The 144,179-nt window shown below is 38.2% G+C and overlaps 5 protein-coding genes across 14 annotated transcripts in view; 4 read left to right on the top strand and 1 right to left on the bottom strand.

The window, feature by feature from the left end:
- The window catches only part of capn12 (calpain 12), a 20,987-nt gene extending 8,411 nt beyond the window's left edge, over positions 1-12,576 (top strand). Inside the window, exons 4-22 of the mRNA XM_030151240.1 lie at positions 1,319-1,452; positions 1,593-1,764; positions 2,516-2,599; positions 3,558-3,643; positions 3,732-3,809; positions 5,606-5,769; positions 5,851-6,086; positions 6,182-6,193; positions 6,347-6,426; positions 7,271-7,393; positions 7,782-7,818; positions 7,909-7,980; positions 8,157-8,202; positions 9,682-9,743; positions 10,101-10,169; positions 10,248-10,326; positions 10,415-10,531; positions 12,113-12,165; positions 12,250-12,576. Coding sequence (XP_030007100.1) covers positions 1,319-1,452; positions 1,593-1,764; positions 2,516-2,599; positions 3,558-3,643; positions 3,732-3,809; positions 5,606-5,769; positions 5,851-6,086; positions 6,182-6,193; positions 6,347-6,426; positions 7,271-7,393; positions 7,782-7,818; positions 7,909-7,980; positions 8,157-8,202; positions 9,682-9,743; positions 10,101-10,169; positions 10,248-10,326; positions 10,415-10,531; positions 12,113-12,165; positions 12,250-12,276 — 1,731 coding nt within the window. The 3' untranslated portion in view covers positions 12,277-12,576. The remainder of the gene's footprint in view (positions 1-1,318; positions 1,453-1,592; positions 1,765-2,515; positions 2,600-3,557; positions 3,644-3,731; positions 3,810-5,605; positions 5,770-5,850; positions 6,087-6,181; positions 6,194-6,346; positions 6,427-7,270; positions 7,394-7,781; positions 7,819-7,908; positions 7,981-8,156; positions 8,203-9,681; positions 9,744-10,100; positions 10,170-10,247; positions 10,327-10,414; positions 10,532-12,112; positions 12,166-12,249) is intronic.
- An 18,265-nt stretch (positions 12,577-30,841) lies between these two features.
- Positions 30,842-38,014, top strand: fosb (FBJ murine osteosarcoma viral oncogene homolog B). 7 transcript variants are annotated; one of them, XM_030152974.1, is made up of 6 exons: positions 30,842-31,117; positions 31,324-31,511; positions 33,130-33,513; positions 33,873-33,980; positions 34,388-34,732; positions 35,803-38,014. In XM_030152974.1, the coding sequence occupies exons 1-6, from the start codon at positions 31,054-31,056 to the stop codon at positions 35,854-35,856; spliced, it is 1,143 nt and encodes a 380-aa protein (XP_030008834.1). In that variant the 5' UTR covers positions 30,842-31,053; the 3' UTR covers positions 35,857-38,014. The 7 variants fall into 7 exon arrangements, with proteins under 7 accessions (XP_030008834.1, XP_030008833.1, XP_030008828.1 ...); XM_030152973.1 differs by having other exon boundaries at positions 34,890-38,014; XM_030152968.1 differs by having other exon boundaries at positions 30,842-31,111; positions 34,388-38,014.
- A 1,901-nt stretch (positions 38,015-39,915) lies between these two features.
- On the top strand, positions 39,916-50,388 carry c13h19orf47 (chromosome 13 C19orf47 homolog). Of its 3 annotated transcripts, none has more exons than XM_030151832.1 (8): positions 39,916-39,941; positions 41,074-41,161; positions 41,359-41,473; positions 41,810-41,891; positions 45,129-45,254; positions 45,382-45,456; positions 47,447-47,520; positions 48,633-50,388. In XM_030151832.1, exons 1-8 carry the CDS (start codon positions 39,923-39,925, stop codon positions 49,161-49,163), a joined length of 1,110 nt encoding a protein of 369 aa, XP_030007692.1. In that variant the 5' UTR covers positions 39,916-39,922; the 3' UTR covers positions 49,164-50,388. The 3 variants fall into 3 exon arrangements, with proteins under 3 accessions (XP_030007692.1, XP_030007691.1, XP_030007690.1); XM_030151831.1 differs by having other exon boundaries at positions 45,382-45,483; XM_030151830.1 differs by having other exon boundaries at positions 45,382-45,531.
- Positions 50,389-50,522: 134 nt separating this feature from the next.
- Positions 50,523-86,158, top strand: ttc9b (tetratricopeptide repeat domain 9B). Its single transcript, XM_030151833.1, has 3 exons — positions 50,523-53,035; positions 80,143-80,325; positions 83,374-86,158. Exons 1-3 carry the CDS (start codon positions 52,552-52,554, stop codon positions 83,466-83,468), a joined length of 762 nt encoding a protein of 253 aa, XP_030007693.1. The 5' UTR covers positions 50,523-52,551; the 3' UTR covers positions 83,469-86,158.
- A 5,522-nt stretch (positions 86,159-91,680) lies between these two features.
- On the bottom strand, positions 91,681-142,385 carry map3k10 (mitogen-activated protein kinase kinase kinase 10). Of its 2 annotated transcripts, none has more exons than XM_030151712.1 (12): positions 142,049-142,384; positions 139,401-141,691; positions 111,460-111,640; positions 110,018-110,166; positions 105,222-105,397; positions 104,220-104,466; positions 102,917-103,033; positions 102,688-102,826; positions 100,953-101,065; positions 99,390-99,694; positions 95,764-96,298; positions 91,681-93,927 (listed from the first exon to the last, which is right to left on the bottom strand). In XM_030151712.1, the coding sequence occupies exons 2-12, from the start codon at positions 140,377-140,379 to the stop codon at positions 93,527-93,529; spliced, it is 3,342 nt and encodes a 1,113-aa protein (XP_030007572.1). In that variant the 5' UTR covers positions 140,380-141,691; positions 142,049-142,384; the 3' UTR covers positions 91,681-93,526. The 2 variants fall into 2 exon arrangements, with proteins under 2 accessions (XP_030007572.1, XP_030007573.1); XM_030151713.1 differs by having other exon boundaries at positions 93,777-93,927; positions 95,741-96,298; positions 142,049-142,385.
- Positions 142,386-144,179: the final 1,794 nt, after the last annotated feature.

The raw sequence follows: 144,179 nt of genomic DNA, 5'->3' as shown, positions 1-144,179 counted from the left end.
TGTTACTTTAGACATCTACAACTGTAAAACACGTACAAATGAATGCAGTGGTGATGAACATCAAAATACATCACAAATAATAGTAGAGAGCAGATAGACACCATTGAGAGTAACTACTTTTACAACTCATACTTTAAATACATTTTGCTGATGGTGAATTATTTTTTATGTTATTGCTTTTAGATAAAGAGCAAACTGTTTCACTCCTGGAACAATATGGTTTATATACTTTTCCTATTGCATGGCATATGATTTATGTTTTTAAATAGTGAAGAATACTACAGTCAATATAGCAACTACACTGAGCAAAAATGTAAACGCATCATGTACAATATTTGTGTAACGCGAGATGAGCAGCCCAAAATGAGCTCATGACGTCTTATAATTGTAAAACATGGTTAATTCTCTTGATTTGTAAAAAAACAAACAAACAAAAAAAAACACCTTTGTGTCCATCTCTGCAAATGAGCACTTGCTCAGTGATCCAGTGATTCCACCCACAACACAGCTGTGGCATGTCCAGATGCTGCTCAAACAGCGTTAACAGTATTCAGGCCCTCCTTATACTGGGGACAATAAAAGGACACCTCAAAATGTCACCAATGGTGGACACACAAGAAGTTGTGATTTCTTTCAACTGACCCCCACTGTATCCTCTGTATATAATGTACATGGCAGAACTGACAATAAAGATGACTTTGAATGTCCCAGAATGCCAGGCACCACTGTCATGATCTAACAGACAGTAATCTATACCACATTGATCAACAGAATAAACTGTGTGTGATTTAATATATAGTGCAACATCTTATCTTATTAAAATCTAAAGTGTCACATGGTGCGTTTATATTTTTGTTCAATGCACATTAAAAAAAAAAAAAAAGATGTCACACATGTCTGTGAAATGTAGAATGTTGAGTAATGTAGTTTAACATATGTTTTAATTATGTTTCTGAATAATAGTGTTAGAACAATGTTAAGAATGGTTGAAGATATGTGAATGTACTGGGCTACATTTTAACAACACCATATAATATCAAAATACAGACAAGGACAGGGATTGGTTTTATTTTTTACACTTGAGGTACATTTTGTTTATACTTTTTACTTTATGTGTAGTATCAGTGCTTTTACTTAGATGAAGGATTTGCATATTTCTTCCACTTTAAATGCTTAAATGTAAAAGTATTGCCCAGGTATTGCCATATCCTGTGGCTGTACACCAGAGCTCAGGTGGTTCATGTCTTTACAGTTTACCTCTTCCTGGTTCCTTACATCCTCCCTCCGTCTGTCTCCGTCTCTCTGTGTCCCTGTGTAGTTCTGGCAGTATGGTGAGTGGGTGGAGGTGGTTGTGGATGATCGGCTGCCAGTACGCCAGGGCCGTCTGCTCTTCAGCTACTCTCACACTCGCAACGAGTACTGGAGCGCCCTGGTGGAAAAAGCCTACGCCAAGTCAGTTGTCATTACCAGCATATGTTTCTGGGTTGGAATGTCTGAGATCACCCACTCCTACTGTGTGTGTGTTTGTCACTACAGTGACTTAACTAAAATTCAGAGCCCCTAGCGATAACGCTCTCAACTCTCATGTGCAGGCTGATTGGATCCTACGGGAGCCTCAAAGGGGGTAATATTTCAGAGGGGATGGAGGATTTCACAGGAGGCATCGCATACTCACACAGTGTGTCCTCACGTACCCCTCCTGTCCTCTGGAGGTGTCTCACTGCTGCCCTGTCCAGAGGCAGCCTGCTCAGCTGCTTCATCAAGGTATTTTACACTCACACACAACTCTAAAATCTACAACAAATACCCACAAAGGTGCACACATGAGTATCAACACATCACCATAATCTGCACAAAGAATAATTTTGAGTCAAATGAAGCTTCAGTTCACCTTTAGCTACAAATAGTATTTGACCTGGAAATATCGAAGTGGAAAGACATTTTTGAACACTATCAAAATTTTACACATTGTCTAATATTACCATGAAATATTTGCTTTTTTGTGTTTCAAAAGGAGTGGCTGCATCAGACACAAAAAAGTACAAAAGTTTTGTTTTTTATTATTGTCAACAAGAAAAAATAACAAAACTAAATTCTTGACAGTTTCAACATGTCATACCCTGAATGTGTTTCTCTTACTGAAACATTCAGTTTTGACCTCAACTGGACAGTATACGTGCAGAGTGGAGCATGTGGGTTTGGGGAATGGAACAATACTTGGCAGAGAGTGATTCTTCATGAAATATATCACAAATGCATGTGATGTCCAAAAATGTTTTTCCACCCCTGTTTGTAGCATATTGACAACTAAAGGAACACACCTGGGGAGGCGCTTCTGTCATCAAAAACATGGCCACCACATGAAGGACTTACTGTACCATCCAGTGTAGTTACCAGAGATCTCCACTGATGAAGACTTTAATGAATGTGGTGTGCGAATGTCCTCTGTCACTCTATGTCATCCACAGATAACATAATAACATAATTATGAACCACTTACTCTTAATTTGCACAGGCCAGCAGCTACCATGACATTGGTAAAGTGACAGCAGATGGGCTGATAAAGGGCCACGCTTATGCCATCACTGACACTGACAAGGTCAGTATCACGTCACACTGTCATCTCATCTGAAGGATTACAGTAGAGGAAGTCCATTTACAATTTACGAGTACAATCATCCTCCCAACTTTTCTGATCTAAATATTACCTTATGCAGTCTCTTAAATCAATTTTTATGTCATTTTACATAATTTGATGTGATTCAGTTTTGAACACTTCATTCTTCCTGCTCTGCAAAAACGAGATTTCAAGAAAGTAAAGAAGTTGTGTTTCTGAGAGTAATCTTTTTAAGTATATTGTCAGTAGAAAAGTCTTCTCATTTCTCACTGAAGAAAACATTGTCGTTATAAGATATTCTTCCTTTGAGCTAGATATAAAAAGTGCTTACCTAAATCAGCGGTTTGGATAATAATCCAGTAAAGGAACAGAGTGTAACTGCTTGCATGACTTCTAAGTTTAACAATTTTAAGTCTGTTTTGAAAAACTTGTTTTTTGTTGCTTGTGGTAAGCAAAACTTACATTTTACTATTTGTTATAGTAATTCTTCAAGTGGTTCTACTTTTATCATTATTTATTATAGTTTCAAGGAATCAAGCCGAACAAGGCAGATTTTCTGCTTATATTTAAGAGTATATGGCATCTTTTTGTTATGGTTGTGTTTGCAGTTGCTCAAGGAGAAATCAAAGATAAGTGAGTTTGTAAAGTTACAACAAAATGATTTAGCCTACTAATACATTCATCAAGAGTCTGGAAAAGGAAAAAAAAAACCCACAAGAATAAACATTTGGTGAACAATATTCAACATTGCACAAACTGAAAGTCATTTTAATCTAGATCTAATGTAATCAAACCTCATGTAATATCAAAACTGTTTTAGTTAAAACCAACCCTGTAAACACTTGTAAATCTGTAATTTTGAGGACCAGTTACTTTGCATTTATTTTGCATTTTATATGCAAATGAGTACCAGTGTATTTACATTTATTTTGCATTTTAGGTGCAAAAAGCATCAGATGAGATTTTGCTGTATCGGCTGAGGAACCCCTGGGGCTTTGTTGAATATCGTGGACCCTGGAGTGACAAGTAGGGCCTGCTGGGTATTTGTGTTTTACAGAGAGATTATTAAACCTTCTCAGATGTTGAGGTTTCTTCTTCCTTTGTGTGACTGCAGGAGTAAAGAGTGGAATGAGGTGGATGCTGCAGAGAAGCAAAGGATTGAGCTGAGAAAGAAAGAAGATGGAGAGTTCTGGTATGAAACACACCAGTTGACACTATATTTACCTCCGCCAAGGAAGTTATGTTTTTGCCAGGGTTTGTTTGTTTGTTTGTTTGTTTGTTTGTTTGTTTGTTTGTTTGTTTGTTTGTTTGTTTGTCTGTCCGTTAGTGTGCAACATAACTCAAAAAGTTATGGATAGATTTGGATGAAATTTTCAGGGTTTGTTGGAAATGGGATAAGGAAGAAATGATTAAATTTTGGTGGTGATCGGGGGTGGGGGGGCCCACGGGGGGGGCCACTGATCAGCCTTGGCGGAGGTCTGCGCTCTCCGAGTGCTTCTAGTCTATACTATAGAACCTATAGTATAGAATATACTGTAAACTGGCCCAGTGGTATGGAATCTATACCATGGCTCTCGGATGAGCTCACTGATTTCAGTTTTTGTGGTTTGATGAGACAGGTTCCTAATATATGACAAACAGTGCTTATTTTTGTAATAATAGTGATTCACTTTAAATATTTTGTCTTCAGTTTTAATAAGGCATGAAGGGGAAGCAAATCCATTATAAATCATTATCTCTGTTGTCTCTGCCCAGTCTTCTTTCATTATTTACATTTCAGTTGCTCAAAATAAAACAAAACAAAACAAAACAAAAAGACAAATATATTCATTACACTTGATTTTGTCTTATATATCATCATTCATACTGGTAAGTGTAGGAGCCATTTTCTGTTTATTTGTTTCCACCTCCAACCACCATGTGGCGCTTCTGTTTCTGGAATGAGTGAATGAATGAATGAATGAATGAATGTATACAAGGAAGTCAGCGTAAAGCAGCAACAAGTGTTATGATTGTGGAGGCATCCATGCTTATGAATCGCTCTTAAAACATGCTAGCATGTGTACTGTGTGATTTGCAATATTTGTAAGTACACAATTAATAAATCAACCAATCAATCATATTTTATTTATATAGTGCCACATCATAACAAAAGTTATCTCATGACACTTAACATTTAGAGCTGGTCTAAATCAGACTCTTAATGAGCCAATTCACAGACACCCAACAGAATCCACCAGGAGCCAACGCTTGGTGACAGTGGCGAGGAAAAACTTCCTTTCAATAGGCAGAAACCTCAAGCTAATACAAATACTCAGTTTTGGTAAGTTATCAATAAATTCACTTTCAAATGGACCAGAGCAGTTGTTCAATGAATGCATCAGTTATTGACGACATTACAACAGCAGCCCCCCCGCCCTTCTTGAACTGGTAAAGTAGCCACTACAGTAGAATCATGTATGAATCATACTTGAAATAATAGCCTAATTGTACTTATTGTACTTAAACCATGGTTATGAAAATACAGAAAAACAAAATAGCACATTTTAAATATGTTTAGAGACCAACAAAAGAACACATTTTCAAGTCTTATTAAGATGAATCAAGCTCCCTTTGGTTCCTCTGTAGCCCTCACTATGCTCACACAAATGTAATGGAGTCCTGAAGTCCACCCATGTTCTTTCTGCCCTCTTTCACCCCTACACCCATGGAATATCCACCCCTCCAACATGGGAAAACTATCCACTCCCAACTCCAGGTCGAGGACCATGGATCAGAAGTCTTCTGTGTTTCTTTCTCTCTTTATAGATAACCGGAACCCACTTTTTCAAAGTAACATCCAGTCCCACCCCCATACCAGAACTGATGTCCTTTGATTGCTCTATTCTGTGTGATTTAGTTTGTTTTGAATTAAATTGAATTTATTATTATCATTATAAAACCTCTCACGGACAACAACACCTCTTACATAAATGTTCTCTGGATTAGGATAAGTGCTGAGGATTTCAGCCACTTCTTTGAGGAGGTGGAACTGTGCAGTGTGAATCCTGATGTGCTGGACTCTTCTGCCCCACAATCTACCTGGACCATCAGTGAACATGAAGGATTCTGGGTAACGGGCAGCTCAGCTGGGGGCAGCCGCAGATACAAGCGTATGTTTTAAGAGTTTACATCAGCAAATTTTGCATACTGAAGCCTCACATTAAGCCTCATGCTAATTTTTGTTTTGATAGGATCTTTCTGGAAAAACCCCCAGTTTGAGTTGGTTCTCACCGAGCAGGACCAAAATGAGGATGAAGACAGTGAGGATGATGAGGAGGATGATGATGAGGCTGTTGAAGAGGAGAAAATAACAGAGAAGCAAGCAAAGAAAGCCCAACAGTGCACAGTGTTGGTGGAGCTCCTTCAGAAGGACCGCCGCTTGAAAAATAAAGTCAGCTTCTACTACATTGCTTTCCACATCTACAAGGTAAAAAAAAAAAAAAAAAAAAAACTTTAATCACTTTTGACATATTCTCAACCTGTGGATAAACTTACATCTGTCCTTGTGCATCTGTTTTGCAGGTTCCCCCTGAGGTGAGTACCTCTTCATTTCTAAATTACTTTTTATTATGAACTTTTATTATCAACATTTATTATCATCCTTTATGCAATAAAAATTTATAGACTAAACAGTTCATGATATCTGAAATAATATACGTTCTTCATAATACTTATTTCTTCATACAGCTCCAGGGTATGTGTCTGGACAGAAGTTTCTTCATGAAAAATCGCCCTGTTGGTCGTTCTGGGAAATACAAGGCTCAGAGGTAAAACACGATTTTCATTCACTCATTCATTCATTTTCCAACCCAGTTTCTCATAAAGGGGGTCATGGGGATCCTGGTGACTATTCCAGCTACTTATGGGACCAGTTAACTTTGTATGGTGCATGTCTCTGGACAGTGGGCTAAAATTTTACTGTGTTCAAACAACTATTCAGAAACTACTTATAAAGGTAAAAACTTCAGTTTCTTAGGACCACCAGAGTAATTTTCCTCTTAAGCTGTGATAACTGTGTGTACCCACTATGTTCCTAAAATAATAATCATCTTCGTAAATAAGGAAACAATCTACTATTATCTACCCCACTATCAGCGCCCTTGCCCCCTGTGGAATTGGTCCCTGAGCACCTTCAATGGCAGCTGCCCCTAATGTGTGCCACTTGCTAATGCTAATGCTACGAGCTGTGTATGAGTGAAATGCAGTGATTGAATTTCCCCACAGGGATAATACAGCTAGTTAACCTTAAACCTTTAAACCTTAAGCTTTTTTATACGTCATCAGTCATGAACATCCTTGTGAAAAATGCTTGCCCATGATGTAGTGATGAAGTGTTTGATTTACCTGGTTTATAGGTCCATATTGTTTCAAAATACCTGTACATATCCAGACTATTGTATGAACCAAAACTATAAATGACACCAAGCTTCCAAAAAGACTTGGCACATTAATTTAGCATCTGTCATATTATTTCAAAATCCCAAACTAAAAATGCATAACTGCAAATGTTTATGATCTGAACTGTATTATTTGCATAAAGTGTGTTTTATAAGATACTATTCGACAAACTAATCAAAATGATGAACATTTCCAAACGTTTGTGTCTTCCAGGGGTGTGTGGAGGAAGGTGCATCTGGACCCGGGCCACTATGTCCTTGTCGCCTCCACCTACCGACCCAACCAAGCCTCAGAGTTCTTCATCCGAATCTTTTCCAAGACTGGAAACACACTGGGGTGACACTGGACAAATAACTTAGTGAACCAAAATAAGACTGTAAACATGGGACATAAACCATCAGAAGACCATATAGTTTAAAGTTATGTCCCTTTGTTATATTAAAAATACAACAGCTATCATTTACTTCTGAATGTGTTATGAATTTCTCTCCTCCTACCTGTTAAATCATACGCTCACACTTCATGATGTTTCCACATCATTCTGAATCACTGAATCTCAACTACACAGTCATAGTCACCCACACTGTTAGATGTATTATCATTTTTACAATTGCAATTAGCCTTCACAAGATTATATGACTAATCCTTACTATCTGCATTAGTCAAGTCAGTCAATGGTTGCATTTTTGTGATTCAATGAAGAATTGTGTCTTTTGTGTTTCAGGACTCAGGATTTCACCTGCTCCTCTGGTTTCCTCCAAGTGAGTTTACAGACGCTGATGTACATATTATATTGTAAATAAATCCAAATCAGTTGAGCAAGTACATTTATTTCTGCTTGTGCCTTGCAGGTCATGGCAACTCCAGTCTCCCCAGAGGATCATATGAGGGTTCTGAAAACATTCAATGACGAGGCAGGCCATGTAAGAATGTATGGATGTATGGATGTATGGATGGATAGATAGATAGATAGATAGATAGATAGATAGATAGATAGATAGATAGATAGATAGATAGATAGATAGATAGATAGATAGATAGATAGATAGATAGATAGATAGATAGATAGAACTAACCAACACTGTCTTTTCTTCACTAGGATGACAAACTCCATGCTAAAGATGTCATGAAGCTGTTCAACTCAGGTTAGAAACACTAACATATTCTGAGACACACTGAAGAATGTTCAGGGAATGTTCACTGAAAGAATTTAGGTTTTGTACCAGTTGTCTGATTGCTGTTCACCATCTCTTCACCTATATTTGATACATTCCCTCTGAACTGAATTGAACTGAGTTGAATTGAACTCTGAGTGTTCACTCTGAGTTAAGCACAGGCGCGATGAATGAAAAAAGCCATTATTAATGGAGCTAAGCAATGGCTATTCACCATGGCAACAGTTAATCAAAAGGCAGAGTCTAAATGTTAATTCACTCAAGGTAAAAAGAAGTTTTTAAAAATGCAAAATAAGTGTGTTTATAGACTATGCATATTTGGAATTTAACAGCTGTAGAGAATAAAAAGACAATGAAGAATATCAATACACTGCTATTACATAATTTATTTTTGATTACCATGAAATGTATTAATGTATTGTATTTATTCAGTATCTTAACCTGGTAGGAATAAAATCAAGGAGGCACCAAAAGGCAATAACAAGAGACAATAGATTATAGATAGATGAGTGACATGATTTCATGAATCTGCGGTTAAAATTACATGTTAAAACTCAATAAACCTGTATTTTCATGTACAAGTGCAGCAAGTAACATTAGTTTAAAAATATTAATTTAAACTGCAACAATTGTTTACTTTTTCCACATTATCTTGTAGCAATAGCACAACTGAATATAGCCTCAGTGTAACTGTATATTATGACAGAGATGATTCACTGAAGTCGAATGGCAAGTAAGAAAGAATTCACAGAATATTCATGTAAAGTTTCTTTGTACATGAACTGTCCTGACAACCAGTCAGATTTCTTCATGTGCAGGCTATTAAAAAAAAAACTTGGATTAATTTATGAAAATACACAGATTTTATTCAGTACAGTGTGAAGCTATCAAGCAAAGTGTGTAAATTAATCACTGCAGCACATAGTAACAGACAACATAATATCAAATAGGCTATAACAACGAAGGTGATTTTCCCCTCCTGAATTATAATGATTATGTTGGATCAACCAGTGTATCCATGCTTTGAATATGCAAAGGTTTATGAAGAAAACCTGCCTGTAAGTCATCAAAGTAACTGACTCAGAGTTTAACTAAACTCACCAAGCTGAGGGTTAAACATCGAGTTTCTCTTATTCCGGTGTCAACCAGTGCAGTTTTCACTGTTCCCACTTTGTGAAACATGGCCTTGTACGCTAGTATTTGATCCTGCAATACCCCATAAGGCCACTAGATGGGAGCAAAGCAGTTACCCGTTCTTGTAGACTTAAAACAACGGAGGCACAGAGGTCATGAGTCTAGACAGAGGCTCACAGCTGCAGATAGAGTAAATAAAGCATGATTAAGTAATATTAGTAACAACACTTTGTCCTCACCTTCACCTTTCCTCAATCAAAACTCAATTTAAACTGTATTTTTCTTTCACTGTATTAATCTTCATGTCTTTTACAGTTTTGGACAAAGATTACCATCTGCCCCTGGAAACATGCAGACAGCTCATCTTTGGAGAGGATGTATCCTTTTTTTTATGCTTTAATATGAATAACATTCTTGTCTCACTGTATTTTTTTACCCTCTTAGTGTACATTAACATTACTGTATATGTCTGGAGTCCAGTGTCTTTGATTAATTAAACATTTTATAATGCAACTGCAGCTGTTAAGCACCTGATTGACCTCTGCACATTAGGTTATTGCTCCAGGACATTTACATGAGGCAGATGCTTGCTGTTGATGTGCTGGACAGGGATAAGGAGGAGGGCACTTGAGCTGAGTCATCTCACCATCCTGCTGCTTCCTTTCACTCTCCGTCCTCATGGTTCTACGTCTTGGTCATCTGTCCTGTTGAGATGTTCTTAACTCTGCCGGCAGACTAAAGGGCACGCCAGTCTCAGCCGTAAACAAACAGAAACCCTGCTGACCAGTCTGCGCAATCTGCAGGTACACCTCGCTGAAGATGTGTGTGCACAGAGGTATGCACGTCATTATTAGTCTTTTTGATGTTGCTTTCTCTTTCAGTCCATCTTTTTCAAGTTTGATGAGGACTCAACTGGGACTATGAACCAATTTGAGCTCAGTGCAGCTCTGCAAGATGCCGGTATGGACACATACATATGTGACCATATATGCACAGTGTGTCTGTTGGTGTTTTGCTTCTCACCTTTATTCATTCCTGTGTTTCTCAGGAATGCAGTGTGATGGTAAAGTGGTCCAGCTGCTGTCTGAGCGCTTTGCATCTGGAGAGCTTCACATGCCTTTCCATGGCTTCGTGTCAAGTGTCACCAGGCTGCGCAAGCTTTTTGGTAGCACACAAATGCATCATGGGAAACTACCATATAATTATGCACAGCCTGCCCAAAAAAAGATCCCACCTGGAATTAACTCAGTTAACAGATGTGAGGCTTTAATTGGATAATTACTGCTGTGATCACTATATTTTAGTTATTTAACCCTAACTGATGCAGTGAGTAGCTTCTCATCTCTTAAATAACTAGCAATTTGTTACAGAGCATAAAGACTGGACAATACCAGGGATCAACAAGCTCATCAGGCTGATGAAAGACTGGTTCAGATCACAGATCATTTCCACACATGAACTGAACACCCCAGAGTCCACACCTGAACCCCACTGAGAATCTTTGAGATGTACTGGAGAAGACTTTACACAGTGGTCTGAATCTCTATTATCAATACATCTTGGTAAAAAATTTTGTGAAGCTATGGATGGAAATAAATGTTTTGACATCCATTGGGACATTGCATAAGTACAGTGTGGCATAAATGATAACATAGCGAATATGTCTTGGAATCAAAACTCAAATCAAATGGCAGTCCAATTAAATATTGGGTGGTGGACTTTTTTTGTCCATGTGCACACAGTTTGTCTTTTTGTGTTCATTCATTAAAATGAACACTTCTATTTTTGTGCAGATATTAGGTACCTTGTTACTCCATAGGGTTTTTACTGTTCACATTGTGAGAAAATATTGTCTTTACAGACAAAAATTGCAGCATTAAAGGACAAGAGAAAACGTTAGATATTGATAAGGATGGACAACAGAATCTCAGTTTTAACATAAAAAAAACATAGTAGTAGTGAAGAGTGTGACGTTACTGAGCATTGAGCATTTGTAAAAAAAAAAAAAATATATATATATATATATATATATATATATATATATATATATATATATATATATATATATATAGGGTGGGGAAGCAAAATTTACAATGAACATTTAGTTGTTTTTTCTCAGCAGGCACTACGTCAATTGTTTTGAAACCAAACATATATTGATGTCATAATCATACCTAACACTATTATCCATACCTTTTCAGAAACTTTTGCCCATATGAGTAATCGGGAAAGCAAACGTCAAAGAGTGTGTGATTTGCTGAATGCACTCGTCACACCAAAGGAGATTTCAAAAATAGCTGGAGTGTCCATAAAGACTGTTTATAATGTAAAGAAGAGAATGACTATGAGCAAAACTATTACGAGAAAGTCTGGAAGATACTATTAAAGAAGAATGGGAGAAGTTGTCACCTAAATATTTGAGGAACACTTGCGCAAGTTTCAGGAAGCGTGTGAAGGCAGTTATTGAGAAAGAAGGAGGACACATAGAATAAAAACAATTTCTATTATGTCAATTTTCTTGTAGCAAATAAATTCTTATGACTTTCAATAAACTAATTGGTCATACACTGTCTTTCAATCCCTGCCTCAAAATATTGTAAATTTTGCTTCCCCACCCTGTATATATATATGTATATATATATATATATATATATATATATATATATATATATATATATATATATATATATATATATATATATATATATATATATCAAGTACTAATTTCCTCCCTTCTTTCTCTCAGCTCTGTATGAATCTGAGACCAGCCAAGAGGTGAAAGACAGAGGCATTAATGCTGTGAGTATCCAGTTATTATGTTTTATTATTCATTGCCATAACAGGTGTTTCACTCTGACAATCTGCTCCCTTTTCTTTTCATAGTGGCTACTTCAGTTTCTGACTGTGTGAGGACTTTTTATGAGCAGCGTCTCCATATGGACTCTGCAGAAAGCCTACATGGATGTTTGTAACACACATGGAAAATGTATGTGTGTATGTATTTGAAATCTATCTTTTTCTCAGCATACCTTGTTCTAAAATAAAAGCCATCGCCATGTCAGTTTATATTTTTTGCTGACATCGTTTAACTGCTTCATCCTATACATTTATACTTTTCTTTAATTTCCCTTCAACTAATGATCATTTATTCAGCAACATCATTTAAACACTACAAAGAAGTATTATAGTAGTCAACATTGCAATAAATCTGTTTTGCAATTAATGACTTTTGTAACTTTAAGCGTCTTATTTATTTGTGTTTTCCATTGATATTTTTTTTAGTTTATTTTAGAGAGAAAGTACACATTGATAAACATTCATGTAAATGTGCAAAAAGCTATTTTTCATCTGTTTTCCCTGGATGGGTGTTAAAGGCTGAGCCTAAAAAATACTTCTACCACATCTAATACCACAGTGTGAAAATACACCACAAGTAAAGCTTCTACATTCTAAACTTTAAGTAAAACTCAACTTTTCATTAGCTCAGAAAAAATCAAAAATCCCTATGTAATAGTAGTATTCAGAGAGTTATTATAAACACTAAAAATCATAAAAACTTTGGGAGATGGATTTTACTGGACTACAAAAAAAGTAAGGCTCTCAGAACAAGTAAATGTTGTGGAATACAAAGTACAATATATGTATATAAATAAACATATTTATATAAGCATAAATCTGCATAAAATGGAAATGATTTTAAAAAGTACAAGATTCTTACATTCTACTTATGAAGTAATGTGGCTGCTCAAGAACTTGCATTTATTTGGTTAAAGACAAATGTATTTATCCTTATAAAATTGCATGATGATATAATCTGTTTAAGATGTAAAACAATATTTTTAAAACAAAATTTTAAGAAATGGTTATTCGTAATTGTAATTAATTAGACAACAGAAAAAAATCAACTCATTCACAACACTTTACTCATATGTACACACATAGCACAGTAAATATCACAAACACACACACACGCACTAAGTCAGTGACACACACTCACACACTCATAGTGAGTACTGCCTGGCCCACTGAGGGTGTGAGGGTGATGTCTCAGCAGCGCTACACGCACCATCTCTATTCTTATCACACTGACGCCACGTACAGCGTCAACACACAGCGTCTCGCCCCCTCCTCCACTACGTTCCCTCACTCCCTCCATCCATCCCTCACTCTTTCTCCCCCTCCTGTTTTCTCTAGTAACTGTCTGAGTCTCAACAATCTGCATCCATCCATCCTCCTCCTCCTGTTACACGCTGGCTGCTTCCTCATTCTCGCTCTCTCACAGGTGCACACACGCAGACATCTACAAGCCAGCAAATGTCCTTTCTACACATGCAGCTATTAATAGAACCTTTGCTCACATACCACTTCCTGTTCATCGTCAGGTGAGTACACACAGGTTGCCCTCGGCAACAGTCCATCTACATTGTCACAGAGAGAGGAGGAGAGAGAGTAGGTAGGCCTCATACACAGTGATTCTTGTGATTCCTCTCTGTGTCTGGCCTTCAACTTTACCTGCTTTTTCAGTTTCTTTTTTCTAAAAACTAAGTACAATATTGTTCTTTCTGCTCGTTCAATCTGGAAGCCTCTGCATCTGAGTTGAAGTTTGCAGGAGGTGACTGAGGCCTACACATTAAAGTCAGGCACTGCCTCCTCCAAGAAATAATTGACCAAATCATTAGCCAGCTTGTTTACATTTACTCATTAATCTTAAACCCCTTGGGCACATGAACAGTCTATTGATAACATGATGTTTAACTTCAAAAACACAATAATTTGCTGAGTGACTGATCTATCAAGCTCCAAACTTTATTATACTTCCAATAACTTCCAAAAACACCAATAATATGTAAGATATAATAGATATTAAAAAAACAGATTCATAGAAAACGTAGATAAAAAGGAAAAATGACAAAAAACAAAACAAAACAGACTAATAACATTTGGTGAAAGTCAATAAATAAGACAATAATTGAGTAAGCAATTTTAGACAAAGTAATCATTTTCAATAACATACAAATAGAAGTAAATTTTCCACTAGAACAAAATAGACACTGCCTTCAATCCCACGGAGAGCAAATATTAGGTTTTTAGACAAACAAGTTTGAAAAGATGTTGACCATTTCATGTGATTTTTGTATTACTGTAAGTGTGAATGTGACTCACACAGATGGTTTGTCAGGTAGTGAAATTATCAGTCTCATATGGTCATTATACTTTTTGTAACAGAACACACACCTCCGCAGCAGAGCATCAGCTCAGCTACTTCAGGAATTTCTTATTTCATTGAAAAATCAATTTCTCACTAAAAAGACAGAGAAACAGTTTGTGTCTGATCTGCCTGGATAAAACTAAACCTTCCTCATAGACAGTCTTTATTTTCTCTTTTCTGTCTGTTGATTCTTCTCTCTCCACAGCAGCTGTGCCCATCCTTCCACCTGCTCTCCTGCTCCTCTCTCTTCTGTTCTCGTCTCTTCGTACCGCCCTCCCTCCTCTCCCCCATCTGTCCTGTGGGATGTGATGATGCTCTGACAGGCTTGGCGTCTGTTCTTGGAGGTGCTGGTATTTTTGTGCCACAGTGGCGGGGGCTGGTACAGGAATAGTACCGGAGTTGTAGTGTATAGTGTGGGGGTGGCATCTGGGGAGGGCTGGGATGGTTTAGAGTTAAGCTATTGTATAGACAGGAGGGAGACCAGGGAGGATTGCGTAAGTTGGTTCCCTGGCTGCAAATTTAGCCTGGACTTGCTCACGCATAAATTTGATGAGCAGTACTATCTCAGTCGTCAGAGCTGGGGTATTTAAAGACACTGCTGGCATGGGAGGCAAGGATGTATTTATTGTGTGTTTATTTACAAGTTGTGGAGAGCGATGGCTGATAATTTAGGATGTACAAAGAGCACTATTTGCCTCTATAGAGCACCACCACTCCTCTTCACTCTGGTCTCTGATCCTCATTCTGTTGTTTCTATTTATTTTCTTGGTGGCAGATAGTTTTAGAGGGTGATTGTCAGGTGCTTCACAGTCAGTGACTACGTGAGCGTCAGGATGATGACGTTTGTGTACTCCAACTTTTACTTCTTGTACAACTTCATGATTAACAAAATAGTTGGGGTAGTGTGAAAGCAACAATCTCAAGTTAATTCACAGATTGTAAGCCTTTCCTTTTCCTTTTTTTTAACCTATCATTAAAATAAGCTTCACACTTGTCTACTGAGCTGAATAATCACTCTCAAGACTTAACATAGAGGAGTAAAACTTAATGTTTAAGAAGTATAGTGTATCCTCACTTAACACAAAGTGCTAGAAATATAGAAATCTAATGCCAGAGACTCATGTATGAGAAGCACAGATATGAATTCAACTACTGTTCATCAAAACTGAAACAAACAATTTGACATCCTTAATGCTATAAGATTTTATAATTCTTCACAACACACTAGGTGGTAATAACAACAGAGTAAAAGGTAAAACATGCAGAATTTGCACATAGAGCCACTGATTTCCCAAAAAAGTGGGGTTTTTTCAGTGTTGGGCAAGCTACTTGGAAAATGTAGTGAACTAAGCTACCAGTTACTCTGCCCTGAAAGAAGCTTCACTACACAGAAGCTACCACCCAGTCAAATGTAGCAAGCTAAGTTACACAAATACCACAGAAGTAGCTCACTACATGTGAAGCTCCTTTAAGTTGTACCTTTGGGGAGAATACATTGGGGTAAATTGTGCCAGTGATTATTGAAGTAAAACAGAACATTTTAATCTCATACACTGTAATGCTATATAAAAGCAAGACAAATTCAATACAAAAATCACTCATTTAAGGTTTATTTAAATATCATCACCCTATTAAACTATTGACATAAGTCATGTTTTCTAGTTTTTGGGAAAACACAAAAAAAAACTTAAATACACAATATATGGTACTTGTGAATCATTTCAGGCAAAATGGCTTTGGCAATAGATGACCGTTGACATACATAGAACGCTGTCTGTCATATGTAACATATAAGAGGCCACCTAAAAACTGAATAAAACTCAGTCCCCTTCAGAAAAATGTGACTGTGCGATCACATAATTCAACACATAATCAAGCGCACTAATGGCTACATAGTATTTTAAACTCCCTCATGAGCGTTTTTAGCCCATTTTTGGGGGTGCTGAAGCACCCCTAAATTGATTCCCAGCACCCCTAAAATATTTTAAGGTTGCTGAAATTTTTCTTTTTTCTTGTGTAGTTTATGTCCATACTTAACATGCTAGAAAAATGTCAAAACCATATACAGTACATGGTTGAAACGCAATATTATAACAACAAAAATACAGCACCCCTCACCCATCTAGTCTCGAAAATGGTTTGATCCATTCTGTCCCTCCTCCCTTTCCCTGACTCGGACTCTGGGCTCTACCTGTACAGAGCAGTGTGCAGGCGCTGCCTTCTGGAGTTGGGTACAGTAGTGGTGGAAGTACCTGGTGTAAACCAAGACATTTGTTTACTTCTACCACTTAATACCAACACATTATTATCATCACCAGTCCCAATTTTAGCTGCATTGAAACATAGATCACTGTTTATGCTGTTAGGTGGGAGTTAACTGATGTTTTTTCTGTCTAGGAAATGTTCCATGTGGTTCAGTCCACCTCTGTCCTCTGAACTGAACTGACAGAAGCTGCTGTTGTGTCTGTGCATGTGTTCAGATTTGATACTGACTTTATCTGACTGGACAACTGACTGGATGACCATTAACTCCTAGTCTGTGTGTGTGTGTGTGTGTGTGTGTGTGTGTGTGTGTGTGTGTGTGTGTGTGTGTGTGTAGACAGGAAGATACGATTGTTTTTTTGTTTTGTTTTTTTTCTAAAAAAAAAAAAAAGAAAAAAAAAAAAGAGCCAGATTCACGTAAGAGTGTAAGATCAACTTGTATAACTTCATTTTCCACAGCAACCAAATATTCTATTACAATGATGTTATAAGTTCAATAAATGTACCAGTTTATATCTCTTATTAGATATAAAACAGATTGTTTGGTTATTTGCCTTTTGGTTAAAGCACAAAGAGAGAGAGAGGAGAGCAGAGAGACACTTAACATATACACTGGTCTACAATTTTTTTTGTTAGAAATTATCTGCCTCAGAGATTAAATGTGCTAAATCTTATGTATTTTAATCAGATTAATTGGAAAACAAATGACAAAAGTGCTGGTTTGCTGATGTTTTGACGGTATATGATGGTGTGTTCTTCCACATATATGTTGGTTTCTGTCCATTTATACAACAGATTTATAAATTTTCCACTGATAGAACCTGTAAAGTGAATGTACTGTCATGTGCAGACAGTGTTTTGAAGTAGATCTGGTAGATCTGACACTAATATTCCTCTGGAGTTAAACCCATTCTCCCATATGTATATGTATATGTATATGTATATGTATATGTATATGTATATGTATATGTATATGAGCTGCTGTATTAAAATGGAGGATTGTCTTCCATCAGAAATTAGGGTTAGGGTATATTTCTTTTATGATTCTAATCCATTCCTCTTTTACTGTGGCTCAGCATTTAAATGACTTTTATCAGATTTGATGGTTTAGTCACAGAGTTTCTCATACCCAAAAAATGTTACGCTTTTCTTTCACAAATATGGGAACGATGGTCTGAAATTGTGTTAAAATGTATTAAACAGTGAAATTTCTCTTGCTTGGCCAGCCAGCACTCTGGGTGCTCAGCACCCCTAAACCTCTGATCCTAGAATCCCTCCTGAACTCCATTCAACATATGTTGGTGCATTAAAGAAAATCATCACAATCATTTTACCAGCATAAAACATTTGTAAATGGTCCTAATGGAAACTTTTGGACATTGGAATGGATATCACCTGCAGTGATAATAATGATCTATGAACATAAAGGCTCTAATAGCCTATTCTACCTAACTTTTGTGAAGCAGTAATTAATTTATTTTTAACACATGTGAAAGCCATGAATGTTCATGACCTTTTGGAGCCATGATTAAAAAAATCATTCCCCTCCAGAAAAACACCATTATGTTACCGCATAATTCAATGCCTATGTCAAGCAAATTGTACACATTATGGGGGTCCACATTTTTTCAGAAAGGGCAATAATAATGTCCTGTGAACATAAAGGCTCTAACTGATCGGTCTAGATCTACTACTTAAAATCTCACTTGTCAATGCTGCAGCCCTGTATGTCTTCTGTTTATAAGTGCATGGCATGATGGGCTTTGGTCTAAAATTAAGAATGTCATATAGTTTTAGTGATAAAATGTAAGCATACAATATACATTCATTCATTATCTGAACCCGCTTTATCGTCACTAGGGTCACAGGGGTCGCCGGAGCCTATCCCAGCTACCTATGGGTGAAGGCGGGGTACACCCTGGACAAGTCTCATTTCATCACAGGGCTGACATATAGAGACGAACAACCAATCACACTCACATTCACACCAATGGACAGTTTAGATTAACCCATTAACCTTTCAGTGCATGTGTTTGGATGGTGGGAGGAAACCGGAGTACCTGGAGAGAACCCATGCAGACTTGGGGAGAACACGCAAACTCCACACATCGAATGGTGTTGGAATTGAACCCAGGACCTTCTTGCTGTGACACACAAGTGCTATCCACTGCACCACCATTCACCCTTCAATATACAATTACTATAAAATAATCTCTTGAAAATAATCATAAGTGGTGACTTGTGCCACTGGCACAGCTGAACCCAGGCCCTTTGGCACAAATCACCCCAGCCCCACCATTTTTAAAAACTAGCATGATCCAGCAGTTTAGAGCTAACATCATGTGTATCACATATAGACTCATTGTGTAGCCTATTAAAGCATTAAAACAAATGTGAAATGTTTTTAAACTTGTCTATAATTGTTCAGACACAAGAATCAAAAAACCTTGATTATAGAAATTTTACTTTGAAAGACAAAAAACAGTTTTGTGAGCTAAAATGTGCTTACCTCTCGTGCCATGTGTCTCTCTTCTTTGTAGGATGAGTAAAATGGATGGTTCTTGGTCACATGACCAATTTCTTTTATGGTTTTCTAGAAACGAGGGGTGGCACTACTTCCCCCCGGCACAAATCACCCCACTCTCCCCTATTACCTATAACTTGCTCCTAACAAGTCATGATAATTTTATAATAGTGACCAAATACTACTGACAGATTTTTTGGGTAAACTAAATAGAGTAGTCTTACATGTCACTGTTTCAAAAACAGGGCGTTTTTCTGGACTACTTAAACAAAATGCAAAAACTGAGAGTCTACCCCCTTCTCCAGGGACCACTACACCACTGACAAACTGGTTCCTTTGGTGCTTGTGTCACAGCCATTAACCACAGAAGCAGAGGGGAACCGGCTGTAGTGCTCTTTACTGTGGGTTTGGCGGCTCTAAAAAGAGCCTGTGGTGATCACCGTCCACACACCTCAGCCAACAACCATCCGATGTTCAGCAGAACACCGTTTCCTTCTGCATTGAAGTGAACGCTGTCATCTGACAGGTGCTCCAGGGTGATACCAGGTGTGTGGTGCAGGTCTCATTTCCAACTCCTCCATGGAAACTCAGCCCCACATGACGCACCTGGTCCACTCCATGCTGTATCCACTGTCCGCTCACTGATACTGACAGCAACGACGTGGCAGGAGGTAGGGGAACATCAGTAAGGAAGTGGAGGAAAGCTCCAACACTGCCCGGATTCTGCTACGCAGTCCTTAAGCGCGGGCACGGCGGTTCCAAGAATGTGCACGACGACGTTCCAGTAAACCATGCCCACTCCAGGTTAAACACCTGGTTTACAGTGAGTCCCATGCAGACAGAGTGTGTGGCCCTGTTCCAAACAATCTTGAGTGCTTGTGTTGTGCATGATATAATTGGATTTTTCTACAGTAGACTACAAACTGCTTCTCCACTGCATATAAAAATAGCTTCTGTGGTCGTTACCACGCTATTTGATCAATAAAAGGGTTAAGCTACTGAAACGTTACTTGATTCAGGAAATAGTGACGTTACCGCCAAACTACTGAGAATTGTAGTAAGTTACTAGCTTCGCTACAAGTAGCGATGCTACTGCCCAACAACATTGTTTTTTTTTTTTAGCTCCTTCACAAAATAATGTGATTGTCTTGTCCTAAAGTCATCATCTTGATCAATATACACTGTTGCCCATGAAGTTCTGATGAAATGACTGTGACAACGTGATTTATTCTTCATAGATAAAGTGTAACTGGTATTGTTATAATCTTTGCACCTGGTCAGCGATGGTTCTTGGTGTGTATAAAGAGGAATAAACAGATGACTAAATTATTACTTTGGGGAAACTATCACTAAAGGGAAGTAAAACCTGGAAAGTCACTTTAAGACTAATTTCAAACAGTGTCTTAGGGCAAACCAGATTCATAATCATTTTTTTCCTGTTGTACAATGTCCTGTCCTTTCTTATTTATATGTATAATGTTGTCTTTTCTCGTCACTTGCTTCTGGAAAACAAATGTAAAGTAGCTTTTTTTATGTGATCTGGTGTGTGTTTACACCCAGTATCACTCACTCTACAATAACAACCAATAACAATAAAAAAAAGAAAATAACAAATTAAACCCGTTACATACGTAAAAGGGGAAACATCATCCTAATGCCGTCAGTCACTCACGTCTTTTACTCTCTTCTCCCCGGAGCAAAAAACATGTTTGACATTCTACGCATGACTTGAATACCATTTCATAGCTCTGCATTTTTGCTCAGTTTGTTTACTTACTGTAGGCCTGTAGGTTCAAACACCTTGTGATCACAGCATTTATGGAAATGTTTCTAACTTTAATTGACTCTTCATTTACGGGACTCTTAAAAACACTGAGAAAAGCTCTAATTTTCAACATTTTCCTTCATATATAATGTATTCATTATTTTTATTTCAATTTTCTCAAAGGCAGACAGTATTTTGGAGATGGAAATCTGTGCAGTAATAGATTTTAGCCCTGAGAGGAATTTTTGGATGCATCTTTTTTTTTTTTTTTTAAACACATATCTTTATTGAATTTTTAACATATTACATCTCTTTTCTGATATGAATTGGTAACATTGGTAACACCTCTGAATTTGGAAACAGCAATGAAAATAAATAACATAATAATAATTGACATACAATTTTACTAATAGTAAGTTGAATACCTGTCAACATTTTGGATGACTGATCCATAGTCCAACATCATTTAAAATAATTAAAAAAAAAAAAAAAGGGAGGGGGGGTATGGTCTCACTTTGTAAGTTATGATGATGAGATATCAGGCCTCGATTCTAAAAATTTGAGAAATGAATTCTATATCTTGTGGAAGATATGAATTTTCCATTTGATTGTGCACGTGAGCCTTTCAGTAGCTATGCAGGATGAGAGTTCGGCAATCAATGCATTCAATGATGGACAATCAACACTTTTCCAATATCTAACTATAATATGCTTTGCATGTATTAGACAAAGGTTCACCCGCCTACTTTCATGAGTTCTAAGGGCTAAAGTTTCTGGAATAAGACCTAGAATACAGATCTCCAGGCACATTGGGATTTTTTTGACTATAATATTGGAAATTATGTTAATTATCCTTTCTCAAAATTCTTGCATATGTTCTCATTTCCAAATACAGTGATATTTTAGATCTGACCTGCCATGCCAACATGTTATTACAAAAAAAATATTGACATAGATGGGTTCAAGCTGGGGTGGAAGCACGGGGCACTAAATCTGTTTTGGAGAAAGATGATGCCAAAGACTGCCAACGATAGATTGCGTGCAGGAAAAGCAGAGGTACCGGGAACAAAGCACAGTCAAAAGGGGTGAGTAACAGAGGGAACGGGTGAGGAGTGAAGGAGTGTGTGGGCAGAGAAGGACAGTGAGGTGAGGGGGGATGACGGGGATGCATTCAGGTCCATGTGTTCTTGACGTGTGCAGGGTACACAGTCCTCTTTTCTATCCTCACATCTTATTTCTCTCTTTCTCCATCTTCATTCAATCCCACCCTCCATCAGTCCCTCACCCACTCACTTAATTTATTCCTACCTCTTACTGGTCCCTGAAAAAATAGGGCAGTCCTTATGTAAGGACAAGAGAAGAAGTGGGGAGGGGGGCTGTGAGAGGAGGAAAAAAAAAAGCAGAAACAAAACCTTTTGGATACTAACAAGAAAACAGAATGAGTAAAGTAAATGCAGTGATGAATCTGGAATCCTAGCCAGTCATCCACGTGAAAGACATTTACAAAAAGTAGACTATGAACAGAAAAATAAAAGGCCTATCTTATAACACAATCATTTTAATGGCTTGTGTTCAATTATTTTGTCAGCTGAGTATCACAGTAAAAAGCTCTGTATTTCATAAGCTTTTGCACAGTTCATTGTGCACGAAAAAGAAGTGGCAATTGAGTGTAGTGTTAGGCACACAGTGCTGATTTGAGGCTTTAAAAGTGTTTAGGGCTGTGTTGGGTGAACGGAAATCCTAACTTTTTTTGCTTTGAGGACTATGTATACATGCGTTTACTTTTGTGATCATTTATTGGATGTAAACTCATCAAATTAAAGCCAAGGGTTAATTTAATTTTGAAAGCCAATGTGCTAAAATAAAAAACACAGAACCAAACAGTGTTCTGTGGTTTCCATCATAAATTAAATGCTTGTAAGCTGTCACTAATTACTTTATGACCTGAAATAAGTGTATAAAATGAATGCTTCATGAATAGATGAAAGTATTTGGACTTCGTCACCTTCCCCCTCTGATCTCATGTAAATAGTCTTTCGCCCTCTTGCATGACTTGTCCTTCCCTCTATCTGGCACTTTGCCTCCTTACTGGCAGCGAGCCTGTTGAAAGTAGGCTAGGATTGACGCGCTGCTTGTGTCTGAGTCACAGAGAGCTGTGGAATACTGAAACCCACTGATTGTATTTAACTTTAGGCATCCGACTCCCATGCAGTACATGATACAATAGAGCCATCCACTCGGCGATCTGCACCTCAATGCTGACGTTTGTGGCTGCACCTACAGCCAAAAAAGAACGACAATTGTTCTGACGCTGTGAAAATATGTTTATCATACTTGTGGATATGTTCAGATAAAGATATGAGCTAAGATTACAGCAGACCCTAAAGGCCACTATCCTATTTGTGGCTGCACACTAAGAATGCATATCATCTTAATTTTCTGACAGGTTATAATAATGTCTGTCACACATAAAGCTCTAGAGCAACTTTGACATCTGTTCTCCATCAGAAGGTCAGCCATACCATGGTCCATCATTACCTCACTCTCCTGCTTAATTCTGACAGAAATGGGTCCTGATGCAGCTCAGGGGAGATTTAAGATGAAGAAGAAGAAAAAAATATTTGTCTCAGAAGAGCTCGCAACTGGGGCTGTGACGCATGCACATTTGAAGGTTTTACTTTCAATGTAACTTGTATGTAACTGTGCGTGTGTTCTTTATGGGCTCATATAAACACAAGAGCTTGTTATTTAACAAGAGAGAACTGAGGATTACACTGTATAAACACAAGCACATTAACATAAACAGGACAAAAGTAAGCTGCAAGGGAGGAGTTTTGTGACAAGAACAAGAAGAGCTAGACAGACTATAAGCAGATCTTCATACTCATACAGATATTTTAAATGCAATGACACTTTTCCACTTCAGTCAGAAAAGTATTTTATAGATTAAGATTTTATTTGAGTTGCCAAATTAAATTGGCATTATAAATAAAACTTCCATCAGAAAGCATGGTTTCAAAATAAGCAAAATGAATATTCATTTTGTTCTCATACTCACATGTTCTTTATATTTATGTATATATATATATATATATATATATATATATATTTTTTTTTTTTTTTTTTTTTTTTTTTTTTTTTTGAAGTTTTTGCCTTATTTGAGAGACCAAGCAGAGGGAGAGTATCAAATGGCAGGCAACAAAAGGCCTTAGATCAGAACTGAACCCGGGCTGTTGTAATATGGTCTAAGACTATATGGTACACATGCTACCAGGTGAGCCAAAGGGGCCCCCATACCTATTAACACTATTAAAATGGGGACTAGTATGAGAGGCTAGCATACATTCTTTTAACTCAGCCTAAATGTATTGACTTTGACTCATTCATAAAGTGTTTAAAACATTCATTCATTTTCTGAACCCGCTTTATCCTCACTAGGGTCACGGGAGTTGCTTGGAGCCTATCCCAGCTACATAGGGGCGAAGGCGAGGTACACCCTGGACAAGTCGCCACTTCATCACAGGGCTGACATATAGAGACAAACAACCAATCACATCTATGGGCAATTTAGATTAACCAATTAACCTATCAATGCATGTTTTTGGATGGTGGGAGGAAGCCAGAGTACGCGGAGAGAACCCACGCTAACACAGGGAGAACATGCAAACTCCACACAGAAAGGTCCCACCACCATCAACTGATGTTGGAATCGAACCCAGGACCTTCTTGCTGTGAGACACAAGTGCTATCCACTGCACCACCGTGTCGCTCTGTTTAAAACATGTATGTTTTAAATGACACATAGAGAATGAAGTCACAAGGATGTATCCATTTCTGCTAAATGGTTGTTTTACCTACAGTACTGCAGATAATATAAAGTGATATGGATATGGCAGTAAAAAAAGGAACAATGCACATCAATGAATAACCACATAAGGCAAGTTGTAAACATGACAGAAAAACTATGGTATGCACATATTCTCTTGCTGATTTATTTATAAGACCTATTGTGATTTGGGAAGTACAGCATTATACTGTCCACTGGGCATCTTGTACAGAGACTGGGGGTGAGGTATTGTCTTGTCTGTCTGTAGACAGGCCTGCTAGGTGCTGAGAGTAAAATCTCAAATTTCACAAGATGTATGCTAACTTGTCATAGAAAACAGTGGGTATTATTAATAACATTAAAGGTCCCGTATTATGCAAATCTGACTTTGTGACAGTTTTCTTATAGTAGTGTGTGTTGCAGTAGCCTCATTATGAGGTTGGAATTTGAAAACTGTCTGTTTCCTCCTTGCCTTGCTACACCACAGTTTGTGAAAATGCCTGTTCAAACGGCCGAGTTTGAGTTGGCTCCGTTTATGACGACATAAGCGGATTTAACTCCTCCCCCTGACTGTGCCCCTACCCTGGCAAAGCGAGCCCCGCCCTGGCATAGTACCTCTTGGACAACAAACATGGTGAACGCGAGACACGCAAGTTGAGGTGTTGTTGGCTGCACACACCAACACCATAGTTTATTTTTGCTCCCCACTTCCGAGCCTCTCCGTAAAAAGTGTCTGGATTCTATCTGTGATGCTCATGGACCAAACAACATTCCCAAACGCTTGTATGTGTGTGCCCGGCATTTCACGGACGAGTGTTTTTCGAACATGGGCCCATACAGCTCCGGCTTAGCACAAAGACTCCGAATCAAGAAGGACGCAGTACCAACGCTTCGTGACCCAAGTCCAAGTGTGGCAGATGTAAGTTCTGATCATTTGTTTGTATCTTTACTGCATAACCCTACATTACGGATAAGCTGGTGGGTGTTGATGTGTACGTCTAACGTTAGCATGGCAGCTAACATAGCTCGGTTACTGCTGCTAACGTTTGCGTCCCCGTTAACATGCAAGAGCTGATAATATCCAGAGACATTCAACAGAACTGCTTTGAACACGGGCCTTTTGTGGTTGGCATCAGTATAGTTAGCATCAGTATAGTTAGCATCAGGCTTGTTAGCAGCTGCCTGCATTAGTGGCGGCAGGCGTCTTTCTGTGTCAGGTCCACGAACCCGACACAACACCGCCGTTTTCCGTCGGGGCTCAATCACGCCTCAAGGCAAAGAAAGCCAGTGTTTGGAAAGACGTTCTGTCTGAGACATGTGTATTGTAGACGAGAGAGCCATGGCTTCACAGTCAACATTAGCGCGTAATACCGCTAGCGGAAGCCGCGTCCTCTCCCAGAGAGGGGAGGGGGAGTGGGCGTGGACAGATGCGTTCATTTGCGTACCCGGAAGCAGGCCCAGAAACAGCCTGTTCTGAGGAGGGCTGGGGAGAGTGACTTTTTCGACCGCTGAAACTCCGAAAAAAGGATGATTTTGGGGCGAACAAACTTAAATACTATGTTTTGGGGCTTCTGAGACCTATATGACGTGACTGAAAAATAGCATAATACGGGACCTTTAATGATGGTCTCTTTAGTGAAGTCATGATGGTGTATATGTCAAATCAAGATGCTACAACCAAAGCAGCTCAATGTAATTCAGTCACTATTCATTTCAATTAATTACACTTGACATATGAAATATGTGCTAAAAAAAAAAGCCTGGTTTAAGGTAACAGGATGTGGAAGAAGGCTAAAAGGATAAGAGTACTTTAACACAAGAGGCTAGAATGAGTTAGCTCCACGGGGTGTTTGGCCTCATCCTTCAGGACTGGATAACGGGCTCATGGGGTTATAACATTAGCTCTTTGCATAAAAGACCCAGTTGGAGCAGTGTGGAAAACATGTGGAAGTGTTCTGCTCTGCTTTGTGTGCTGCCCACTTAAATGTGATCCAGTCAGGCAGTTCAAAAATGCTCGGGTGGGTAGAACCTATAGTCAGCGCAATCCTTCCTCCTGCAACTAACCAACTGCCATTTTATGTGGTTTAATTAGAAACAATGCATTTTCTTTTATCCTATAGCAGGGAATATGAACACCTGATCTTTTAAAAATAAAAAATACAGACAGTGCACATCAGGTCAAGGTGTCCATTTCTCAATTACTTTGATTTATGACTACATATCTACAACACAATTCAGTAATACTTTGTCTTTATTGCTTTTTAACACATATTATCATGACAATATGCTAAACTATTATTTGTCAAGTAAGCATCATCAAAACTCCTGTCTCTTTTTTACTGATAGAAAACATACTAATGGCAAAAATCTAGTAAGTTTTGACAGAAACAAAAATGACATAAGCTGCTTTATGGAAACAAAAAGCATAAGTTCTCACCTCGTCTTCAACTGTCTATGAGAATTTACTGTAAATATTTATATATGCACGGCTTAACTTTTTTGTATTTTCAGTTAATACATTATACACGCTATGTTTGTACAGGCATGCAAAAATGCTTTCATCTCTGCCAAAAAATAATAAGAATAAGAAGAGACTACGAGTTATTATACTACTGTACAACAGGGCAAACCTGAGCCTCCACCTGCAAGATCATGTAACAAAAGCTTCAAGTGTAATAGCCAAAAGCTGACCTGAAAATCAAGTTAAGCACAGCTTGTTCTTGAACAACTTCAAATGAACTCCCTAACCCCATTTTCAGCTTTGTTAGTCTTACTGGATTGCGTGCAGTTCTGATTCGAGTAGTCTAAGACAGAAGGAAACTGTTGAGTGGTGGAGAGGAAAAACCATGGTATGAGAGTATGAAACAGGAAGGCTGATCAAATTTCGCTCTGAGGTGGGGAAAGCCTGTGAGACTTATGTAATGTTGTTGGGATATGAAGCCAGAAGGGGTGTAAACAACACCAGTCTGAAGTGGGGCAGGCCTAACCGTTGCCTGGTAACAAATATTTTGGGCAGGAAGACCAGGCAAACACGGCCCGCCTTCCAAAAGGAAACAGGGACTGGCCTCATGAGCACAGTGCAAGTTAGTGGCTTCCCGAAAATACGCTAAGAGACAGGGGCAAGCAAAACAAAGCACGAGGGGCATTAGACAACACTTTTCTATTTTTTACCTGGTTTGTCTGGAGTCTAGACCACCACAACTTATAAACAAACAAACTCATAAGAATCAAAGTAGCTTGTAGTCTAAACTCTGTCTGAGTTTAGACTGCATGACTAAGATAAAAAAAAAAAAAAAAAAGTTTAACAAACCCAACGTGCAAAATAGTCTATTATGTATTACATTACAATGTGTGGTAACCACAGTTCTAAATAAAAACGTGCTTAAACAGTGTATAAATGTGATATTTAGTTGTAGCACGTTGGTGTTTTATAGGTTGGATGAATGACTTTTACCCATTACCAAAAATTTGAGACGACCTGTTGGATTATCCATCTGAAAGAAAATTGATTACACACAGCCTACATTAAAATAAGCACCATTTTGTGCTCATAAAATAAAAGACACTGTGCACTTTAAATCATAACTTCCTTGTTGGGTCACATAGTAATTTTGTTAAAAACGTCTTCACATTAACAACACCTGTATGATATAATTATCTGTGGCAAGATGTGTCTGCATGTTTATAAGTTATTTGTGTAACGTTCAGGAATAAGCGGGTGTAGCGGCTGTTTGCATTGTATAACGTTAGGTAACGACGACGACTGCACGGGACAGATACGAGTTCAATAATAAACACGCAAGTTACGATGCCAAATACACTTTCACCCAAACTATCCACGGTTAAAAACCGCAAAACAACAGTCACTGACGTCTAAAACTCCGCTAAAACGGCAACCGTCGCTGAAGTGCAGTCGAATTTGTTGCTAGTTCCTGCACAAAAAGAATCCGGAAGCCATATTGTGTATGCCGCTGCTTTCTGTCACTCAGAGCCGGTAACCACGGAAACCGGTTGCTAGGCGGCATAACAAAAAAGACCAAGTTTGGTTTATACGTCCTTGCGTCAGAGGCAACGGCGTAACCATGGCGACAGAACGCTACACACATGCAGTAGACCCGTGGATGGCACATGGTCCCGGTTTCTTGTTTTAGGCTTTTAACTTGGTAACACTGACGACTTGTAATATTTTGATCAACATTATGACAGAAAACATGCTTGATCTTATTACCATGACAGACCGGTGTACATTTATTACAATACACAGCTAAAAATAATATTTACATATTGATAACGTGGTAGCTATAATCATGGTTTCCTCTGTTAAATCTTGCCATCACTACGTCAAATCTAGCTATTATCAGATATTCTGATGATTTTCCCGCGACCGTAGGCTGCCCGCCTGCGTTATCAGACATTCACCTCAATAATTCCACATGAATAACTTACATCTACGGAGTTAGTCATCCCGCTTTAGCGGCACAGCACCGGTAACGGCAGCCCGGATGGGACATAGCGTCCTCCGTTGATCCTCGCTTCTGACGTTGTTGCAGCGCTGACTAATAACTTGTTATCCCCAACTCTTCCCTTTTTGCTCACGCCTTTTCGCACATCGGATGAAGCTGTAGACCTTACACAGCAGCATGCCCGCCCAGTGACATTGTTTGACATCACAACTACAAACGTAGGCTCTGTATTTTAGATTTTCATTCATGATTTACCACCCGGTGTTCCCGTATTTCGCCTGCAGAGCAACCCCACAGCCAAAGCCAACCTCCCACCTGCCACATTCCCACTTTTGTCCGAATGTAGGCTATAATAATGAATCACTTTCAACTCGGCCGGGTGATGTTTGTAATGACAGGCGCTGATTTCCGTCACTGCTGCCCACTGTCCATGTCAGAATTACACTGTTTATGTTTATAGGCTGAATAAGGCTGCTGTTTCTGTTCTGAGTTCTCTGTGACACAGAATCTTGCCTACACAAGAAAACAAATGGGCAGTGTAAATCTGAAAGACTTGGGTGTATGGGTCGGAATGGAGGCACTGTATAAGTTTATTTTTCGACCTTCAAGTAAATCCCTATTCGGCTCAGTCTGTGGTGGGGTTTAAGGAGTGTTCAGATACAGATGAAAAGGAGGCTTTCCTCTTAGTCGAGGATTCCCGAGGGCGTGTCCTGAGAAAGTTTTCGCAGGATATCCCTTGCATGACGGGATTCCGTCTCCTGGTGACATAGAATGATAGATCTCTGGGTGGTGAATAGCCTGCATAAATGACGCCAAGGGAATTCCTATGATATTAACAAGGATAAAGTTTTTGTTATTTTCTTTGTTTGTTTCTTTACGCTTCTCATCTCAACCGGGCCTATAACAAAAACTTTATCTAAATCTACACACACACACACACACACACACACACAGATCTATCTATCTATCTATCTATCTATCTATCTATCTATCTATCTATCTACATATATATATATATATATATATATATATATATATATATATATATATATATATATATATATACTATTTGACGTGCAATGGCTCTAAAAATGTTCCAATACGGACAAACGCACAAATGCTTCTAAATAGATACTTTCCATATTTATCACATTGAAGTCTCTTAAAATTTCCTCTCATAAATAGTCAGACGGTGAGAATATCTCGTGCCTGTAATAGTAAAAAAAAAAAAAAAAACATCTATTATTATCCGTCGGCGAGGTGAGCTTCTGAACCATTTCTGTGGGAGAGGGATTCCCTCAACGTCACCAAGGATACCAAACACAACACACAAGGACAAATATGGGCATGTACGTCAGCGGAACTCCGAGGCGGAGACTTTAGACGGAGACGTTAGAAATGCCTTGACTGTAGTCAGGAGGATGGATTCATTCATAAGACAAGATCTGCTACTGTGCACCGTAATTCTGTCTGTCATCCTCCGGTGTGTTACGGATTTCACATGGATCTAACATCGCATATTTGACGAGCGGATAAAGGCAACTGCTTCGTGGGTTTAAAGCTAACGAAGAGGAGTTCTACTCAAACGGAATTGGGACGATTTCCCCCTAAACGCGGGGAACTGGATTAAGCTTCTTCATGCAACTTTTTTGGAAAGACACCAGGAGCATCTCACCGGGGAATCACAAAAAGATCGGCAAGGGTAAGTCCAAGCACACTTCACGTGTCTTCATACGTCACAATAGTTGACGGACAGCATAGCGGTTTCACATGCGATGGAACCGAACTTTTACCAGACAACAGTAGCCTACCACTGTCTGCATGACATGGAATAATAACAACAGTCACTGTCTCCTTCCAGTATCCCTGTAGTAACCCTTTGTGTGTGCCGCTGCCCTACCGCTGCAGGTGACGTCGCGCTCTCTCCGATAACTGCAGGTTTCCCGATATCTCTCGATCCCTCCGGGGAGATGTACCAAGGGTTCCCCGGCGACCCCGACAGCGGATCCCGTGGAAGCTCGTCTCCATCCGTAGAGTCCCATTACCTTTCCTCTGTGGACTCCTTCGGGAGCCCGCCGACCACCAGTGCTCCGCAAGTAAGCAACATTAAGAACAAAAACGCAGAATACAGCCTGGCAGGGGTAAATGACTGCTGCTTTGCCCGATGGACGATGTTAGCCTATTACCACACTGAATCATTTAGGCTATTGATAGCCTAAGTGTAACATGTAGATTTATGGTCCTACCTTATGGTCATGCACAGGTGAGTCTCCGACTGTTGACAGGGTTAACATGGCACGTGCTTTTGCAAATATGTTGCAGATAAGTAGGTCAAGAATTGTATCAATCTATTGTGGAGTGCAGTCTTTACTGATATAAGTTACAACTTTTTTAATGTGTAGAGTTCACTTTAATATAGGTTATTTACAAAGGCTACATGGACAGAAAATGACACTTAGGCTTTAGCCTAGTTAATATAAACCTAGTGGTGCCAGAAAATTTTTTTAAAAGCTTTGGAATTTTTAGGATTAAGCTTGTACATATAATTAGGATAGTTACGATTTTACGTGCTATAACCAACAGGTTTTTCTGATTATTTAGGGGTTTTTGTGCTCGGGGTTTTCGTGAGAGATGCACATACAGTATCATTATGTGCTTTTCCCGTGTGTGTGTGTGTGTTGTGTAGACAGTGATTCGGTCTAAATTTACCGCTGAAATGTTGCTTGTAGCGGTGCCGGTAGCGGCTCGCGCGGGCTGTGAGAACGTGCTCCGTTCACGGCACGCCGCAGAGCGGATGACAGCCCTGGAACTCTCCACGTCAGAGCCGTGACTCCGCCCTTCCCCATTGCTTGCTTCTCTCCTTCCACGCGCTCTCCCTCTCACAGGCCTCGCCGTGACGTAAATGCTTGTTCTATTTTGGAGTGCTACGTCGCGTTGCCAAGGGGAACACCGGGGGTGTGACGGGGGAGGAGGATGAAGGAGGGGGAGACGCTCCCGGAGAGAGACGATTGGTCGAAGCAGTCGCTCTGAGCTGCCTGTCCTGATGTTTTAACAAGCTTTTATATGAATATTAATAAATTTAAAAATGTCTGCCCCTGGTCTAAATTAAAACAAAACAAAAAAAGTGACAGAGCAGGGTTTATGTAAGAGGTTAATGTTCTCAGGCTATGGACCTGTACTGAAAGTGAAAGCTGTAGCCTAAAAAGAAGCGAAGTATAAAACAGCCATTAATTTGTCAAAAACAGTGAAGGAACATTTTCCCCTCTTTACATGTTGCATCGGCAAAGACTGTCTGAACCAATAACGTTTATCTCGTTTTTATTCATGTAATTTGTGTATTTTCTTTAATTTAAAGAAACGAATAGCAAGTTTTTTGTCCTCACAACTACCATGACTGACGAATTAACACCTATTGCTACATACTATCTATTTAGTTGCTATTGTTAATATTGTTATTATTATTATTATTATTATTATTATGTAGGGTGTTGAACTGCTGATCACATGAATTACAGCAAAATACTTACAAATCAGTGTTGGTTAAAAATTTAGCCCAGACTCCTTCTTAAACTAATAATTGTAGAAAGTGTTATCAAATATGATAACACAAGTGAGAGCCACTTTTCAATGTTGGTTTTGTATTGTTGCCTTATTTTGTGTACATATTTGTATGTATTGTCTAAACATATGAACTTGGTTATGTCTCCTGCTCAGGAGTGTGTGCCAGTAGGAAGTGGCTTGAGCATTGTGGGTAGCGGGCCAGGGACCAGTGCTGGAGGGGAGATGCCCGGTTCATTTGTACCCACCGTCACAGCCATCACCACCAGTCAGGACCTGCAGTGGATGGTCCAGCCAACCCTCATCTCCTCCCAGGCCTCTGGACAGAGTGGGTCCACTGGCACCACAACCATGACACAACCAGTGTCACTGGTTGACCCTTATGACCTGCCAGGCCCCAGTTATTCATCAGGGCCTGGATTCACCCCTCCGAGTTCAGACACGCCAGGGCCAGCACCTGGTCCTATCCGCCAGTCCAGAACCCGCAGCCGCCGCACAAGAGACGAGTCTGTGAGTGAAGATGGAGATGTTGGTGTGTTAGTAAGTGTGTGTGCTTGAACAGTTTGTTTATGGGCTCTTTCATGTTGTACATGCCATGTAGATGGATTATATGACTGTAAAAAGATCAAATCATTTACTGCATTCTCTAATGCATACAGACACTGCAGACCATTAGGGTGGAAATCTAATTTTTTAATTGGTATAAATTCCAGTTCCATTTCATTCTCCAGATGAAAAATCCAGATGATTCAAATATTTTTCTCTGAAAAGATCGAATCTGCACTCAAAAATTGCACTCCATTTGTTCTTACTACAGTCACAGAGAACAATTAAACCACATTTACTAAAACAAAGACAAATGCTCCTCCTAACCTTTTTCTAAATTTTCTTCTCTCTAGCTAACACCTGAGGAGGAGGAGAAGAGAAGAGTCCGTAGAGAGAGGAACAAGCTGGCTGCCGCAAAATGCAGAAATCGACGAAGAGAACTGACAGACAGACTACAGTCGGTGAGCCTGGCCCTGTTATAGCTGCCAGAATGAGTAATGATCATAATTACATACTTTACATCCTAGAGCATGGTTGAGTGTGTTAGCAAATGTCTGCATGGATGTTTAAGGGGGAGGATTATGGTAAGTGGGTGTTTAACAAACATAGTTCTCAAGAAAGGCTATTGTACCAATAGTATTTATGGCCCAGTTATTGGGTTCTTCTATAAATGACATTCCATATCCATAGGTGAGGAAGTTAGATTTTCTGGAATATCCACCTCCACATTACTTAAGTAAAACTTAAAGCTAATGCTCTTTCTGTCTGTGGTATATCCTCTTTCCTCTTGTATCCTTTCACCCACCTTTGTCTCATTCCCCTGTCCCATTTGCCCCTTTTTTCTTTCCTTCTCTATACTTGCCCACAGGAGACTGACATCCTGGAGGAGGAGAAGGCAGAGCTGGAGGCTGAGATCTCTGAGCTCCAGAAGGAGAAGGAGCGTCTGGAGTTTGTTCTGGTGGCCCACCAACCAAACTGCAAGATCCCATACCAGGAGCAGCCACAGCAGAGCTCAGCACAGCTCCCTCCAGTCCAGCCCCAGCTCCCTCCCCAGACCTTACAGCCACCTGTCTCCATTGTGGGCTTGACTGTGAAAGAAGACTCTTTCTATCTGCCTCCTGCCTACACAGCCCATCCAGCCTCCACACAGTCCCAGCCTCCGGTCCAGCAGCAGCAAGTGCAGCAGCAGCCTCAACCAGGATTAATGCAGGAGGTAGAGTTTTCTAGTTCTTTCTATGGCTCAAGTGAGCCAGCACCTGGTGGGCCGTGCCTTATGGCCAACGACAGTGGTGGTGGTGGTAACCATGACGATGCGGCCATTGGCAGCTACAACACCTCATACACATCTTCATTTGTGTTCACCTACCCAGAGGGAGCCTGCGGGGTCAGTGCCAACCAGCGGAACAGCAGTAGCGAGCAGTCATCTGATTCCCTGAACTCGCCTTCGCTGCTGGCGCTCTGACTGACCGACAGACACATGCGCACACATATCAACACATACACAAATTTTGCTCGCTGGAAGTAGAGACTGCGCAAGTACACGTACAGTACCGGTCAGTCTCACAGATTGAATAGAAAACTCCAGTCATTTCTGATTGGGTTAAAGTTTACACATTCTGAAATGCATTCCAATAGAGAGCCATACTAACAGATAGTTGCACACAAAGTCAAAATGATATGACCTTTAACATTGAGCTTAAACCAGTAAAGTCATTTTTATTATCAGAAAAACTTCAACTGGACAAGAAAGTGAGAACTGATCTCAGCATAAAGGCTGTCCAAGTTGCTAATCTTAAGTGCTCTGGAGACATAGATGATTACTTTCAACCTCCAGCATGTATAGTACCAAGAGTAAAGAGCCACAAATTCATTTTACAAGCACCAGTGCCCCCAACTTGTTCCCTCTGTCGGTTGCCCTTCTTCCAGCGCTCTTGCTCTCATCCTTTTCCATCCTTTTCTCCCTCCTTTTTCTTCTCGCTGAATGTGTCTGTGCAAATCTGAACTAGGGACAAAGGACACACTGTTCAGGGTCTTTACTTGTGGGAGACAGACTGCTGCTGCTCTCTCCCTCACCTCTAACTCTTCATCTGCTCGACTGCCTTCTGCTTCTTCATTTGCTTGGACTTGGCGTTGGGGATCTGAGTATCACAGCCTCCACTAAAATCTTATGCTTTCTTCTCTCGTTTTACAATTCTACTGCCGTCTGTCTACCTGCCATGCGACCCATCTCTACCCATCTCTGTTTCTCCTCTTCTGTCTCTGTGTTTCTCCCTGTCTCTGAAGTCTTCGACCCCCGAGAGCCCGAAGACCCCCGAGAGCCCTTGGGATCTTGAGTGAATGCCGGTTCAACTAACACGCCCTTTTGCAACTTCTCATACAAGGACATGGATGCAACCCCCCCCCCCCCCCCATAGAGAAGAGCCTTTTTTGGAGCGTGTTGCTTCAATAGATGGATCCTGACAGCTCCATATTTGTACACACGCACATAGACGCATAAGTGATGAACGCAAAATGCAAGACGGATGCCACTGTCTTCTGCTGAGCCATTTCTCAATGTTCACACAATGAAGATTATAAATGTCTCGTGTTGTGAAGCTGATTGTAAAGAGGATGGAGAGAGAATTTGCAGGAAGAGAGCAAGAGAGAGTAAGCTGGATAGGTTCAAACAGAGATGTGATGGAAAAAGGATGACTCCCATCCTAATCATTGATTTTTGGAACCAAATGTTGCAAACAAAAGAGCCAAATGTTATAAAAAAAAAAAAAAAAAACAAAGAAAAAAAGAAAAAAAAAAATCTGCTCTTGCCAACTACGTGGAGGGGTGACCTCAGTAAAAACACCTCCACACCACAGAGCCTCATCACCCTGGGCCTACACGCGCATATTCACTAACTCGCTTTCAAGTCTCTGAACTGAGGACACTGACATTGTTGTTGCAGCACACCAGCCCTTTTGCCAGCCTGTTCGCTCACTCAGATGTGAACCAATGCCTTTACAGGAAAGACTTTTTTTGAATCAAACAACCTCTAAATATTGGGCTCAGTGGTCTCTGCGCCTCCCCTATTCTCTCAGCGGAGATGAGGTGGGGGTGCGTTATTTTTGAGTGTGTCCACTCAGAGGCACCTGGCCTGTTTATTTCTTTCTTTATGGAGGTTGTTGTATTGAGGGAGTACAAAATAAGACCTGGAAAAACAAAAGAGGAGAATATGCGGGCTGATATTGTGGAGTGAGCATCCTTTCTTTGCCTGTGAATTTGACCAATTTGTTTTCTGTATGTTTGAGTGAGAAGTGTTATATATTTTTAATGTTTATGTTTGTTTGTGTGTTTGTTTTGCATTGACCTATGCTTTCACTTGTACTGTTGCTGTTTGTTTTTTTTCTTTTATTAATAGGGAGATTTCCTCATTACTGTTACTATTATTATTATTGCATTGTAACTATTGTTTCATTATTTTATTGTATTTTCATTTGGCAACTTTGGAGGCATGTTGTGCACTACAAGGGTTTTTCTGTGTCAAAAACAAATCTAATTATAAGTCTTAATGCATATACATATATACAGGTAACATATAAGTGTATGTACCATGATTGTAAAGTATGAATGTTTGCAGATCTAAATGGGATATTTTTTATCAATGAAGAACAAGGAAAGATGTTACTGAGGTATAGTTTTAAAATGAATATTTTTCTAAAGGAACAAAAAGAAACTATAATAAATTTAAAGTAATGCCCTGTCCCTTAAGATGAAGCACAATGTCACTGCCTCTATCAATGTGTATTTATGTTTTATAAACAGTATAAAGCACTATCTATGACACATTAAATGTATGTTCTATAATTATGATGTTAAAGGTTGTGGTAACGCCTTTGTTTTGTTTGTTTGTATGTTTGTTTTTTTCTCTGTGAGGTCTGTCCCAAAGCTACTGACACCTTAACGCCACTTGATCATTAGCAACTGCAAAATGAGGAAATCTAGTGTGAATGAATGTTGACACACATATTAAAAGCGTTCAGACTAAAACATAGACTAAACTGTTTCATTTAAGGATTGAAAATCCTATATGCATTTCTGCTCTATATAAACATATCACTCAATAACATTGTTGCATCTTAACTGAACTGTGTATCTGAAGGAGTTTCGGCTTTGACATAAATACAGGTATTGTCTTAACGTTGTCATATTAGAGTGTTTCCATTCTTGTTCTCAATCAAATATGTTGTCTAATAGATAAAAGATTTTGTGATTGTATTTGCTGGATAAGATGCTTTATTTTCAATAAAAAAATATGTTTATTAAATAAATGGCTAATGTTTAAAGTACCCATCAAACGTGGCTGTTGGTTGTCAGAAAATGGGCAGACCTCAGACTTTTTAAAATGTTGAATAAGGACTGTGTTTGTACATATGTTGGAGATGCCTTTTGACTTTTCTCCAAATGCAAATGTGATGAGAATATGTTCTGGTGACAGAATACGCATAAAACATATTCAATAGTTCTCATGTATATAGGTTTTTGTGGTGCTACTTAGTATACTATAACAATGACAAGGCAGTTTCACATTGTATAGTGGAATATTTCACATGTCTATTGCTGAGGCTCCAGACAAATTAATATAGCTCTTTTCCACATCAGGATGTTATATGCTGAATGAATAAACCAATAACACAGAGTTTGTGAATCTCCAGCAGCTAATTGTCTGGAAGCCCAGTAATTATGCTGTGATGTCATCACAGTTTAATATCAACTGCCTGCTACATCTTTAAGTGTGATATACAGTTCTCAGCGGGTCCTTGTACTGTACCTGTACTTTGGTACGATTTATGCCCCTGATTACCACACAACACATTATTTTTTCAGCTAGTTTTGTTCCTTTGAAATTAAATGAAGTCAGATTTTTCTTGAATGTTATTGTCCAGTTTGGTCACAATCACAAATGGGTTTTTCTATAACTGAAGAAAGTGACATAGAAGGAAAATGAGAAATCTACCAGTTTTAAGACAGAAAACCTGCCTGCACTTAACTGTACTGTATCTATTTTTATATGATGAAGTGAACGTTACTTGAACGTTACAATGTATTTTTTTTGTCCCAGTCCTATGTCCTATGATTCAATATGTCCCCCAGTATAAAATGCAATACTTATTATCCTCTTGAATAAACATAATGTAGCAAAGGACACAGTACTAAACTGACTGCTACTATATGTCCAGTGTGATGATGTATTGCTTTAATTTTTTTTTATTTTTTATTTTTTATTGTAACATTTCGTTTTAAAATGAAATGTTCTCTTTTGATGATGTATGAAGGGCCCAGGTTCCTTCATTTCCTTATTTTTATTTTACAATATTTCTTTTATAGAAACATTGATTGTACATTTCAGAAAAAAAAAAAATGACTTGATACCTTTTGAAGGGCCCAAAGATTGTTTTAGGTGTGACATTGTTAGGCATTGCCAACAATGACAGATGTCAATCAGAAGTTAACTTAATAAGTTCATGAAGGTGCTTTGATGTCAAATTGTCTATTTTTCTGTGAATATATAATTTCATTTAACAAACCTCACAGTTCTCTGCACAGGTAGGCCTACTGTCTACATATTTTTAATCACTTAATTGGATTTAAAAAAGTGAACCAAAGTGCAAATTTGTGAAAAATTTGCAATGTTGCTTTTGCAGTCCTTGACTTTCTGTCTCCTTTGCTGTACTGTAAACTTTCACAGCACAGCAAGAACATGGTGAAGTTTTCTTTTTCCCTCTCATAGACTGCAAAAGTTGGATGAGTTGCCTCCTTTAATGATGGGTTGACCAAATGTAATTCATTTCAATTTGTGAAGGAACTACGTTAATAAACATATTATAAGGTTCATGTCTCTCACTTTTAAATGCTTGTTCGTCATTGGTGTTCTTGACCTATGCATGTTCGTCTATTGATTAAAAATTCGTAAATTTAACTTATGTGGTAAAAAAAAAAAAAAAAAAAAAATCTGTTTTTCATAGAAATATGCAAGCTGATCCTGGCATATCCTTGTTTAAGTACATTTACAGGTGTTAAAACATGATAGAGCTTTAAGTATCCCAGCAACATAACTATTTTTTTTTTTTTTTACAATAAAAGATAAAACAGGGCAGAAATAATGGACAGATAAGGCCTTGAAACACCCTATATTTGTTAAATAATTACATCGATACGTTACAGTTAAAACTTAATATTATACAAACCTCTCCAAAATAACTTATACGTCGTTGTCATGGAGTACGACTCGACATCTACTTTAGTTTTCAGTCTGTGTCGCCCCCTAGCGTCTATTTGATCAACATACATTTCCTGACATTAGCGGAAGTTACGTCACAGCAAATGCGTTGCCGCACCGGACGCAGTGTCGTCACACACATTTGTTGTAAACATGGCGTCCGTAACAACAGGTGAGAGCATAAAGGCCCGGTTAGCCAACGTTACCTAATAACTAAAATAAAAATGTTTCACTATTTAACGGTTAGATATGAATGTTGCGTTAATTTGAATGCCTGACTAGAGTTACGATTTACTGTGTTAAGTATGGATGCTGCAGATGAACGATAGCGCCTGTAATTCAAAGGCTAGCTAATGTAGCTACCGCTAAAAATGCTAATAGATCATTGTAACATAATTTATTTCTGGCTTACATCTACTATTTGACTCTTATTGCCAAGACAAATTCAGTGAGGAACATCGATGAACTTTGGAAGTGTTAGTAGTTGTCCATTTTGACTGGGTTAGCTCGTTCTGTTTGCTGTGCTATGCTAAAATCAGTTTACCGCTAAATCGAAATTAGATTTCAAACTCATTTTTTCATTTTCAAGTGGCATTATATGTAGTGCTATATCTTTGAAGAATTGTATAGCTGCAAGTTAATATGTATATTGTCCAGTACATGTTTATTGCTAAGTGCTAAATGATTGCAAGACACCATGTGTGTTTGACTCCGTTGAGTTCATCAGTTATAGTTGGAGCATGGTGGGCAGAGGCTTTGTGCAGGACTGCAGCTGTTGTGTTCACTTCGCCCTGAATCTGTTTCTGCAACCGTGTTTCATTATTGCTGCTAAAAATAACGTCCAGCTGGCCTTGGTTAACATGGAGTAGACTTCGGTATGCTGCTATCTCCCCAGGCCTTTTTCTCTGTGAAGTACTGACAAGATATCAACTTAAGCTAAAGAGTCGAGTTTCTGTTACTTAGAACCAGAATGTGTTGAGATAATTTTGTAATTAGCTGATCAAGCAAGTTAATTAAGGATTTTACTATTTGTTGAGTTCTTTGTCATTTGTAATGTGATGTTTTCAGCTTTTCTCAAATGTGGATTTTCTGCAACATTAATATAAGTAGGCCTATTTCAGGTTTGGGGTTTGACTAAACTATGAATAGTGTTAGTTAATAACACTTCTGATGCTACCTAGGCTAAGTTTTGAATTGATTTTAAAAAGATTACTGTCAGTGTGATAAAAATTTCATGCATTCATTTATAAATAAGCCAGCAGGTTTGTCATGCGGTTTAATAACCTTTATTTTTGTTTCTGAAGCCACCTCAGAGTGGATTCAGTTTTTTAAGGATGCGGGTATCCCAGCTGGCCTTGCTGTTACATATGCAGTGTCCTTCGTAGACAACAGGTAATATATTCCAACCTTTTCTTGGTTTGATATAACGTGCAGGGGTAGCCCAATGTTCAAATATTGTTTATTTTTTCCTGCACGGAATGTAAACATCTCTTTCATACATGCATCAAAAGTTAGTGCTACTATTGCATTTCATGGTTAGAAAAGAATAAATGCAACACTACATTTAAATAAATTTTTGTTTCCTGCAGAATTCAGAAAAATATGCTGATGGACCTCAGTAAGGACATTATGATGGACCTTGGCATAACAGTGATTGGTGATATCATTGCTATTCTTAAGCATGCCAAACAGGTCTACAGGCAGGTGAGAACAAACCTGACAGATTTTCACAGATGGTAACATGATCTAACACAATAAGGCTGGATAAATTTACAGTGATAGCTACGTAATACAATAAGTAATTGCCATTGTGATACATGTGCACTTCACATTTATGGAAAATTTCTTGTCAGTTGTAAAAAGGGTGTATCCAGCCTTTTATTTTTCTTCAGTGAGTTAATATAATTTAGAAACCACAGAAATATTGGCTTCCATTATCTTAAGTAATAGAAAGTCATAGCAATAGGTCAGGGGGAAAAAACTGTGTATTGATTGATACTTTTTATCTGCCACAGTTTCTCCTCTACTCTCTCTTTGTAGGACATGTGCAAAATGGCCACAGAAGCCATCTCCTCAGGACAGACCAGTGTTCAGGCTGAGCTCAGAAGAACAGCCAATACTCGTAAGTCACTGAATTCTTCTGTTTTCAATAAACCATTACATAGACTACATATTGAAGTGCTTCAAGTATCAATCTTGAAGCTATTCATGAAATGGATTTCTGTTAGTCATTCACAATCATCAAATGAATTGAATAACACACTTATGGTTTAATGGACTCAATGTCTTTGGCAACATTACTGCAAAAAAAGATATCCTGTCAACAGTAGTTATGCGAGTTACATCACCATAGTGACTTGTCACTGTCTGTGTCAATGTAAAGCCTGAACGCACGTACAGAGGTAGGTGTCATACAGAGGTGAAACAGATGGTGTGTTGCAGTGTGTAACACATGTAAATCTGGGCTTCACCAATATTTACAGCTGCTAAGATTAGGTCACAGTGATTAGTAAAACTGAAAACCAAGAATGTTGTACAGTGCAACCCATTATAGTCCTAATTTTAATGGTCATAATAACCAAAATGCTGCTCTAACAGAAATAGCATCATCTTTCCAAATGCTTTCAGTTTGCAGGGAGACTGTCATGTTTTTCTCTCTCTCATTGAGGCGGGAGGTAAGCCTTGTGTTTGCTCCCACTCACTCCTTATCCAGGGCAGTGACAGGTGAGGAGATTGTGTGAGGTGGATAGGGGTTACCTATCAAACTGTAACGTTTGATGTGCAAAATTAGGCCAGGGAAAATAGACTTGTCCTCTGTAGCCAAATGTCTCCAGATACAGGAGAACTGTGGTCGGCAGATGTTCATTCATTCTGTGTATGATTGTCTGGGACTGTGGCTTTGTTCACAGAGTTGAGGCTTCATGACAGCATTGCTGGCATTATATGGAACTGTATTCTAAATATGCTTCCATTAAAGCTATACCGTATCATGTGGCATTTTTACACTTTTCTTTTGTCATCTTTAAATGCTCCTAATAAGTGTGTGTCAAACTAAAATGTAAAAGAAATTCGCCAGGTATTGAAACTCAAAAATGTTTAATTCTCATATATTTCTAATAAAAGTCTGACCAATCATTTTAGTCGGTCCGAATAAAATAATTGGCCGAACCTGACTGAGCCTCCTGTCAATCATCCATTACGGCCGTCCAGCATCCGATCCATTATCGCCGTCTCGCATCCGATATGTGTCCCTCTGAATCTGACGCTTCACTGGCGCTGCTTCTCCTGTCACTGACCACAGTCTACTGTCTAGGATGTGTTTGGATAGAACTGACATGCACATGTGGAAGGGATTAAATGGATTTATGAACAGAAACGACAACTGAGGGGCACAAACGGGAGTCTGATGAATGAAGGATGGAGATAAAAGTCCGGAAGTCAGCTGTACTGGACTGAACAGGTCTGCATAAAGCTCAGCTTTTATGACGGTGGGACTCATACAGGTACATGTACATGGTGTCACACAATGTAAGATGATGTAGGATGATAATTGTATGGACTATGAAACTTCAAACGTACACGGAAAATTCGCGGAGGCCGCGCGTTCACAGTGTGCGCGCCCATCCCCTGGGCACTGCAGTGAAGACCCTGACCCAGTACTGCACAGACCAGGTCTACTGATGGAACAGGAGCCGCGGGCCCGCGGCAGGTGGATGATGCATCTGATTACTGAGGGAGGGGTCCACGGACACGCCAAAACGGACCGGACCTCCACCTCTGCTTCCTCCTCCGTTTGCATCGCGCATCAGGAGAGGAGGAGAGAGGAGGAGGAGCCTCAGAGCTCAGGCAGAGGGAAGGGGGCGGGGCTTTGGAGAGAGGCGGGTTGTTCATGTTCAAACATTTACTAAGTGCTGTGAGAAATGCCACATTGGTAGGTATAGCTTTAACTGCGTTATTGGTTGATTGGCTAAATCTGTTTCAGTTGTCCAAATTAGGGGTCAGGGACAATCCTGATTCAATAAACAGACCAATAAAGGGTTTTGTTAATTACTTAAAAAATGTAGGTTTTGTCCTACTTACACCAAAACAAATAAATACTGAATGTAACGTTAGCGCCACCCCCCATTAAAGGTGCTACTGGAGGTGAGAGAAACCTGCAGTAGCTACTGACAGCAGTCTGTGGTAGAACTACTCTAGTAACTTATGAGCAGAGGCATTGATCATGATCATAGTTTAACAGGATTGTGATCCATCTGCATACTTTTGAAGTGTGCTGTCTTTGTGTTTTTATGTGTAAAAACTATATCCAAATTTTAGTATCCTTGGTTTGACCTAATCATGGATTCAAGAAACCCAGATTCTCCACGGGGGTACTGTGGTAATAACCAGGTTACTGTTACAGGTATACACCTTATCCTGGTCACTGACTGCTGTGGATTACTGCATATGTGCAAAGTGATTTAATGGAAACACAAATGTGGTGGTGACAACAAAAGCGCTTTATTACAGGAACAACAGAGGCGCAGAGTTTTGTCTTTCAGTAATTAAAAAAATACTTATCTGATTACATGAGGAAAAAAAAACATTGGAAACCAGACCATTTCAAGTGCAACTTGTCAGGTTATGGTAAAAACACACTACAGGGTGACAGTGACAGTATAACAGCTAGAGAATGTAGATACATGATTGATACCGTTAAAACAAATCATTACTGCTGTGGTTCCATTTAATAGTGCTAATACAATTTCTATTGCCACAGTAACTTTAAAGTTTAATGTCAGATTAAAGTACCACAAAAAGACACAAAAAACATTAGTAATGAGTAACCAGGATATTTGGGGGGAATAAGTATCCAGATTCCTTGGTATGTCACGTAAACGGTTTATCATATCCCAATTATCAACATCAGGATAAGTGTCTTAATCAGGATACTAGTGTACATGTAAATGCAGTTATGATAATCAGTGTCATTGCTGGGGTCATGTCCTTAGGTTTCAACTGTCAGTAGACTGATGATGTCAGATGACATTGCACAGGTGAGTTAAGATATTATTGAAAAGCTGTTCAATGACAAACCTGCAGTTACCAGTTGTTACCAATAGGGGCTGCTAAAGAGAACAAAATTGAGATCTGCCTAGATTGTTACTCTAAATAATGTTGATACCTTGTGAGTGTAACCAATTGCATGATAATTGCTTAAGTTAAAATATTATTATTTTTACTATTTTTCCCACTTATGTTTTGCCCCTTCGCTGGTGTCAGAGGGTAATTGTTATAGGTGCAAAACATCTTAGATTTTAAAAAGGAAACAGGCTAAACTCACAGTTAAGAATGTGTCTGTTTTCTCATCTTTTCTCAGCTGCCACTCGTATGATTGCCAACGCTTTGAGTCATGACTCCCCACCAGCCACTCCAGCTCGACGATCTGACAACCGCCTCTCCGTCACAGTGTCCAACGTGCAAGGAAACAAGAACAGCAAAGCAGGTGAATAGCAAACCTTCCTGATGTTGACCACCCTAGTCTCCACGTGTTTGTTTCTTTGTATCCATGAGCCTACACTCCCTTTTTATTTTACTTCTGTTTAATACGTGTTTACTCACCACTTGTTCAGTTATAAGTCAGCCAGCAGATGAGGGGAACGGTTTGCCAGCAGTGAAGCGTCGGCGTGTGACAGCTGAGATGGAAGGCAAGTACATCATCAACATGCCCAAAGGTACCACGCCACGTACACGCCGCATCCTGGCCCAGCAGGCGAAAAAAGGTAGGCCTGACCCAGTATCCTGGGCGCCTTGCCGACAATCGCTTGACTGACGCTGATGCTCACTGCAGCTAGGAAATACTAAAAATTTTCATCCAACTTCCCTCATACTAAACCTGAAACTCTTACTCTGTGCTTGAAAACATCACTTTACTCTCCATTTATTTTCATCCCTTGTGTTCTCTAATAATTCTCACTACTCTTATAATGCCATTGGATAGTGCTTATTTATACCTTTATTCCCCATATTTCTCCAAAATCTAACACATACAATCTATTGCTGTGATTTTTCTTTCTTCACGTGAATGCAAGTTGTTTTGGTCTTTAAAGAGGGATGTAGGTGTTCGCATTTAGTTTAGTCTATATCTGGCCTAAATTAACAAATATGAGGTAAAAAAAATTAGCATTTGAAAGATGCTATACATTTCATGAGTCGTTTCATACTCATAGTTACTTTAGTTTGTATTACTGAAAAATTCACAATTTTTCTTCTTTTCAGGGTTTATTTTCTTACCAGGTTTTGTCATTTAGCTATTTTATGTCATGGAAGTAATCTGTTGGTACCTGACCTTCATAAGAAGTATAAATGTCCTGGATCAGCTTTAGTAATTGTTACATTAGAGTCATTTCAATCTTCTTTGAGTGACAATGTATACAGAATCTTGCATAACCAGACCTATTTCACAATTTAGTACTTTTTTAAACCAATCAGACCCAACTATGGTGGTTTTAAGCCAAAGATGCAGGGACAGTGCCTTTGCAAAGTGTTGGAGGAGAGGTGAGCTATAAACATTAAAGCGGCAAAATCTCCACAAAAGAAATCACCACAAAGAACCAAACCTGTCTCATAGTATGAGCCAAGTCCACACCAAAACTTGCCACTTTCGCCATTTGTGATTATGCCATTTTTAGCTTGTAGGCCCGGACGATCTCATGATCAACTGACCACTGTCATGTCTAACTCTCAGAGGGAATGTACAGAACATGTCATATTCATGTCAAAACTTTCTTACAAGGATAACATTTGTTTTAAATTTTATCTACAGTATGTGATTGTAGTATTCTACAGAGAGTGTTGCACTGTGTGTTTGTAGCATTAATGTCGCAAACACAGGTTACTGGGTTCATGAATGAATTTCAGTCTGTTTATAGCAGTGCTTTAGAATCGGTCCACATTAAAAAATTTTAGTTTATGTTGCTCTAACTTATGGAGGTCTTGTAACGTGTTGTTTTTTGGATGCTGAAGAAATAATGATGAAGATTTGGCATAAGTCCGTGATGTAGATTTGGTTGCAGAACTCTGACATACAGTGAATCTGATTAACACAGATGCTTTACAGTTAAGTTAGAGCAAGAATATTATTGTTTTATTTTATATCTCGGCAAGACAAATTAGGATCTTTATGTCTTGGATTAATGGAAATAACATAGATGTACTTACAGGAAAAATTCAACTGGTATGTACTTGTTCTAGATATTGCAGGGATGTTGGTATAAACTGATGCAAAATGCAGATTGTCTACTCTAAAAATACAAAAAAAAAGCCATCATACATAGTCCAAGCCTCCAAAAACAAGTAAAAACTCCTGCAAAAACCTGCTTACATTTTATAAGAGGTGAGAAAATTGTCATTCAGATTTTGGATCGTGATTCTACCTCAAAAGAACATATGATCTTTAGGTCAGATCGCCCAGTCCTAGTATCTGCAGTTACTACAATTCTGATTTGGTGTGTGAAAGCTCAATAGTTATAAAGTAATGCTTAATTTATTCCACCTGTGTGTGTGTGTGCATTTTTGTTTTTTTTCCTCCCTGAATTAAGCCCATCATTGTCTGTCATGCAGCCAAATGAATGTTGTTCTCACTGTTGTTTAATTTCTATAATTCTCAGTTTTTCCTTATTTCTTTCATTCATTCAGGTCTGAACCGTACCTCTGTGTTTGCGAGACTCGGGGCTGAATCAAAGGCAGACACAACCACAAGCAATAACAAGGTGAGACAATCTCTAGAGACATGATACTGGCTTGATTCTACTTGTCTTGTTTGGTTTTCCATTGGGCAAAAACTCTGGAGAGTATATGGTGCTTTATGTCACTGCCAAGGAACCATTATTTTGTGGGATGGGACTGAAAAGACCTTTTTAATTTAGGTTGTTTTTATTAGAACTGATTATACAGTCGCGGAAAAAATTATTAGACCACCCCTTGTTTTCTTCAAATTCTTGTTCATGCGTGGTACAATTAAAGGTACATTTGTTTGGATAAATATAATGATAACAACAAAAATAGCGCATAAGAGTTTAATATAAGAGCTGATATGTAGCCATTTTCCATAGCTGTCTTGACAATAACCAAAATCACTTAAGTTCTTACATCAATAGCTATGGCATTGTACTGCCAAAAACAGTGCTTTTAGGCATTCCATGTTTTCTTTTCTGTCTCTTTAGTCACATAATACACACAGGAGTTAGTACTTGATTGTATAACCATTGTTTTTGATGACTTTTCATGGTCTAATATTTTTTTCTGCATCTGTATATCAAATGAGTAGGAGCAAATGTTAAGGTAAAGAGAAAGTGTTGCGTCATATGTGTCACTGCATTAACTGCGTGTCCATAAAATTATCCAAGCTTCTGAAAAGTGGATTTTTTGCATTTCCATAAACATGTTTGAATGAATAAATCAGACTATTTATTGTTGTCAGGAGGTGATACTACAGAGCAGAGCATCCCAATGCTGTTTTTCATCTAAAGAGCACTGATGTGGTTTTTATGGTTTAAAATGAGTGATAATTTGGTCTCATCAGACCACGCTGCGTTTATGGGAACATTAGAATATCCAGGACATCAGGATCAGCTAATGACTTACTATTCTAAACTTATTATTACTTATTCTAAAAGTGTTTACATTCTCCCAGTAACTTTTATGGCAATACTATATGACATTGTCTATGAGGTTAAGGACTTTTTATTGACTTTTTCCTGGAGAAATATCTTGTACCCAAAGCAAATGGACTCGAGCTCAGCCAGAAAAGTGCCCTTATACCCCACAGTGTGTTATGTTGGACTTAGTTGTAAAGTCATTCATTATGTTTGTGTTTTGGTAGCCTACTGGTGTGTTCAGTCGTTTGGATACAGGACTTGAAGAGGAGGACCGGCCGAGACCAGGAAAGAATTCTGGAAATAACATGGATATAGATGACGAGGATGACAGTGATGGCGAAGGGTCCGTTCTCCAGTACGCTGGTGTACTCAAGAAACCCGCTTTCTCCCAGAAGAAAGAACCAGCCCCAAAACCAACTACACTCCGGCGGCTTGGAGGGAAATTCAAACTACCTCCCTCTGACACTCCCACACCCTCCTCCTCTTCTCCTAACGGCCTCCCGCCTGCAAAACTTAGTGTGCTTCAGAGACTGGGCACACACCCGAGCACGGCCGGTTCCCCTCCGCCCTCCGATACACAGGACAATAGAGTGACCAGCACCAGACCCAGAGCTCAGGACAGACTGAGCGTAGCGAGCTCCAAAGTGAGCAGCAGCACCGGGGCAGGGGGGGGAGGGGGAGGGGACTGTCTGGGGGCGCAGATGGACATTAAAGCTGTCAGTGTCTTCAAGAGACTGGGCAGCAAGAGAACCTAACACATGGATTCCTCATAATTATTCAGACTCTTTCTATACGTTCTTTATAAAATTTGTACCACCAGGATTCAATTAACTGGATTTTTTTATCGGACTGACTCTATGAGCAGTATTCATTATACATTGTGGCTTTTTGCTCTTAGCTAATTTTATTTTATTTTTTTTTAAGTCACTTTAGATCATGCTGCCATTGGACAAAAACTCACCTCTGTTCAGTGTCCAGGCTTGTAAAAAGAGGATTCTGTCAGAGTTCAGTGTATTTTGTTGCTCATTTAGAAATGTATTTATCTTAGTCATATCTGCCATTTATCATTTTTTAGAAATATATATATTTAATAGTATCACTTCACATAAGGCATGAGCATGACGCCAACCAGACTGCCTAACGGTGGTTTTGCCCCAGTCTCACATACAGAATAGGAACGCTGCTGCTTCAACTTCCCTTTTTTAGATTCCTACCTAAATGAATACAGACTAGTTAAAAATGTTGCCTGTCCTTTAAGATGAAACTTGTGGTCACTGTGTTGATATTTGCCTGAAAGTTAATTATTACTTAAAAAAAAAAAGTGAAGAGAACTGTATAGACTGTACTTTTTGACTGTACTTTTTTTTCATTTTATTCTTTCACAGTACAGGGGTCAGATATAGGACAAACTGTGGGGTGATTTATTTTTACCTTAACCACCTTAAACTTACCTCCTATAAAATGTATGTGAACTGAAAACTGTTAAGTGAAATGTTGGAAAGTGTCTGATGGGTTCAGCTGGAGCTTGAGAGAAAAAAAGGAACTACAAATGGTTACACTGAGTAACCTCGACAACACTTGAATCAAGAGAAAGCACCACACCTCCTCGTCTTCTTCTGTGTATGTGGAGAAGCTCACACCTCTGAATGCCCAACTTTTTACCATCATACTGAACATTTTCTATAACATCCTACTTGAAGGCTGAATCCGTAAATTATTTTCACATGCAATGTATAGATTTGGTAGACTTTATTTCACAGTGCAGATGCTGTTCTGCTACATATTTTTCTATGTGGACATTCTTGTATCGCGTTAAGAAACTACGTTGCCATCGGGGCTGGTGTCAGTAGGTAGCATCCGATCACCCGACCCAACACAGGCCTTTATGCGCCTGTGTGCTCCCTCTGTTTTCACACCAGAGCTTTGTTACACTGTAAATATTTTCAAATATTTAAATTACATGAAATAATTTTTATTGTTTAAAAAAAAAAAAAAGTAGAACAAAACACCACAATCTGTCAAGTTTTTTTTTTTTTTTTTTATCAGACTGAAAAAAAGAGAATCCCTCAATTTGACGAAAGTCTGCTCGATAAAATGATTAAAAATTAAAAAGGCTCTAAATGTGTTTACTACTCTTTTTTTTTCTCTGGAGAGAAAACTTGACATTGTCACGTCCAGTACTCTGCTAAACTTTAACTATGGCAATGACAGCTCAGTCAGTATTTATATTCCCTAGAGAGCATTAAACCGATCGTTTTTCAATAGACCTGGTCCCACTTATCTTATAATGAGGTTACTGCTGCATAATGTTGCCTAAACAGCGAGTGTTAATGTTTGAACAGGGCACGCTTATTAACATTGAACTACAGTATGGGACACACTTGACATGCTTTTCTCCCACTGCTGCTGTAAATTTTTATGACTGTTGAAGCATTTATACCTAAGGGAATAAATCAGGGTAATTCTCTCCAATTATGAATATTTATGTACAACTAGATTCTCAAATAACTCATCTGGAGTCTTCACTAAACATTGTAAATTAAAGATTATCCAAACAGGCTGAAAACAGCAAGTCCAAATTTACAGTGTTTTCCAAATTCAAACATCTGGTTAAAGATTTAGAGTTGTAGTTCTTTTCTAAATCACTTCAGCCAATAAAAACACTATTAGCTGGCTGTGTTATCTCTGTACAGTTCAGATTTCGGTAATTGATGTTTCAGTGTTTTTCCCCTCACACTGACTGAAACACTTTGCATTTACTCTTGTCAAGGAGACTACTCTGCTGCTATGTTAAAGTTATAGTGCGCATATTTTTCATCGTTTTTTAGTCCTACTCTAACTTTTGCCAGCAGCTTCAGTTTTATCTTGAATTATTCATAAATGTTTATCTGTGTGTTGATTGAAATAGAAATGACAGTTCACCCAGGAGGAGTTGGAAAATGAAGGTCCTCGATCTATGCAGCTGCTGACATACAGATGTAGAACTAATGTGATGTGTTTACATGGCTCCCAGTCTTCAAGAGGGTATCCTGCCCTTGCACTCAAATGCATTTAGAAAAGAGACATCCCTGGGCAACACCTTATACATCTCATCTATCAAATGTAAGGCTGGAGTCATAATTTAATTTACTTCTGTATGAGTTAAAGCACAGTACTTTCACTGATAGTAAACACTGTAGGGATCATGTGGCTGGCTGTTCAGTTAACCACATAAAAGTGTGTAATTGACACTATATCCTCTTGATGTCGCTCTCTCCCTCCTCCTCTTCCTCCCTTCTCCTCTTCCTCCTCTGGTCCCTGCAGCCTCCTGCTGTCTCTCTCCATCTCCTTGAAAACCCAATCAGCTGAAGTCATCAAGCTCCGTTTGGCCATAATGTGATGTTTATGGGAAGGATATGGGCTGGAGTAAAAAGCTAAATTTATTGTATCACTTTTTTTTTTTTTTTTTTTGTGAGGTGTGGCCTCTCAAACAATGGGGGTGACGTAATGTGAGTTATTTTATAAACCATTCATTCATCATTGAAAATACAGGCCCTTAATGAATGTACTGGCACTAATGGTACTGTGAATAGTGTCAATATATCAATAAAGCAGTTAGGAATAAGATGATTAAGTTTTGCTAATGGACAAAGCACTAGAATGATTTACATCTATTAAACTAGATTTGTTTGGATTTCTTTGCCAAAGTGCAGCGTCGCTCAAATCGTGTCAGAGCGAATCTGCATGTTTCTTCGGTCCTGCCATGCAAAATCTGGACTGCAGCAACGCCTCACGACTTCTCTTTTTTTTCCCACAATGCTGTGCGGTAGGGGTTGTCGTGTGTGCGCTGTCTGTGGTGCTGAAGCTGCGCGTGCCTCGGAGGTTGGTCGCTACCATCCAAATCCACCAGAGCATCCTTCCGCGAGAGGACCACAGCGAGGACTGTGTTTATTCGACGGTCGGCACATTCAGGATGTTTGTTCCAGATACACAAGGTTTATCCGCCTCTGTGTAACCGCACATATCCTTTAAACTGATCCACGTCTGTTCGGTAAGCACAAGCCTCAGCGGGACGCGCTCGTGTAGCCGTGTTCGTGGCTGTTTAGTGAGGCTCGTCGTCTCTCCGGTGCCGCCGCCTGCCAGCCGCTCCATCCCGCATCCTTTATGCACAGCACGCTGCTCAGGTCCTCCCCAACAAAACACACCTTCGTGTCCGAGCACCATGGCCCGCTCCAGCCGCTTTTACTGAGAGACATGGAAGCGAAACAGCACCAGATAAAGAGCCTGAAGAGCTACCCGGAGACCGGCGGCCGGAGCCTGGCAGCGGCCGCCGGAGGGGACGGAGGAGGCGGCGGCGGAGGTGGAGGTGGAGGGTATCGAGTCGGATCGGCTGAAATGGAAATGGAGGCGAAGATCCAGAAAGCCATCGACTTCAAAGTGGAGGGTCACCGATGCTACAAGGAGAAGAAATTCCGGGAAGCGATAGGCAAGTACCACCGGGCGCTGTTGCAGCTCAAAGGGGTGCACGTTGTGGACGGGACGACGGGATCCGAGGTCAACCTGCTGAACCAAGCCGCGGCCAAGCTGACCGAGGAGCAGCGGACGGCCGTGGAGAGCACCGAGATCGAGTGCTACGACAGCCTGACAGGTGAGAAGAGCCGGTCCACCCACACCAAAAAACCTGTCTCCCGTTTTAACTCCCATGTAGAGCTGACACCATTGTTCATGGTTCACCGGGTTCACACTATTTCTGCAGGTGCTGGGCTCCTGTTTATGCAGAGACAGGTGGAATAAAGAACCGTGCACATAAAAACCATACTGTGCATGCTGCTATTACAACTGTCATTGTAGGAATGTGCAGACTGTCTGAACAGATTAGTGTGTTAGTTAGTGTGTTATGACTGCACATGCAATATCTCATAGCAGAGTCATGGCCTCTTAATAGCTCAGTATCGTTCAGTTCATTTATTTCAACATGGTGATTCTATGTTTTACAGATATATAGGATGACAGGGGTCTTATTTAAGGGAAAATTAAACATGTAGCAGATGGGATGTATTTGCAGATTCAGTGTGTTGTTGTGTTGTTTGGCGTTTCACACTGGAGTTATAGGTGAGATCCAATGGGTTTGCACTTCCTTCAGATTTAGCTTAGACTACAGGCAGAATAGAGCTAAGTAATTCAGTTGCTCATTTAGCGTCCAGCCAATGCGTTAACCTATTATAGGTAGAGATTTTAAATGTGTGAGTCTATTACCATTAAACAGATCATTACCTATGTATAGCAGCAAATTTAGTTTTTGCAGAACCATTTGAAATCATCTTCAGACATTGAATACTTTTTGATGAGACATTAAAAGTTCACACACTTGCCAATTTAAGTCAAACTCTTTGGATAGTTGGTAGTCAAGGAGATGAAATAGGTCTATTTTATCACAGATTTATATTGCAAATGTCAAGGATTGTTTTTTTTTTTTTGTTTGTGTGTTTGTTTGTTTTTTTTTAACATGAAAAGGGTTTTTAAAACATCCTTTTGTAATTGTGATGCTCCATATTGTACCCATATTATAGATGTAACAAACAACATCAGAGTTTGAGGAAAATTTGCCTCCAACTTTGGAGTCTATCATGGCATTTGCAGAATGTCTTAAAGAAATCTCAGATGTATCACAGTTTAAGTAATTAAAAATATATGTTGGTCACAGGGATGTTTTGGAGCTGCTTATAGCTGTGTTGTAATAAGGTAATAATGAATGTATGCTTATATGTGCTCAGTAATTAGTGTGAATAGCAGATTGTGATGGAAAACGACATGTTAAGTCCAGAAATGATGATGATGAATGTTGTACTCTGCCACATAGCATGTCTGCACATAAACCTCATCATTACTTAACTCAACAGTGTGATTTTGGGCCATGATTCTGGAAGAAGGTGTTGGGGGGGTTATGATGTTGTGTCTCACCACTATTCCAGACCCAGTCAGCCTGACGGGTTGCACTGAAGGTCGCCTTGTTCTATGCAGCATTCAGGGCCTGTCTGGAGCCTGTGGGGAGGCCACTGTGGCATGAAGGAAAGGTGGGGGAGGGCAGGAGACGAGGGGGGAGGGAGAAAGAAAAGGAAGGAAAAAGGAGAAATATGGTGGGAATAAGTGGTTGATTTAGTGGCAGATGAAGGAAACAGATGTTATTTGGGGAGGAAGTGGAAAAACAAGCATGGAGAGAAAGAGTAGAGAGTGGTGGAACAGAAAGGGGGAGGAGGAGGTGGAAGGGACTGCTAGCACGCGACAGGGGGCCATAATTACCATGGCAACCATCAGTGGGCCTTTTCCCTGTTGTATTAATACGGCTCATACCCTGTGTTCATTTGATGTGGCAGTACACATGCACTAACAGATTTACACTTACATCTTGTTTACCTCTTTACATTTACATTGATAAAATATTCTACTTTTTCTCTTATTCTGAAAAAGACAAAATTCCTTATAGGCTGTTTACATCCCCCATGAAAATGAATATTCCATTAATATTCCCGTTGACATGTTGCTGTGCATACCTCAATTAAAGCTGAAAGTTTTCCACTGATGTTAGATATTCCACTGAATAAACAGTTTTTTGCTTCAATCTCCTTCTTGAAAAGGTTATCACTTGAATATTTGCACATTTCTTAAAAAATCTGCTCATACTGTCTTTCATAATATTGAAAACTGTGTGTGTTTCTGTTTTTCATCATAAATGTGGATGCAAATGAGATACTGTACATCCTTCAATTGCAATGTGTATGTGTCCATAGACCCCCCCCCCCCAAAAAAAAAAAAAGTCACAAATTGGTCTACATGACACCTGTCAATTTTTTTTTTTTTTTTTTTTTTTTTTTTTGAATAATAGTACATTATTAATGTGCATGTTAACATGCTCTCTGATCCTGAAGAGCATTGTGATCAAGATGTCTGCCTGGGTCTTCATAGTTATGTCTTCATTATTACACGTACTGGAAAAAATAAGAGACCTCTAGTTTTACTATTTATATACAACAATTAAACACATACTGTCAGGCTAGAGTCAGACAGGATGAGTAATGTATTTCATTGAAATCACAACTGAAAATCCAAATTCATGTAAAGTGTTATAGTTTACTGCATTTTTGGCAGAAAATGTTTCACTTTGTTTTCAGATCTTGAATAATGCATAAAAACAACATTCATGCTAATGTTTTAAGTTAGTAAGAGCTCCAGAAACAGTGTTTGGTGCCTTAATCCTCATTTACAAACTCATGCTGTGCTCTCTTTTGCTGTTTGGTGCTTTATGCCTCACAAATGCAAGCACTTCAGTTTCCTTTGATGGTTACTTCAGGTTCAGGTCTGGGCATTTGGAGTTGTCTCTTTTTTTGCCAGAGCTGTATTTTGCTGTATATCATAAGTGAAGCAAAATATCATGTTAAATTGTACACCAAATTATAGTTTATTTTCTTATTTAGTGCATATTATTGTGCTCTTTTCCTATGACTGGCATCATGTAAACATGACTAATCCAATTGGCTACTTGTTCCTAAAACAGGAGCCTAATAATACGCCTGTTGGGAAGTCTGTTCATCTGAATATTCATATATGATGCTCTATAAAGCAGTAGGACAGTGCATGTGGGGTGGACTTAAAATAAACTACAGCACTGTGCCTGTGGTCATCATAATGAAGTGACATTTCACCCAGCGTTTTGTTCATTTGTACAAACAATGGAGCTTAGTTGCACAGAGGAAGAAGCTGCAGTAAATCAGGCCGAAGAAATGCCTGTTCATAACCTTTTTGGTGATCTATTCTTTTGTTGTTGCCTTGTTTAACAATTTCAGCGCAAGTAGCCACACAAAAGTATCAGAGCACTGAATTTATCTAAAGATAGTCAAGAGTTATGCGTAAATCAAAGTAGCAGATGACAGGTTTCTGAACAGCATGTTTATCATCTTCAAAACCTTCACACACACACTGAAATTAAGCAATGAGTCATGCTGTGCATAGTAATGTAGCTGCAGGTCTTCATTGTGTGGCTCCACCTGCTTACCCACAGTTCTGTGGGGAAGACAGTGACCACAGAGCTGCCATCTGATTGGCTGTCTGTCTCCAACAACAAGCGATGTGATTATGTGTGTGTTGGTTTCCATTATGTACCTGTGAATGCATGTTGGCCGTGATATTTATATATTTAGCTGTAAGTCGAGTGTGTGTGTGTGTGTGTGTGTGTGTGTGTGTGTGTGCGCGCGTTCGTGCGTGCGTGCGTGTGTGTGTGTGTGTAAATGTGCATGTGTTTTTTTGATCTTGACATTTTAGATGCATCCACGGTGCATCTCTACAAGGTGTGTCAGTCCATCTGTCCCTGTTATCTTTAAAATGCTCTATGTCAGAAACAGTTTGGTAAAATATCACAAGATGTGCCACAAATGCTTTCTTGGGTGCTAAAGGTCAAAGGTCAAGGTCACTGTCACCTCAGGTCTTTCTTTCTACATGTATACAACATCTCAGGACTGCTTTGAGAGCATTTCTTCAAATTTGGCACAAATATTTAATTGGAGGAAAAAATTAACTGAAATTATTTTTGTGGCCAAAGGTCAAAGGTCAAACTTACTTTGACTTTATACATTTGCGAATCCATTCTATGAACACAACATCTCAGAATTATATGTTTTTGGTTGGTAGAAGCATTCATTGGGACTCAAGGGTGCACTAAAATATTTTGGTGGTCAAAGGTCAAGGTTACTCTGACTTCCCGTCCACTCGTTTCTAGGAATGTGACATCTCAGGGATGCTTTGACTGATTTTGTTTCCTAATCTGTACATTCACATGGACTCAACGCTGAACTGATTACCCAGTCCTTCTGTCCATAGTTCAACTCGACAAAACAATGGAAGAATGAGAGAGAAGAGAGGCTGGAGGGTGAAGTTTTTCAGGCTTGAACTCTAGGTATTTTCTGAAAACCACAGAGTTTCTATAGGTTTTAAAAATAACCTCAGCTGCATATAATTCTCCCTCTTTCTGTCTGAGCTCACCAGGAACTAAGCATCATAAAACTCTGCTGACATTTCTCTTTTTAACAGACCCAATGTCGAAACGTTGCAATGATACGAGATCAGAATTATGATAAAATACATAATTTATACCTAAGAGGAAAACCCAGATATCCAAAATGGTAGAGGAATGTACTGCTGTTGGATCTGCTCACTAAAGAAACGGCAAAAGAGAGCTGTAAATTTATTTTAGAACATTTTACTGTGAAAGTGATGAACTTGTATACAGTACATCGCAATAAGTTATCCACATTTTAAAGGGGTGATATTTAGCTTTTTTTTTTTTTTTTTTTTTTTTAAAAGATGGAATTATGCATTTTAAAACATTTCCCTGTGGTCTCCATAAACTGTAAATGCTATGCTTGGGTCTGAATTCTTCAGTAATTCAACTCCACAGGTCCATCTTCAACCCTATTTCTGAGTAATGACACCAGAAAGGTCATTTTGAGTGCTGGCCCTTTAAATGCACATGAGCCACTTCATGCTCCACCCCCTTCACATTGTTGGCTGTGCTGCTCTGTCCTGTTCAACCAACAACTGAACATTTTAGGTAATCGGCTTGAAGTTTGGACATATTTTCAGTATGAACTACAACTGCTGCTGCTGACAAACAACTATGGCGTGCTTGGAGAAATGTGCATTGGAAGTCTTGACCTTATATGTGCAAATGTCGTGATGTAACTAGTTATAGACGTAACAAATTAAGCAGGAATTAAAACAGGTTGTAGAAATTCACTCGATTTTTGCCAAAATGAATATAAAGTTAGCTTTGCAGCACCTGGAGGGTTCAAATTCAAACTTTTTGAACAATTAGGGTCCTAAAATCCACAAATAAATGTACCAAAGACTAATAAAAATGGGTTTAGCAAAATATGACCTCTTTAAAGTACTTAAAGCTACTGTTAAAGTAGGTTAGATTATGAAAATGATCATTATATGAAAGTATCAATGCTGAAAATTATATTTAACAATCGTAATTCTTTTTATACTTAGAAATGACAGTCGGTTAGAGCTAAATTTGTACTAATTATCTCTCTTATATAAACATGCAGCCCAAGTAATTTCCATAGCGCAGTTATTTTCACACTGCAACTGTACAAACACTACTGATACAATGGATATCAAAATGTGAAGATTTCAATATTAATGTATTTAAAACAGAATGGTGAAGTTTGCCAGAAACGTGAAACTTTGGTGCCTGTTGTATTTAGGCTGTTTTTATCAACTAAATCATCATTTGCCAAAAAAAATATATATATAAAACAGTTACATGATACAGAATCTGTAAATGGAGAAAATTTGTAGGAGCCAGATGTTTACAACATCTGGAGGAAAAACTATTAATGGATCAAAAAAATAAATAAATTTCTGAGCGAAAATAAGACAAGAAAGATAAGAAAATAAGAGCGGGAGAGATGATATTTCGGAATAGCATAGTAGGCAAAAATATTTTTTAATGTCATGTACAGGAGTAAATATGTTCTTTTTTTTAAATGCATAGAAATAACTCTCATTGCCAACAGTAACATTACCTGATTCTGTCAAACTGAGAAGCGATGGATGATGAATGTCCTATTTGCTGGCCTTGTTAAGAAGACACCCGAGTCTGTGAGTCCCTGTGGGGTTGTATCTAAATGGGTTACACCACTACCGCCACCGTCTGGGTCTGTCGCAGTTCATGGTGGTGCAACATGTTGGCCGGAGGCTGACTGCCTGCCAGCCTGCCTCAGCCATCCATCCATCCACCCACCACAAACACACACAGAGAGGCTCCGTACAGAAATAGTTAGCTCTTTTTCCTGATATTGATCACACAGAAGCACTTTCCACCACAGCATAATACCTGAACCTAAAGCAGTGCTTCAGAAGTTGTTTTAATTGGTTCTAAAGTGCATCAGATGTGTAGAAAAAAGAGGAGCCTGGTGTTTGATCCTGTTGTGAGAGTGATCATCCTGACTTTTCATTAACTCCTTCTCCCTCTCATGTGTGTCTTAACATCTTCCTTTGTTCCTCCCGACTGGCTCAATATGTGAATGAGTCATAAGTCACAGCCTTGGGAGAGAATCAGCAGGAGGGATACGTGGAGCTGTTTGTTTCGTAACACCGAGTACCTTTTTATTCAGCTGCCGCAGCCTCCAGTTGCTCTGCTTGGCATGATGATGATCCAGCAATTTCCACCCACTCACCACATTTTTTTTAAAAAATGCCAAAGGAATGAAAATAAAACAAATATCAGATGCAGTTGACAAAACAAAAGTGTTGTTTTTAGAAATTTGTACTGCAGGATAAGGACCTGGATTTAGATTTGGCAGTTTAAGTGGAGTAACAAGCAGGAGTTTATTGATTTACTAATAAAACCTTCCTCTGTGGTGTTTAAAGGCCATCTTTGACGTCATCTTTTTTCAGATTTACAGTAGCCATTTCAGTCATGAAATACTTTTTATACACTATCCTGTTGGTAAGTTATTTATGGATCAATAATTCTCAATTATCTTTGAGTCAAAAATCATAGAATATCTACTGGTTTCAACTTAAAATAAGCTAAGAATTGCAGGTCTTCTTTATTTTATTAGTAAACCGAATATCTTTTGGTAGAGCAACCAAATCAATTTATATATCAACGTATAATTTTGCAGAGGTTGAAGGACATTTCATTATTTTCTCATATTTCATTCACTTTTTAGTTGCTAATCTGTAAGTCAGTAAGTTTTCAGTTGCAAATAATCAGCAGTATCACTGATACTTCTGTGATTTAGCCGTAAAGTCTTTGCTGACACAAACTCATTATTTTGCCAGAGAGAAAGCTGCAATATCATGATATTCAATTTCACTTGGACAAACAATACAGAAGACAGAAATTGTAGAGGGAAGTGGACATATTTTTAGATGATAGCCTATTGCACCTCATGTATCTGTCCCTGTAGAGTTTATTTCAATAAACCAGGGAAGTGGTCATGTTAATATGATCCATTTCTCAGGAGGCGACTTCTTATGAACTGGAGTTTGATCTGAACTTATGTTCTGCTGTGATCATGGTTCAAGGCATATACAACCTGACTCTCTTATTTTATGGTAAATTTAATTTGACTTAATTTTAACCCGACACATGTAGGACTTATACTTCAGATTTCATTTCATTTAGATTTTTGTTTAAAACTGTATTTATTTATGTTTTTATGGTGTGATTTTTTATTTATTTATTTTTTTTCCCATTTAAATCATTGCACGCTGTATTGGGCTGAACACTCTAATTTCCTTACAAACTATTGTGTAATAACAATAAAGTCTATTCTAATTGTGATCCTAGGAGATTTTAAGCATGGTTGTAACACAGTAACAAACATGTTACAATCTACTCATGTCAAACAACAAAATCATACATTTTTAAGACACCACTTGTGTGCAGTTTACAGAGTTTTAGAGACATCTGAGCAAGGCCCCCTGTGAAACATTGAAATATGGCATAAAATTACAGGTGTTCATTGTTTTAAGGATTTATTAGGTCTGATGAAACTCCTAGTAAAATGTAGCTGAATCAAGGAGTTCTCTGCTACAGGAAAGAAAACTTCCAGAGAATAAAGCAGCGCTCTGATTAATTCACTGCCTTTTATAGAGCACAGACATTTTGACACTACTTTGTCTTATTCAGAGTCAGAAAGCAAACATAATCAAATCAAAATGCATTAAGCATGTCAGTAACGTCTAAAAATAAAAACCCTACTCTTTTCTAGTAAATCCATAATACACAGAGCTGTGGTGCTATCTCTCCACTTCCTTAACATCCTTGACGCTCCACCACATCACAGCCTCTGAGCCCGGTGTTGCTGAATATGGGGGCTGATGGATCTATATTAGAATAACATCGGTGATGTGTAACGCCACAGACGGAGTCATTTCATCCATCCACTCTTACCCACTGCTGGTGAATGCTCAATGCCTGCTTACAAAAGCAGAACAGAACAGAAACTCCTCGCTTTCATCTCCTGCCAGTTCCATCACCAGGGGACGTGGTGAAGCGCATGAGATAAAGGCAGAGGAGAGTGGGGATGAAAAGAGATGGGGAGAAAAAGGAAGATAGAGGAGTTAAGACAAGGAAAAATCAGGGTTGTATAAGCAGTTTGGAGAGGAAGAAGACTTGCCCAGTGCTTTGGAGAAGTGAAAGAGACAGCCGTTGGAGGGTGTAATGTACTCATAGGAGAAGGAAGAGGAGGGAAAGAGGTGCCATGCAAGGGTGAGAAGGGGGATGGTGGAGGTTTGGTGTGTTTTTTTTCCTTCCTGTGTGTGTGTATGTGTGTGTACGTCTGGCGTTGAGGGGTGGCCAGAGCAGAACTGTGTGATAGTCGTGTGCCAGGGCTGCAGATGGCATGGCGTTGCTGTCAGAGGTACGACTAGACCTCCTTCTACTGTAACACTCAGACTGTACAACTCCCTCTATACAAACCTCACAGCTGAGAGAGATTTAGAGGATGGGGGAAGGGGTGAGTCAGTGGAAAAGAAGCACAGGCTGAAATGGGGGAGGGAGTGAAACCCAGGGAGCAGCAGAAACTGGACAGAACTCTTACATATGATGGGATTAAAAAGATGAGGAGGGAGGGGAAGTGGAGAGTGACAAGTGACGAGAAGGGAAGGAGAGGAGAGGAGGAAAATGCTGTGGTTGTGACCTTTAAGCAGTCAGGGGGGGCTTTTTAAATCTCCATTTGTTTTTTGTTTTTAATTAATATGTGAAGGACAACACTGAGGAGTTCCATCCAGACCAAACTGATTTATATCACAGTCCTGACAGGCCCAGATGACTCCTGTCAAAAGAGTAAATACGATTCAGTCGTCTGTCATGAAGTGAAGGAAAAAGAGGAATAGGCAGAGACTAGAGTCAGCCAGTACTGTACTAAAGGTGGTTTAGTCAAGACCTTTTTCAGTTTTATAGAGAAATTGTATTAACTATAATGAGTCATAAGCACTGTAATTTTTTGGTCGATGTCCCTGTACTTTGAGTTAAACATTTTAGTGAAACATATATTAGATTTGTATTTAACCCTTAGAGGCTAAAATGTCTGTATTAATTTTTCTCTACATTAACCCACAAAGACCCAAACATCCACCATCTACCAAAACCATCTACTGATCTAAACTATTTAATACCTGTTGATCCACTAATCCTATCAATACATGTAAGTAATTGGTGTAAGAAACAGTTTGCCATCTTTTCATGGTCATCAGACATGACCCCTTTGGACGTTCAGAGGCTCCGTAGTTACTATGAAAACACTGTCATCTTCTACAACATTGATTCACCAGTAAAACCCATGGAGTTGGATCAATGACAGTGGATGGACACACTGGTTTTATGGTCAGTTAATGACAGATTTTGCTAAAAAAAAAAGTCACTTTTCAGTCAGTTTTCTCTATTTTTGATATAATAATCCTCAACTTTAATCTGAGCTTTTATGGACATCTACATGATCCGTGAATTAAATGTTGGAAAATACCTGATTTTCACTGAAAAAGCACAACATACAGAGGATAACATTACAATAAATGGTGATAAACCACTTAAGGATGGTTAAATATAGAGAAAAAATTCATTTGGGAACTCCCACAATGTCACACTGGGTCCTTATGGGTTAAACCTTTCCTAAGCAATTTACCACAGTTCACTACAATATTATCCTCTGCTTGTTGCATCTTTGATAGAAAATCAGGTATTTCCCTAAATTTAGTTTTCTGATTGTGTAGAAAAACTATGTGTAAACTCAAATGTTATATCAAAACAGAGGAAATTGAGGAAAAAGTGACTTTTTTTCAGGAAAATGTATCATGAATAGAGCTTATAAACAAGTGTGGCCCTGTAATGAACTGGTGACACAGACCAGGGTGTACCCCACCTTCACCCACTGGTAGTCGGTAAAGGTTCCAGCAAACATTTCGAGGACGAAGTGGTTTGGAAAATAAATGAAAAGTGTTTACAACCATGAGCATTTGTTAAACTACATGAGTTTTACTGGTGAATCAGTTTTGCAAAAAATAGTGGTGTGTCTGTGTTCATTACAGAGCCTCTGAACTCACAAACAAGATCTGATGCTGTTGAAAATCTGAGGAACTGTATTTTGAACCTGAGTTGTTTAAATGTGTTAGTGGATGGAAAGTTAGTCTGTGTTTTAGATCAGTAAATGCTTTTGTTTTGCCATTGACTGTTTAGGTCTTTGAGGGTTAAATGTCACAAGTCTTTAAACCATAGACGTATGTACATAAGAAGTGAATGGAGGTACTGTGACATCATTTATTGTTTTTTTTTGTTTGTTTTTTTTCCACTGTCATTTTCAGTCAGGATGGGCTTTTGGTGCCAGAAGGGACCATATTTGGACAGAAGGGGCAGAGCAGCTAGAGCACAAGAGGACATGGGTGAACTAATGCTAAACGCCAGTCTTACTTACAGAGTAAATCAGTAAACTTCATCAAACATTTACATAAAAAAAAAAATTGACTGACAGTTCGGTGTCACTTATCAACCATAGCTACAGTCATGCTGTCTGCCAGTAGAAAAATGCATTTTATTCAGTAAACAGACGCTCTGAAAATCCAATTTGGCAGACAAACAAGCTGTCAATCACATCTGTCAATCAGAGCCCTACATGGCGGACATAAAAACCTACAATTTGCCCTAAAATCTTACAGTCACGAAATATTTTAAAGATGGAGCATTACAACTCTTGTTACAGAGTCCAAATAAAATCATTGCGACCAGAATGACTCCTGGGAAAAAATATTGACATTTTTTATTAAGTGTAGAGAAGGTCAAGGTAAGTCCACAGAAGCCAGGGCCGTTCGTATTATTACACTGTAACATATTTCCACATGGGATTTATTTTGGCGCTGCAATTCTTGCCTCTTGGTCTGTATTGGACTTCAGTCAAGGCGCTAGAGTAGGCAATATTTTGTTTGGCGTTGTTGGATAAAAATCCAATATTCGCCTCACCATGTTGTAATTCAAATGGTCTGAAAGGAGACTAGACTTCTAGATTATTTATTGCAATGGAAGAAGAGAGAGAATAAACATATAATGCACAGCAGATATATAGATGACATAGAATAAATGCAGTACATCATAGTTGAAGACAAGTAACTTTAAGAAGAAGAGGCAAAAAACACATAAATGCTTGTCAAGAGTCCCTCCTACTTTCAGACACTGAAATTTAATGACAGACAAATGCTACCTGAATTAATTTAAGCTAATGAAGTTTCTGATATGACTTGGTAAACTGTTCCAATAACCTAATGGAAATCTCCTAGCTCTGTTTTCATAATAGGTGATTTTGACCAATTCTGTCAGAGAAACTGACAGCTGTATGGACCAATCACTGTCAAGACTCCATCAGACACCTTCTCTATTCTGTAACTCCCAAAAAATAACCAGATTGTTCTGGCTTCACTTTCCTATAGCAGCTTCAAATCGAATAATGTGGATTATCTTTATATACAGCCTGGCGTTAGAGCTGCGTAAAGAGAGGATGTATTTTTAATTCTGGTGTTTTCTTTGCTTTCTTGTTTCCTTTTTTAATGGCCTAATATTTTGTAGAATATGCCTGGCAGAATAAGGCATTACTAAGTCTTTCATAAATGACTGTACGCTGATGAATGACTACTTAATGGCATTTATGTGTACCTTAACATAAAGTGTTACCTAATGCTGTTGTAGCTATGATTGTGATCCGTGTTGTGTATAATATTCGAGTTCTGAAATGTAATCCTATTAGTTTCAGAGGCTTTTTCTATGAAATTATGAATCGCTTTAAAGTGTCTGTCAAAGCTTTTTTTAGCCTGTAGTTGAAAGTCATGGCATCAGCTGAGAGGAAACTGAAACAGATGCCCTTTTCTGACACCCCCAGAGAGAGAAACAGAGAGCAAGTGTGAGAGGAAGATGGATTGAGAATGCAGAATATTCATCCTCTGTGAGCTCTCAGTAATGAGAATTTGCTGAAGCTATTTGCACATATCTAATGCCCTGTGCTCCGGTGGACAGTGCAGAGTGAACCAACTGGCTGTTTATATTTATCCTCACAGCTCCATGCTGATAAAAGCCATGTTGGTTACTATCTGAGCTTTCCCACTCCGGGCTGACACTAAATGCATCTTTGCATAGACTGTGGATGGTTGACATTGAAAACTTGTCCTTGTTACACCCCCGTTTTGATGCGGGTGAAATTTGAAGGTTGCTGATCCAGCACTGAGGATGAACCTTAGTGGTCAGGCTTTTCTAGATTTGTGCAGATACAAAAAATATATATTACAACATATAATATTCAAATTGTATGCAATATCTTTATGTAAGGTTGTTATGTGGGTATATCTGCACCTGATAGATATTTTAGAGTATGTTTCTAAAAGTATTTTAATGTAATGTACCTCTATGTGAAAATCTGTGTTTCATATTTTTCAGTGCATGTTCAACACATCCTCCCACCTAAACAACTCATTTATGGCCAGAAAAAGAACATGATATGTGGCAAAATAAGGATGTTACATGGTAAATGTTACACAAAAAAATGCATTTATCTTCAGCTGGAACAAACCCTGGTCACCACAGTCCACAGAGTCTATTATTCCACCATGACAATCCCTAACCACATCCTTCTATTTAACAAAGGATTAAATGCACTTTAAAACAGCAGGAGGTGAAACATGTAAACACTTGTCATTTTAATCCCAAAAAGTATTTTTTTTCTGTTGAGGTCAGGCTGGGAAGCTACATACTGTGCGCTTTTATGCTGACTTCTAACACATGGTTGTATCATTATTGGAAATAATGAAAGCTCATGCTTTAGCCATTAATTTACATCGATACTTAGTACTGTAGCTTTACTACCTCACAGATTAAAGCTGACTCTATTAGAATCTGTGCCAAAGCATTTGGCAGTTTCCGCCGTTGACCTCTCCAAGACTCTATCATCTGTCTTATAAGCAGTAAAATGATCAGTGCATAGAAGATTCAAGTAAATTTAGAAACACAGGAACTGGAGCGATATTAGAAAATATACCCTTAATTTTATTTGACGTGAGTGTATTTGGCCTCGGTTGAATGAGGAAGGTTTGTGACAGAGGCAGAGGACAGTGGCCAATGATCTGCTGAGCTGAAGGCAAGAGTCTGCCCAGTGTCCACAAATGACATCACCAATCAGATAATGGCCCAGCTATGAGCCACAACAAAATTATGTCCCTGTCAGGGAGCTCAACTACGGATATAACCCCAATAAAAGCCTCATCTGTGCTTTATTAAACTGCACTTATCTGCTATTTGAATGCCTGTTTTAACTCATGAGAGTTAAAGTCAATATAGAAAGTCATGGATCTTCTTTTTGCCCTTGGACACCAAAGGATGTATAATAAATGTATCATGTGCATTTACTAGAGTTGAGTAAAAGCATATCTCCATGAACAGCTCTTGATTTTCCTCCTGAAGAAGCCTCACATAAACCCATAAACCCGCTCTGAAACCCAGAGACATATTACAGACAAAAAGAAATCGCTCATCTGAAGTTCTGGAAACTGCAGCGGAGAGCATTAAATGATTTCATCTTTAGTGAGGTCATTGAGACGATAGCTTCCTCACTTGTATAAATATTTAAGTAGATGAACATTAATCCTGAGTCAGCGACTATTTTTGGAGAGTGGAACAATGCAGGAGGGTGGAAATTGATGGAGTGGGGTAGAAGAGAGGCTCGGCAAGAATCTTTGCCATGATTTGATTTAGTAACAGAGAGTAAACACGTGACCTACTGTACCAGACAAAGCAGAAAAAGCAGAGCAAACCAACCTCTAACCTCCCTTCTCACTGTATCTGTGAGAGATCTAACAGGATAATCTGACATCTTTTCTCCTCGTCCTTCCCAGAATCAATGTTACGCTGTGGGTAATCCATGCAAATATGTTTAATGTACCAGCAGTTTCCAGGCAAGACAAGCTGTGTGAGTGTTTGAGGTATTCGACATGCCAGAAGGTTTTGGAAGAGACACGAGCCCATACTAACCCCGGAGGGAGAAAATTAATAGATGTAAGAAGGAATGAGAGGGAGATGGAGTTTAGAATACAAGTTATGCAGTATCAGTTTGCATCAGAAAATGAACTTGATCATTCAAACTGAATAATCACCATCAACAGGATGTTTTACAAGATACTTTTATCAGCAGAACTCGGCTCTGATGGTGGCTGATAACTAATGTTAAATTTCTCCACAGGAATTATTAACTTTGAGGAGAAATAACTGGCTCTACTCTGATTTTTTTAGGATTCATTTCAGTTCAAGACTTACTAATTCATTATTTAAACTTGGTGTTCATTTCATTAGTTATCTAAAGATAGTTCATTTTAATACTTCCATCAGCATTTTCCTGCTCCAAAACTTTTTTTCTATATCAACCTTTAAAATTCACTCTAGATCAACCCACAATAGTTAATCAGCATCCTGTCAGTGTTGATTAATCATCTAAAATGATCAATCGATATATGGACAAAAGTATTAGGACACATCAAATTCAGGTGTGCAGAGGACATACAGAGAATTGAGATACCTTTTCTCTCTCGCCTTTTTAATAAATACCATGCAATTAAAAAAAAAAAAAAAAAAGAGGTAAAAATAGAATAAGAATAAATAAGTGCTATAAAGAATAAACTATAATAGAATATAAAGTGTATATATCAATCTGTTTACTATGGCAGTGGTAGTGCAACATGGTAACAGTAATGTAATGAGCTGTTCTATTTTTACTTAAATTATTTTATTCTGCTTCTAGATTTCTGAAGTTTTTGGCATATTCTGACTATGAATAATAATTTTGTTTCTTCAACTCTCGCTCAGGAGAAAAATCAGCTTTTAAACTTTAAAAAAAAAATGGATTTGACTTTTATCAAGATAATATTTCATATCAACAGGAATGACTTAGTCCGATGAGCTTGTCCATACAGTATATTCTACTAGATACAGCTGTAAACACTGACCACCAAGACACATTCTGATACAATCATTCAGTCCATTTGCTGAGGTCTTATGCATTCAACCACATATTTAAACCCTGTAGTGCATCCCAATTGCATCAAATCAACTGCTTGTGTGACCACAAACAGGCCTTCTAAAAAAACAGTATGAAATAAAAAAAAAAAAACCATCTTAACTGTTATAACCACTGTTTTTTTTTTTTTTTTATCCTTTTTGCCATGTGACTGAAGTCATGTCTGTATTTAAAATAACACTCTCCGTCAGTCTGTTTTCTGATGATTTAAATGCATGGTTGCCCATAAAGTTGAAATAAAATATGTGTTACGTCTTTTCATGAGATGATTGTGAACATATGATTTATTCTTGACAGATCAAATGTAACTGGTATTCAGTATGTAATCATTGCATCGGGTCAAAGGTGAATACTGATGTGTATAAATCAGAATAAGAAGACGAATGTGTCTGAAAACAAAATTATTCCAACTTTATAGGCAACAGTGTGTATATCCTATGAAAACTCTAGTGTGTAATGAAATTACAGGAAGTAATAAAATGAAAAACATAGCATTGGTAACTGGTATAGTCAGTGTTTTTTATTTTCATTTTTATCTTTTTGCTGTTTGACTGAAGTTGTGTTCATATTTATTGTATGCATCTTAACACCATTGCAAATGAGGTTCTCAATCAGTGTGTTTTCTAATGGTTTTAATATCTAAATGAATGATTGGATGAGTGTCATTGGTCAGCTGGACACCTCAGAGACACAACAGACACACAGGTGTGAACAATGACATGTCATGACCACTTGTGTTTGGATCGCTGACAGACAGTTTAATACCAAATGTAAACAGGGCCATAGAGACTTCCTGTCAACCTAGAGTTCTCTAAATGTACACTCCTTAGATTTTCATCATGTCTTCATCTAAAATAGTTACAGATTCATCTATTAGGCTGCTTCCGTCACTCCTCACATCAGAAAACTCCTGAGGGGTGCGCCATCAAACAAGAGCAATAAAAACCTGTAATTAGGAGATTTTTTTGACACCATATGGGGCTTCATCGTCTTTTTTTATACAGTGACACATAATCAAAGACATCATCTGCGCCACTTGTTTTACGCAAAATGCTTTTTTGATGAAAGCAAGAGCTTTTATCATCTGAGTAATAACAAATCACAGCAATCATTATGTATATTTCCTCTGAGGAAAGAAAGCTGTTTTTTTTATTCCTTGTGTCATTTTGAGTGATTTAAGTGAGCCAACAAGATTCTGCTGCATTGTGTGAGTGACAGCTTCTCCTAAACTGCATCAGGCAAAAGATGACTTTAACAAGAATAAGACACAGAAGAGAAAATGAGGTTTAAAAGAAGAGAAAGGAAGAAGGATAAATCAGGTGATGGTAGAGTGAATGTTTTGTGCTGTGTTATGTCAGCGCAGATGAGCCTTTGTGATACTGTGAGCATTATTGTCCCTCTCAATAACAAGGAAAGGCATTCGCAAAACGCTTTGGGTGGAGCTATTCTTAGTCAGCCTGGAGAGACGCGCTACAATGTCCGAGAGCTGTGACGTCAGTGTGTTAGATGTGATTTTCTTCAGTGAAGTGTACGAGGCAATTTCATAATGATGACTATGCACCGTTCATTCATGTCGGAAAATAAATGTTTTGTAAGAGGAAAGCCAGTAGTTGTGGTGAAAGGTGAGAGGGAGATAGACGCCTCTTTGTTCTAAGGTGAACAGGGATTAAAAGGGTGGAGGAGTGAAGGACGAGGTCAGAGATGAATGCTGTTGTGGGGATGTGTGTCTCTGTAGGTGGTGAGCGAGAGTGATGGGTCTCTCCATCTGCCATTATCTTCCCGCAGAACTAATTACAAGGTGATGGACAGCAGACTAATCACCGAGGCCACGAGTGGCTTTAAATTAGCCGTCTCATGGCGTTGTGACTGTGTGATGGAGAGGGACACAGCGGAGGAGGAAGGAGAGGAACATGGCTCCAGAGGGAAGACAAGGTGATCTGGAGAAAGAGGCGTTGAAAACGTTTAATCTGAGTGAAGTGATAGACAGAAAGATAAAACATGCTTTTTTTTTCTGCCTCTCACACTGTCTGTCTGTCCCCACTATATTCAGAAATTCACTTATTATTTTGCTTTTTCTGCTCTATCTCTATCTCTATCTGTGTCCTCCCTTGCCCTCTGTCTCTCTTGTCTTGTTTCAGCTTCCTGCCTTTTTTTCTCTCCCTGACTCTTTTATTCCTCCCAGGCTTTGGCACTCTGTCTGCTAAATGAAAGCCAGTCTCTATGCAGGCTCTGTTTTTTGAGACATGATGCTTCAGGCGAACCAGTGGGGTTCCTGAGCATGTGTTAACCACTCCCACTCACCGCACCTCTCATTCGGCATTCAGGCAACGGAAACACACACAAAGCAGCACAGGCACATGGAAACAGGCACACACACACACACACACACACACACACACACACACAGAGGCACATATTTATACATTCATAACAGGCAGCTGTCTTCGCATGTGTTGGGGTTTTTATAAATGAGCAGATTCATACAGTAAACGTTTTCAGTTATATTTTTCCCATTCTGTTCTTTCTAATTTCCTGGGCTTTGTCTACTCTCGCAGTTCTTTAAAACCTGCCAGTGATTTGCTGAGACACACTGAGATATGGCGGAGACACTTAGTCCCATTACACTGAAGCTAAATCAGTGCAGACAAAGCCAGTGTCACAGCGTCACATAAAACCTCCACTCATTCCTTTTTCCTCACATGAAGTCCCTCATTAAGACAAATCTATCTGCCTCGACCGAACTGCTCTCCTCTTGTGGAGTCTCACATCTCATTATTCGTCCTTTCTCATCTGTCCTGTACTTATAAAAGCTGTGGGAACACTGCATTTTTAATCAAAACAGAATCTGCAGGCCCTTTCTGATACGCTGTAGTGCAGGGTCAGACAAACCCAGAGGCGTCCAACCTCTTTGGTTTGTGTCTGCTCATGTTTTGATCAGGCAGGAACTTTTAAGTTGCAACCAGTTCACACAGGTGTAAAAAGTACTCACAATCCTTTTCTAAAGTAATTATATCCATAAATAAACACTCCAATATAAGGCTGAACAATATGCAAAAAGATCATATCATCTTTGTGGACATTATGTTTGCAGTATCACTCACATGTTAGTGGGAATGGCAATATGTGCATTTCATTTTTACTGACAACAAAAATAAAAAATTATGTGATTTTGCTGTGGTCTATACCCAACAAGTATTTTCCTCATGTCTGTAGAATATGTAGAATATTTGTCAGTCTGAGCTTCTGATTGTATTTATCTTTATTAAAACTTGTAAATCCTGTATCTGGATATTACACTCATTCAAAATATGGTTTGATTTTTTTAACAAAAGCTGAAAAAATGGTTTCTAACAGAAGTGAAGGATTGAAAATGTTTTAGATATGCAGGTATATTCAGCAAATATTAGTTTGACAGTATTGTTACGCATTCAAGATTTGACACTGTGGAAACTTATACAGAAAAGCAAAAATACTCATGTTGCAGAAGTAAATATTCTGTTTTATCTTCAACAAATACAAGTAGGAGTATTTCATTGCTGTAGTGGAGCTGATGTGTAATGCTTTCTGTAAATCTGTGTAGATGTTAGATTCTAAGTATATGTTTTGTCGTGTAAAATGTAACTACAAGTGTTGGATTGTAGAAGAGCAAAAAATGGCATGAGAGTAATTCAGATTTCCACTTAAATATATCTCTTGTGTAAATACCACTCCTGCAAGATAATAACTACACCCTTCAAATCATTGTATTGAAGTTGAAAAGTACAATATTTTATATGCATAATACAGTTCAAATATAATGTACTTAAACAATGCGAACCAAATCTATCTTTATCTATTTTCTGCTGTTTTTCTCTCTTTTTTTTGTGTTAATTGAATTTTACAATATTACACAAGACTGGTACTGAAAATAAACAAACTTACACATCACTAAAAACAGAATGAAATGATAATAATCTTTTCATATGTACACATTTATTTATTTTCTGCTTTTTCTTTTATAGCAGCTGTTTTTATTTGCTGACTGTAATACAGACAGCTAGCTCAAGAACTAGCTCTGAATTGACATCAAATTATAGTTTCCTGTCACGTGTATTTTCTGAGTCTGTCACTGAGTCCAACACGTGTCTCAGTGTCTCTGCTTGGGACACCTTGACTCCAGTGATATTGGTCTGCTGTTTTTATCGGCCTTTGTCTGTCTGTGTCCCTGCCCGGCTCTGATGATGCTGTCATTATCACACCCTTAATGCATCTCACCACACTCTACATTTCCTCTGGCATGCCATCCATCTGCCTAATGGGCCAGTAGGGTGCGGCCGGCCAGTCTCCACTTGTGCACATTATTTGTGTCTGTGCACATTTCAATAGCTACATATCTTTTCAATCAAACAGTTCGCTTAAAGTCATCTGCTTGTGAGTCTGCGCTTGGATGTCTGTGTGCGTAGTTGTGTCACTTACTTGTATCCAGTCACCCATGTTAATGCGTGCGTTTTCTTCTGCCTGTGAATCTGCTGTACGCATGGTGTGTTTGTGTGTCAGTACCAGTGAACTCTCTTAACTGCATCATCCATTAGGCCATTATGGGCTGTAACTGTATCCTCTGAAAGCATTGCTTCGTTCGCTGCTGGAGGGCGATGATAGATGGGCGTGAGGAGGGATAAGAGTCGTCATGTCGTAGCTGGACGGTTGTAAAAACAAACAGAGGAGTGGAGGCTACAGAGAGGTGTGTAAGAGCTGTGGAGGGCATCTGAGGTGATTCCTACTGTAGCCGCATGAACCGACTCCTGATCGTTTCGACCTTCCTACTCTGCTCTGGGCTGAGTCATGAGCTTCACTGAAATAAGAGGATTGTCAGGCTTGCGTTTGTTCTTCTTTCTATTAGCCTATGTGTGTTTTGTTCAAGACAGTGAGTCTGACTTATTTGGATGAAAGCACATAAGTTGAAATAATTAACAAAACATACATTAATACATTTGAGTTCATAAATACCAGCAAATTTAATCCTGTCATAAGATACAGAAAACACTAAGAAATAAAAATAACACACATTTACACTCAACACACATAGCACACACCAAGCACTGCATGCAGAGACATACGCAACCTCAACCACTAAATACCAAAACACATTGATTGTTATTGAATTTGTCCATACACCGATGTCCACAATGAATTATTTAGTGTTTTTCACTAGTCTTGTTGATGGGTTAGGCCTGTGTGTGTCTGTTGGAACTCTCATGTGTCTTTGTGTACTTTTGTAGTCAAATGTAGTATTTATCTACAATATATTCAGAAGGGGATATTGCATTAAGAGCTTTTCGTCACCCCCACACAGAGTTGCATTTGGGTATTGAAGGTGTTTTATATGGGAGTGTCCCAGGTTAAATGTTTTCTGGAAGGGTCTTCTGGCCTCATTAAGCACAGTCTTTAACACTCAGAGTGTTTTAATGTCCTGTACCTAGGTCATGTTTTTGTTTTTTTGGAACGTAGGCGTGAGATAAAGCTGCTGCAATTACTCTTGGTAACGAATAAGAAAACAATTACAAGTGGATCTTTAAGCCCAATTCAACCTTCCCTAGATGACTGGATTGGAATTATAATAGAGATATTTAGAATGGAAAAAGTGACCTACCAAATAAGAATCCAAAAGAACTAATTTTACCAAATCTGGAACAACTGGATTTCATTCACAGCCCCCAAGAGAGCAGACTTTATCTGGTCCCACTGGCAATTTTGCTTTTTAGTTTACTTATTTATGTTCTGACTGATTATTGATGTTTACTTCTATGGCAGCTGCAGCAGGTGACCCGCCTGGTTTCTGCACATAGTTCTGGATAAATTGTTCTACTGTCAATTAAGCTGTATCAGAGTTCTCTTTAAGTGAACTAGTGAGTCTCCTGGCTCTGTTTATTCTGGGCAGCTTGTTAATACATTCTTTAAAAGGATTACTGTGTTCCCATTGATACTAATCTATCAAAAGTCCATTGAAATTTAAGTAATCAAAGGTGAGTGAGCACTACAAAGGCTGAACGAAGTCTGATCGGTGACTATGGACTCCTTAAACTCATATATGCTGACAGCTAGTGATGGATGTTTTCTGCACCCAAAGCAAAAAAAACTGGAGGGTCATTTGTTTTTATTTTTCACTAAGTTGCTATGATGATGTATTTCCATGTCCATTCCATAAAAAGATATAATGATAAAAAAAAAGGTGTTTTATATGATGCTAATGTTGACTTGTATACCTATATTGTGTCAAATATTCAGCAGTGTCAAAGTGCCAAGAAATCAACTATTTTATTCTGAGTGTCATTGGGTATGGCCTCTCAGTTACATCATATTCCATTTTTTTTAATCCAGAAACACCAAACAAAACATCCAAGTGATAATATGAACTATTTTAACTATTTTAATGCATAATCTTTATTTTTTTTCCCCCAGCCAAACAGTAAGTAGAGTACTAATTTATTGATGTATTTCAATACTGATTTAGCCTCTACAGAGTAGGCTTAGGCTATGTGAGCCACCAATTATATGCACAAAGCAATGTAATGTTCAATGCTAACTTAGAGTCAATATAGAGTACTGTACAAAAGCTTTAGGCTGCCTTGAGCTTTGTTGGTTTTTCAGGGTTGTATTGTTTACGCCTCTATACTTTTCTTTATTAAGATACAGCAAGAAAATGCAGAAAAAAATCTAAGATACAGAAATAAATGCCTTCAGTGGGTTAAGTCAGTATTTTGTATGACCATTTGGATTTAGGACATCTTTAACTCTCTTGGGTTGATTTTCTGGGAGTTTTCTCTAATGATCTTCTGGTATGTAATGCCAAAGAGTTCTCTTTTTTTTACACTTTTATTTATATAACCTTTATTGAACCTGGAAAAAAATGACTCACTGAGATTAAAAACCTCCTTTTCTGGAGTGTCCTGGTCAAGACTGGAGCATCAGAAGGTGCACTTATACTGTCTTCTGTCATTTTCTCAGTCCAGATGTTGCCACAGAACCTCTAAAATATTCATATTATTTTCAAATTTTTAGTAATGGTGTGTAATATTTCCTTGGTATTCCATTTGCACATACGCTGATGCAGAAACTGAGAAACGGGTCTTTCCATGAAACTGGGTTTATTTTGGTACCTGGCACTTTGCCACCTTTTTAGACCCAATAATAAAAGAGAAATGTAGACATATTTCCCCCCATGATGTACCTAATGATGACCTCAAATAAATGCAAAAAATTATACTCTTGCTCTGAGCCATCTCAAAATCATTGAATTTTTAATAAAATATTGGGACCAAAAATAGGACCAAAATTGGGACAAGAAAAGCTACCAAGGTGTCAGTGCATTTGATCTTGAAAACATGGCTTGAAATCGTCTTATATAGTGCTATAAATAAAGACACTGTGTTAAATTTGACGATCCTAGTGGTTTTTCTAATCCAGACATGTGGGTTTTTCATGAATCGGCAGTCTCATTCAAGGTTTCGTGCATAACCCATCATGTCTACTGGCATTACATGCGGAACGTGCCCATTTAATCACGAATAAATTGCAAGTGATTTTGCAACAACGGTAATTTTTGTGAAACACTCTGCCTTGCATATTTACTTCAATTGCCAAAATTTAGCTGTGAGGGAATAAAAAGATATTTGAAAAAAAATAGTAGCATGTATTTTTCGTGTCCTTTTCACCGTGTTACATGCAAATCTTGTAGCGTCAAATGAAAATGTGTTATATCTGAGAAATAGTTTCTCTTTTATCTCAGTAAATATTTATTTTTAAAATTGACCCAAAAGTGCTTCTAGACTTGCTTCATTAGTCTACATCTTGTTCTGCTTTTAGGGACCAGTTTCATAGAAGCACCCAAATGCATATGTGTGGTCATTATGACTTTGCTAGAACAACAAACCTAAGGCTTTTGCACAAAAGTGTATCTATTGTAAGTTAGCTGTCAACAGTACAGTGGTTTATGTTACTTTCAGCTGCTTCACTGGAATGAAATGACATTATATGAATAAACATCACCCAGTTTCATGTAAATACATATATTACTCCATCAAAAAAAAGGTATCTGTTTGTGTCACGGTGGTGAAAACAACATCTCTACTCTGATGCACAAGCTAATCAACCTACGTCATCTGTTCTTGTTTTAATTAGTGACAGAAAATCTTGTTGGAAGTGTTTAAATTTCAGTGTGTGATATATAGCAGTGTGTGACCCCACCCTTACTTACAGCGGCTGCAAAAATGCATTGAAAATCCCCCATTGTTCTGTCTTTTCTGAGCTTTTTAGATAGGGGATATTAAATCTGGTCCACATTAACACACAGTAGGTGAGAATAATATATCTTAGTGCTGGAAGGTACCAGAGCTGCTCCCTATGTAGATAAAAAGGCTTATTTTTATGTAACAAAACACAACTCTCATTTTTGCCTGATTATACACTGATTAAAACATAACAATGAATATTACATCCTATTTCTGCTAACAGATCTCATTGAATATCTGTAAAGCTTCCACGGCAGACTGTTAAGGTTAGAATGAGGTAAAGGTTAGGGTAAGGAGCCGGTGGATGCTTTATATTCACTCAGTGTCTTCACAAATATAGCGTGAGACGACAGTGTGTCACTAATAAAGCACCATTAGTCCTTGACCACTCTGCACTGGCTTTTTGTCTAATCTGTTCACATCACACACACATACACAGGGGATACCAGTTCAAGGAGCTCTAACAGGTTTTAACACCCCCCTCCTTCATCTTCCCATAGGTCTCACATTTTTCTTTCACCCCTCCTATACTTTACCCCCTCCTCCTCCTCCTCCTCCTCCTCCTCCTCCTCTTCATCCTCCTGCAGCCGTGCCCTCATCCCTCTCCCTCCCCCCTTCCTGTCTCTCACTCCTGACTCACCCTGCCTCGCAGCTAATAGTCCCTGACTCATGTTATTCACAGAGCTGTCTGTGTGTCAAGGGCAGACTCCGAGGAAAAGGGGGAGGTTGGAGGCCGGGTTAAAACAGAGTCACATCAGGGGGAGGGGGAGGGGGAGGGGGAGGGGGAGGGGGAGGGGGAGGGGATGACGGCAGGGATGGAAGAGATATGACAGATGAAGTACGAGGAGGGACAGATGGACAGACGAAAAATATTTTAAGAAGAAATTAGAAAAGTGAACAAAATAAAAGACAATTCAGTGGAAAAACCTCAAGTGGTGGAGATCACCAGAGGAATTGTGTTTGAGTGATCAGATATCCAAGCCATCAGCGGGGGTTTAAAAGCATTTGGGGACTAAAAACTATGTGTGCATGTGTGCTTGTGTGTGTGCGTGTATTTACTAATGAAGTTATTCCAACGTTGGCTGATCTCAGACCTGCTGAGAAATGCTGCTGTAAGACAGCTGCAGGATTGATGACTACAATGAAATACAAGTCTTATTTCAAAGTGCGGTTTTTCAGTGAATTGCAGTTTGGTTCAAATGTAGTTGGTCTCAGTGCTGTACTTTGCCACCGTGGCTCCTGACACATCCCAAAAGACTAGAGCAGCAAAGGTAGCAAAAGTACAAGAAGTAGAGAAAGGAAAAAAGAAGTACTGAGGCAACTTTTTTTGAGTAGAAGTGAAAAAATGCAGTCTCTGAAATACTCAGTGCAAAAACAAAACAAAAAAGTCCCTTTGAGGACATTTTAACCAGCTGTTTCTGTCAAAGTTAACTACACTTCACATTGTAATGAAATAGAAAGCAGTGAAAATATTGATAATAACATTATCTTTGCTTGAATCAGCAATTCTCTTGTCATTATAAGGAACCAAATTTGAAACATTACAGTGACTTTCCTCACCTTTGTCTTGTTATGTTTTCTTTGGGTGATATGCACTGATGGGTGCACCAAGGAATTGTCTTTTCTTTGTGTTTTTGTTCCACATAATTGGTCTCAAATGTTTTCCGACCAGGGATTCACAGATTGAAAAACAGTGGGCCAATAGCAACAACAATTCTTAACCCATAAAGACCCAAACAGCTACTTACAACCAAAATAATCTACTGATCTAAACTGTTTAATAACTTCTGAAGCACTAAAGATATCAATATGTTGAAATATTTCAGGTAAAATGCAGTTTGTCATCTTTTCATGGTCATCAGATATGACTCATTTGAACGTTCAGAGACTCCGTAGTTACCGTGGAAACATTGTCATCTTCTACAACATTGATTTACCAGTAAAACCCATAGAGTTGGATCAGTGACAGTGGATGGAGACACTTTGGTTATGTTCAGTGGTTGATATTTTTGCTGGAAAAAGTCACTTTTTCTACAGTTTTCTCTGTTTTGATCTAATAACCTTTGAATTTACTCTGTGCTTTAATGAACATCTACATGATTAGTGAATTAAATATAGGAAAATACCAGATTTTTACTGAAATGCAAAATTACAGAAGATAATATTATAATAAATGGGGATGAATTGCTTAAGAAAGGTTAAATGGATAGAGAAATTAATTTAAGAGCTGCCACCGAAGCAGCACTGGGTCTTTATGGGTTAAAATGACAATTTGACCAAGACTCAGTGAGGATATTATCACCTGTGGATTCATTTGATTTTTTTTTTGATTTTTTTTTGTTATTTACCCCCCCCCCCCCCCCCCTAAATGCATACATATTAAATAGGGCAATTACATTAACTCTGAACAGATACAGATAAAAGATACAGAATAGCTCAAGAAAATAAAATAAATCCAGGTAAAAAAAAAAAAAAAAAGCAACAACACCAACAAACACTAAGATTATAATATACACAAAAAAATTAAAGCATTTGATGAAGCTGCAGCTACATTCGGAAGGTGCATTATTCAGTAAGCAAAAATTAAATCATATTAACTTATGGAAAAAAGTGCCACTGTCATTAGTGAAAATAGCAGCTGCTGACACTGATATTGGCCAATATCAGCAAATTAAATATTAGTATAAATAATACATGTGATAATAATGTAACAATAAGTAACCAAAGTAATGAGCCTTTTATCAAAATATAACTCATAGAGAGAACAGATATCAGCACTAAAATGTAGAGAGTACAATTAACTGAAAATTTACAGTATCTAAAAATTATAAGTATCTGTGCCACTCCATCCTCTTTAGTTGCTCTTCTTTTCTCATTTCTCCTGCCGCCCTCAGTTACAACACATCTGCTTCGTCAGTGAAATGAGACTTAAGTATCCTCATGTATTCAATCCATCATCCTCCAGCCAGTTTTTTCCTCCATTCTTGTATTTTGCATGTCGAAGCATTGCTCTCCTGCCCCAGGGGTCAAACTGCTTGCACGATACTTTTGTGCCTTTTCTACACTGTGAGACATTAGTGTCGGCTATTTATAGTCAGCTCACTGCCATCCTGAGGAAGCGCTTTGGAGACTAGATTTCACTGTGGTTCTTTTAAAAGCCTCAGAGTGAGATGTCAGCAAAATATCCATGTCTTTGTTTTTTACTCATGGGATCCACGAGTCACTTAAACTTTATTTAATGAGACAGAAGCTGTCTACACAGCCTGAAGGAGGAGCATACAGGAGAAATGATTCAGTTTTCTTGCTTTTTAAAATCACTTAATCTACAAGTTATGCATCTGGAAATGAACAGCTAATGTGTCCCTTCTGTGTTGCAGCGTGCCTGTTGCAGTCAGAGCTGGTAAACTATGAGAGAGTCAAGGAGTACTGTCTGAAGGTGCTGAGCCACCAGAGAGACCACTTCAAGGCCATGTATCGTGCCGGGATCGCCTTCTATCACCTGGGTGACTACGAATGTGCCCTACGTTACCTGCGTGACGCCAAGAACCGTGAACCCACAGGTGAGAAAGAGATTTAAGTTAAGGAAGACTTTAATAACGGTGAGGTAGAGTTCTAGTCTCTACCAGACTACAGTGCAAATGGATCAACAGTCTTCCTGACATTTATTATCACTGGCTTGTATAAAATCTGGTTTAAATTTGTTTTGTTTCCAAAATGTGAGAGAGCAATAGACCACTTAACATTTCTAAAACGAGTTCCTCCATTTAGAAATGTCACAGTTACAGAGAAGATGGAAACTATGCTGCAAAATGGCAACATCAGTCAGTGCTGCTTACACTGTATGGACAAGTATGAAGGATAAATTGAATTAATGTGTTTGATTTCAAACAGGGGGCTGACTAAAAAATTAATAAAAATAATGACAAATGTCATAATACTGTATAATTTTATAATGTGATTAATATTGCAATGAGCATTTGTAATTCACCTTTAGGGTTAATTTTGTTTACATGGTATTTTTAAAAATTGCTCAACATTGACATTTTTCATCATAATTGTTTTAAATGTTCTACCACTGGATTTCTGATATATTTCACATGTTCTGATCATAAAAAGTCATTTTAAACCACAAGTAAAAGTCAGGTTTCTTCAGTTTTCACCCAGGGGAAAAAATTCATCCTTCAAACGTTAAAAAAAAAAAAAACTTATTCTACATTTATTGTAATAAATACTGACAGTACCTGACATGGACATTTTTTATCATATCAGTCAGTAAGGGAAGCCCTACAAGCTGTAGATTTAATTTTTCCCAGTGCTTTTTGCTAAATAATGTAGTATCTTCTAAAATCAGCTGTAACTTTACACTTAGAAGCAACTATTTGTCTGACAACTTTAAATACTTTTCAGGTAATATTTTTTTGTTTATGTTTATTCTTTGCTCTAAATTGAAGGACTAAGCATTCATTTATAAGTAGAAATTAAATTTTTCTCCTTCTTAAACTGAATTAACTCATTAAAATCAGTCTTAGATTTGCTGTAAACAGTGCTTTTTTGTGAACCAATTGACCAATTAACTTTTTAGAAACACATGGTTTTCATGGGAAAGCAACAACACAGATATATGATGATCTTATAAAATATAATGCATTGTGATGTTGAGGTCAAATGATCTCAACCTTAAACATTTACACCTGTAAAATGTAACATACAATTTAATGCAGTAGTAAAAGCAAACTGTATATAATGGTAAAACACAGAGTGGGATCATTTTCCTGGACAATAATTCCTTTTACTTTAGAATTTTGCTGACAATAAGTTAGGTAAGGTAGGTTAGGTAAGGTTTGCAATGTAGAACAGTTACTTGTAGTGGAGTATTTTCACCGTTTTTATTAAAATATCTGAACACATCTTCCTCCACTAACTGCAGTGTGAATACTGTTGCTCCAATAGAATGTCTTATTCTGACAAAATCAACCTCATGCATCAGTGTCAACAAACCTGGAACATTTAGATAAAGAGAGCTCTGTTTTTAATACCATGGTGTGTTTGTACATTCAGGCAATTTCCTCTGTTCATTTTAATAGCCTGGCATCTGCAGATCATTAGGAATGAGAAGATAAGAAGATTTAAGAGCTCTATATTTCCGTCCTAAATATAACCACATGATAAATTGTTTTTTAATTCTTATGCTGTGAAATGTAATGATTTATTAAATTATAAAACAATGGAAATAAAATAGATTGTGGGCAAGAGTACAAATATGATCTGAGACCTGAGGGGTATTTGTAAATTCATTGGACAAAAAGCTAAAAAGGAGATTAAAAGTTTACGTTTAAAAGTATTTTGATTAAACTGTGGAATGACAGGAAAGTAATTCTGTAAATATGGCATGTAATGATTTTCTGCTCATTATTTTTTCCTGTTGTTGAGAATGAAGGCAGGTTTATTTACACACATGTTGCTTCTGCTTGAGGATATTCAGTTGCTGCTTAATGTAAACCCTCCTGACTTTAATATTTATATGTTGTTAATATTGTCTGTAATGTTTGTAGTTGTTCTATTATAGGCGATGAGGACTGGAGTCCATTACAGAAACCAAAACTGCTCTTAAAACCCACTTCTTTCTATTAAGTCTTTTCACTTTAACTGTGAAATACCACTTAAGTTAATGCTGTTGTTTACCTTGCGTTTGATCTCATGCTCTGATGCTTATTGTATATTTTAATATGGATTATGTGATGTAATTTCACATAGAGCAGGGGTGTCAAACTCATTTTAGTTCACATACAGCTCAATGTGATCCCAAGTGGGCTGGACCAGTAAAATGATAGGCATAATAACCAATAAATATTGATCCAACATTTTTTCTTTGTCTTGGTGTAAAAAAAAAAAAAAAAAAGAAAAAGTAAAATTACATTATGAAAATATGTATAATCTGAACAACCATGTGCAACATGAATTAAATGAAGATGAAAACCTGAAAATATTTGCAATTTCAGCAATATCATAGCAATATCAATAGCATTTAATTTTCTGAAGACGTTTCAGTGTGTATGTATTTGTTCAGGTTATTCACATTTTATTGAAGGGATGGTTTTGTAAATGTAAATGTTTCCATGTCATTTTACTTTTTTCACATTAAACCAAGAGGAAAATTTGGAGTTGTCATTATTTATTGATTATTATGGTATTATTTTACTTGAGATAACTAAACAATGAGATTGACACCCTTGATGTTTAGTGTCTTCAGTGTAATTTTTGTATTTCGCAAATTAATGCAGCGGGCCAGATTAGACCTTTAGGCTGACTAGTTTTTTCCCACGGGCTGTATGTTTAACGCCCTTGACATAGAGAGTCACGAAATCATTATTACCGTTTGTATATCACACATCATATTATATGGTTCAACTTGTGCCTTGAAACGTCAATTTTCTGAAATGTTATTAGAGCAGAAACCTGAACCACAACTTAGCTTGATCTATTTTCAATGTTAGGGGTGTAAACTTAACTGCATTGACAAACTAGGGTTGTATTGATTGGAATTAAAATGAGCCTCTTCTCTTTATTTCCTCACATTGATTCTATCTTCTCTAAATCCTGCGTCACAGACACCAACGTGCTGCGGTACATCCAGCTGACAGAGATGAAGATGAGCAAAAGTGGACAGCGGGAACGAGAGAGCGGCAAAGAAACCCAGGGCTAACCCCTGACCTTTTCACCCTCTTTAATCCTTGACCTTCGACCCCTGTGAGCAGTCCTACTCCGACCCTCCCTCTCTCCACCTCCTTTCCTCCTAGACTGACCCCTGATGACAGCGCAGCCCACAGACTGAAGAGACGACCAATCACCTGTCAGCGGTGGACAAAAAAACGGGAGACAAATCAAATGCTGTCTGTTTCCCCCTCTTTTTCACCCTCCTCTTCTCCCCTTTTCTCCCTCAGGTGCTGTGGTTCCTCTTCCCTAGATGCAGACAGTCAAACAAACATTAAAAAAACATCAAAAAACAAGGAAATGCTGTATTATACTCATATGAAACAGTCTTTGTGGTGGAATGAAAAAGGAGATTCAAATCATACATATGAATAATGGACATTTGCGTGATTTAATGTTTTGAAAACATAAAATGCATTTTGTTTCTGCTCTCTTGCTCTCTCTTTTTCTCTGTTCCACTCTGCCTTTTCTCCACATCTGTACTGAACTCAAGGAGATGAGTGAGGTTGGGGTGTCCAGCCACACCAGGAGGAGGGTGGGGGTGTGTGGAGGTAGTTCAGAGCATTAGCAGGGTTTGGTGAGGGGTCTGTGTGACACATATCAAGACCATAGCCCAGTTTGATTGTCCATCATACCTGCTATCCCGTCACAACAGGGCTGACTCAGGCCCAGGCTATGGGACAGACTAGTACCACAAGTCTTTCTTTATTTTGACTTAAAGTAGGGAAAAAACCTGCCTTTCTGCTTCATCTAATGCTTTTCTCTCTTTTAATTCTTGGATGCCATGTCTCAGTTTCTGGACTGTTTTTTCAATTCAAGGGCTAATTCAAGTGTTTGTAATCCGTTTACTGGGGTTTTTAATTTGCTCTCGATGTTTATCACACTCAGTAGTAATCAATAGTAAATGGCATCCGTGTGTGCAGCTTTTTTTGTCCTAAGGAACAAAACAAACAAACAAAAATACTCCAGCAGTTCTGCTGTTATCAGGTGTGCTATTGTGGAAACCGGCGTGTCTTGAATCTGTTGTTCAAAGCCCCTGCTGGGTCATGTGTTATCGTTGTTATTGCGACTGTCGAAGCCCCTCCCTATCATTGCTTCCCTTTGTTTTCCTGTTAATGATGTCACAATGGAAAATAGCCAATAGGAATTGGAGTACCATCAACCGCGGTTTGGCTAGATGGAGACACTCTTTAAAGTTTCAAAGCAAGCTGGAAACTCCACAGCCACAAACACATTAACATTTCTATTCAGAAATCCAACCTTATATCACTAATGCCGAAGCTTCCCAGACGTCCATAACAAACTGAGGGGACTCTGGGCAGTGTCAGTGCAGGGAAAACAAACACACACTTCTGTCCTGACAGTCTAGACCGCCGTCTTGGACCACGCAGCTTTAGTGCACTTCAGTGAGTGTGCCATTTGAGATTTCTTCATTTTATTGTCTGTTGATAAACCTGTTACTAAAAAGAGCTGTAAGGGCAGATAACACACAACATTAGAACTGGAGAACACTATTGATGATATGGTTTGTGGTTATCCATGGCTAGCTTTCAACAGATACATAAATAATTTGCCTCTTTTTCTCTTGTGACTTGTGAAGCCTAATCACTGATGATGCTTTTACTATAGCTTTACTGCAGGCTGAAATCTGCCTGCCCTGTTCTATAGAAGGTTGGATTGACAATTTGTGAAGCATGACCTGAATTCCCTTGTCTCTAATGCCATGAAACCCAGTTTCCTGTTTCCTGTGTGCAAGCCCACCTCCTGCATGTAACGTGCGGCTCTGGAGCGTTATTTCAGACGTATGGCATAGGGGTTATATCTGCTCTGTTGCTTTCTGTCATGGCATGCTGCCACTAAACTGTTCTCTCATACCTCTATTTTATCCATTCCGCCCTTTAGAAACACAGAAGGTGGTGACAGACTGTGATCACAGCAGTAGAATAGGTATCAAATAAGAAACATATCTGGGAAAAAAAATTAGGGTCACCTTCTGCCTCAGCCAAGGTGAGAGATAAGAGGTGAAATCCAATTCCACTGCTTAAGAAATTCACAGAGTGGAAGGGGAAATCAAATAAAGATGTTTTAAAAGATTTCCCTCCCCATTTTCCAGTGACCTGCTAGGAGGTAAATAGAGTCCTAAGTGTGTCAATGGGACTCTGGAGAGACGGCATCATGCGTAGAAGAGACCAGCATGATACAGAGAGGCTCCAGTGGAGGCAGAAGTAGGCCAACGTCAGCGCCAGTAACGCAGCTGCAGCTCCGAGTCACTCTGGCAGCCGAGACACAGGGTTATCGAAAAGTCTATCACAATACGTTACATGGCCAAAACTATGTGGACACCTGAGCTTTACACCCGTAAGTGACTGTATTTCGTGTCAAAACCATAGCAGATCTGATCCTAATCGGACATAAAGAGCATCAGTGAGATCTGGTACTGATGTTAGTGAAAAGCTCTGGCTTGGAGACATCTTTATGTTCACCTTAATGGTTTTGGATGTTTGAGGTCAGGACTAATTCTCTTTTTCACTACTAACCCCAAAAATTGTCTTCATGGACTAGACAGCACTGTTTTATCTAACATCAGGACACACCAAAAGTATCACAATGATTTATATTTTTTCTTTTATTGTATAGTTTAATAAATTGTGGATCAATTTGGCTGGTCTTTTTTAAATATAATAAATAAACTGGAAAAGATAATACTTTTAGTTTGCACAATGTTAGGAAACTTATTTTTAGTGTTAGAGGTAACAGATTCTAGTTGCCCTATTAGAATATAATTAAAACTGTTTTAATTCCTTCCTCAAAGTAATATAATCATAATATAACCAACATGTCCTTTTACTTAAGGACAGAACAGGTCAATTTTCCATCAGTTGAAGACAAATACCATAGATGGCGTTGGAAACTCAACAAAAACTGACTGATATTGCACATTTGTTGGTGGTTTGGGGCAAAATATAAGTAATTAGATTCCACTACTTTTCTAAGAAGTTTTTAAAACTAGGTCATAAAGTTCCATTTCTAAATATTATGTATAAATAAAATATTTTTGAATATCCTGCACTGAATGATGTTCTTGTTGAATACACATGGCTGGGGTAGATGTGGTATTCAACAGATACAATAAGCTTTCATTAAAAACAGATATTTGGGTGCATCTCCATTAAAATCACGAACATTTTTGTCTTTTTTAGTTGAATTCTGCATTTTATTCATCCTAAACACAACACTTAGCATTAGCATTAGTGCTTAGCATTGAAGGCACCTAACCAACTTCAAATCTTCATCAGACCACTGATGAGGGGATTTACTTATGAATACACGTTTTTGATTTAACCAATACTTGAAATTTAGTACTGTAACATGTTGCAGTACATTAATCTCATAACTAGCTACACTCAACATATAACACACCTCAGTTTATAGCCTACAGAAGAACAAGAGCCAAAAAGTGGACATTAATATTGCATTCGTTATTAATTTTATTATTCTTTATTTTCTTTTTATGAGCATGGACATTGACCTTCCCCCCAGGGATGAATAAAATTAATATTTATTAATATTTATCTGTATTTCAGTCCTAAACAGTTTATCAACTACAGTGGTGGAAAAAGGGTTTTGGACGTCCCATGCATTTGTGATATATTGCATTAAGAATCACTCTCAAGTTAGTGAATTGTGCCAGTATTGTGTTATTCTCATAAGTCACATGCTCCCTTCTACCCATTCTCTGTTCTGTTGAGGTCAAAACTGGATATTTCGGTAAAATAAAGCCCCTTGAAACACATCCAGGGCATAACATGGTAACTGTCAAAAATCTTGGTAACAATAAACAAAAAAGTCATTTGCATTTCTTTGTGTCTGTCTGATGCAGCCACACCTTTTGAAACACAAAAAAAGATTTTGACGCAAATATTTCATCCTTAAAATATTTAAATTAGAAGGATGTCTGGAAACCTTTTTCATATCAATCTAGATTATTTTTGTGTCCCATAAGATTTCAATAACCAGAAAGGAAAACCCTATCATAGAATTGTGAGGGCAGTGTCCACATACTTTTGATCACATGTTGCATTTAATTGATTTCCAGAAATGCAGGGAGGAAATGTCAAAGAAAATCAAAAGTATAATTATTCATCCAGATCAGTCGTGCAGTTGTGTACTTTTTGTCAGCATCACCCAGTTTTAGGGTTGATTTGAGCTCTTATGTGAAGTGCAGAAGCCTCCACTGCTCTCCATGTGCCTCTGTGCACCCTGTGTCTCTGCTCATTGCCTCCCAGAGGAGACGATTCAACAAATAACAGTGAGGAGCAGCACCTGCAGACTCGGTCTCCATGGCTGCCTGCGCTCGTCTGCTCACCCACGAGCCTCTCGGGGATAGGTCTCCTCCCATGGTCCTCTCTCCATGGCACCAGTCAGCCATCTTGTTTTTGTCTTGCTGTGCTAAGTCATTCCAGCTCAATGTGTGTGACCGTCTAGGGATAAACTAGCTGCACATTAAAAAAAATAAAGGGCACAGGTTCATTTCTGGCTGATCAGTTCTCTTGATAAATGGCAGAACTGACTCTGAGGCTGTTATTGTGAGCAACAAGCTGTCTGTGCAAAAAAAAAAGAGATAGAGACACCTGATCTCTGCATCAGTGTAGCTTTGAAAACAAACAACAAAAAGCACAACAAAAAGAGATGGATAAGTCAAACTACTGGCTGTGTTATTTTCGATCTTTACTTTGATGTCATTTGAGGTAAATGTTTGTCAAATGTCAAAGTAGTTTTTGTGAATATATGATACAAATGTACAAAAAAATAACAAAAATGGAAAGTTTTATGGTTGTGAAAAGCTTTACTTTACAGAATTACTTTATCAGTGGAAAAGAAAAGCAAGAGATAGAAAAGAGAATTTTAATAGCTCCTTCACAGAGCTGCTTTGTGACTGTGTCTGTACTTGTTGGTATTTCTGTTGGTGTCCCTTTGGTTGAGGGATCCAGAATCGGCTCAGAGTATGTGCAATGCCCTTTGACCCCTTCAATCCGAAAGACTCTTCACTTAATACATTTGTTTCAGTCCAGTGAGACAACCGGTAACACAGGAGTGGATGAACTCTGAGGAACTCTTACCAGAGCGTTGGGAGATTTATTTATCTTCACCGCCTGACTGTTTCTGTGTCGGTGGAGAGGGGAAAAAAAGGACTCGAAGCCGGAGAAATCAAGGCAATGACTGTGTTTTTGTCACTGGAAGATTTGTCCCACCTCCAAGACATCAACATCCAAACATCACAGGCCTCCATCACTGGTCTTACTGAACTGCTAGCCCAGGAATGCACTATTGATTGGTAAATGAAGATTATGAATAAAGTTTCAAACAAAGAGGAATTCTGTTGTGCTGTCAGCTTTAAAAGTGTCACTGTGTTCATTTTTGAAAACAGTACTATGGCTGCTGTCCTCAGGTCTGACAAAACATGTGATAAACATAACCCTGATCATCATTATGTGAAATGTCTCACATAAAGCCCCCGTTACAGACTCAAGCCACAGAGTTGAAACATGGCAGAAGTCTGTATGAGAAATATTATGCAGACAGCATCTTTTGTCCAAAGCTTGTAGCTGTTTGTGTTTTTGAGCACCAACATTATGTTGGTTGTCTGTTGTTCTGGTTCACAATGTATGTCAGGGGATACTTTGTCAAACTTTTGTCCATCTGATACCAGACGATGCCTTTAGAGCTGTTGATTACTGGTGACTGTAGATGAAAACATATGCATTTTTGCCCATAAAGTTGGAAAAATTTAGTTTTCAGACACATTCGTCTTTTTATTCCTATTTATACACATCAGTAATCATCACTGATCAGATGCAATGATTACATAGTGAGTCCCAGTTACATTTTATCTGTCAAAAATCAGTCACATTATCATGAGACATATTTCATGAGAAGACGTAAAAATATTTAGTTCCAACTTTATGGACAACAGTGTCTATCATGCGTCGGCTCATTTGTGGAAAAGTAAATAGAAGTACACACATGAGGAAGTAGTTTACACAAAAAGTCATACTCTACTCATGTAAAAGTCTACATTTAAAATAATTAAAACTAGACTGTCAAAATGTACCCGAAGTATAGAAAGTAAAAGTGGCCACTGTGCAGTAAAACCCTAACACTGACAGGGTTTTTACTGTTGTACGAAGCCCACCCACAAAAAAGTTGTCATACTCAGCAAATGGGTAAGAATTTGCCTCTGGATTATTATTACAGTGATGATTATGGTTCAGGTTTTATAGTTGACGCAGTGAGTAGCTTCTCTTGTAGCTTATCAGTTTGATAGAGAGCATAAACATTGGGAAGTGTTTCAATGTGAAAGGGTCATGTGGTCCAGATTGATCCTGTTCCAGCCTCTCCTCTATGTCTAACATGGCTTTACCGACGTTAACATCTACCAAATAAACATGAATCATATAATTGATATGTGTTTCACTGTGACTGACCAAATAAAACCAGTTAAGTGACCCATTTTGAGGCCTGGCCCTAAGTTTGAGAAAGGAGGATGCAGTGGAATAAAAAGCACAATATTTTTCTGAAATGCACTGGAGTATAGTCGTACGATTGCATAAAAAGGAAATACTTGAGTGAATGATGATGAAACAGATGAAACAGAGCCACCTGTAGTTTTAAATCATCTCATCACATTCTCAGCATGAGTGTAAGAACATATGATATAAATAGGATGCAGATGTGTAATGTTTTTTTTTATGTTTCTGACAGTGTTAAGAGTTATGTAGGTTAATCTAAAACTAAACTTGGTAGATCTATTTTTAAAAAACTATCAGTTCCATGTGCAATGCTTTTGAGTCATGATAGGAGTTTTCTGCAGAGATGCCAAATGGCAGGAAATCTAATTACACTGGTCTACAAATAAAATTCTTCTAGAATAAAAGTAGAGAAATTTTACCAAATCATGTCAGAAATGTTGGTTGGCTGAAGTTTCCAAGATACAGTCTTGGGTCAAAATGTGAAATTTGAGAATTAACATGATAATGGGTTTTACTCAAAAGGAATATTTGGCTCAGAGCTACCAGATGTACTTCAAAACATTATCTGCACATGACAATACATTCATTTTACAAGTTCTATCCAGTGGAAGATTTATACATTTATTGTGTAAATGTATGTAAACCAATACATATGTGGAATAACACTTTATCATATACCTTAAAACATCAGCAAACCAGCACTTTTGTCATTTATTTTCCAATTAATCTTACTAAAATACGTAACATTTTGCACATTTAATCTCTGAAGCAGATCATTTCTAAAAAATCTATCATGTCTTCGCTTTAAAATCCACCTGCACTCACTTTGTATCTCCTCCTTTGTCCCCACTTCATCTTCTCTCTGAAGTGCTAACCAGCACTGTCACCTCCAAAATCTGTCTATATTTGCAGACTGCCAGAAATATGGTGGAAAAAAAGGGTGAAATGAGGTGTTGAGGAAAGTGTGAAGGAAAACACACAAGGGAGGTCTTTATTGTGGCACAGCAGCTGCATCTATAAACATGTTGTGTGTTGGACGTGAACGTGCCACATGACAACACAGACAACACAGCCTGCTGAATCCTTTTTGCAGGGTCTTTAACATCTCTCCCTCTCCCTCATTTCATTTTTAGGCCCCTCATCCTTTTATCCTTTTTCTTTGTTGTTGCTTTTAATAGCATCGCCATGGAAGTGAAGAGGGGTTGCTAGGTAACTGGCTGGCGTCTAGAAGGGTGTTTGATTGGCGGTCACAGTGACAGACACAGCAATGGAGTGCATGTTTTTATCGTCCGCATCAGCAGCATGTGCCTGGATTCATTTTGACACTCACAGGCTGACAAGGTGAAATATCACGTTTTGTTTCCCACTCAGAAAAAAATAAACCTTCCACTTGGATGCACAAATCCTCATTAACCGTTTTTTTTTCTGCATTAATGCACCTTCATCTGCCTTCTATAGGAACTGCAGTGTCAGAGAGGGACCACAGGAATGCAATACATGGAGAAAACCAGCAGACTTGGACATAATATGACATCATAGCTCACAGTGGTGCCATCTAGAGGATTTTATCAGTTACTACACTTGTCTTTGTTTGCTGGTACATTCATTTATCAAACAGGAATCCTTATGATTACTTCATGGAAATAAATAACCAAGGTAGCACCGACACCCAAGCATCTTTCTTTGTTTTTTATTCATCTCTCAGGGCAATCATTCATCACATTTCACACTTATTCCTCATTTAACCCCGAAATGTCACAGGTTGAAACTGGAGACAACATGGACGTTTCAGTAAGTTGTTTCCTAGGTTTTCCTGTTATATTAACAAATATATACAGATATCCCAGGAAGAGAATTGCAATAATAATAATTTTTTTCCCAATAATAACAATAAATTTAATAAATACTCAGTGTTCTTAACCACACAAGAATGAGTTATTGGCTCACTCTTCTACCAATGGGATTGTCACCATCCCATAGAAATAATAGCACACATATTCATACATTCACACACTCACTCACCTAAAGAAAGTTGCACAGTCAAGTAAATACCATCTGTGCAGCAAAATGCACCCATGTCCACTGTACAAAAACAACTCCGGAGATAAAAGTTGATTTGTCAGTCATGATCAGAGCACTTTGTGCCGAGACTTCTAGTCCACGGAGAGACTAACTTAGTTGCACAACATGGCTCCTAAAGTGCCACTGATGTTGAATACAGCAGGTCAGAGGAGAAGTGAAGCGTCCGAGATGAACATGAGGTTAAAGTTGTTTACAAAAGTCAGGTGGAATCTTTCCATCAAGTGATGCTGGAATAAAATGATCCTTGGTTGTGTCCTCAGGGTTACAAACAGGACTCATACAGAGCGCTACTGACTGCTAATGAGGAATGATTTTGTCTTGTCCAAACATATAAAAGACAAACCAGTGGTATAATGTCCTAGAAGCATTATGTGCAGTGTACAGTGAACCATTCACACGTAAAACGACATGCACTGTAAAAGCACCAGCACACGAAATACACCCAGTTTGTTCATCCACGCATTAACAACGTACAGTATGTCTGCACATTGACACATAGTGGAAACACACCTGGTCAGCCAAACCAATAGAAAAAGAAGTTTTGCCTACAGGTTACAGCAGGGATGGTGCAAGCACTGAAAAAAATAAACTCTGTTTTTACTGTACAAGGCCAAGGATATTAACGAGTCCACTGGTACTGTGAGAAATGGGGTTTTCCTGTCGCAGTTTTTGCAGTGAAATGACCTGTGAGGTTGAAGGCAGAGCATACACAGGAGAATAAGTGGAAGATGTTGTGCAGAACAAATCGAATCGTGCAACATAAGAACAAGGACACTCTACATTAGGAATTTTAAACAGTCCAAGCTCTATGTTTTTTGTGGAATCTCCAAAACAAGTAATGTTTTGATGGAATAGTGAATGGGCCTTTTTCTGTTAACTTTGGAACAGGAGACAGGAAAGATTAGTGGAATGATGCGAGCAGAAAAACATGACACAGACGGTCAAAAACACACAAGCAGATGGATAGAAATGAACAGTTAGCAAGGTCAAAAATCATCTTCTAAAGTACTTCAATGGCTTTCAAAGCTTTAAATTCTGCTTGTGAGTCTTGTAGGAAATGTAACTTGGTCGTGGCGTGCTGATGAAGTGGACACTGGAGCACATAGTAATGGCTTTCAAAGTGGGAAAGGGGTGCTGGGTAAGGTAGGTGAGTGAGCGCACTACAAGGCTTAGAAGAGGCCTCTTTGACCCTCAGTGTTGTGCAGGTTCGTGCACACTATACAGGAAAGGCTTGCTGTAAGGGTTTCACACCTTATTATGACACTCAGTCGAAGGGCACACAAGAGGTTCCGGTAAGTGCCTAAAAACACGACAAGAAGTGGGATGTTTTTTCGCATCAAACTTCGGTGAGTGCACTTGCTCGGCTCAGACATCAGTAGGCATTTTTTATTCAGCCCAGGCTGTAAAGTCCTGAAACAGGTTTGTAGATGCTCTGTCACTACGAGTACTGCTGCCCACACAGAGTGGCAGGCTGTAACTGTCCACACAGGGGCACAGTGTGGTCCAAATTCTGGCCCTCCATGTCCATGTCCATCAGATTAGGTCTGGCGGTGCTAGCGCTGCTGTCCCCAGACCCCAGGGGGCTGTCACAGCTGCTGCCTGGTGACGAGCTGAGGGTCCGTGACAGAGAGCCCAGCTTCCAGGGGTCGGCTCTCATCCTTGCAGGAGTGGGCCGAGGCCGAGGGGCAAACTCAAGTGTTTTAGGTCTCTCCAAGGGGCTAATGAGGCAATGTGGATCTGGATCAGGGATCGGTGGAGGGGGGGCTTTACGCCGATGGGGAACTGGGAATATGGTGGAGGGGTCGGGGAGTCGGGGAATGTCTAAGGTGTCCTGTCCACCTGGGAAAAAGAGAGACAAGAAGAGAGACTGATCAAAACAATAAGATATCAGTGTTCTGCAAACTGTGCATGATATAAATCACTATAATAACTTTATTTAGACCAACAGAACTTTCATAGATGTAATAATTCTTAGAGGAAGTAGCCCTGTTTGTGTCTGCACTGCAATAACTGAGGATGATCATAATTCTTCAAGCCCTGTTTTAAGGGTGTTCTGCTCCTCTATCAGGGCACTTTGCCAGCACAAACAAACCACAAATTCGCCAACAATATAGTCCAGGTCTTTACTGTGACACAAGACTATTTGTAGCACAAGAAGTAAAACACAATTTGGACTCAGCAAAGCAAAATTTAATGACAGTGCAATCACATCATTTATGTCTTCCTATTGGAGGTCTGGATGTAAACATAAAACAAGCATCTGCAGGTATGGAGGCTTCTTGAAGAGCTCACCCGTGGGTGCTTACCCTCAGGGGTCCCCAGAACTTTTTGAAACTGCATGTAATGAGATGTTCCTACAATTACACTTCATGCTCATCTTATTTGGAATAGGTTTAAAGTAAGAAACATCATTGTGTTTTTTTCAACAAAGTCGCATTACCACTGATGCAATTTAGAGCATCACAATGTTCATATGTCTATGCTACAAATTATTCAAATACAGCAATGAACAGTAAACATATCCAAGTCAATTCCTCTCTCAAGACAGTTGAAGATGAAGATCATGAGATCTGTGTAAGAGCTACAAAAACAACTACTAATCTGTGTTTCCAAAACAACTTCTTATCTGTGTTTCCAATCTCTTAAGCAAGTTTAAGGATCATACTGCTGCTTGGAAATCAGTGCAAAGATGTTTTAACACTTCATTCATTTAATAAACTTGGAACACACAGCAAAAAACACAAACAATCAAAATGCTGTGTTACAAACCAAAGGAGAACATTTCCGTGGACTACAGGATAAACATCAGTTAGAGATGTCAGGTCATTCTCAATTTACACTGTTATTATTGGTGCTGCAGTTTGCGTGCTCTCCTTTATCTCAGCATGTGATGTACTCATGGGTACAGGAGACCCTTAGTTCACACATGCAGAGTGGTAGTTGGGTTGGATTGAGGTCACATTGCATTCTTGCCATAAATTCAGAGTTTTGGTCTGCACCTGAGGTTATATTCCTATCTGACACAAACCAACCAAAGGAAAAATGCTCTATAGTCCAGTACTAACCAACTAAAAATTAGAGGTATGAAAAATCCATAAAATGATGAAATCATAATAGAATATACATAGGCTGGCCAAAAAAAACTCATCACCTTTATTCATTTAAGCAGACAGGTAAGGCATCCACTGGACAATTACTGCAGTGTTTCATATGTTTCAGCTGCAACACATTCTTTAACCCTTTAACTGATGCAGTGAGTAGCCTCTATCATCAGTTTTCATAGGAGCATAAAAATTGGACAATAACATGAGTCATTAAGTTCCAACTGTGAAACAGTGGTTCAGTGAATATGAGACATCATTTCCACACATGGGGTGGACCCCACAGAATCCAGACCTGAGCCACATAGAGAATCTTTGGGATGTCCTGCAAAAGACTTCACTCTGTGGTGCAACTCTCCATTGTCAGTACACAATCTTGGCGAAAAAATAATGTAGTTTTGGACAGAAATAAATGTTGTGACATTTGTTATGACCTTGTATAATGTAAGCACTACATAGCATAAACGATGAATGTTTACCATTTTATTTTGGCCAGGCAGTGCATGTTCTGTATTACTATTTTTACCAAATCATCCAAAAACTGTATTTACCTTTTTAACCATTTGCTGCTTACCCTTGTTGGTTGTGATGGTCTGGGCCCCCGGGGGTGGAGGCATGGGCATGCTTCCATCTGACGGCGTCCTGCGGTGTCCCAGAGTCTGGGCACGAGGCCTTATCGCCCCGTCTGACGGGGTGCGTCTGTGTCCTCTGTTCAGAGCCATGGCTGCAGACACATGTGTGGGTGTGAGCGACTGGTTGGGCTCCTTCTTGAAACTCTCCGCTCGTAGGTCTAAGAGCGGGTTTAGGGAAGGAGCTCCTGTTGCTGCCGGTGTTTTGACCCCTGTCATGGGGGTCAGGGGGTATTCGTCTGGGTCAGATGGGAGGAGGGACTTTGTGGAGTTGCAGTCAGATAGAGAGGACAAAGACAGGAGCGTTACGGACGGAGAAGGATCCAAGCACGGAAGGGCCGAGTCGTGATGCCGGGACAGGGACAAGGAGAGGTTACGACTCGGAGGAGAGGTGCTGCGACGGAAACGTCCGGTTCGCTGGAACAGACTATCCTTCTTCTTCCTCTGCTCCTCTCGAAGGTCCTGCTCATCCTGAAGCACCTGAATCCACAAAACCACAGAGAACCACATCAACATCATGTACTTCTAATCTAGGTGTTTACTGTTTAATGTGCAGTGGAAATAATTAGAATCCAGTGGCCTTATTTAGCATATTTTCAGTGTGGTTAAGTCTACATACAGCATTTGTCACATTTGCAGGCAACTGACAGTACACTTTATGAGGCATATGAATCCATCAAGGAAGATAATTACCTTAATGTATTGTGAACAATCCAATACATTAAAAAAACAATAATAATAGTCAATTTCCAATTAATGTGGTTTTAAATTTCTACTTTAGTACATCTCAGTGGTAAATATTATACTTTACAATACCACTACATTTTTTTATTCTGCTATATTTGACCGTTTTAGTTACTTTTCAGATTACAGTTTTTCATCTGCTTTTTGTCAAGTAAAAAACACAGATATTCCAATATGTTGATTTTTAGCTGGAAATTCAATCTCATGGAACAGAAAGGACTGAGATGATAATACTTCAAGGTTTTGAATTAAGTTCTAAATTTGTAGGAGAACATTTTCTTTGTGTTACTGCTACTTTTACTAACTTTAACTTTAAAGAATCAGAATACTTCCTCTACACAGGTCTGTCTTACCAGTAAATGTCACCAAGTTACAGAAGAAAAACAGATAAACACACTTTCTAGATTTTCCTCTTCTGTATTTTTCCTGTTGTAAACCCTTCATCACCCTGTACAAGCAGCTCTGGCAGAGGAGTACATCCTAATGATTACCTCTACTGATTATTTTACACTCCACTGTGGATCAACCCTGCTTCGCCTCAACAGCAAACAAAATCCTCAAAACAAACTAATCAAAAAGGTGCTCCAAACCTTCCACACAGACTTTGATCCATGCTGACTCGACAACATCACACATTTCCTGCTGATCTTTTGGCAACCTGCTCATGCTGTACACATCCTACTTCCTCTCATCACAAAGAGGACGGTGCATTAGTTTAAGATCTGGAGCCTGTGTTGGCAACTCAATGCAAATGTTAGATCATGAGAAACGATGCATATTTTGTGATATACTGAAGAAACACACTTTTTAAATTATGCAAATGTGTTCAATACTGTGAGCTTCTCCTGCAGACTTTAAGCACAACTGATGCATTTGTTTGCACCAAATTAATCCATAAAAACATATAAATCCATAGAATATAAGTGACTTTCTACAGCATTGTATAAAGTGAATGATGCAGCAAAGAATATAATTTAATTCACCACAATTTAAAATGCTATTGTCCTATACACTACATTTGCTTTTCAGTCACATTTATAAAATAATAATTAAAAAAAAACAAAACAGTAAAATGCTGTGGGAGTAGTCATGCCAGTGTGTCTGCTGCATACAGGTGGTGATACTTAATGGTAAATTTTAAGGTCTTATTTTGATGTAAAGTTTTACTGATTTGTTGTGATCATCTAGTAATCTGACAATAATATTATATTGTGCAATAAAGACAACATCTGTATTTGGTTTTAAAGTCATGGATTTTTGTGCTTTATTATTCTGATAACAATTATAAATCTTTTTTATTTTTAACTGGTAATAACACTGGTCTACATTTTTTGGGAAATTATCTGCCTCAGCGATTTAATGGTCTGAATCTTACATACTTTAAAAAGATTAATTGGAAACAAATAAGAAAATTGCTGGGTCACTGATGTTTTCAATGTATACGATGAAGTGTTATTGCTCATATATATTGTTTTATGTACATTTATACAATAAATTTATAAACCTTCACCTAGAAAGAAACTGAAAGGTGAATATATTGTAATGTACAGACAGTGTTTTGAAGTAGATCTGGTAGATCTGAAACATTCCTTTGGAGTAAAACCCATTCTCTCATTAATTCTGACAATTTCACATTTTGACCCAAGACTGTACCATGGAAACTACAGCCAATTAGTATTTTTCGAAATAATTTTTATTTATTAGTCACTCAAAATTGGTAAAAATTTCACTCATTTAATCTGGAGGCATTCTAATTGCAGACCAGAGTAAGTAAAATAACAAAACGAGACTTAAGAAGAATATATACAATACATTCTCAATATAAATATATATTTTGCATATTTGGTGCATTTCTAAAACTAAGAGTAAGATGAAGTAGAAACTTTTTCCTGTCCTGCCTTTTTTTTTTTAAGAATTAAATGACTCAGATTCAAATCTTAATTACAGTACATTATCAGTGTACAGATGCTTCTCAAACAAACCACATAACTGATTTAACTAACACTGACCATCTGAGTCTTGTTTAGACCAGATATGACTACAGTGGTTACATACGGTGGCCATAGAACCATAAAGGTCTGGCTTTAACCTATAAAGACCCACTATGTTATGGTTTATATGTAATAATATTCTCTGCATTTTGTTGTCTTTCAGTGAAAATCAGGTATTTTCCAACATTTAATTTACTGATCATGTAGATGTTCATTAACCTCCTAAGACCCACTGTCAGCAATTGTGGACAAGAGTTTCACAACTTTACACAAAAAAAAGGAAAAGAAAAGAAAACTGTCCACCACAAAGGACATTCCATAAAATTGTTTAAAACTGCATCTGAAAAAACTTGCATCATGATGTTTCCAATATAGGCACTTGTTTAATAAAAAACAAAAAAGCTTGTACTTTGCTGACATGTCCTGGGTCTGAAGAGGTTAAAGCTCAGATTAAAGTTGAGGGTTATTATATCAGAAACAGAGGAAACTGAAAAAAAAGTGACTTTTTAGGTAAAATATAGCATTAACTGAACATAAACCAAGTGTCTCCATCCACTGTCATTGATCCAACTCCATGCGTTTTACTGGTGAATCAATGTTGTAGAAGATGACGGTGTTTCCATGATAACTACTGAGCCTCTGAACGTCCAAATGGGTCATATCTGATGACCATGAAAAGATGACAAACTGCATTTTACATCAATTATTTACACGTATTGATAGTATTAGTGGATCAACAGGTATTAAAGGGTTACATCAGTAGATGCTTGTGGTTGCCGGTGGCTGTTTGGGTCTTTATGGGTTAAGCTCAAAGCCATGTCCACCTCTGTTGGTACCTGTAGTTTTCCCAACTGCAGCAGGTCTTGCCCAAGGCCCACAGAGGCGAGTAGAGAGGCACATCCCAGCAGCAGCATGTCGCTCTTCTTCCTTTGGCTGCAGCGGCGGAGCGAGTCCTGGTAGCTTACACCGGCCCCCTGACCTCCAGGCCCCTGACAGGAGCTCATACCAGACATCCCACCGGTGGGCACCATGCTGGGCCCCAGGCTGCCCCACAGGGACCCCGAGTCGTCCGCAGCTCCGTTACTGCTGGTCTCTGAGGGCATCAGGGACCCCGGAGACTCCTCAAACTCACAGCACTCCTCTGTTGAGAGAGGGAGAAAGAAATATTACTGTCATGCAGTGGATTCAAGTGAAGTCAGGTTTCTATTCATGTGTAGTGCAAATGTTAGTAGAATTTTCATAAAATAAAATGTACATATATGTGCATTTCCATCCACATTATAAGGGTTGGTTGATTGTGATCAGCAGTAGATTATAATTGTCTATTTGAGTGAAAACACAGAGGCCAAACTGTTAATACTTATACTGGTCTACAAGTTTATTTAGAAATGATCTGCCACAGAGATTAAATGTGCTAAATCTTACATACTTTAAAAAGATTAATTGGAAACAAATAAGAAAATTGCTGGGTCACTGATGTTTTCAATGTATATGGTAAAGTGTTACTGCTAATATAGTATATGGTAAAATAGTTTTATGTACATTTATAGAATAGATTTATAAATCTTCCACTAAAAGAACCTGTAAAGTGAATGTATTGTAATGTGCAGTCTGTTTTAAAGTAGATCTGGTAGCTCTGACACAAACATTCCCTTTGAGTAAAGCCCATTCTCTCATTAATTCTCAGAATTTCACATTATGACCCAAGACTGTATCATAAAAGCTATATCCACTCAACATTTTTGACTGAATTCTTCTTTATTAGTAACTCAGATTTGGTAAAGTTTTGCTATTTTACTTGGAGATCAACGTTATGGAGCTGTTGTCATTTCATTGTTTCATTCATCAGTACCTTAAAGGGATATTAAATACACATAATAATAAACATATTTTAACCTAAGGTCTGTTGAAAATGGATTGTCAATCTATGATGTGGTATAAAAAACATAATGAGCTGCAGATTTAGGAGCTGATAGATGTAACTGCAAGTCTTACAAAGGAAATTGAGACTTTATGTATGAAAAAGAAAAAAAGTTTCTTCTTATTATCATTATTATGTCCTTTGTTAGTTATTTAATTTTGATACTCTAGCTTAAATTGGAATAATTTTGTTTTCAGACACATTCCTTTTTTTTATTCCTGTTTATACAAATCAGTAATCACCACTGACCAAATGCAATGATTACATACTGAGTCCCAGTTACACTTTATTTATTAAGAATAACGTGATTTATTCTTCACAAATTGTCACAATCATTTCATGAGAAGGGGTCAAAATGTTTTATTCCTACTTTATGGGCAGTGCTGTATTATAAAATTACCAAAATTCAAGTCAATGAAAAAGAAAACACAAATAGAATCTGCTGGATGGACACACACTTTGTGATTCCAAGACTCACCCATTTCATTGAGGCTGGAGAAGCCAGCAGTCATCGGAGCGTGTTTGGGAGACTTGCCTAGGTTTGGTGCACTGGACGACCAGACTTTACATCCCTCACCCAGTGACTTCAGTCTGCAGACGCACAGATACAGACATTAATAAGTCATTTAACAGCACTTCATTGAGCCACAAAGTGAACCCGCCATATAGGGAGGACATCATGTACTTAGTATTTAAGAGATAAGAGCTCTGCTTCTGGTTGATCTGGGCATTTTAATGAAATATTTATTGTCTTTGATATGTGACTGGAGACTGAGCCTTAAGATGACCCACTTTTCATCACATGTCCCCATTTCACCTTAGATCATACTTGAGTTTGTAATGTTCAAAATTATTCTTTATTTATGTAGATGAAAAAACCGGAGAGGCTAAGAAGTCAAACAGGTAAAACTCAAAACAGTAAGAGCTTGTATTTTAACCTTTGAGCAGGACTCCTCTGAGTCTAGATGAGTGTAAACAGCATGAGTCAAGGATAAACTGTAGCCATGTGTAACTCATTCGAACAGACTGTAACACTCTAACAACATTCCCCTTTGATCCTTTGCCACATTTTTCCTTGCACTGTTTCTGAAACATCCCAACAAGCTATAGTTTTATTATGATTATTATTAATGTGATTATTATACAAGTGACAGTAAAACTGAACAGTTCATGTTTATGCATCACCATAAAAGTTAAGTTCTCCGACTGAAAAGTATGCAACGGCTACAACTTTGGATGAAACCAAAATACATAATTAGAATATCTCTGTGTCGGTAAAAACTATTTCTTGACCTTATAATAATTAGTATTGGCCTTACAGCTTTGCTTTACGTTTAGAAATGCAATAGATGAGCAGTTTAATGTCCACCTGCAGACTGATCAATCCGCTCTACACTGTTTCACATGCCTGTCCTCTCCACTGCTATCAGTGGATAATTTCTGTCAATTCTCATAGCTACAGTTAGTTTGAGTACAAATAAAACTTTATGCTGCTACAGAGGCTTAGGGGTGTAACAAAAATGTAACTGGAAACAAAGAAAACAACTGGGACAAGAGTAAAGATGAAGATGAGAGATTTTGTGGAGAAAGTTTATAAGGGGTGCAAATGTGTATTAGATGTGGACAAAAGGCTCAAATGAGATACTGAGCTGCAGTATTAGGGAAACAAATATGTAAAGTAAAAATGAAGCTTATAACTTCATTTATTTATTATCATTATTATTTTAATATTGCCGTTTTCTTAAGAACATGACAAATCTACTTAAACTGTCTAGTCAAATGCACAGAATCATATTCTTTCTGCAACTCATCAAATCACATTGTGCTGATTCAAATCAGACCAAATCACAACAGTGTGAGTCGTATTGTATCACACTGGAAGTTGCTTTATATTTATTTTTAATGTACTGGATTGATCATAATGCACTGAGGTCTTAATCGTCATTGATGGATTCATACATACATTCATACACTGTCAACCATCCGCAAATGTGACAAATACTATATGTAGACTTTATGTCACTGAAAATATGCAAAACAAAGCCACTGGATACTAATTATTTTCACTGCACATTAAACAGCAAACACATCCTCAGGAATGGAACATACCTGCCTTTCACTACACAGTCTCTGTCCTCATGTAACCTTTGTTATTCATAAACATATGCATATTTTATATTCATAACCGATGCATAGCGCAGTCATCTACGTACTTTTCCTCCCCGCCAACCCTCTCTCTCTGGTGGGTGGAGCTCGGCCCCCAGGTGCGTCCTTTCTTCTTGCTGGTCGACAGGTCTTCCTTCTTACAAACTGCACTACGACCCCATGTCTTACTGCCATCGCTGGGCGTCACTGAGCAACAACACAAACAATATCAACATTCAGTCCTGTTCTACACACACGTCCTCTGTAGCTCAGTGTGTTTTCGGTGTCGACACTTACATCTGATGGCTCTGAGTCGGGGTATGACCCCCGGACTGGCGGGTGGCGTTGTGCTCTCACTGCCCTTCCTCTTGTCGACACTGGGAGAAGCCTGCACTGTGATCTTATGTTCAAAACCTGTAGGACACAAAGACAGTACAAGGGCTGAAGGTTTAACATAAATCACATTTCACTATTAAAGGTTTCCATTGTTTGTCATTTATAGTAAAATATGTTGGCTGAGAAATAGTTCACAGTTTCAACTTTCCTTTGTTTTGTTTATACTTTAATGTTTTTACACTTTAAATAATGGAAGTTGCACTGGATTTATGTGTAAATATCATAAGAATGATATATATACTGGTATGTATGAAAAAATGGAACCACATTTGTAAAATTATTGCCAAGACATCATATGAAGTGGGTGATTTTGTAACACATTCTTATCATTAATGAATAAGGCTGAAACACATGCTTATTACTGACAGAAACTATATGGATGTACAATATTTTAATTTATTTATACACTGAGTTGTTGGATTATGTGGAACAGCCTTTCCCTAAAGTTAGGGTTGTGTTTTCTAAGAGAATGAATGGAAAATGATCCTCTTCATGATCCACATTTTTGAGTGTTTTATATTTCACTGGTCTAAGTAAAATGCATCCAGAATTTAAAAAAGTAGTGAAGACTTTAGATTTTATCAAGTCTGAGTCACTACTAAAGACAATTTCAGTCAAAAATGCTGGTTGGCTGTAGTTTCCATAACACAGTCTTGTTCAAAATGTGACATTCTGAGAATTAATGAGAGAATGGGTTTGACTGTCTCAGAGCTACCAGATCTACTTCAAACGCTGTCTGATCATTACAATACATTCACTGTGTATGTTCTTTCTAATGGAAGATTTATAAATCTATTGTGTAAATGTACCTAAATCAATACATGAAAGAACACTTTATCATATACATTGAAAACATCAACTAATCAGCATCTTTGTCATTTTCCTTAATTCATGAGATATAGCACATTTAATCTCTGAGGCAGATAATTTCATACCTTCACAATGTAACACTTAGAAGATGACGTCAGACCTCACAGATAGTGCATGAGTTACAATGCTCAGTGCTTTTTATACTATTCAAGTGATTTTCTCCATGGGTGAAGAAAACATTAAGGTCAACTTCATTACTGCATCCTTCTGTATTCTAACTGTCTTAAAGTTCAACATCTCCTAACAGGAAATGACACCAAACAGGCAGCATTCCAGTTCTGTGCTCCAGATTCCTGGTGTTTTCTATGTGAGTGCAGTTCTCAGGTTCACCCACCAGAGGGCAGGCTGATGCAGTTACTGTCTCTGCCCAGCTTCAGTAACCGGCTCTTCTTGAAGTGGCCTTTTCTCTTCTTTACGCTGGGTTTCTCCTGGTACATCTGGTGGATGATGATGTTCAACTCCCGCTCCACGATGTCGATCTCCCGCTCAGCCAGCTCCTGCTCTCTCCTCCTCAGCTGCTCCTCCTGCTCCCTTTGTTCCTCGGCAGCTCGAGCCAACGCCTCCTCCCAAGATCTCAACTCCTAAGAGAGGAGAGGAGAGGAGAGGAGAGGAGAGGAGAGGAGAGGAGAGGAGAGGAGAGGAGTTGTTAGTGTAGCATCACCTCTCCTAACACCTCCTTTGGTTGCTGAGGTAATTTCCAATTTGCAGAAACACCTCTTACAGATAGTGACATGGTGAGATTCCTCCCACTCTAAATATGAAAGGTAGCTTGTTTTAGAAAATTAAACCTTTTGAAACACAGATTGAGAATTACAAGCAACGTGTATCTGTTCAAATATTCCATGGCTGCCAACTATCACAGGACTTTCTGAGAATAACACGAAACTGAGTTAAATTCAACTCGAAAACCTGTTTCAGCTCTTGCTGAAAATAAGTACTTGACACTCATTTCACACATTATGAAAAATAACCTCTGCTTCTGATTAAGATGCTGTTTTAGACTGTTGTTTCAAATACAACTTTATTCAATCTCTTTATTTCATCTAGATTCTAGATTCTAGAATTATACTGAGGTGGAGGCCTCATTAGCAGTTTAACCAAGAAAACAGAAATAGAAAGACACATGAAATCAATGTCTCAAACATGACTTTACCCACAAAATGCTCAAATAGATCAGCCACAAGAATAAAATGCTGATTAAAAACTATTGGATCAGTTATTTACGAGTAGAGAAATGGTATGACATGTTCTTATACTTGATATTAACTCTTACTTTGACATTTTCAGTGCAGGCCTGACTGGACTCGTGTTTGCATCTGTGATTCGAGGAACTCACTTTTTCTTTGGCCCTGAGCTCATCAAACATCTGCTGGATCTCCAGCCTCCAGTCTTCTTGTAACGAGTGGAACGACTCCAGAGGCATCTGAAACATGGCCGACTGCTCGATGGCCAGCAGCCGCCTCAGGATGCTGGTGAACGACGGTCTGCTGTGGGGGTTGGGGCTCCAGCACTCTGAATGGACACAAACAAGACAAATGAAGGAGGTTAAAACTGTATAGAAACAGTAAAATACATCCAAAGGACCCCAGACCTGAATGTGGACCCATTAGAACCTTATCCTTAAAAACTTAGAACTATTTTTATGGCAACTTCCACATGAATTTTTGTCAATATTTAACCTTTCTTTATTGCTTTATCACTGTTTTTATAGTATTATCCTCTGACATTTTGCATTTTTCTGTGAAAATCAGGTATTTTCTATATTTAATTTACTGATGATGTAGATCAGGGGTGTGAAACATATGGGTCAAAACCGCCCTGCCAAAGCTTCCAATCTGATCCATGGGATGAATTTGTGAAATGCAAAAATGACACTGAGATATTACAATCAAGGGTGTGTCCTTTTAGTTGAGGGGCCCCCTGTATACAGCCCAATATGATCTCAAATGGGTCAGAGCAGTAAAATACAATCATAATACCATATAAATAATGACAACTCCAAAACAACAGTAAAATGTGAATAACCTGAACAAATATGAACAACCTGAAATGTCCTAATAGAAGTAAGTGCAATTTTTACAATATTATGCCTGTTATGAAATGTTTTGTGATCTGTAAGCTGTAATACACATAAACTGAGAAATAATATTGTTAAAAATGCACTTATTTTCTTAAGAAATCTCAGGTTGTTCATGTTATTCATAGTTTTTAAAGGATCCTTTGTAGATGTAAACATTTTCAGAATATAGTTTCACTTTTGTTATTTTACTGCTCCAGCCCATTTGAGACCATATCGATCTGTTTGTGGCACCTGAACTAAAATAAGTTTGACATCTTTGGTCTAAAGCTTCTTTTTTATTAGTGTAAATCAAACTGAATGGTTTTTGTGTTTAAAATTCACTTTAAACATGAACTTGTCTTATCTAAAATGTCACCATCTTTAATTAAATAAATACCGTAAAGCACAGGTGTCAAACATGTGGCCTGGGGGCCAAAACCGGCCTACCAAAGGGTCCACTCCAGCCTGCAAGATGAATTTGCAAGTGCAAGTTAGGGCATCAAACTCAAAAATAATATCATAATAACCTATAAATAATGACAACACCAATTTTTTCTGTTTGATTTAGTGCAAAAAACATTAAATTATGAAAATATTTACATTTACAAACTATCCTTTAACAATAAAATGTTAACAACCTGAACAAATATGAACAACATCAAATGTCTAAAGAAAATTAAGTGCAATTTTAGCAATATTCTGCCTGTGACTAAGTTTTGTGCCTTTGTAGATCTGACCTATAATGCATATGTATAAATGATAAGCTGAGGCACAATATTGATAAAATTGTATTTATATTTTTTAACAAATTTCATTTTTTTCAGGTTATTCACATCCTTTCTGTTTGGATAGTTTGTAAACGTAAATATTGGCATAACTGAATGTCGTTTATTGCACTGAAACAATCTGGAGTTGTCATTATTTATTGGCTATCATGCTATTATTTTACTGGTCCGGCCCACTTCAGATTAAATTGGGCTGAATGTGACCCCCGGAAGAAAATGAGTTTGACACCCCTGCTGTAAGGGGTCAGTGCATAAATTCAGTAAAGTAATGGTGGTAATTAAAAGGGGCTGAAGCTTAGATAAACTGTTGGTTGGAATATTTTTCTCCTCTTCCTGGCAGAAGTGGACGTGAACAAGATGGGCCGACATATGGTAACGACCATGAGCCAAACTCTGCCCGACAGTGTTGCAGAAACACAGTGCTCACCTAATCTGCCGAGCCACACAGTGATCATTAACATCCTTACGAAAACAAAAACAAAGACGTAATGATTTACTACAGACCTGACGCAGTTCATGTTACAAAAAGCCAAAACAGAAGCGTTTTCCGAGTGCGGTTTCATTATTCTGAACATGTTTCTGAGCAGGTACTGTTTATTTATTAGGTGAGATAAATTAGCATGAAGATTATGTGGAGGAAGTTGGAGTGAGAGGGGATGAAAGTGAGATGACGACAGGAGTAAACAGAGTGGAGAGCGCAGAGAGGGATGACAAAGGAGAGATTAACGGATGAACACGGATAAGATGAAGTGGAGTGAGAGAGGGATGAGCAGAAGACGAGCTTTAGGAGTCGAGAGGGAGGGAAGTGGAAGGAGCTGACTGAAGTTTGCTGCTGCTCTGACAGTTTGACAAACAGCTCCTTCCCTTTATTCGACATAAAACCAGTCCTGGAGCACAGCCATTCATTCCTTTTTTTTCTTCTTCTTCTTCTTTTTTACATCAGAGAGTAGCTTGGGAATAAGCACATTAAGTCAGTGTGGATATACAGCAGGTGTGTTTTTTACACAGAGACGACTTGAACTGTGAAACAAGAGCTGGTTAATACCCGACCGGTGTTAACACAGCGCTGGCAGGGTTATTTGCAAGGTGAAAAGGAGAAATCAGGCCCAAGAGATCTCAGGCACAAGACTGCACGGGGATGTATAAAAAGCAACTTAATGAAAGCGTTCGTCTATTTTAACTCTTAACTCTCAGCACCCAAGTGTGGAGTAAAAAAGTAATCATCTAGCGTAACCTCAGAAATTCAGGCAAGGTCATCCCAACTCAAAATCAATGACATGAGCACCCCAAGGGCTTCTCCAAAAGTGTCTCTACATTTCCTATGACGGGTTTGAGGTCAGGTTTGATGAGCAGTGAACAGTCCACAGAGAAAACACACAATAATAGCCTGAGTAAATATATTTAAGGCTGTTTTATACTTTACATTTCAGAGTCAAATATTGTAGTTTTTCTACATTCGTCTGACATGTTTGGTTATTTTTTGGTAAGTGAAATACATGATCCCAAAAGGTTGCATTTAAGGTCCAGGGTGTGGGTGGGATTCAGTGATACTGAGCAGAAGTTGCATGTACAGTGTGTTATTTTTATTTATTTGTCATTCATTTGTATCTTCTGTGGTTATTGTCTTGTTGTCTCTGCTTATTTGGAGGAGATGATTCTATAAACCTCTTGGAGTTTTTCTCTTCACCTGCACAGTTAATTGTATTTTTGCATTTCATATTTTCACATTTCAGAATTATCAGTAATCCACACATTTACCCTCTTAACCAAGCAAATCACAACTGCTAATTGTATTAATGTTTACAATAATGACAATATGAATTTGGCACCAGACGTATTTAGACCAGAAGTGTCAACTATTTTATGAATGGAGCAATTGTTGTTTTTAAGTGAAAATGTACAACTTCCTCAGGTTCATTATTATAATTATTATTATTATTATTATTATTATTATTATTATTATTATTTTTCTTTTTTTTTTTTTTTTTTTTTAACCTGCCACTACGGTTCATTATTATTTAATACATTCATGTTGTAATGAGTGTCAGATAATTCTTCAAGCAGAGCAGAAAGTTAAATTGGCACTTGAAATCATTGTTGAACTTTTACTTTTATTGTATATAACTAGGTATTGTATTTTATTCATTTGTAATACATGACAGTTGTGTGTTTGAGTGTGCTGTGTCTTGACTTATTGTAACTAATGTTGCCTTCATGTGCTATGGGAATTATGGTAAATATGACTTACGAGTTCAATAATTGCACATGAACGCCCCCTCATGTCGTATTTTCCACTGGGGAACTGGGAAAACTTTTTTACACATGAGTTGCCGTGATGAAAATAACCTTTGAACTTTTCAACATGGTGGAGAGCAACAAGGTATTAATCACAAATAATAAACACTGGTTTTATTAACATTCTGCTGCTGTTAGCTGATGATTTTGCACATTTATAGTGTACACACTTTGCAAAAAAAAAAGAAAACTAATTTACAAAAGAAAAAATGGAGTTTGTGATTGTGGGTTCTCTCCGTGTACTCTGGCTTCTAAAGACATGGATTAATAGATTAATTGGTGAAGCTAAATTTCCCCTAGGTGTGAATGTGACAGTGATTGGTTGTTCGTCTCTCTATATATATCAGTGTATATATGCCACTGCAGCCCTCTTGAGGATAAAGTTCAGAAGATGAATGAATGAATTTTAAAAAATGCTGTAGCAGATGAATTAACAAAACTGTTTTACTCAAGTAGCAGGTCACGACAAATTGTGTGTCAGCCATTTTTCATTTTGCTATAATATCTAAAGCACTTGAACGCATCACACTGGTAATTTTGAATTCACAAGTGGAAAGGATAATTTTCCCGAAAGCACGTGAATGCAGCATATGTCCATGCTGCTCTTTTGTCCTATGAGAATTTCAATGAGGATTCATCTGGTCAAATAAAGCATATTGAGTAAGTTATTTTTCATGATCTATGGTGTAAATTTTCTATAACACAAAACCAAGTTTAGAGAGGATGGTTCTTTGTTTTGTAGCTCGGTGGTTGGTGAATGTTGAAATAATGACACAAATGTTCCTTTCATGTTTATATTTGTCAATTGACTTCTTTGAGATTATGAGTATTTTCAAACACTTTGATTGGCAAATAAAACAGATTTACACAAAGTTGATTTGAGTCACTGCCAAAACCTTAGTTGTAATACGCTGAATGGTAATTATGGAATATTGGTCCCATTGTGCCAAAAAACTATCAAGCACTGCAGCTGTTAAGGGTCTGGTTTCTCACCTCCCAGCAGCTGAGCGAAAGGTTCTGGGCAGGTTGAAGGGATGGGAAGTGTCAGTTTGTTCATGGCGACACCGTAGGCCACTGCCAGAGCGTCGATCTCCCGATAAGGAACCTCTCCGGTCAGCAGTTCCCACAGTAACACGCCAAAACTGTGACGGGACACAAATAGAGAAGACAGATGAGGGAAAAAACAAGTAGAAAATGTGTTTGAAACATGGGCCTTTATAGTAACATACAGTAGTGGTACAGTAGTAATATTATCATGAAGTATTTGGAGAAAAATCTTTTTTGTGTTTCAAAAGGTGTGGCTGCATCAGACAGAAGCAAACAAATGCAAATGACTTTTTACCCATTTGTTTCTTTGTTTGTTTCTTTGTTAATTTATTTGTTAACACTGTAGCAGCAAAATTATTGGTTGAATTAGTACAAATTTGGTTTATAGTTTGTCAGTGACCCAGAATAGATGTGATTACATTTTGGGAAAAGTGGTCAAAGTTTCAATTTTGTATGAATTTATTAAATCTTTTTTTTTTTTAATTTACTTATAATGGGCAAAAATTCACGTGTCTGTAGCAGCAAAACTGTTGGATGAATTCATACCAAATTGGGTTTATAGATTGCCAGTGATCCAGAATAGATCTGATTACATTTTACCATTTTTTTACATCTTTTTTTTCCATTTACTAAAATTGGGTGAAATTTCAAACGTCTATAAAAACATGAATTTTGATTCAATTTACTTCAAGCTTGGCACATATATAAAGGCATTTGATATGCTGACATCAGCACATGCATAGACATGATGACATCAGCTGGATCGATGCCACAATAAGCTAAAATATGTGCGAGGGGCGGGGTTTGTTGTGCCTGGCACCACTTGTTTTTCATTAACAAGAAAAAAACAATAAAACTAAATTCTTGACAGTTTCAACATGTCATGCCATGGATGTGTTTCTAGGGACATTATCTTGCTGCAGTTTTGACCTTGATTGAACAGTGCAAGTGCATAAGGGACCATGTGGGTTTGGAGAATAAAACAGTATTTGGCAGAATTCCACAACTTAAGAGTGATTCTTGCAATATATCACAAATGCATGGGGTGTCCAAAAATGTTTTTCCACCACTGTATAAATAAAGAATGTGAAGACAGTCTGAAGTTATGAATTAGTCATTATTATTATCTAGGGGCAAAATTTTTCAGTAAAAAGAAGGATTTGCAAAAAAAAAAAAACAAAAAAACCAAAAAAAAACCGAAACCTTACATATCACAGCTCTAAAATAATAATCTGATTTGACTAAAACACAATCACATAAAGATAATTTATGAGATTTGAAAACTGTGTTAAACCATTACAAGCTGCTCATTGTTTTGTATTTCCGCCTTATTCCTTACTTTATGTATTTTAGGTTTGTTCACCAGAGGACTAATGGTTCTCACGTACCTCCACACGTCGCTGCTCTTGGAGAACAGGGAGAGCTTGATGACCTCAGGGGCCATCCAGGCGTAAGTACCCGCCGCACTCATCTTGGTGGTTTGGTGCCATTCCCGGGCCAGGCCAAAGTCCGTGATCTTCAGGGTTTTACCGTTCAGGTCGTCTCGTGCCACTGGCTCCAGGATGAGGACTGAAGAGGAGGAGGAGGATGAAGGCAAAGACGGGACAGACAAAAAAAGACCATGTTAAAGAATCATATGCATGATATTTGTAAAAGAAGCAGCACAATATGAAGAAAATCTGCAGTTCACAACAGCTTTGTTTAATATTGTAGTGATATGACTTGTAATACATAACTAAATATTGAAGCATGGATATTCACCCTACAGGCTGGATAAATGTCTGCATGATGCATGAATACCCAAAGAAATAAAACTGTATATATAGTATAACTGTAGACAATTTAAGTCTAATTTCTTCTGCTGCCTTTAAAACTTTCTTTCTTTAATCTTGAATTTGCCCCAAACTCTCCTGAATACAAGCTAATATCAAAAGATGAGCATAAATACATGAAAATGCAAATAAAATGATTTCTCTCCATCGTTGTGATTCAGGTGGTCTTTCATAACGACTTTATTGTGTATGTTCACGATGATTTATCGCTTGGTGCTTTGTAAACTGAGACATCTAAAGTAGAAGAAAAAAAGCTCAAAAAATCAAGAACATGTACAAAATAAATCATGATAAAGACAGAAAAAAAATACAAGTTTTAATAAAACCTGAAATGATCATACAGATATTATTAATTTATCAGTATTTTATATTAAACTGCATTTTGAGTGCTTTGACTGACACTGAAGTACTGCTCTTAATTCTGAGGTTTTTGTACTTCTTTTACTTTTTAATATTTCTCTTTTCCACTACTTTATACTAGAAGTAATAAATAATTTTGCACTTTACCTTAAATGACTCAAATTAAAAAAAACACAACCAAGGATACTCTACATTATACTCAATATTTTTCAAAAGTAGCTGTAATAGACTATGGGTAAATTGAGATCTTCTTACTTTTACTTGGATTTACATTATAATCTAAAAACGTCTATATCTGATATAATCTAAGCACTAAAACAAGGGTGACAACACATTTTAGTTCAGGTGTCACACACAGCCCAATTTGATCTCAAACAGGCCAGACCAGTAAAATAATAACATAATAACGTATAAAATAATGTCAACTCCTTTGATTTAGAGTAAAAAGTAAAATTAGAGTATGAAAATGTTTACATTTACAAACAACCCTGAAACAAAAAATGTGGAAAAACCTGAATATCCGTGAACCTGAAACTTCTTTAAAAAAAATAATAATAATAAGAGAAAATAAGAGAAATGTAACAATGTTATACCTCAGCTTATCATTTAAACAGGTGTATTACAATTTACAAGTTTTTACAAGTTTAAACTCCTCCCCTCTGGTCAGCGTTGCAGAGCTTTGTTTGCTAAAACAAGACACAAGAACAGTTTCTTCCCCCAAACCACTGATGAACAGTTAAACCTGCAAAATAACAATAATTCTTATACCTCATCCACAACCTCAACCTGCTGACTGCTACTCTTTCTCCTCTTTAATTGCACTACTTAACTTAAATGTTTATACACTTTTTTGTACTACTTTTTTTTTTTATACTTTATTTAAAATCTATTTTAGTTGTGTTTTTTTTAGTACTTGGTTACTATGCTGTGCAGAGAGAGCATAGTAAAAAAAAAAAAGGAGTAAAATTCCTTGTATTCTTTTGAAGATACTTGGCGAATAAAGCCGATTTTGATTCTGATTACTAAAAAAATATAGTACTTCATGGTCAATACAACTTGACTGTGATTGTCTTTTGTGTAATTTTTGGCCGAAATGAACCCAAGGTGGGCCTTATGTATGTTTGACACCACTGTACCAAGAACTACAATTTAAAGTCCACTTTCATACATTATGTGGCTTAAAACTAAATGACACATGTGCACTTCATAACACGCTGAAGGTGTTTCATGTTCAATAACAGAGCCGTGTTTGCAGTACAGGTGTGGTCAGCTGTTCAGGTTTCTGCTGCTGTCACCTGTGCTCTGCAGCGTCACATAAGTAAACACAACTTTCCATACAGTGACACTCATTTCACGGTATATCTTTGTTAATATTGGCCTTTAACCTCATCTATCTGCTCTGGTTTTCTTTCTCTTCCATGTAACACTTCCCTCTTCATTTCCGTGAGAGGCATGGCTATGGAAATATTTGGAGTGTACACAGTTGGCAGGTGGGGGTTGCTTTTCTCTCTCTCTGCCTGTCTCACTTATCTACAGGCGTATGCAAAGGGTGGTGGAGCAGGACTACACACAGCGGCGTCTTTGTTTACACACACGATCTCCTGCACACACACACAAAACCTTTCATGTGATGAAGGTGTGTCGCTCGTCTCAATCCACACTAGTTTCACTGATCTCAAACCAGTTTATGAACACTTCTATGAGGAGAGGGAGGCACTTTGACCCTTTAAATGAGCAACACAGGGAACATTACATCATAAAAATACATCTGTACACAAGGAAGAGTCCTGCATTAAGAGCCGTGCTCACATTCCAGTCTGATATATTTCTATTTTACCGCTATTGATGAGACATCAAAGAGGTACCTGAATGTGACTGTCAAACTTTTGCTGAAAATATGAGTTTATTAATGATGAATAGAGCATACATTTGCAATAGTTCTGATTATTAAATGATTTAATTTAATGATATAAATAAAACAAGCAATATCTGTAGGTTTTTACAAGTGAATAGCACTAGGGCAAACCAGATCTTTACAAATTTAAGGATAAACAAGTAATCTGTGCATTACGAACTCTAAAAATAGACTTTACATGATATAAATTTATTGATCATTTAAGTTTATTATGAAGAAAACACAAATATATACTGGTCCCAGTTTCTCATGAAGAAATATTTGCTGCATCTTTAGTCTGACAACTAACTATCATATTTGTATATCACAAAAAACAATCAATTTGGATATGTAAAGTGAATGCCTGGTAAAATAAAATGTGTATTTTCACTATTATGGAGAAAATCCATCAGTTAATACAGTATGTACACAAGTAAATGTGAAATATGTGTGTCCTATATACACCCTTAATAATTTTGTTTTCAGACATATTCCTCTTTTTTATTCCTATTTATAAATCACATTGTCGCAATCATTTCATGAGAAGAGGTGATAATATTTTATTCCAACTTTATGGGAAACAGTGCATTTACAAAAATAAACTGCAAATCAGTTTAAGTTGAAAATATTTCAAAGTGCAGACAAGTTTTCCTTAGCAATTACATAAGTTGATAAAATATTTTGCATCTAAATTTTTCTTTTCCGTGATTTTTTTTTTTTTTATTAAGCCAAAAAAGTGATGTCAGAAAAGTATACATAGTCAAATTACTACCCAATATGAACACAAATACAAAACACACACACAAAAACATCCAATCAACAAAGCAAACAAACAAATAAATAAGTAAACAAATCAAATCTAATATTTTTTTTAGTGCTTTTCATTGCTCTCCTTTGGTATCATATTTATTTAATGTGGGAAATGAAAGTGTTATGAAGGAGAAAAAGAAGCTGCTGCTGAAGACAAAAAGCCGACAGCGTCCCTTTAGCCTTCTTTTCTATTCTCATACTGTGTCTCTATGAGGGACAGCTGTCTCCTCAGGGATTCATCTCTGTGTGTCTCTGGAAAGCAAAAGATGGAGCCAAACAGACTCAGATGGAATGAGAGGACAGAACGGGGTGTGTTTGCATGTTAAGTTGGGTGTGTCCTCCTCACAGTCTACCTTTCCCTGCTTGTTTTGTGTGTGCACTGCCTGTAACAGTGAACAAACATGGAGCTTATACATAGTGGGAAGAAAACATGAGGCCTGTCGGTGGAAAACACTGATGCAGGCACATGCAGAACAAGAGGAAGGATGGGAAACAAATGGGAGCATGTTTAACCATACTGAAGGTGTGAGCAGCAAGTCTACCTACTCCCACTGTGGATCTGTGCCTCATGTAATTATAACGCCGTCAAGTAATTTTCACACCTCTCAAATGTCTCTAACACCACCTGCGCATCTTCATTCATCCTGCCGCGGGTTTTCACTACTGACACCGCTTCGTCCATACGTCAAACACACAGAGATCAATGTGTTTATGTTCAGCTAACAACACAAAAACCTGAAGAGCAGCGACGCACAAATAACACCCGCAAGGGGCGTGGGAAGCATCCCAGCACATTTTATCACAGTGGGAAAAAAAAAGTCCTCAAGGATATGGTGGCTTTTACACAATACAATGGAAACGCTGTTGGAGAGGTCTTAAAATAGAATGAGAAAAGAGAAAGATGCTCACTGATTACTACAAATTATTGCAAAGACAGATGGATCCATTAATCAAATCACATACTTTTATTGGTTGAAGAGTTTAACTATAGGTATGTATCAGTATTGGCCATGTTTAGATTGGAGTTTTTGGGGGTTTTTTTTGTTATTAACCCATAAAGACCCAGTGCGACTTTTATGGCAGTTCACAAATGAATTTTACTCTATACTTGCCCTTTCTTACCTGATTTATCACCGTTAATATCAATGGTTCCCAACCTTTTTTGGCTTGTGACCTCATTTTAACATCACAAATTTCTGGCAACCCCAGACAATCAAAACAAGACATTTTTTGCTAAAATTAATTGGTTTTTGGTCATGTAATAGTTTGCTATACTATGTTGTAAATAAATGTTAATTTTAGATGACATTTAGACTATATAATGTATATAATGCACCTTTTTGGTGTCTGCTTCTCAGTTTCTCTTGGAGATGTCTTGGCGGGGCCAGGCTGGTGAAGAAATCTTTCCATCCTCTGTTCGGTCCAGTTTTCTGACTGCGACTGTGTCCGGGCAAGTTAAAGCATAGTAACACACATGGTCACATGATCAGGTCAATCAAGATATGCCCTCTCAGATATCATATCTGCATTTTATTTGAACTTGATTTTTATTAGGGAAAGTGTGTGGTGTTTTAATTATAATGAGATATATACTGAATCATTAAAAATATTTTTATTAGTAAGTTTTTAAAATGTATTTATCAATTACTAGAAATTTCAGGTGACCTCATTTGAATTCCAGGCAGCCCCACATGGAGTCGCGACCCTAAAGTTGAAAAACATTGGTTTATATTAATATTATCCTCTTTATTTTGCATTTCTTCTGTAAAAATCAGCTATTTTTCTATATGTATTTTACTGATCTTGTAGATGTTCATAAAATCTCAGAGTGAATTCAAAAGTTATTATTTCAGAAACAGAGAAAACAGAAGATGAAGTGACTTTTTCAGCAAAAATCTATCATTAACTGAACATAAACCCAGTGTGTCCATCCACTGTCACTGATCCAACTCCATGGGTTTTACAGGTGAATAAATGTTGTAGAAGATGACGGTGTTTCCATGTTCACTACGGAGCCTCTGAACGTCCAAATGGGTCATATCTGATGACCATGAAAAGATGACAAACTGCATTTTACACCAATTATTTACATGTATTGATAGGATTAATGGATCAACCAGTATTAAACAGTTTAGATCAGTACATAGTTCTGGACAGTCATGGATGTTTGGGTTTTTATGGGTTAAACTTTTTATTAGAAGAAAAGTTGGGTATACATTTTGCACTTCAGTACATGTCAGTGAGTCATAACATGAAAGGAAAGGAGATAAATAGCAAAAAATAAATAAATAAATAAATAAAAAGAAAGAAAAATACCCATCATAACAAAAGGGCCCACATTCTCTCCTATCACATACAGTTTCTGAACTGGTAGGCCACTTAAGAATCCAGAAAATAGGAAATGATAATGTTAATTAGAAAAATAAAAATAGAATAAAAAACAAAATAGGTACATACGCAGCAGTAAATAAAAATAGACAATAAACAGCTATAAAATTAGTAAGTTTGTCTGCCCCTTTTGCAGCTTTTCCTATTCATAACTTCTTGTGCAAACAATATCTTGGTGTGATAATATTTGCAATGGCAGGAACATAAAAGACAAATAATTGCAATGAAATAAGGATAGTTTACTGCATACATGTATGACTCTGACTGAGAACAGTGTGATTGCTGAAACATAGGTTGGAGTTTTTATGGTTAGCTTGATGTTCACTGACTCAGATTTATTTAATTAGGAATTTATTGCTTAGACGTAGATGTGCAATTCAACAATAATATGATTTCTAATTAGATCTAACAGGATTTCAGGCATAGTGAGTTTTTATCATCATCATTTTTCAGGGTAGGGGCAGGGATAGTATTGACAGATTTATCAGCTATTTTCTGCACCAAATTATTTCTGTTATATCAGCCTTTAAAAGATAGTGTTCAGAGTTTTACAGTGATCGACTGAATATTTATACTGTATTTTGTTCATCTGCAGATCAATCCACTTCTTTATGAATGAATACAAAATATGAATCTGGTACAGAAAGATCAGGACCTACAACATTGAAATGAACCAAAAATCGAGGGGTAAATCTTTAATCATTTACCGTATACAATTTGATAGATTAACATCAGTTATGTAAGAATTATATAATTAATCAACAGGTCGGAAAGATTGCTCATGTACCCCTGTATTGATTCATTCAAGCAGGTGATGGTGTTCTACATTATTAAGTGTTTTTATATCACCTAAGCAAAATAAAATGAGAAAAAACATGCTGAAAGTTTTTTGGGTTTTTTTTTTATCAGGTTTTGCTATCGTTTATGATTACAGTTCAAACCACATCTGTTATTATTTAATCATTAATAATATTTTACTACAGCCAATCGTCACTAAATGTGTTTTACCTCATCTGCAATCACACTACTTCTATTTTTTTCTGTTTTGCTATAGTTTGTGCATTATATAAAAATCTACACCCGGTGTTTGTCTTTTTAATATAAATACATAACAATAATAATTGTCAAATATGTGAAAATGCAGTTTTTGGTCAAATAATATCAAACCAAACTTTCCACACAGTGATGGGAAGTAATAAAGTATACATATTTCTTTGCCATTTTTAGTTGAGTTTTCAGCTATCTGTACTTGTTTTAACACAAACATCTCTGCATTTTATTCCTTACATTTCCAAAGCAGGCTTGTTGTGTTAGTTTTAATGCATTTGAAGGGAATTGTTGATCGTGTTCATTATTATCATCATTATCCTTCAAGTGCCTTGTCAACATTCAGACTGATTTCAACCAAAATGGATGAAACACATCAACAGTAAATATAATTTTTTACTTGATTAAAGAGGTTGAAACCATTCTTCTGCTTCTGTTTCAGTCTTTTGTTTTGACGCTAGCCCCCAAAGACCCAAACTAACCATCTTCTAATGTAACTCTTTAATACTTGTTGATCCACTAATCCTATCAATCCATGTAAATAATTGGTGTAAAGTACAGTTCGTCATCTTTTCATGGTCATCAGATATGACCCATTTGGACGTTCAGAGGCTCCATAGTTACCGTGGAAACACCGTCATCATCTACAACATTGACTCATCAGTAAAACCCATGGAGTTTGATCAATGACAGTGGATGGAGACACTTGGTTTATGTTCAGTTATTGACTTATTTTGTTGAAAAAGTCATTTTTTCTTCAGTTTTCTCTGTTTTTGATATAATAACCCTTAACTTTAATCTGAGCTTTTATGAACCTTTACATGATCAGTAAATTAAATACGGTAAAATACATTATTTTCCCTGAATAAAGGCAAAATTTAAAAAAAAAAAAAAAATTACTATAATTGGTGATAAATCACTAAAGAAAGGTTAAAAAGAGAGAGAAAAATAGTTTGGCAAGAGACACAAAAGTAGCACAGGGTGTTTATGGGCTAGTCTCTCTTTCTACTTGAAGAAGGGTTATGTGTATTTTTGCTACTTTGGTACCTAAAACCCGCCAGAAACCTAGTAAAACCCCTGGCTTTCCTGTTTAGTCCTTCTTATTTACATATAATACAGACTAATTATGTGCTTTAAACCCATAGAGAGCCACTAAATAAATGTAATCTACCTGATTAACACATCACTACCCACACAACAGCTTGGTGAGGTTATAACACACACTGCAATGGAAAAAAGCTATGAAAGCCTGATTTAAAATAGAGTCCATCCAAGGTGCTCAGGTAATGTAAATGTAAATATAAAATGTAAAGGCATGAAAGTTATGCAATCATTTTTAATATACTGCAGTCTGGAGCAGAGTGGTTTATCTACAGAGAGATGAAAGCACACTGAGATCACTTATATAAAAGTGTATTTGATCAGCTTTTAACATCTGCTTTGATGCCACTGACTGATACTTTTCGGTCCACAAACAGTAGCAGCAGCAGCAGCGTTTTTCAGTCGTTCTGCATTGAACATTGATTTAACCTTTAACTCCCTGCGGTTCATTCCTTTGTCCTTGGACCTTGAACTCAGCGCTGGATTGAGAAATACCACTGAGTCACCGTTTAAACACTGATAAAAAAAACTAACCATTGAGGCTTTAACCTGACTAATGATCCTCCAGACGACTTAGTCAGGCCTTTAATCGCTGGTTACACATTAGCCTCTAGAGAACAGAGTCAAGACAAAGGAATGCAGAGGCAATTAAACATGCAGTTGAACAAGTGTATGGGAATTCCAGTAAGGTAACCAATAATAATAAACTTTACAGGTTGAAAAGTTGAAAACATTTCCTCCTTAACTACCATTGCTGCCAGAGGAAACCAGGTCACTTCTGGAAAATCTCTTCTTTTAAAACTTTTACCAGAAGCCTGTTAGTAAAGTGAACTGATCTTGCTGAAGTTTTAAATGCAGTATTGTTATTATTGTTAATGTTGTTTTGTTTGACTGTTGAGTGTTCTTAGAAGGAAATATCAGGGTGAATCACATTGTTGTTATGCTTGTAAATGGATACTGTATGTCTGTTTGGGATAGGAGGACCCCAGGAAGAGTAGCTGATGTCTGGCATCAGCTAATGGGGAGCCTAATAATAAAATAAATAAATGCTATACAGTAGTTTTACCTACACCTTTATTTGCTTTGTTTACATGTTTTATGCATCTAAATCCCAAACCTTTTCAGATTAAGACTGAAAAAAAAAACAAAACGTTGCGTTTCACTGGGACCCACATTCACATAATGTTATGGATTACAATTGTTGTGTCTTTTACAACTTTTTTTTTTTTTTGTCTTTAACACTATTTTTGCCATGTGTCTTTAAGGCTGTTTTTAATCTTGACCATCATTATTTATCATTTGTCAAAGCTGCTCAGATCCCTAGTCTTGCCCATTTTGCTGTTTCTAACACATCGACTTCCAGGTCCATATGTCCACTTACTGCCTAATATATATCCCACTGACTGACAGATCCCATTGTAATAAGATAATCACTATTAATACCACTTTGCCTGTCAGTGGTCAGAATGTTGTGGGTGATCAGTGTATATAGGACTTTTAGCTGTAGCTAATTTGTAGACCTTGACCCGGTTAGAGACAACATTAATGCAAGCATTAGGCAAAAAGTATGGAAAACACATATACTTTGACACAGTTCAGGAAACAACCATTACTGAAATGTCTTCAGAATATGCAAACTTCTTAAAATACAGTTCCCAGTTAATTTTACCACTAAATTGTCGAGTTTTAAGCTTTAAGTTTTAAGTTTCCCATTCAGAATTAGACATAATTACATTTTTTTTTATCTGTAAATTTAAACTTTCATCTTGTATGTGCAAAATAAAAACCATCCATTTACGACAACATACTACGGTCACTGTGTCCTGTGGAGCCTCGCCTTAAATAAACTGTTCAATGTGAGAGTAACAATCAGCTGGCAGCTTTTCAGAGGCGTGTTTGTCTGACCTGTCAGGTGAGATCTGGTTTGATCAGCTGATCACAGTGGCAGATGCTGTAGATAAAAGCTAGTTTCAGTTTTCCTTTCTCTTCCAAGTTACATTGATATTGAATTGTAGAGGCACATTTTTATTTATTTTTTTTAAAAATATAATATAGTATGTTGCTTCATTTCATTTAAGGCCAAGACACTACAACATAATTCACATAAAAAGCAGCATTTGGACTCTGTGGTCCTAAATCTAATCTAGGCTGTCTGAATTTGTCCTGGTTTAAAACATCGGAGACGACCTTGAACTGTTTGCTTGTTGTAAACTCATGTTGAAAAATCTCACAGAGGATATAAAAACAGCTTGTCCGTGACAGATGAGGAACTGGACAAATGCAAATCCGGAGTGTTTAACCTCCATAATTCAGTCTGAAGCGTTACTGCGAGTGGTGATGTACACACAGCGTTCAGCCAGTCAAGTTTTGTTATGTTGCCCGAGGATCAATTCAGTCTGCTGTGTCATTAACTTGTTGTTATGGTAACAAGGACAGAGGTCACAGAGGCTGAGAAAAGAGGAGGCGATGTGGAGAAGAGAAGCCTCATGCCTCCATAAAACCATTTGGATCCCTATGTTTTAATTCAACCTAGCATTTAATTTTCTATTTAAATTAAGATTAACTTGATTTTTAGCTCCTTTTAATCCAAATCATGATTGTAAAGATTTTAAACCACTACTCAACATGCATAGAACAGCTTGATATCATTAGGTCAAGAACATTTGATTATGTTGCAGGCGGTAACATAATAATCTCAACCATCAAAACCTGGGTGTAGCCATCAGTTTTTGTGTTATCGTGTTTAAATCAGGAGATTCAGTTATGGTGGAATATAAATGACCAATGAGAAGGAGGATATTTTACTACATAATCAGGCACTTGTGAGAAACTGTAGGTGGATAAAGATGCTTATGAGCTGAATCACAAATGATTATTAGTCATTTATAGGGCTGGCATTAGAGGGTGTAGCCAAAACTCTAATCATGCATTGTGTTGTTTCAAGAGACAAGGACCTCAGCTCTAAAATGAAGCCAGTGCAGAAGTATCTTAAAGTTATAAAACAACTGCTCCAAAATGACCTGACTCCCATAGACTTGCATTGAACCTCCCCCTGAAAATACTAATATTTTTTACAGAAATCCCTCTGGTCTACTCAGTTTTATTTGGAACATCTTATAGGTGACATGTCTATCGGTCTATCTTCAAATTATTGTTCATTATTGTTGCCAAGAATAAAAGGCTCACTCAGATTTTTGGAGTTTCTTTTTATTTATTCACAACATTTTCTCTGAAAACCAGCTTGACTATTACACTTACAAGACTGTAAAATGACTGTTACGCAATGCTTTAGTTGCTTTACAGTCTTACCGAGTAAGCTAGGGCTTAGCATTAGCTGACCTATGACCCCTTGTAGACAACTCTGACTCCTCACACTCCTCCTCCTACAGCTTCCCTTTTGAACAAATATGGTCATTTCTAGCTCTAAAAAGCCAACATAATGACAAGTATAGGGATGCACTGATCCGACTTTTTCAATTCCGATGCCGATACCAATGCTGGGGCCTCGTGTATCGGTTGATACCCGATAACAATCCGATATCATTGTTGATTTAAGAAGCTACAAGCCGTACCTGGTGTGGTAAGGCTGAAAAACCTCTGCTGTGACTAATTTATTTGAGTTTAGAAAAAACAGACTATTCATGTTGGTTTAAATTTATATTAAAAAGATGCATTATTCATTTATTTTCAGATATTTCAGTTGATTGTTAATAGTAGGAAATGCTTTCATTTGAAGTCTGTCGAAACAGGAAGTACCTTTAGATTATGTTGATTAAAAAAAAAAAACAAAAAACTTTATACTTTAAAGATGTCAAGTGCCATTTACCTGTTTGTGTTATGTAAGCTGCAGCATGTTTTATAAGAAACACTCAATTTGAGAAGAAACCCACCTGGTCATTAAATGCCGAAACTCCAACTACACTACAACCTCTCAGTATGCATGACGTAGCCCGTGTCGCAAAAATTTAAAGGGGAAGGGTCGGTCTTCCGGATTGGTTGCTTTTACAGATCCCCAATCCAGCTAAAATGATGATACTGGGGCCGATATCCAATCCTAATATCGGATCGGTGCAACCTTAGACAGGTACATCACAATCTACTTGGTTCACAACAACAGTTCAGAAACCAAAAGCTGACATCATGGTTCCTCCATTCAATAATAACGTACGGTCTATGTGCAAGTAAAATTTGGAGGTCCTTTTTCAACCAAGATAAAAATATGTCACCTGAATGCCATAAGAACAGCACCGATAATAATTTGCTTGCATAGAACCTCCAAAAAACTGGTATTAAACACTGAACTTGAAAACCAATGAAAAATTAAAAATAAAACAAATTAGCATAGGAGTTTGAAAAGATTTAGTAGATTTTCTTTTGGATAAGTGAATAAAAAAACATGCTGAACCCTGTACTGTGGTGTTTTTAATTGGACTGGCCAAAGTTTTGACTATTAATGTTGATTACTAACAAAGCTCCAAAGCAAAAAAAAAAAAAAAAAAAACGTATCCAGGACAGCCCTAATTTTACAGATATTTTTCTACTTTCTTTCTCTGAGTAACCCGTTCTTCTCTGTTTTCCCCTGCTGCAGTTCTTCATATAGGAGCAGGTGTAAGAGCCTGCAGGGTGGAACAGCTGTTGCCGCGGCGCCAAGTCAGCGATCCCTCCCTCCGACTCTCTGCGGCTCTAAAAACCTTCCTGCACCTTCTTCTTCCCACCTGTCCTCTTCCATAGCAAGAGCTGCTGCTGTTTAGACACAGCTGTCAGTCTCTGCTGGAGTCTAACAACTAGTCAGGGGACAAACAGAAACATGACTGACACGGCTGCGAGCTTGCATCAACACAGACGTGATACAAACCCCCAACCCCTCCAGGCCCTGACATCTCCATCTCTGTCTACCTCAAAGATCAACCCCCCCACCCCCCTCCTCTGATGGTTTCACTGTCTTATGATTGCTCCTTCATCTCTGCATCCCATCTTTTCCCACCCTTGTCGCCTCCACGTTCACTCTCTCTACGGGAGCCCACTGCCCGACTGTCTGCTGTTGCAGCTGTCGCCAGCCTGGCTACAATCACAACACACCGGGGAGAAGAAATGGAAGAAGAGACGGAGAGAAAGCAAGAGGGTGGAGGGAGTGAAAAAACACAGAGTAACTGAGAGGTAGATTGTGTGTATAATATGAGAGGAGGTGGAGGGGGTAAGAAGATGAGGAAGCAAAGAGAGTGGCGGTCTGAGGATGAAGAATGGGGGAGGGGAGGCACGAGACGAGACAGGAGGAGAGGGGGACAAATATGACGAGGGGAAGGGAGCTGCAGAAATGAGGGCAGAGCTGAAGAATGAAAAACTGGGAAGATGCAGCTGGAAGAAAGAAGAAAGAGAGGACGAGGGTTAGATACAGACGGCGAGGTGGGGGACAAAAGTGAAGGGCACTAGGAGAAAGTGGATGAAAAGATGTGCACTGTTCGAGGTAAAGAGAGATGACTGGAGGGAGAGCTTTTGTCATTTTCCTGGCAGCACATACCACATGTCTTTGTGTCTCAATAGGTCTCTGCAGTTTGCTTTTGCTTTCACACATCTCTGTTCTCATGTCTCATGAGATTTTAAGCACAAGGAGACAGAAAGCATCTTTGAAGACACAAATGAAACTGTGTAGACTTCGTGACGTGGCGATATATATCACATTAATTCAAATAATTTGGGGGTTTTTGATGTGAAAAAAAGGCCACAGACTCACAAAACTGACATTACTGCATCAAATTTTCTACTCAACAAAAATGAAAAAAGCAAGTTCTTAGTTTGTTTCTCCAGTCACAGCCCAACATTAGTGCTTTACTTGACTTAAATTCATTAGTTTTTAACAATTAACACACATGGATGCCTTTGCAAGTGTATTTTTTTGCTGTGATTTGTTGATATTGAACATATATGGCACTATGGTATCAAAACGTTGACTTCGATGCTGGTTCCTAAATGATACCACAAGGAATTTTTCATTTTAACAAAACAAAATGATACTATACATACAAAATTGTAGTTCATCTTAGCTCATATGTATTTTTATACACTAGAAGTATTGTTTGATACTGTAAAAATGTAAACCTATTTAACATGATGTGGTTAAGGGTGCTTTCACACTACATACTAGAGTTTGTATCTGAGTACATTTGACCCCAAAGTCCGCTTAATTTTATCATTGTGAATGCAAACTTTCTGTGCTCGTACCTGAGTCCAGCTGAACACATATTCTTACAATATTAAAAATAAACCTGGACAAAAAAAAGACAGAAATCCAGGCACTCTAGAGTTAAAATAACATAATGAAGGAAAAAAATCCTTTATTCATGTGGGTAATTCATACTAAAATGTCTTTAAAGAATAATGTCATTAATAAAAAGGTAAATGCTGTACTCTTAAGGTGCTGATATACTGATATTTATAGAAATATGGCTGGTGACATAAAATTATTATTATTATTGAGTAAAATTACACTGTCATGTTTTGTCTTGAGTTCATTTGAACAGAGAAGGAGTTAATTAAATTGGTGAATTGTCTATTACGCTGAAAAACAGCCTTATTTGCCCATAATACTTCACTGATGTTAATTTTGAGCTCAAAAACAGACAAAAACAAACAGACACAGATATTATCCCTCCATGTATGACACTCCTGAATGAAAAAGCAACAAACTAATCTTCTAAGTCAAGTTCCTGCTCAAGATCCTGCTCCGTTAAGACTAAAATCTGTTGCAGACCAGAGCAGGTTATGCCATAAATCACTGGCTCTACTCCCATTGCCCCATGCTTTGATATGGAGGTTGTAGTAAGTTTGCTCCCATGTCATCGATACCTCAGCTTGGCTCTACTTGTACCACCACAGGCCATTGGGGCTCTAATCCTGAGCCGCGCAGTGGCACAGTTTCACCCTCCAGCCATTCACTTTGTCTGCACACAAATGCAGCTGCCAGATTCGTGTGACCAGACAGCCTCTCTCTCAGAAGAGATGGAGCTATTAAATGAGGTGGCTTTCACTTGGCTTTTTTTTTTTTTTTTTTTTTTTTTTTTTTACATTTTTTGAGTGTGTGTCCGTGTGTGTATGTGTGAAAGTCTTAACACTGTGGGAACTCAGCAAGCATTGAGACTTTTTAACTTTCTACTTGTGTAAATTTTCCACAACGTTAGTAAAGCAAATAAAAGATGCCAACAGGACTGAAATAAAATGAGACTGTGCTTTTCTATCAAGGAAACATATATGTTTTTATATGTTTTCAGTTCTTTTATGTTATGAGGTAAATGTTCCTGGACAAAACTTCTCTCTTCCACTCTTTCGTTAGTGTTGCTTTTTATTCTTTAAGTCTCAAAAGGACCAAAACTTTTTAAATGACCATGTAAACGTGTAGCTTTATATTATATGACCCAATACATTCAGAAATGCATTTATGTTTTTTCAGCTATAAATACATAAATATGGTACTAGGACTAAAACCAAAACAACCAGTTGACTAGTAGTCAATAGTATTCATGATTAGTTGACCTGTCTTTCACACAGCCGTAAAAACATTAATAAACAGCAACATTTAGTATGACCTCCCTTTGCACTTAACATGTCTTTAACCCTTTTGTTCACACAATATGAGATTTATTGCATTAATTTGCTGCTGTTTTATACCAGGTTTCATTCAACATATGTCAGATGTTTCTAATTGTTTGTGCTGCTTCTTGTCATGGGGTCAGGGGTCATACTAAATAGTCACTTTAACCTTTATATCCTATTTAATTCAGTTTTTTGTGTTGTCCATTTCAACCCTGCAAAAACAACAAACTTAGAGGTGGCCTAAAACCTTTACACAGGACTAAATATTTTTACAAGCCTTTTCACAAACAGAGCTGCTCATTGACAACGCTTGCTCAGTACTAATGATGAATGTATGAGCATCCAGCAAGGCAACTGTATTTCAACAAAGTATAAGAGGAGGTTATAGATACAGAGGAGAGGAGGGTGTTTGAGCTGACAGTGACAGGTGAATATAAAACTGGTAAAAGTCTGTGACATTTCTTCAGATGTGTTTGGAAAAACACATGTTGAAACTTAGGGTGAAAACACAATGATATAGAAAAATATAGTAATCATTAAAGATCATTACTACTATTCATTTACAACATTACTGCAGCCAACCAGCATTTTTGATTTAATTTCTCTGTATTACTGACTAAAGTTTCACCTCTTTTCTTCTGGAGGCATTTTACTTGCAGACCAGTGTTATTAAATTTACCTTGGTAAACTGTACAGAGATGACAGCTGTTTATGTTTTCTCCATGTAATATTTATGTGCTGAGAACAGACCTGATCTTTTTGCATGTGTATGTCTCTTCATCACTGAATAAAACATTGCGTGCTGAGTCTATCCACTCCCACCATGCAGCGTACTGTCTGCCGTCTGACTGAAGTGCCCTCTACTTGACCCCACTGTGAAAGTGGGTGAAGGACGTTTGGCTCAGGGGACACCCAGCGCCTTCTCTGCATAGCCTGACTCCCCCCTCTCCGTGCCAGGCTGCTGGCAAACAACAATGACCCTCTAACAGCAGAGTCAACAGCCACCCAACATACAACAGCCCTGTAGGTGCCAATGCAAGTGTGAGAGTCTGTGGCATTACTGTTTATCACTCTGGCTACTGACATGTACAGCTTTACCCCTGTGATTGATAGGTTAGGGGTGGGACAGAATACTGATCAGGAAACACGTCTGTGCGAGTAACACCTCAATGCAATTGCTTTTTACCTTTTTCTTCTTCACTTATACAGACATCATGATGTGTTTCAAGATCATAATCAACAGATGTGCTATAGTTTAACACACACACCATCCTGGACATTAGACATTGTTCACTTATAGGTGTTTTCAGACGTTAATGTGACTCATAGCTGCAACTCTTGGTTTCTACTTTCTGGCTCAGTGTAGAACCATGACAAAGCGATTTTACGTGTAAAAACAACAGGTCATCTATCTTTATATTTAGTTTTCTTTTTTTTTTTTTTTTTTTTTTTTGGACCAAGAGGAAAGATGCTTAGAAGGACCATGTGTATTTTAAAATGGCATTTATTCACCTAATTTTGTCTCCTGCAACTAATAACTACTAATAACTACATAACTGACATGAAATAAAGCTGACAAACTGCTACATCATTTAACATTGGTCTACCAACTAGAGTACAATTTACCTGCCTGCAGATGTGGACTAAATGAAAATACTGTTTGAGCCCATTTCAGAAAGTAGTCTCTATATGCAAATGAACTGCAATATACAAAAAATTTCACATCATTTAATCACCTACTAATTTGTTTAAAATTTGTTTGCTCTTTTTGCTCAAAAAAGTGTTATTGTTTTTATTGTTCTGCTTTCAGGAATAGACATGCTGTTTACTGCAACAGAAAGGGTGTTCTGTGTATTGAAGTAGGCCCAAACTCAGTCAAATGTGAATGCACTACGGGAATTTGTAAGAAAATTTCATAAACAAGCGCCAACAGGAAAGTAGATTTGGACGTGGCATAGGAAGTTTCAAGAGGAAGGCTGTTTGTGTCCAAAAACAAGGACTCCACTAGTTGATGTGTGCCAACAAGCGGCGCACACATTGAACATTTGTAATAATTTTGGAACATTATAAAATTACCATCCCCCAGAATTTTTCCTTTGAAATTTGTAGAATAAAATATTTTATGTCCAAAATAAATTCTGTTAAGTATCAGTTCTCTTTACCATGTAGTCACTCCGGAATGGACATCCCAAATGATGTCAGTTTTTTTTGGGACACCCTGTATAATGCAATGCTGTGCAATGTGTGTTTGCATGCTATTGTGTGAACACTTTCAACAACAAAATGACAAAAAAAAATTTGTAAACATTAGGACAGTAATCACAACAAATCTGTTTGACATCATTTTGGTGTGTGGAACGTTTCTTGTTGTATTATATAATTCATAACACAAAGCATAACAATGCGTAAATGTGTGTCAGTATGCTTGGCAGGTCTACTGGGAGCCTGAGCTGCACAAAGAGAGCATGGAGTCATGACACTTCACTGGCTTTGAATCAAAAGTTCATTGACCAGTGGAGAAAATAATTGTGTATGTATGTGTGCGGGTGTGTGTTGTCTGTAATCATACGGCTATTGACTTGTGTCACTGTTTGGTTTAGTGTTGTCACAGTAGCTCTCTCTCTGTCTCTCACTCTTTCAGACAGACTGAAACTCCGCAGCAGCAGCTTCTGCCAGCGAGGAAAGTCCAACAGCTGTTAGAAACAAGTCCATTTCACATAAACCGAGAGTCGCCAAAAACTGTTTTATCAAGTCAGTCTGTGATCACATGGAACACACACAAGTCCGAAATTGAGAATTGTCAGTTGGGAGTAAATAGTAACATGTAAGTGTTTTTAAAATGACCAAATATTTGTAAGTGTAATCCCTATAGAAAAATATTGAGTAAATTATAGTTTCTAATCTGAAAATTAATGACTTCAAAGGGATGGCATTAGAATATAACTTCTTTTAATTAATTCATACACACTTCTTTTCTCTACAATGCTTAAACAGTGCCTGCCTCAAGTTTGGAATATTTTACTGTTTTTGAGAGAGACATATTCATGTATGTTCCAATGGTTTATAAGCAATAAACTAGGTAATTTAACTGTATGAACATCCATTTTTACAAAACAAAGATGTAAAATGTATGTAATATATTAATCCAACTGTCACTATCATTATGAGGCAACAACAATACAATGAAACACAGTACATGTAGCTATGTCAAAAACTAAATCACTTTCTCCCTGCGCATTTTGCACACGCACAAGTGTTTTTATACATAGGTCTTTTTCTTTATCTTTATTTTTGTTATTATACAAAAGTCTTTTTTTATGTTCATATTGTTTATATATAGATCTTATTGGGCTAAATCTGGGACCTCAAATACCAAATTTTGTGCCATCTCATGTGTAAATGTGTGCTGGCACGACAATAAAAATCCTTAAATCCTTGACTCCTTGAATCCTGTATACATGTAGATTAAATACGGTTTACACGATGACTAAGTGCAACAACGCCTGAAAAAAATGAAAAACAGTTTGACAACTCAGCATTAGCACAGGTAAGTACATAAGGCATTGCTACCATTCCATACTTCTTCATCTCTCTGCATCTTGCACAAATGCCTTCTAGCAGATTTACAAGAGCTAAGCTGTTGGAACAAATATGAGTGCAATACGACCAACGCTAGGGCTGTGATAATTATAAAAGTATAATTGTAGATTGACTGTTACACAAATAATTGCAGTAAACAGTTTACGTGTTCATTTTATGCCCCTATTACAGCATAGACCTATAAATACTTTTTTTTATAATGTAGAAGAACAATCATTTATTAACACTGAATATGAATAAAATGTATTTTGCTGTTTGTCTTTTAGTCTTTGTGAACACCAGGCTGATTGAACATGAATATTGGTTAAATTCTGGGATCTGATAAAGACAGAGGTTAGATGAAATTGAAAATATGATGGAAATCTGACATTTCTGCTGTTTTTATACATCTAAATGGAGATGATTATTGCAATTATGCAAAATAATCACAGTCAACTCAAATAACTGTGATATGACAATTGTGTAATGATTGTCTAATCAAGAGTAGGATGACTTATGAGGAACCGCCTGCATGTACAGTTTCATCTCATATTTTAAAGCATTATTTTGGATTTGTTCTCTTGTCTGAATTTGTACCAATGCTCATCTATCAGTCAAATCAATGCATGTTGCCCTATGGACTCAGAATCTGCCATGTTGGACTGATCAGCTGACCACGCCAAGGCGGGTGAACATGGTGTTGAACAAGAATGCCTTTCAGTGCTGGAAATCCAACAATAGTTTCCTTTTGAAATCAGAAAAGAGCTATAAGAAAAGTCACCAAATGCACTAAGTTCCATTTATCTGTAATTAAATGTTATGTTTTAGCAGGATACATAACCCAATACATTTCAAGTAACCCCCCCCAATATTGAGGACTGCGGTATATTTTTCCCCAGTTTTCCATATTAAACTGCTACTGTAATTGCCGTTAATAGTCTACATTATTAAATACATGTACAAGAACGTCATATTTCTGATACTCAACATCACTGCTCCTTATCATTTTACTATATTCATATGATCATTAATCTGATTTGATGCATGGTGCAGAATGATTCAGTTAAAATACGCTGCAGATCTAGTATAACCCAGGTTATATTGTACAGTAAAATTGTGTGAATAATGTTCACATTGCTGCCTTTTACCACAGAAACATTTGAGAAGCACTGAACGGTATGTGTAGGCCTTCATATGACTCTGATTGTTACATAATCAGTGTCTTATACTTGAAGTATCGGCATAATGAGGTGTTTGGTGCAGACAGATAGACAGTGAAGCCTACAGTCCATCAGAAATGTTAACCTTAATCTGTAACCAGCTGAATAAGAGAAAGAAAAATGGTTTGACCTCCTCTCAATGTGGCCTCCTACTCATACTGTTCCTGCATTTATTCCATCCTCCCTCCCCCATCCATCTTTCCATTCCCTTTCCTAACCAGGCCTGCAGGGGTTTCTCTACAGCCACAGCATTCCTCCTCTACTCTTCTACCCATCCTGCCTTGCCCCCATCCATCTCTTTGCTCTGTCATTTGTGGCCTACAGTTGCTGCCTCTATCTCCCATCCTTCGTCCCCCCCATCCCCCCTGCAGTGACTCCTGCCATTGTGAGTCCTGTTCTCGCTCCGTCTTGGGCTGCTGTGTGAGAATGGGGTCATTGTTGTCCTGTTGCTGTGTGAGTTACAACTCAAGTGTATATTTTCTGCTGGACAACCTGCACACACAGTGCACATGCATGACACACAATCATTAAAAAAACAGCATGTAAATTCACTGTTCTGTTATCCAAGAAAATAAATTCCACTATGCCCTGCTTTCTTTAACCAATTCCCACAACTTTCACAGTTTCATGTTGACTCTTTAAAATAGATTTAACCTGTTTCCTCTCAGACTTATAAAAATGTGTAAATTTGTCCTAATTATGCGACTGGTGGTAACACAAAGCCATGAAGAAGTTTTAACAATAAATAATGATGGAAGAAACTAATCATTTCTTCTCAGGTGACTATAGCGAAAAAAAAAGAGTGAAAAAGAAAAAATAATATGTAGTTTTTCTGATTCGCTCACAGACATTATGCTCTAAATGATGGAAAACACACCTAAACTACTGCAAAACTCTGCTGGAGTATTCTAGAGAAAATGCAACCCTAATACAACAAAGCCTAAGCTTTCTCCTCCATTGAGATGAAGAGAGGTATGTTTGAACTTTGACCAGCGTTTTGTCTCTCAGACAGAACTGCAAAATACCAAGAGTAGTGCAATAATGAAAAGAGCAGAATGAAGCAGAGTCACTGTATTTTTACACTGTTCATGGGACAAACTCACTGCCTGAAGGGAAATACCCTGAAATGTCCCACAAAGCAAGGAAAGTAGAAAATACAGGCAAGATTCCTGCAGGTAAATGCACACACTGACAAAAGGTCAGAAATGGGGTTGAGAGGGAGGGATGACATATTTACAAAAAAGGAGTATTCCTTTTAAATATCCTCCATTGTAGGGTTGTAATGGAATAATGACGTTTTAATGATGTGATCTCCTGCCAAGATGCTCAAGTCAGTTCTTCATTCAAGATGAAATGCAACAGAAGTGAACTTGGACACACTAGACCTTGACCTAAAGGTTAAAGGTTAAATTCAATTTCCTATTTTATATCCAATAAGAATAAGATTAAAGTTGAACAATGGAAAATATTTGCAACCATTCAGCTTCAGGTCCAACAAAGGTAACAGTTGTATTGCACAGCATAAAACCTGGTTTTCCCAACAACCGTGGAAATGGCCCCTTACAATCAACCTGTACATGTGGATTACACATTTATCCCTGGTTATTATCATATATTGTAGCTTTGCTGAGGTTGGTTCACAAAATTATATCTGCAAATTGTTCATTGTTCACTAATTTTTATTAAACAATATCCATACCAGAGACTCTGTATTGGTTAAATGTTACGTTCATTTGATGTTAGACATGGGAAAGGATGTGCTGCATTGGACTTTAAACAATGGAACTCAACGTTTTAATATGAGTAGTTATTCTAAAAAGTGTGTTTTCTTTTACTTAGCTACCGTTCCACTACAGTGCTTCTACTACTTAGAGCTGAAATGTGTAATGAAACTGAATAAAATAACTGACAAAAAAAATGCCTGACATTTGATACTTTCAGCTTCTCTGACATGACTTCTTCTTGATTAATCAGCAAATTACTTATGAATGAAAATAATCATTATGTATACCCCTACGCTCCGCAAAAATATTGTAAACTGGAGTCAAATTTATGCAGAAAAGAAAAATGAGACAGTAACATTGACAACTGAAATGAAGTCTACAATCTACCAATGCAAAGGCCATATTCTTTTATATGATGCATGCATATCATCCATGAAACACTTGGACACGTTAAACACCCTGGCTTTGTGCTCTGTTTTAGCTCCACAGTCCTGTTGATGGTTCTCACTAGTCCAGTTAGTCACAGTCTCGGCTTCCACCACTCTGTCTCTGTGCAGGATTAACAGTCGGCATTGGCTACCACTCTAATCCTTTCCTTAACACATATATTCTCTAACACACACATACACAATCAGACACAGGATTTTCAATGACAGCGGCTGAATGCCATATCTTGTGTCACTAATCTGTTAAGTTGCTATTATGACACTTATGTGTTAGCCTGTTGTTGTTGACAGGGGTACCTGTTTTATGAAAAAAAGCCTGAGAATGTTTATTAAATTAATTTAACCTCTTTGTAAGTTAAACAGTCTATGAGCAAACAGCAGACTTGACAATCCTGCTTCAAGACGTGGAGCTCCTACAATTCATATGATTGTTGACTGTGTAAACACATTTTCTATTTGAAGCTACTGCAGTCAAAACAGCAGGTAATGTCAGCTTTACTCTGGTTTTACTGTGTCTACAGGGCTCACCTCAACCAGAAGATGACCACTGACATTGACATTGACATTGCACACTCTAAACTGTTGACCTAAGGTATGAGATCTTATCAAGTGTTTATAAGGAGAAACAAATATTAGTTAGGCTATGTGTTCTGTGTATATACAGGTCTGCAAAGTCATACAGTCTAACTATGCGACTTTCATTGTAAGACCAGGTCCATGGAGACGCCAGCCAACGTCTCATTGTTGTTAGCAACAGCTGATCAGCTTAGATGTATTGTCTTACCTGCAGCTGACTCACAGGTCTATAGAGGTCTGGATAAAGTGTCAATGTATTTAAGACAGTATACTTTAGAAATTAAGCGTGACTCAGCCTTTTATTGGGAAGACGTTGAGTCATGCTACATTCCTATAAAAAAACATAGAGAGAAATGATTGTGTTGGTGTTGTATCAATACTCTAAGTGGACCTTTATCAACCTTACCTGAAGTTTACACTCATCTACAACAACAATGAATGAAAACATGCATTTCTGGAACTAAAACTAACATTTATAAACCTTTTACAGAGGATTTGAGGAATAACAAGAGATAAATATCTATAGACAGGAAGCACATGATATAACAAGGTAAGCCATCTAGTATGAACATATAGACACAGAGGGTGACTGGTGTGAGGCAAAAAAACCAGAGGCCACATGAGGAGGTTTGGATTCTGAGTGATTCTGATGAATTGCTTATCTGATATAATATCACAAAATGTTATTAATATTATAACTGACCGGTATTAAAACAATATTGCATATCCCTTACAACTAGAGGTAATTGTTTGCAGGCTAAGGTATCTCTACAGTACCACAATAATGAATTATGATTGTAAGTTGACACCTTTTCAATTTTTGAAAAAGACTGAGGCAAAACTGCTGCTATTGCACTTAATTATGTTGCAATTTTGATAACATTTAAATCAAATGGTCAGACCTAACTGATATTAGACCAATTGATTTGGGAAAAGTACACACATTAAAATAATATCACCCATAATCAAGTTTTTGTTTCAGCTCTTGGTGTTTTGTGTTTTGTGATGCAAGAGGTGATGGGTGAGCTAACATCAGTGCTATCTTAGTCACACGGTAAAACTGTAAATGTCATAAAACTTTGCCTAACAGAACAGAATATATTAAGATATAATATATAATTAGTACACATTCTCAACCACTACTAGGCTGTAGCTATAAGTGCAAATATGTAATTAAATATACAGTACTGTGCAAAGGTCTTAGGCAAACATTTCATTTAATTTTGTTGATTTAGTACAGTTATAATTACCACACATGCATTTCTCAGTCTCTGTATTAAGATAAAATCTGGATATATGGGAAGTATGCAGAGCAGTGAAAACAACAGTCATAGGTAAAAACAACGAAAAACAGATTCTATACTAAAGTGGTGGTATTTAATGTGACCCCCATTTGCACTTAACTTGTCTTTAACCATTTGGTTCAAACAATATAAGATTTAATGCATTAATTTTCTGATGATTTGTACCAAGTTTCATTCATCGCATATCAGATGTTTCTAATTGTGCTGCTTCTTGTCAGGGGTCTCACACACTAAATAGTGATTTGAACCTTATGAACCCATTTAGTTCAGTTTTTTTGTGTGTGTCTTTTAAAGTTGTGGACATATCTCCTGTATTTTCCTGTTGTATCCGAAGAAAAGAGAATGAGAAATAACTATGTATGGTCACTGAAACCCTGCAAAAGACAAAAAACTTAGAGGTGGCCAAGGACTTTTGTACTGGTACTGTATATGTTTTAAACATTAATAAAGAAGCTCAAAGCCTGACACAGTAGGGAACCAAGTCTTCTATTATCTTCTGTAATTTAAGGATGTTCAATGTATTTATTGAAAGATCCAAATGAAGTATATGAGAGTATACTGAGGCCTCAAAAAATGTACTGACTTGGTATTTTTAGAGAGAAGGTCAGTGTGAGACACTTACGCATTGGCTTCACTTTCAAGCCATAGTTGTTTTCCCTTGGTGGTAGTAGTAGCTTTTATGTGAAGAATTACTGTCTCTGACATCAAGTCTGAACTCTGAACTGAGGATATAATAATATACTGTACGAAAGGGATAAAGAAAACTATAAATGTAGTCATCCTTTCAACTAGTATTTATCCAACATTAAAGCCAACTGAGAAGGACTAGTGCCCTATGGTCTGTGAAGCCCAAGGCTGATCCAGGATCAGAGTGACAGGTACGGCATGACCAAGGGGGCAATGACCTGCCAACCCACAAACATGCTGTGACATCACTAAGGACGACATGGTAATGAGATTATCCCCGTTACACAGCCTCGCTCACTCACATTGTGGGCCTGACAACACTCAGCAGGTTAACAAACAGAATACACACAGACACACCTTAAAAACTTCAACTGAGAGCGAATAAATATAGAAGAAAGCATCCGAGTGAGCCAAAAATACAACTCCTGTGTTGTAAAATGTTTTGTAAAGCCTAGATGTCTTCAAATGCACGTTCAGTGTTTGATCAGTGTCACGTTTTGCCTTGATGACTCCTTCAGAGATCTGTGTGAGAATGAAGCGTTGGATTGTTTACTGAGCGCAGAGCCCGGCTGATGAAGACAGAGGAGAGGCTCGGGGGCCTGAGCTGCTCTGTAACTGCAGTGATGCCAAGTGGTCGGCGGTTTGAAGAGGACACCTGAAACTAGTGCACCTGGACAATGAGCTGAGGTGTAACCCTAAACTGAGATGAACTGCTGTTTATCCCCCGCACTCTCCTTCTCTTGTTCTTTCCCATTCGTCTTCTTTCTTGCTTCATACATCCCCTCTCTCTGTCCCTGGCTCCCCAGCATGTACTCCCCCCATAACCTGATCTATTCCAACCTGTTATTCTCCCATCCTCTTTTGACTCAGTACCTCTCTCCACTCTCACTGCCTCTTTCTTCACATGCTTTTCCCCTTCTGGGCACCACTGGGGTAATGCAAACACCCTTCAGTGTGGATGTGAGTCATAGTCTAATCACATACTTAACGATTAGCACCCACACATTTACTGAAACATTCATCATTCAGGGGAGAGAGGGTCTAAACCCTTCTTGAGACATTCCTGCATTTCTCTGGTTGCTATTTTCACACAGTCGATACTCTAAATTGGGGGACTGACATTTTAAGCAGCTGACAGTGGCTAGCAGCTGTATGACTCAGTGACACAGAAGCAGTGCCCATGTCACCATGAAAAGGCAGTGTTGTGGTGTTGTTGCCAAGGCTCTGCTGTCCAATACGCATCCAATATTGTTCAAGCCTTATGAGGAGGAGGGATACTTAAGAGATGGGAGAAGTAGGAGAAGGATAGAAATTGAGGGACTAAAGATTAGGAGACATTTTGGATCAGCACTGAGTGTGTTTAAGCTACAGTAACTTCTGCTGTCTTTGCTCTTAAAAAGGCCTTTAGTCAGCATCCTGCACACTCCACCCATATTTGTACACTCCATCCCCCATCACTCATGCCACTTAACACACATAGCCTGACCTGCACATACACACTCACGCTAATGCACTTAGATGCTAGCTGTGTACTATGTCTTTGATGCACCAACAACTGCAACTGCGTCTTTAAACAGCAAGTAGCACAAAGGACCAAAAATAGCACAGTGAGTTGCAGAGCAGAACTGCTCTCCTTGAGGAAGGGAGGCAGCAGGAGGAAGAGCAGGAGGAGGTGCACAGAGATGACAGGAAAAAGATGGCAGAAGGAGACCAGTTCTGCAGGACTTAGGCTTCCCTGCTGCGTTCAATTAAAAGTTTCTCATGCAGCGTTGACCCACAAAAAAATCTCTCCACACTGGAATTCAATGATAACCATGGTCCTAAAGTGACATGCAATGATTTAAGAGAAGACTGAATATTTCTACAGTCCTGACTGTCCTCTTACTCGTCCCTGTGGAGTTCATACTGGACCATCCATAACAGTATAGGATATGACCACGAACATCTAGAATACGCCAATAATAGAAGTGGGACAAATAATGATGGCAGCAATAAACTTTGTAATCTACAGCAATTGTATGTAACATTTTGAATTGGACATTAGTTAATTCATGTTTAGAGTTTTAATATATTGAGTCAGACAACTAAATATTACCACCCAATGTCAATATCTGTGTCACATTTAAGTATCAGTAAACCTGTCTAGTCTATGTAGACTAAGATTATGTAGACTAAGACTAAGATTAGATTTGCATAAACAAACCATCATCACACTTTGTTTCATTACCATGAGAGAAAGGTCTGAATCAACCCAATAGACTTTTTCTTGAAAAGCTTGATGAAAGAGTTGCACATGGACAGGTGACTATTGGCAGGATCAAAAATGTTGACACCTTGCAAATGAAAGGGCGATCTTAAAGCATGATTCAAATCTTTGTACTAGCGCTCCTAAAATTCCTAAAATTTATAATGGTGTGTAAGTGCATGTTTATATTGTATTAGGTAGATGGGAATGAGGATTTTTATACTGTAGATAGATAGATAGATAGATAGATAGATAGATAGATAGATAGATAGATAGATAGATAGATAGATAGATAGATAGATAGATAGATAGATAGATAGATAGATAGATAGATAGATAGAAGTAACTACTCAATTGCAGGTTTATTCCCAGACTACTTCCTGTGAGTCACACTAAAGAAAGTTTTTCATCAATCTCTTTCTCTACGTCTCCCTGCAACTCGTAATTTAACCTCCAAAACAACAAAACACCCTAAATCATTAAATGAACTCATTCATAAAGATAAATCACACTTAACTGCAGTACTTACTATTGCTGGACTTGAGGTCTCTATGGATGATAGGCACAAATGCCTGGTTGTGCAGGTAGTCCATTCCAGTGGCGATCTGGACAGCCCAATTCACCAAAACTCTTGGGGGAACCTTCTTTCCAGCAAGGGCACGATTCAGAGCCCCTCCTCTGGCATATTCCATTACCAAGCACAGGTTGGGCTCCCGCAGGCAGACACCCTTTAGTGCAATTATGTTGGGGTGCCGGAGCATCCAGAAAAGTCGAGCCTCCTGCCGTACGCTCTCTGCTGTGGCGCTGATATCCTCATCTGGGTCCTGCCTGGCGGCCTTTACGGCAACTTCCTCTACCCGCCACACTCCTTTGTACACTTTCCCAAAGCCACCAGCTCCAATCACCTCCTCCAGGAGCAGTTCTGAAAAGTCTATCTCCAAGGGGCATTCACCCACCCCGACCCCACCTGCCACCAGCCCTCCTGCTGTCAGCTGCTGGTAACTGGCAGCATCCCCCCTTGTGACGTAGTTAGACGGAAAGATACCCACCTTGTCCTGGATCTTGCCTGTCCACCAACCCTCATCCCCAGACACTTTGGAGTCTTTGGAAAGAACCTCAAGGAGGTCCCCACGTCGTAAGGTTAACTCCTCATCTGCTGTGGCCTCATAGTCGAACACTGCTGTCCAGTAGGGATTGGGGTTGCCAGCCCCACAGCGGTGGCCAGGGTGGGAGTCTGGGGAGGAGGAGAAGGTGGAGGAGTTCCAGCTACTGCCATTCTCCACCTGCAGAAGAGGGGGTGGGGGGGTCATGTTGGGAGGCATGGAAGAGGATGAGGAAGTAGTGGAGGAAGGGGGCCCAGGGGGGATGAGGCAAGGGGGAGGAGGGGAGCAGCAGCCCCCACAGCTGGTGCAGGACAGGGGGGCTGCTGTACTGCTCGCTCTGCCGTATGGGTTCATGGCAGCCTGACTGCTGTTTGACACTGTTGTCAACTCAGGCACAAAATCCATACAGGGCCCATTGACTGAGATGAGGGGGTCCTCGACCACCAGGGGGGAGAGGGGATCAGAGGATCAGAGAGCTCTAACTGCCCTCCCCATCACCACATCCCACTGTTGAAATTGTGCCAAATCCTGTCACCAATTGCTGTGCTGTTGCTATGCAGTGTGTAAGTAACATGTATTCCCAAAGGAAGGTTCATTCAGGGACAATGTGCATCAGGTCAAACAGGAGGGCAGATCCATCACTGTATACCCCTGAAACCTGATTGTTTTTATATGTTTTGTTTTGTTTTGTTTTTTTAAAGCTGCCACAATTCTGATAATAAACCTGTATCTAAAAAAACAGCAGGTGAAACTAAATCCTTGAGAAAGATGACTTCAGTTCTTGGTCAGAGTTAGGACATTGTTTCTGTCACTCATCTTGTAATTTCTACATATAATTAACTCCATGCTTAATTTCAAAAACTGGGCTCATGGTGTATTTACACTGTTCATGTTTTTAGTTTTTTTGCCCTGATGAATAATGCATAACCAGTGCTGTAGCTAATATCAACCCCTTGAGAGCTAGTGGCTTACACTAAAAGCTACAGAGACAGTAAAGCCTGTAACAATCAGAGGAGATGATAAAACCACATCTGATTGTCGGGTTAATTTTAGTTGTTTATAAGCACTATTTATGCTGCCAATAAAAAAACAGTCTGTGATTGAGATGAATAAAATCCTCGGAGCAGGAGCCCTCATTATATCTCATCAATCCCAGGGCAGATGCACCTCCCCCGCCAGCCATCTCCATGAATACGGGCTAATGTCGTTGTATATTGTGTTTGGAAATATCCGCGGATTTTCGCTCTACATCCCAACAAGCCGGCCCAGGCTAAATCCTACATGCATGGCCACTGGTGAGCCGGTTCAACGTCCCTGAATAGCCCTTATCAAAAGGCGCCCGTCCATTTTAAGACAGCCGGGGAATTACAGAAGCAGGCCGACAGCAGAGCGGCAGGTATGCGATACAGAGCTGCGAAGTGGCACCATGTTCAGCATCCAGCCAAGTCTGAGCACAACAAACCAGCCTCCGTCTCTGTGCAGCGGCCTGGTTCAGTCGCCTCTGCTGGGCTACATTTGTGACGGTGACGAGTCCTGGTTTAGACAAGAAACTCCTCTTCACTGGAGACAGAAAAGGGTGTCCTGCATTTCTCATTATCTTGTTGCCTTATGAGCCGGCATGGTAGTTTTAGATCATCAATCAATCGATCAATCAATCAATCAACCAGTAGGGGAGCTTTTAAATACCCACGACTTGTGTTAGATCTTCACCAGAGAGCTGAAACAGAACAATCACACGGAGGAAATAAGGTGAAAAACTGACAAAGAAGGTTTGTGTGAAGGCATTGAAGCATTACATCTCTGGTACGTGTGGATGAGATGTAATAGATAACGCGATGTAGAGGTTGGCTTTATGTTTCTATTATCTATAAATCGCCATCCAGATTTTACATAATAATAATAATAATAATGATAACAATTATAATAATAATATATAGCCTAGTAATAATATTAATAACTGTATGCGTAGGCTGTAATAAAGATGCGCGCAACTAAGCCGTGTCCCTGCGGCGTCTTCCGCCCCCAGACATCATTATTTCAATACGTAAACATTTATCGTTTACTGTAAACTAACCTGGACACCGAGGGCAGCAACATCCACCGACATCGTCGCATGGGCGTGAGGTTTGCATCTAAGTAAGAGGGACCATCCAGGACCGTAACCCAATTCGGCGACGAACTCAAACGCTCCTCCGTGTCCGTGTCCGTGCTGCCCAGCCACACGTCCGGAGCTCCGTCGGTATCAAAAGGCTATTTCTCCAAAAAGACGTGACATTTCGAGCACCGAGCTGTCAGTCTGTAGGCTGACTTTGCATCCAAATACACCGGGGCGTCGTTCACATACGTGGGAACAAGTGCTTCGACTGTCACTGATCTACACATCACAAGGATGGGCCCAACACTCAGGTTTACACCCGTCGTAGATGTGTAGATCCGCGCGCAACTCGACGTGCAGAACGTAAAGGAGGAGAGCGAAGTCTGTTGGAACGAGGCTGGTGGTAGGGCGAGCTGTTGCACTATGGGTAATGTAGTTTATAAAGCATCTCCCGCTGACCTACATCATTGTGGCAGCTCATAGAACTGTATTTTTTTTTTTTTTTTATCAAAATAATGAACTATACAATTTCGAAGATATACTTGATATATTATGCAGTTCGAAATCCCATCATACATATTAATAGATATCCACCGAGCAAACTGACTTTGGTGATGAAACAGACCATAATGAAATGTAGAAAATCTCATATCCAAAGTCGTTTTTAATGGGAATTTCTTATTTTTTATGGGTTACCCAACGGTCAGAGGTCAAAGGTCATCAGAGGGGCAACAGTACTAGATTAGGGAGAGAGGCGGTATTACTCATGCATAGTGTGATGCATATTACAGAAGGTTTAAATTCAGAAACTACGAAGAGGTTTAATCACACCATGGACATATCCAGAATATGTGTAAGATCTGGTGTAAGATGTAGGCCTATGAATTATGTTTGTGCGCTTGCATACAATAATAAATTGCAGCATGACAATGAAAAGCAACTAAAACTTTTAAAAATGACTCACTGTAAAAATGTAATAATGAATACCGTGTGAGTTTACAGTAACAAAATATTTAGACAACATGATGTCAAGTAGTGGAGGCTAGTCTTATTAACTAAACTATACCTCCCCCTGCTGGTCAATGAGTAAAGCACCGAGTTCCACTTCACGACAAATGTAAGAAATTCGACAAATCCTGCATGATTTTTTAGTGAACTGACTGATGACCAGAGGAAAAATGTTTTTTCTTTGTTTTTGAGGAAACCTGATTTAAAACTTAAATAATTAGCTGAGACATTAAACGGAAAAATCTGACAAGTATTTTCTTTTTATATATTATATTGAAAAGCAGATAATGATATGATATGAAAAATACTGTGGATTTTCAATAACTATAGAATTAAGAGATACTTTCAGTGCTTTGAGGTTCAACAGTTTGATTACACCATATTTGTAGTCATAATAAAGACTGAGTTGGTTAATCTTGTCAGATTTGTCAACCCATATGAAACCATAAACTTGTTGTTAATATTATTTTCCAACAGTTCTTGTTGTAGGGCTGGTTGTGCCATAACATATAGATAAAATGGCAAATTACTAATTCATTTATCACAATTGTTTTTCCGTGTCTTCTATTTTTCTACTTCTCTACAAACACTCTAGCTTTGTAATATATTCTATATTTTTGGAATATATGTACTGTCCAGTGGCATTAAATTAAATGAAAAAATATTAAGTTATTCAGTGGTGAAAAGATTCTAGTTGATCTAAAATCGATGTGTAAGAATATCTACAGTATATATAATAAACAGATTTTGTGGTACGTAATATTACATAGGCTTATAACACGAACAAACATAAGTATATTGAAGAAATACCAATTCAAAGTTCTTAAAGATATCGGTCTATTACATTGTGAGAGATGCTCCAGCTCCATAATCCATACCCTGTACAGAAAGATCTGTAAAATCTAGTCATGCGTCCGAGCATGATCAATTTATTGTTAAAAGCTGCAGTGCTGGTTAGTTTTTAGACATTGCTGGATAAAAATACATATGTACCTTTCAGCAAATTGTAATTCAAGTGATGTATCAGAAAAATGTTTAACCCATCTCAGTGTGCTTTCAGGCTTTATAATATAATTGCTGTGACACAGACACGGGGAGGGAG

This window comes from Sphaeramia orbicularis, chromosome 13, assembly GCF_902148855.1.
Source record: "Sphaeramia orbicularis chromosome 13, fSphaOr1.1, whole genome shotgun sequence".
In the NCBI taxonomy this organism is placed as follows: Eukaryota; Metazoa; Chordata; class Actinopteri; order Kurtiformes; family Apogonidae; genus Sphaeramia; species Sphaeramia orbicularis.
This window is presented reverse-complemented; position numbering and strand designations above follow the sequence as displayed.

Coding starts and splice junctions, on each gene's coding strand:
- fosb (XM_030152967.1), top strand. CDS start 31,054: ATGCAACTTTTTTGGAAAGACACCAGGAGCATCTCACCGGGGAATCAC. Junction 31,512..33,129: donor CGACCACCAGTGCTCCGCAA/GTAAGCAACATT, acceptor TCTCCTGCTCAG/GAGTGTGTGCCAGTAGGAAG. Junction 33,514..33,872: donor ATGGAGATGTTGGTGTGTTA/GTAAGTGTGTGT, acceptor TCTTCTCTCTAG/CTAACACCTGAGGAGGAGGA.
- c13h19orf47 (XM_030151830.1), top strand. Junction 41,474..41,809: donor CCAAACAGGTCTACAGGCAG/GTGAGAACAAAC, acceptor CTCTCTTTGTAG/GACATGTGCAAAATGGCCAC. Junction 45,255..45,381: donor AAACAAGAACAGCAAAGCAG/GTGAATAGCAAA, acceptor CCACTTGTTCAG/TTATAAGTCAGCCAGCAGAT.
- ttc9b (XM_030151833.1), top strand. CDS start 52,552: ATGCACAGCACGCTGCTCAGGTCCTCCCCAACAAAACACACCTTCGTG. Junction 53,036..80,142: donor GTGCTACGACAGCCTGACAG/GTGAGAAGAGCC, acceptor TCTGTGTTGCAG/CGTGCCTGTTGCAGTCAGAG. Junction 80,326..83,373: donor CAAGAACCGTGAACCCACAG/GTGAGAAAGAGA, acceptor CCTGCGTCACAG/ACACCAACGTGCTGCGGTAC.
- map3k10 (XM_030151712.1), bottom strand. CDS start 140,379: ATGGATTTTGTGCCTGAGTTGACAACAGTGTCAAACAGCAGTCAGGCT. Junction 102,827..102,916: donor CCGACTCAGAGCCATCAGAT/GTAAGTGTCGAC, acceptor GTTGTTGCTCAG/TGACGCCCAGCGATGGCAGT. Junction 101,066..102,687: donor AGGGTTGGCGGGGAGGAAAA/GTACGTAGATGA, acceptor GTGCGTCTGCAG/ACTGAAGTCACTGGGTGAGG.